Source organism: Canis aureus, chromosome 18 (genome assembly GCF_053574225.1).
Source record: "Canis aureus isolate CA01 chromosome 18, VMU_Caureus_v.1.0, whole genome shotgun sequence".
NCBI lineage: Eukaryota > Metazoa > Chordata > Mammalia > Carnivora > Canidae > Canis > Canis aureus.
Genome location: NC_135628.1, coordinates 21,129,572 through 21,262,728, shown reverse-complemented (window position 1 = coordinate 21,262,728; position 133,157 = coordinate 21,129,572). Strand labels below are relative to the sequence as shown.

The 133,157-nt window shown below is 43.7% G+C and overlaps 4 long non-coding RNA genes across 10 annotated transcripts; 3 read left to right on the top strand and 1 right to left on the bottom strand.

Moving 5' to 3' along the window:
- The first annotated feature begins 9,192 nt into the window (after positions 1-9,192).
- Positions 9,193-32,650, top strand: LOC144288287 (uncharacterized). Its single transcript, XR_013356247.1, has 4 exons — positions 9,193-10,908; positions 13,523-13,691; positions 26,444-26,585; positions 31,673-32,650. It is a non-coding gene; the product is annotated as an uncharacterized LOC144288287 (long non-coding RNA).
- Positions 32,651-71,517: 38,867 nt separating this feature from the next.
- Positions 71,518-73,440, top strand: LOC144288710 (uncharacterized). 2 transcript variants are annotated; one of them, XR_013356689.1, is made up of 2 exons: positions 71,518-71,768; positions 72,893-73,440. It is a non-coding gene; the product is annotated as an uncharacterized LOC144288710 (long non-coding RNA). The 2 variants fall into 2 exon arrangements; XR_013356687.1 differs by having other exon boundaries at positions 72,730-73,440.
- A 1,564-nt stretch (positions 73,441-75,004) lies between these two features.
- Positions 75,005-127,738, bottom strand: LOC144288709 (uncharacterized). 5 transcript variants are annotated; one of them, XR_013356685.1, is made up of 9 exons: positions 127,444-127,738; positions 105,856-105,906; positions 96,247-96,496; positions 93,971-94,231; positions 88,029-92,430; positions 77,299-77,417; positions 76,985-77,221; positions 75,862-76,015; positions 75,005-75,154 (listed from the first exon to the last, which is right to left on the bottom strand). It is a non-coding gene; the product is annotated as an uncharacterized LOC144288709 (long non-coding RNA). The 5 variants fall into 5 exon arrangements; XR_013356686.1 differs by having other exon boundaries at positions 93,971-94,052; XR_013356682.1 differs by having other exon boundaries at positions 75,008-75,154; positions 93,971-94,152.
- Positions 127,739-127,750: 12 nt separating this feature from the next.
- LOC144288708 (uncharacterized) lies at positions 127,751-131,588 on the top strand. 2 transcript variants are annotated; one of them, XR_013356681.1, is made up of 4 exons: positions 127,751-127,826; positions 128,233-128,364; positions 128,952-129,890; positions 131,182-131,588. It is a non-coding gene; the product is annotated as an uncharacterized LOC144288708 (long non-coding RNA). The 2 variants fall into 2 exon arrangements; XR_013356680.1 differs by having other exon boundaries at positions 128,952-131,588.
- Positions 131,589-133,157: the final 1,569 nt, after the last annotated feature.

Genomic DNA, 133,157 nt, shown 5'->3' with positions numbered 1-133,157 from the left:
ACTGAGACAGGGCACCAAAACAAAGTTGATGGTAGAAGGTGAACAAAATAGTGTGATGAATAATATTATAAAAGAAATACATTTGTTGATATATATGAGTATTTATGTATGTGGGAAACCTATGCAGGCAAGATAAGCAAAGTAAACAGGTATGTGTGTGAGTACGCGTGTGTGTCAATGATTTTTATGCCCACATTTTTTGGGGTGGTTAGAGATGTGGCACCTACCAGGGTAATGTGAATTTATATGTATTTTCCTATAATGTATATTATTTTTGCTTAGGTTGATGGTAGGACACCAGCTTGAATAACATACTGTGAGAGGACTAAGCTCTGCCCCTAAGATACCAAGATACCAAATCCAGCATTGTCTGACCCTGGCATCTCTGGGATCATGGTCATTAATCAAAAAAAAAAAAAAAAAAAAAAAAAAACTCACTCGCCAAACTAGCTACTGAATGACTTCCAAGCAGTAATGGAAACCATTCATTCTTACATGAATGCATGCATAAATACATTCGACATGTATCTATCAGACATTTTGCCAGGCAAAGTATAGCAATGATGTCTAAGGCCAGTCTCAAGGAATAAGTAGAAGTTTATCAGTTGGATACGGGAGGTGTATCAATCTGGGTCCAACTAGAAGATTAAAAATACACTGTAATTTGAACAGGGGAAGCTTAAAATGAAGAATTATTGATGATAACAGGGATTGGAATAACAAGGTACTGACTAGTATGAAGTAAAGAGATTACTAAGGAACACAAAAACAGCAGATATAAACAGCTACTCACTCCAGGGCTGAAATCCAGATCTTGTGGGAGGCACGTGGCCTCAGCTTGCTGACTGGCAGTGAGGGTGCTGTGCTATCAATGGATCTTGATGGGCATTTGCCATCTGGAACTTGCCAGCAACACTACTCCCACTCTGAGTGTCCCGGGAAAGTTGTTCACAATAAAGCATCTGTTGGGAGGTGCTCTGCTACAGAACTGTTGGAAATGGAGGCATGCCAGCAGAAGCTACTAGCCGCTAGATCCTGGCACTGGGGAAGCCTGTGAACAAGCATGTGGGAACCAGAATGGGAACCCCTCTTCCTCCTGCCGTGTCTCTCCAGCACCCTCTACTGATAAAGCTTAACACTGTGCCACCTGGCAAAAAAATAAATAAATAAATAAAGGGCTCAGATGCATTTTCATAGGGAAGACAAAAAGGATGAATTTGGAGTCAAGAGGCAATACATTGATAACCGGCACAAGAGAGGAGAGAATCCCAAGTGGAGGGAATGCCACATTCAAGGCCAAGGAGGCCTGAGAGAGTTTGCCATGTTCTGGGAGCAGCAGTGTTTAATTTTAGTGATCAGAACAGTGTCCCCCACATCTATCTACACATCTATGTCTGACCTCACAGTGTGTTTTTCTGGCTGTCAGTGATGGTGGTTTTACAACCTTGCATATAAAACCTCAACACAATCAGGCTTAATAACTATCCATGGATTGATTGGTTAATTTTTACGACACCGAGAATTTTTCCATTTGACAAGTTCCATAGGAGCCATAGCCATCAGGGCGCAGTACCTGTGTTTTTAGAAATATGGGGTCCAGAACATGGGAGGTGATTCTTTTCTATTGACAAGTTCCATAGGAGCCATAGCCATCAGGGCGCAGTACCTGCGTTTTTAGAAATATGGGGTCCAGAACATGGGAGGTGATTCTTTTCTGTTACATCTAGAGTATTGTGTCCATTCAAAAATCCCTTACCTAATAAAGGTTACTGGAAGCCAAACAAAACAGCAGCAACAAAATTTGAAGTGTCCAGGATGGTCAAGTGTTTGAAAATCTTATTGTGCTAGAAACAATTGCATTCTGTTTGCCTCAGGCCTTCTGGCCACTCCCCTCCCTATTTTCCCTCTTCTATGCCCATCCCCCACATGCTGCTTCCCATTCTCTCTCTCTCTTTTTAAAGATTGTATTTATTTATTCATGGGAGACAGAGAGAGAGGCAGAGACATAGGCAGAGGGAGAAGCAGGCTCCCTGCAGGGTGCCTGATGTGAGAGTCCATCCCAGGACCCTGAGATCATGACCTGAGCTGAAGGCAGATGCTTAACCACTGAGCCACCCAGGTATCCCATCTCTCTCTCTCTTTTTCTGAGTGAGAGAGCACACACGGGGGGAGAGGAAGAAGAGAGAGAAAATCTTAAGCAGGCTCTATGCCCAGCACAGAGCCTGGCCTGGGGCTTGATCTCGTAACTCTGAGATTGTGACCTGAGCAGATATCAAGAGTCAGACATTTCACCAACTGAGCATCCAGGAACCCCTGCTTCCCATTCTCTTGTCATGCTATATGCATCCGCTGCCCGGCTTCATCCACACCCAAGTCCTCAAGGACCACTCATTGGCCTATGACTCACAAATCCGTATCTCTAGCTCAGATCTCTTTTGTAACCTCTGATACCACTTGCCCAACTACTTCACTTAGCCTGACACCGACACCACAGACTCAACATGTACAAAGCTGCACTCATCAGCAACTTGCTCCACACCTGGTTTTTCTTGTCTGTTGTCAGTCTGTCACAGTTTCACTATCCAATCAGGCCAAGAAAATGGGCATGAGTTTCCCTCTCCCATATTTTCATATATGAATCTTACTGTCTCAGTACCTTTGGCATCTCTCCAGTGAACCCACTTCTTGCCATTCCCACTGCTACTACTTGAGGTAAGGCCATGGGCGTCTCTCCCCTGGGGCTCATGTTAGCCTCCTCAGAGATGCCCTGTCTCTAGTTCTCTGTCTCAAACCACTTTTGCACAGAGCAGTCAAAGATATATATATATATATATATTAAACATTTATTTATTTCTGTTAGAGAGAGCAGGAATAGGAGGGGCAGAGGGAGAGGGAGATAGAATCTCAAGCAGCCTCCATGCTGAGTACAGAGCCCCATGCAGAGCTCAATCTCATGACTCTGAGATCATGCTCTGAGCTGAAACCAAGAGTAGGACACTCAACTGACTGGGTCACCCAGGCACCCCAAAGACATCTTTATAAAACTGAAATAAAATTGTATAATTCCCCTGGGAAAAACTCTTTAGCATGTCCACAATGTCCTTGTGATCTGGTGTTGGCTTGCCTCTCCAGTTAGCTCTCATTGCACTCCCACTCCGTGCCCCCCCTTCAAGAAACTTTCCAGCATTGCCATTGGACTTCTGCATCTATCTTCCAATGCTTAGAAACCCTCTCCCCCCTCTCTGCTCATCCAGTGCTGCCATCTCCTTTGGGGGTCCACTTCAGACTCTCCAACTCTTCCCTTCTATAAACTCTTCGAAGGTAGAAACCATAAATTACTCATTTTTGCACCCCAAGCGCTCAGGATGCTGCTTAAAACTGAGTAGACTGAATGAAATTTACTTGAAATTTTTTTTCTCTTAGTCTGGCAAACAAATAATATGACAAACAAGAGGGAGAGGAACATATGAATGCTGACTTTGAACAATTCAAATGCTACTGCAGAGTAAAAGGAATTCTGTGTTCTTCACAAAACCGTAGAAACAAAGATAATAGGTGGGTTTTCAAGGAGATAAATTTGAAGTCTGTATAAAGGAGATTATAGTAATTGAACCTACCTAATAATGGCATGGATTATCTTGAAAAGCCACTGAGTGCCTCTACTGGAAATGGTCAAGAGTAGGACCTCCGTGTCCACTTCTCAACAATTCTTGCTAAGGCAGTGCTTGGAGTACATGGGCTCTGAAACTGACTCTAGAGTTCCATGATTCTAGGTGCAACATAAAGAGAATGATTTTACAATGACTCAGAATTTGTCCTCTAAGACCTTATGATTGCCTCACCAAGATATTTTCTGGTGAACAATGACTTGAAATGCCTCTGAAAACCAGTGTATAGTTGATGGTGAGTGGACATCCCTGGGGATGAATCTGGGATTCATAAATTTAGGAGGGCCTCAGAAGATGGTGACAAGGGTGCTTGGGATGGGCAGGTGGCCTTCCAGGGCTGGGACAGACCCAACTCAGAGCATAGGTGGGCAAGGGCCTGACTTCCAGGAGTCCCTGGGGTGAGAGGGCAGAGACAAGCATGGGAACCTGGCTGCAGGCAAATGCAGACAAGGCAAATGCAGGCACTTTCAGACAAGTGAGACAGAAGGCAGGCACAGCACCATGGCAGGGCTCTGACTCTATGTCTGGGAGTAAGAGGCGGGCTTGCTTACAAGCATCCTTAATTACCAGCCTCATGTAAGGATCAGAGTGGGAGCATAGTAGAGTAGGAAGTCAGTTTGGATGCCAAAGCACCATCCTGCTGGCCTGGAATTCTTCCTTCCCCCCACCTCTCAATGGGAACAGGGTTAGTGTTTTAACTGGGGTTGGTTGGATTCCTTCTACCCAAGGCTGTGTGGCTGTACCTATGGAGAGAAGACAAATGTGGCGACATAGGAGAGTTACATTTTCACAGTTTAGAGATTAATCTCAGTAGGTCATTGAGTTGATGGAGTCTCAGTTTGAGAAAAGAGTTCCCTCTACTGGCTGATTTGAGCCAGGGTCTGTTGACTCAGGGTTATCTGTTCATTGTTGAAGATGCGTATAAGATTAGAAAGTTAAATTACTGAATACAAGAAAATCATTGCTAGGTTTTAGTTTATTTTTCTTATTCAGTTAGAGTTTCTTGGAGCCTTCCTTGTTCCCTCAATCAATTTGGTTGAGGTATACTTTACATTAAGTAAAACATACATATACACACAAACACCTGTGTAACCGCCACCATCACCACAATCAAGATACTGAACTTTTCTATCCCTCCCAAAAGTTCCATTGTGACTTTTATTAGCTAATCCTCATGCCTGATCCCCCCGTCTCTAGGCAACCATGGATCTGCTTTCTGTTAGTATAATTGCATTGCCCATCTTAGAACTTCAAGTAAATAGAATCACCTAGTATGTACTGTTGAGTTTAAATTCTATTGTTCAACATAATGACTTTGAAATTCATTTATATTATATGTGTCAGTGGTTTGAATCTTCTTATTGCTAAGTAGTATTCCATTGCATAGTTATGTCAAAATTTCTCCATTTTCTAGTTGATGGACAATTGAGTCGTTTCCACTTTGGGGCTATTATGAACAAAGTGCCGTCAATATTTGTATATCAGTCTTTTTTGTGGATGTATATTTTCTCTTGAGAAAATGCCTGGGAATGGGATTGCTAGATCCTATGATTTGTGTATGTTCAACTATAAGAAATTGTCAGCCTGCTTTGCAAAGTGATTCTATATTCTGCTGGCAGTATCCAGGAGTTCTAGTTCCTTCTCATCCTTGTCAACACTTGATATTGTCAGTCTTTTTAGTTTCAGCCATTTTAGTGTATGCATTGAATACATGAAAGCCCTTGTTAGATTTTATTTTGGTTTTGCTCTTCTGATGGTAAGGTCTTGGAGAATTTTGTATTGAACTTTTTATTTTGAGGTAATTGTAGGTTCACAACATGATTGTAGATTCACAGCAGTATGAGGGATCCTATGGATCTTTTACCCATTTTTCCTAATAGTAACATCTTGAAAAACTGTAGCACAATATCATGATGTATTGGATCCTTTTAAAAATACACACCTCTCAAAGTTTAACAAGTAAACAGAAACTGGGAACCATCTGATCATACCCTATGCTCAACTGTCGATGAGACAGGCAGACTATGGAGCATTGGAAGCTGCCCTAACCATAATGCTAATGAATACTTTGAGCATCGCATTTCAGGGACTAGAAGAAGCACCAATCTGTTAATACTGGCAGTGCTAAGTCTCAGTGCTTCCAATCGGAAAATACAATATGTGGAATTTCAAATTAGACAGCCACAATGAGAAAGCAAGACTCTGAGTGAACGTCAAGGAGACAGACAAAACTATGGCACGAGAGGTATTACTTAGAGCTCTGCCAGTAGGCCCTTCACTAAGTGTGTCTTTTTTTCTCTCGTTGACATTTTTCATCTTTCTGACTTTGGGACTAATTGTGGGTGGTTCCATTCATGGATAATGAAATAACTATGAATTTCAGTTAGCCCCCAACCTCATTTGAGCTAATAGCTTATAATATTTGGCTAGATCCCAAAATAAGTAATAAAGTGAACTGATTTGAGCTTTAGCTTTTTGTGCTTCCCCTGCCCACATCTGGCAGAAGGACTGACTGTGAAATGGTGAAGATGCAGGGAGTCTGTGGGACGAGGAGGAGAAAGATCCAGGTAATCTCCAGCCTGGATAATTAGCCCCCACTGACTCTAGAGCTGATGGTAATATGAGGAGGCAAATCCTTGAGATAAAGGTCATAAGATACTCCTAAGGGGAAGCAAGACAGGGAAAGTTGAAATTAAATTTACTATAATTGTGTATGTAATTAAATAAAATAATGAGAAAGAAAAAGATGAACATTTGCTTGATGGAAAACAAATGTAGTGAATCTTTCCTCATTTCCTCTAGCATCTTCCTTCAGAAGATGGCCATCTTAGCACAGTCCCCACACTGTTGTGATAGGATCAATCACCTTTGGAGAGCATGTGTGACATCATGGCAAAGTCAAGGCCAGCACTTATACGTCCTTTTAGCATCCCCCTTTTCCATGTCGAATGGCTGCACCATCCCTCCCCCTCTTTCCTTGCCTCGGTCTCTGGGGGGGGTCTCTCCGTCTTCCCCAGGTGAATATGTCCCCTGGTGCCATTGGTGGCTCCTGACTGCCCTCGAATCTTGCTCCATCAGGAACGTGATCTGCCTGTATCTTCCAGCCCTCCTTCCCCGGGACCTGCAAGCATGCTTGAGTCTCCCCCATCCTTCAAACATATTCCTCAGGCCTGCTACCTTCCCCTTACTGACCTCCACCTCTTCGTTCATTAACACACATTTCTAAATAGTGGTCCACACTCTTCTGTTACTTTCCTCACCACTTCCGTGTCTCCTTGATCTCGAGCAAACCACTGGCACCCCTCACACACACTGTTTTCTCGGGGGTGGGGTGTCAGCATATATGTTTCTAAGAATACCTTTTCTTACTCTACCTGGCAGTCTACATACTGTCAAATTGTAGGGTCATATCGGGCTGAGATTGGGCTTTTAAAAAAAAGTTTAAGTAATCTCTACACCCCACATGGGGCTTGAACCCACAACTCTGAAAGCAAGAGTCACGTGCTCTTCCATCTGAGCCAGCCAGGTGCCCCGAGATTGGGTTTTCAATTCACCTCTGTAAATTGAACAAATGGAAAACAAATGTAGTGAATCTTTCCCCATTTTCTCTAGCATCTTCCTTCAGAGGATGGCCATCTTAGCACAGTCTCCACACTATTGTGATAGGATCAATCACCTTTGGAGATCATGTGTGACATCATGGCAAAGTCAAGTCATTCCCTCACGTAACGTCCTGGACATAGTAGAGAAAGGCTCAGGTGATGTTTGCTGAATTGCGTTATCCTGCCTCTTGGATGCTGGGAGCCCTCACTGGATGGCCTACTGACTCTGTGGTAAGACAAGATGGCCTAAACCCATGGCCCTCCCCTTCCAAGACACCGTCCCTAGTACCAACCACCCCTGGCCCACGACATTTGGTGGTCTTGCCTGTACTGGTTCTCATAGATGACAGGGGAGCCTTCAGGCAAGAAGTCCTGGGAGTAATTGAGTCGTGATTGGCACCCCTACACTCTTCCGAGCTGACAACGAGCGGGCATGGCAGCCCATGCCTCTTCCAAGTGGCATCTAATTTCTCGGAGGTGACTTTATATTGCTTTACAGAGGCTGGCACGCTGACTCGAGGGAGCCTACTGGGAGTCGCACCTGAGCCTGGTTGCCTGACTGCAGTAGACAGCTGGTTAGTTAAGGCGAATTTTACAGTTAAATTGCGTTGTGCCTGGGAATTGGAAACTACTGCAGAAGGACAAATGCAAATGAGATTCTAGGGCAGGGCAGGAGCTTGTTAAGAAGCAGCCCCGCCGCAGCAAAACCTGACGCCTCTTGGGTTTGTCTTCAACTATTGTTTTGGGAAAACATATGGGCGGTTTTCCAAAAGGCTTTTAGAGAGGACGGAGATGCAGAACGTGGGCTTTGGGGCATGACCGAGGCATTGCTATTACAGGCAGGCATGGGCCACCCTGGTCAAATGCTGGTTCCATCCCTTTTGGGCTGGCTAACCTTGGGCAAGTTGCTTTCCATCTCTGGGCCTCTGTTTCCTCATCTGTGTGTTGTAAATAATAACACGTGCCTTGCTGGGATTAAAAAGTATACAGATACAAAAACCTCAGCCCAGCACTTGGGCATAGAGTAAGCCTTTAATCAATGCTAGCAATTTCAGCAGCATCATTGTTATTACTTAATAACTATAAGAACTTAGGCAAGTCTTTTAACCTCATGGTGCCCTTTCTCCCATCTCTTGAGGTAGTTGTGAGAATTAAGTGAAAAAGAAAAAAAAGATATATGGAGTGTTTGGCCCAGGATGGTCACTCTGGGCTGAGTGCTATATTATTAATATTGTTATTCTAATTAGCCAAGTGTCAGCGAGTCTGCTGTGCTCACCTTAGGACAGCGGGTACCTGCTGGCTAGGACTCCCTGGGGAGCAGAGTGCCCTAAAAAAAAAGGCAGAGAAAACAAAGTAGGCATAGGGTTTCATAGAAAAGTTTTTCAAGGCAGTTGGATCTGGCTCACAGCTAATGACCTGACCTCCTTTAAACTTGGTTTCCGTCTCTGCAAAAACGGGGATAGTCACAAGGCGATAGCATTTACAGAGTCCCGTGTAGACTTGGTGCCTGCAGAGTGGCAAGGAGAGACTGTGAGTCGCTGCCAGTCTTTGTAAAACAGAGCTGTGGTCACTGAGTGGGTGGGATTTCCTGCAGGATTACCTGAGAAGGGCAGGAGAGAGCAAGAGGGGAACAGGGAGCATCAGGGAGAGAGGGGGGGAGGAGAGGAGGGGGAGAAGAATCAGGGAGGATGGAGAGAGAAGTCTGGTTAACAACACCTAAAGGAGATCCTAACTTGCAAGAGACAAACCCTGAGTGTGCATTGAGATGGCTTTTTACTCTCTTTATGGGCCTCGCGTGTACCTCCCGTGGAGCCAAGCCCTGTGCTTAGAAAGTCATCAACAGATACTCATGCAATTAGGAGTTACCCCAGTGAGAGTTTATGGGTTTGCTCATTGCTTGAAGATTCTGGAACTCCAGACCGTGGAGGTGCAGTGCCCTTCTAAAAGTCTGTGTCTGGGGGGCACTGGCCTGCCAGTCGCCCTTCACCATCTGTTCACTGTGGATGGAGAGGATCTCATAAAACCCCCAAGGGTAGTGGTTTGATCTTCCCCAGAGAGGGTGGCGTGAACCCTGGAGTGGATCTTTTGCGAGATCAACAGCCAGCCTCATCCACAGCTCGTCAAGCAAGGTGTCCCGGCGGCCAGAGAGCAGGACCTGCACCAGAAAGAAAGGAGTGGGCGATCCTCGGTTCAGCTGGGGGCGGGGGAGCTGGCGCATTGGGGACCCAGCCAGTCCTGCACCCTCATCTGCTCACCCGCCAAACGGCAGGGAGAGGGAAAGGCTGTTTGTTTTCCTCCCAGAGCAGGAATTCTCAGAAAATCGATTCTCCCTCATTGACAATGCATACTAAGTGATTGAAAGGCCATTAAACCCATTAATGGGGTGCTCTTTAAATAAAATAAGTCCCTAAAAGGCATCTTAGACTTGGCAAAGTCAGTAGAGCTCACAGTATGCTGGGCCTGCCCAGGGACCATAAATATAACGGAACAAATGGGGGGGGGGGCAAACAGAGGGTGAGGGAATCAGAAACAATGAGTAACTTGGTGCATAAAGGACAAATGTTGCCAGACAAGCTTAATGGCTTTTATTATATTTTTGACAGGATTTACAAAACGGGTAGATGAAGGGAAGTTTGCATCTTGATTTCAGTTAAACATTTGGCACTGCATCCCACCAAATTTCATGCGCAAAATTAATTCAAATTGTCTTGGACGGAAGTGTGGTCACATGGGTTGAAAATTGGCTGGCGCTCCTGGAACAGCAGGGAGAGGAAGGTGGCCCCCTGTGGCTGGCCCGGTGGCAAGGCCTCCTTTTAATTTCTGTCGGAAACTGGGGCTCCTCAACAGCAACGACTCACACTAACTGATCACATAGAAGGTTCCAGATTCCAGACACTTTCTCTTACCAAGACCCTTTGTTCTTTTTGCCTGTTAGGTTTCTCTCTCCGCTCTCCATCTTCCTTTCCAAGCAGCTAGTCGGCTGTGTTGATCACCTCAGGAGACAAATGTGATCAGAATGTAGAGGATGCATGGCAAAGAGAAAATATTTGGGAGAAGCTTCCGCCCTCTGATTAGAAACCAGTCCCAGGGGGATCCCTGGGTGGCTCAGCGGTTTCGTGCCTGCCTTCGGCCCAGGGCGTGATCCTGGAGTCCCGGGATCGAGTCCCACGTCGGGCTCCCTGCATGGAGCCTGCTTCTCCCTCTGACTGTGTCTCTGCCTCTCTCTCTCTCTCTGTGTATCTCTCATGAATAAATAAATAAAACTTTAAAAAAGAAGAAAGAAAGAAAGAAAGAAAGAAAGAAAGAAAGAAAGAAAGAAAGAAAGAAAGAAACCAGTCTCACCGAGAGACATGGGTGAGCAGAGGGGAAGGTGGGTCTGAGCCTGTGGGGCCCTGCTTCCCACCTCTTAGGCAGACCTGCGGCCTGAGTCTCCCAACTGCTCCCTGAGGGGGGGCCTTGGGGACAGTCATAGAGGCCACCACCACCCATGAGGCTCAGAAGCAGGGAGCGGCTGGGTCCAGATGAACCATTTGGCCGAGAACATGGACCTCTCAGCATATGACCTTCCTGGACTGAGGACAGTGAGTCAGCTGTCCGCTGTGTCTCCTGTCCTGGAGAAGTGAGGACACAACCAGAAAGTGAGTTGAGTTAGATTTTTTTTCTGGCCTACTTAAGATTGTGAGGCACTGGCTTAGTTATTCCTCACAGAAGTGCTGTAAAGTACGGCTCAGGAAACAGGCACAGAGAGGATAAGTAGAGCCAGATAGGAGCCAGGCAGGAGCCCCCTCTACTGAGATTTTGTCCTCACTGAAGGATGATAAGAACCTCCTGGTTCTAGTCCAGGTTGCTGTTTTGTGTAAGGCAAGGACTGATTTCAAGTCTTTGGTGAGTGGGAGCAAATTTTGGGGAATAAATAGTCCAGCAGCAATATCCACAAAACTCTGTTTTGTTTTATGGTGCCACCATAAAAAGCAAGCTGGCTTCCTCCTCTCCCTTCCTTCCTTCCTTCCTTCCTTCCTTCCTTCCTTCCTTCCTTCCTTCCTTCCCCCCTTTCTCCCTCCTTCCCTTCTTTCTTTCTTTCATTCAACGAATGTGTATTTTGGGAGCCTGCTGTGTGCCAGCCACAAGCTTGAGTCCGGCCCAGTGTCTGCTCTCCGAGGGCTGCTGCCTGCTGAGGGCACATACACAAATGGGCAATTCAGGGCTGTTTTTATTTTTAAATGCCCTGAGTGTCCTCTCTTTCTTGATCCTCCTTCAACAGCACTGAACTTAATTTTTTCAATTTCCTGGATTCAAAGTTTAATATTTGAATTTTTAAAGCCAATGAGCTAGATCAATATATATTTGCTCAATTGAGTTTTGACAAAGGTATTGAAGCAGTTCTGTTGGAGAAAAATAGTTTTTTCAATAAATGATCCTGAAACAACTGGATATTTATATGGAAAAAAGGGAATCATGACCTTTATCCCACATTATACACAAAAGATAATTAAAATGGCTAATAGACCTAAATAAACAGCTAGGATTATAGAACATAGAAGAAAAGAAAGGATAAAATCTTCATGATTTTGATTTTGTCTTATTTAAGTTTTCTTAGGACACAAAAAGCAATAATCATTAAGAGAAAGATGAATTTGGGAACTGGTGACAGATGGTAGCTACACTTACTGTGGTAGAACTGCATAATGTATACAACTGTCAAATCACTATGTTGTACGTATGAAATTAAAGTAGCATTGTAAAAAAAGATGAAATTGACTTGATTAAAATTAAAAATTTTTATTCTTTGAAAGACACCATAAAAGATTAAATAAGTAAGCCAGCTAAATGTTCACAAAACATATATCTCACCACAAAAACAAAAACCTGTATCCAGAATCTAGAAAGACATCTTATGATTCAGTAATTTAAAAAACCCAACTCGGTTTTTAAAAATGGGCAAAAAAATATCAACATAAATTTCAAAAAGAAAATGTGTAAAAGGCCATAAAGCACATGAAAAGCTGTTCAACATTTCATCTCATCAGGGAAATAAAGATGAAAACCCAACAAAATATCACTACATGCCCATAAGAAAAGCTAACTTTTAAAAAGACTGACAATACCAAGTGTTGACGAGCATGCGGAGCAACTGGAACTCTCGCACACTATTATGGGCATATGGGTCCAATGGCTCTGGGAAAACAGTTTGGCAATTTCTTATAAAGTTACTTATATCATTTTCATTTACTCAATGATTTCAATCTTAGGTAACTGAGAGAAATTGAAACATATACTCCAGCAAAAACTTGTGCATGAATGTCTCTAGTAGCTTTATTTCTTATTTTTCTTGAGATGTATTTGTTTTAGAGAGAGAGAGAGAGAGTGAGCGAGCATGAGCAGAAATGGAAGAAGGGGAAGCAGGCTCCTCACTGAGCAGGGAGCTGGATATGAGGCTCTATCCCAGGACCCTGGGACCATGACCCAAGCCGAAGGCAGGTGCTTAACCTACTGAGCCATCAAAGCACAATAAATAGTAGCTTTATTTTTAATAGTTAAAAAAACAGGAACAAAATGTTGGAGAGTATGTGGAGAAAGGGGAACCCTCTTGCACTGTTGGTGGGAATGTGAACTGGTGCAGCCACTCTGGAAAACTGTGTGGAGGTTCCTCAAAGAGTTAAAAATAGAGCTACCTTACGACCCAGCAATTGCACTACTGGGGATTTACCCCAAAGATACAGTTGCAGTGAAAAGCCGAGACACCTGCACCCCAATGTTCATAGCAGCAATGTACACAATAGCCAAACTGTGGAAAGAGCCTCAGTGTCCATCGTTAGATGAATGGATAAAGAAGCTGTGGTCTATATACACAATGGAATATTACCAGCCATTAGAAACGACAAATACCCACCATTTGTTTCGATGTGGATAGAACTGGAGGGTATGATGCTGAGTGAAGCAAGTCAATTGGAGAAGGACAAACATTATATGGTCTCATTCATACAAGGAATATAAAAAATAGTGAAGGGGATTAAACGGGAAAAGAGAGAAAATAAGTGGGAAATATCAGAGTGGGAGACAGAACATGAAAGACTCCTAACTCTGGGAATCGAACAAGGGGTAGTGGAAAGGGAGGTGGGCGGGGATTTGGGGTACTAGGTGATGGGCACTGGGGGGGGCACTTGAGGGGATGAGCATTGAGTGTTATACTATATGTTGGCAAATCGAACTCCAATAAAAAAATATAACAAAAAACCCCCACCCCAAAACCAGGAACAACCCAGCTGTTGAGTGGAAAAGCAAATTGCAGTATGGCCTTGCAATGGAATGGAATACTACTCAGAAATAAGGAAGAAAGAACTATTGAAGCATGAAACAACATGGATGATTCTCACATACACTGTGCTGAGAAAAAGGAGCCAGATACCAAAGACTATGTAATGTATGATTTTATTTCTACTTAATCATCGAGAAAATAAAACTGATCTGTAGTGACAAGCAATAGGAGCAGTGGTTTCTTAAGGGTAGGGTGGGGAGACTGAGTGCAATAGGGTAAGGAAACAAGAAAAGGTTTTGGGGTGTTGGAGATGGTCTGTTTCTTACTTGAGGGTGATTGTTCCGTTAGGTGTGTACACACTTGTTAAAACTCATTAAACTGTATAAAGAGGGGATATTCTATTGTATGTAATCGTATCTCAATCAAATGGATTTAAAATGAAAAATCAAACAAGTAAAATTAATGACAAGCCTTTAAATAAATAATAGCATTTATTTTTATTAAGGGTTCAAAATATACAAACCAATTTTCTTTTAAGATTTTACTTATTTATTCATGAGAGACACACAGAGAGAGAGGCAGAGACACAGGCAGAGGAGAAGCAGGCTCCATGCAGGAAGCCCAATGTAGGACTCGATCCTGGGACTCTAGGACCATGCCCTGGGCCAAAGGCTCGCGCCAAACTGCTGAGCCACCTAAGGATCCCTGCAAACCAATTAAAAAAAATTTTTTTAAATTTATTTATTCATGACAGACACACACAGAGAGAAAGAGATATAGGCAGAGGGAGAAGCAGCCTTCCTGCTGGGAACCTAATGCAGGACTTGATCCCAGGCCCCAGGATCATGTCTTGAGCCAAAGGCAGACGCTCAACCACTGAGCCACCCAGGTGCCCCTACAAACCAATTTCTTAACCAAATCTTCTCATACAGTGAAATAGAGAAATATCAGGTATGAGAAAAACTCCACATCCTTGCCATGTTCTCGCTGCAATCTCAGGCTCTGGAAAACGATGATGGATTCATCACATAAGTAAGAACAGGAGAGGAAGACCTCCCTTATAATCATTCCAGGGATCATTCGATTCCTACTTAATCCAGTTTTTTCCTGCCCAGATTCCCAGGAGAAGTAGGAAACTGGTATTTATCTACACGGCACAACAAATTCCTAAATACTAAATTTGCTTCCTCCCCTCTCCTTCTAGAACTTCCACAGTTGTGTGGAACGTAGAACAGGTTGGCCTCCATTAGAGCCAGGAGGAGGGAAAGGGATTTGCCACACTGGCATCAGAAGAATATTTGATAAAAATACAACTGTCTTTTTTTTTTTTTTTTTACAACTTTCCTTTATTGTCTGGCAAAGTGGCAAAGAGTGCAAAAGTAAACATACTATATATTTTGCTCTGAGCATTATATTTCATTGACAAATAGTATAAGTTTTATAACACAGGCTGCTGACATCTGTTATAAACAAGGTTTTGGAATAGCTTTTGGGCATGTTCCCCTCACCAAAAGCTAGAGTAAAATGCCTTCGTGTTGTGGGCTGGGTGCCCAGAGTGTGCTGTGGAACATACGTAGACAATAAAACTCTGTTTACCAAGTGCTTCCTGGAGGAGGAGTCCTGAAGGTTCAGAAAGAGAAGGAATTCACTGTGAAATTAAGCTACATCACCCCTGTGGAATTTGGCATGTTGGCAGGAGTGAATTTTTTGTTTCTGTTTCCAAAGTGAATGGCCTCATGCGTGACTCACATTTCAGAGAACAGGAGCAGACACCAAACTGGGTGTCTTCTTGGTGTCTTAGGTTGTGAAACAATTTTTCCCTTGTAAGTTCCTTAAACAAAGGATACCCCCTTCTCCCAGGCTCCTGTCTGGACCCAAAGGAGCAGCCTTAGTTGGTGATTTGCATGTGGTTCTGGACAAGGGGGGCCCATGATCAGCATTTGCCTTCACCCCTGTCTGTTTAGGGGGTAGCAGATAGCCCCAGCTGGTGCATGGCCAATAGGATACAGACCCTGCCCTACGTAACTGCTTGTTAATATGTCGTGTGGAGGAGCGTGGTGGGAGCAAGCATCTTTGCAGATCTGCTCCTCACTAGATGTCCCTGTAAAGACGGGAGAACTATTTTTCTCTGATGAAGCAATGAGTAAGAGAAGCCAAAAAGATGTCCCAGGTCACCTTCTATGCACCGTCTGGGCAGGCAGGGCTTGTCCCTGGGATTACATCTGCTTTTGCTTTTCTTTGTACTATCTTCAAAATATAGACAGTTTCCAAAGATCTATCCTAAGTCCTTGTCTCTGCTCTTGACACTTGGCAATCCCACTCATCCCATGGCTTCCTCTTCCATCTGCGTCCATCCAGTGCTCTGGCCTGACACTGAGTCTTTGAAGGTGAATCTAACTCAAGTGGGGCTCTCTGGATGCTCACAATCATAGGAGCCCAAACATGGCCCCCTGATTAAGAAACTAGTTTATGATAGAGGCGTGTTCAGGGTACAGACTGCAAGGACGGCATGACAGAAATTGTGATCCAGCAGGTCAGGGGAGTATTTGTACAGAAGTGATGATCTTGAAAGACAAATAGGGAGTTGGCCAGGGAGAAAGGGGTCAGGGAGAGGAAGGGCAGTCCAGGTAGAGGGAATAATTATGAACAAAGGCATCAAATTGCCTTGGGGAGTTCCAAGCATATTGATTCAAATTAAAATATTAATAGCAAGTTCCCATAGAGCTCTCTTCCTATGTGCCAAACCCTGTCCAAGCTTTTTTTCTTACTCCTACCCATACTTCAAAGCCCAGCCCAAATTATACTTCCCCTACCAACAACCCTTTCCTGATCTCTTTCTCTTCATGGAAACAATCTCACTTTGCTTTGGACTTACATTAGCATTTGACTTACAACATTTCTTTATCTTGTAGTTTAGTTAATAAAGTGTATCTGATACACTGTATTTGGCTATAAGCCCCAAGAACCCGAAAACAGGCAGATAGTTGCATGTTTCATCTCTTCCTCAGAGGGTTCAGCACAATACCTTGCACATGTTTGCTACTAGAAAATTCGCTCGTCACTGAATGAATGAGTGGATGAGTGAATGGTCTCTTCAGATACTATTGTGGTAACTCGCTGTCATGGTGGTAACTCGCTATCACTTTTTCCTTCTTGAAACCACATGTTGTGATTTAAGATTCAAGTCCCCTTTCTGTAGTACAGGACGACTTCTTCTTCTTCTTCTTCTTCTTCTTCTTCTTCTTCTTCTTCTTCTTCCCTTTTTTTTTTTTTTAACAAGAAAAAGTGTTCTTACCCATGTCTGGGGTCATTGCACACATTTTAACTTGGTCCTGGTTTGCCCTGAGAATTAAGTTATTTTGGTGGTCCTTCACTTTCCTAAATTCACCTTCTTTCTATGACTCCATTCCTAGAAAAGCTCTTTTCTATCTTTCTATCTGCTGGCTTCCAGGTTCCGCCTTGATTTCAGGTGACAGCATCTTTCTTGAAATCACCTCACCATAGCTGATGAACCCCCTGTTTAACCCAGAGACCTTCTAGACAGTCACTCTCCTGGTACACAGTGTTTCTCTTCTCCCACTTCATGTCTCTAACCCTGAGTCCTTTAAGTGTTTCCAGGCCTTCCCACATCTGCCCACACCTTCCACCTCTCCTAGAACTTACCTTCCCCACCACTGTGGAGGAGTCTCCACCATCTTGGTGACTCGAACATCATGTCCATTTCCAGGTCTCCTTGTTTTCTCCCAGGAAAGCTTTAGCATACCTAAAACCAACTGTTTTCTCTTCACATTCTGAGTAATTCTAGTTTTTTTTCCCCATTCCATATATCATGGAAAGCACTTGGCTTAATGTCTCACATAGTAAGTTGTGGTTATTTTTACTTATATTCTCTCCCATCCCCCCGGAGAAACTATTCCCTTCAGCATCCTCCGATAAATCAAAGCCCAGACTTTAATTTCATGGACATCAATATTAATTGAGCACACATTATGTGCCAAGCAATGCAAATAGTTGGGTAGGGAAGACAGATGTGCCGAGAAGTGTGTTTAGTGCCCAGAGGACAGGGGGCAGGGGAGGGAGGTGTGTGCTGGAGGAAGTGCTGAGTTCAGTTGTGAAGAAGATGGAGCCAGGTGCATGGCACCAGAGGGCAGAAGGCAGAAAGGTAGTGGCGGAAGAGGAGGGAACATTCCAGACAGAGTGGAGAGTGGTCTTGTTTATGAAGCCCTGTCTCTCTCACAGTACTCCTGCTCAATTGCCTTGGGTGTTTCACTTAATGGACATCTGGTCTCTCCAGCTCTATTTTAAGTGTCTTAAGAACAAAGATGCTTCCACTTCCTTGGGACTGTGTGAAATTGCTAGAAGTAGCAGGCACTTTTAAGAAGAACAGATGCTGGGTAGGTGTTGGAAGGAAAAGTGAAAGGTCTGCAGAGGCGGGCTTCTTTAAATGAAATGGAAGGTTTTGCCCCCGTGTGTAAAGATAGCTCCACTCGTGCCTTGAAATGAAGAGTGAACAGACGATCAATAGCTTCTAGCTTCTGGCCTGGGTGTGGTAACATCCAGGCCATTAATATGCTGTTGGGCCCCTTCCATGGACATTTGTTTCCCGAAGCTGTGCTACAGCATTTCTGAAGTCCTTGGCTTCCTCTCCTACTGTTTGCACACCCTCAGGGAGGAAGGGCTCTCTCTCTCTCTCTCTCTCTTACTCTCTGTTTATGAACAAGGTAATGTGTGTCAAATTGTCTTGGCTTAACCAGGCAATTGTGCACCTTTAAAAGGTATGGGGAAATGTTTCTCTGCGGTCAGATTGGCCCATAATGCACATCTGTTCTCTTGACCAAACTCCAGCAATCTGCCCTCGCTTAGCTATGAAGTCCACAACCTGCTGCTGGCTGGCGGCCCAGACCCAGCAGGACCGTCTCTGAGTGGCTGACTGGCTGGGTTTCTGGCCATCCAGAGGCACTGGAGGGTGACATTCAGAGGACTTCAAATTCCTGGGTCCTCATAGCTTCAGGGCATCCCCAGGAAATCCACAAAGGGCTCAGGAGGGCCCCCTGGGCAAGAGGAGAGCCAAGAAGAGGATTCACCTATGGAAGAACCATGAACACTGTGGCAGGGAAGTTCCAGGGGAAATGGAAACCAGTATCTGTTTGTTTCCTCCTTTTAGAAGATGACCTACAAGGGAGTTGAATTCACTTAAGAGCCAGATGCATTTTTGTCCTTCCCTGAACTCTGGCTTTCCCCAAATTCCATGTGTGGGTTCTGCACTTAAGTAAACCCCTGGGAAGGATGAGCTGCCAGCACCTGGAACAATATGAAATTAGGCACAGAGGCCTTCGTGGAGGATTTCATTTCCAAAGACCTCAAACCAGCCCCTCACAACTTCTCACTGCCCCACAACCTCCACCCCTTTCCCAGCTGCCGCCACTGCCTTGGATCACGGGACCCCATTGCCTTGCTTCTGCTCTTGCCCCATTGTGGACTATTCTCAACACAGGTGCCAGGATTTGCCTCTTAAAATAGGGCAGACCACGTCATGTCTTGGTTTGAAATGTTCCAGTGGCTTCCTCCCCCTGGCCCTGCCCCTACCCCGACACAGAATAAAAGTCAAGATCCTCATATTGGCCATCAGGACCCTCCTCTCACTCTCTCCTGATTTCAGTTCCTCCTACCCCTCGCTCACTCTGATCCAGCCACGCTGACTGTCCTCTGCCCCTTTTGTTGGGCACTCCTCCCCCAAATGTCTTTGGTTCTTTGCCCAACTGGCCACTTAGGTCTCTTCCTCACTGTCTTCTGGTCTTTGTTCAAATGTTGCCTCTTGTCCAGGGCCTTCTTGTCATTCTAGTTGGATATGGCTCTCGTGGCCACAGAGCATTTTTTCCACTTTCCCTGTTCTGGTCTCCCCACAGTAATTATCATCCCCTAACATAATATAGATGCTACTTTTTGATTTTCTATCTATCTCCAACTTGAGTTTTGTCTGCCGCTGTTCACTGGTGCATCCTAGTGCCTGGAGTAGTGCTAAGCACATAACTGGTACTCATTAAAAATTGCTGGAATGAATGGATGGCTGATGGAAAATTGAATCGGCATGAGCAGAAGATGTAGGAAAGAAAACGTCAGAATCTGAAAAGATAGAAACAAAGAAGTCTTCTGAGAACAAAAGAGTACTCTGGACTTAGGCTGTGAACAATAACTAGTGCAGGCCATACATAGGAGAGGATTGGTCAGAGATGATAACAGCAGTAAATTCAACATTCTGGTTGAGGGTTTTATACGCTCCTTCTTGCTCAATTAAGAAAGAGAAACCCCTAGGAGATGCAGGCTAGTTAAGAAAAGTTGAAAGGAAGAGTTAAGCATGAATATTCATCTGCTTTTTCTTTTACTGTTTTTTTAAAAGATTTATTTATTATTTGAGAGGGAGAGAGAGAGAGAGAGAGAGCACACACACATGCATGTCAGGGTGGGGAGGGGCAGAAGGAGAGAGAGAGAAAGAATCTCAAGCAGACTCCCCACTGAGCATGAAGCCCGATGCGGGGCTCGATCCCATGTCCCTGAGATCATGATCTGAGCTGAAGTCAAGAAGGGAACCTTAACCAGCTGAGCTACTCAGGCGCCCTGCTTTTTCATTTCATAAATACTTAATAATTATCTGCTTTGTGCATGCCACTCTGAGGGGGCTATGGAAGACCCCAAATAAATCAGGCACCTCCTTCTGGCCACACACACACACACACACTCACTTTCAGGGGGATAAGACAAACACACATTTGCCAAAACCCAAGGCCAGATGTGACAGATGCAGAAGTTACTGTCCTTGGGGTCTTGAAGAATCCTTGGGGAAGGTGGCACTAGGCCTGAGCCCTGGGGCGGGGGTCGGGGGGGTCTGTGTGAGCTAGACCAGGGTGTGGGAGGGGGCAGTCTGAGCTGAGGGAATGGAACAATAAAGGGATCATGTCCAAGGAGAGGGACTCAGTCATATGTTACCCCAGTCACACAGTGACCTGGTTCCATCTGTCAGAGAAGTCATTTTCAAAGCTACCATTGAGGAGGAGGCTACATAGAATAAATCCAGCATCCTTCTCTCTCATGCTCTCATCTCATGGCTTCAAAATATGACCTCTGGACAAGCAGCATCAGCGTTAAGTAAGTAAGATGTGACGTAAGAGGTTAGAAATGCAAATTCTCAGGCCCTGCCCCAGACCCACCAATTCAGAAACTCTGGAGATGGAGTCCAGCAGTTTGTGTTTTAACAGGCACTTCAGGTGATTTTGAGAACTGGTACCGTAGTACATTTCCCACCTATGTTCCCCAATCAGCAGGCATGCCTCAGGAGTCATGAGGACCCCAACAAAGACGTCTGATCCTCAGCAGGAAACGCCAAGACCATGCTGCAGGGGCCCTATGCCTATGCCAAAACATGGCAGGCTGACGGATGGTACAATGGCTCAGATCATTCCTTTATTCAAAGAGGACTTTGATGGGATGCCTGGGTGGCTCAGCGGTTGAGCGTCTGCCTTCCGCTCAGGGCATGATCCTGGAGTCCCGGGATCGAGTCCCACATCGGACTCCTTGCAGGGAACCTGTTTCTCCCTTTGTCTCTGTCTCTGCCTCTCTCTCTGTGTTTCTCATGAATAAATAAATAAAATCTTTGAAAAACAAAAAAACAAAGCGGACTTTGAACTTCCTGGACTTTGGGCACAAATCCTGTGTCTCCACTGTCCCAGTCTGTTGGCAATTTCTTTCTGTAGCAGGGAAGTAGAGTCCCAGTCTCAGCGCCTTGAGTTAAGCATCACCTTCTTCAGGGACCTTGTGTACAGTTTCAGTGTCTCTGGGAGCAAAGCAGTCATTTGGGTCTGGGGGTTTTGTCCTCTACGTCATCACCATTATTGAGAGCATCCCCTCATCGACACACAAAATGCTGATGGAGGATCTCTGCCACGTTGGGTACTGTGCTCTGAGAGCGTTACTGACCCTTCCTCCAGTAAAGAAGATGGACCTAGTGGGAGGAGGAGCCCGTGCATATTTGGAGGGACCGCAGAAGGACAGGGGCGTGAGAGGGAGGCAGGATCTCATGATGATGGGCTCTGAGGCAGGCAGCATTTGTTTGCATCCTAACTTGGCCAGTTATCAGCTTGTTGATCATGGGCAAATGATCTATTTCTTGGCCCTCATTTTCCTCCTTTGTGAAACAGGTGGAATCCCAACTCCCACATGTGTTGGTCACAAAGAAAGGGGGCAAAGATTGGAAAGTCTTGGGTACAGTGGCTAGCATATACGAAGTGCTCAGTGATTGGCAGCTCCCACAATGATCAGTGTGGAAGGAGACCAATGTTTCCTTGTTTCTGAGTTTGCTGATGAGTCACCCCCCTTCCAAGCGTCTACCCTTGCACCTGCTGACTGACAGGAGGATCAAGACCATGCTCCCTTCTCCCTTTTATTGGGACAATGATTTCTGAGAGCATTCAATGAGCACTTGAGGGCCACTGCATATCTTTAAAGGAGCTGGGAGAGAATTATGAAAAATGAGTAAGACCCAGTCTCACGGTGTTCACAGCCTGAGAGTCCAAGTTCCTTTTGGGTGGTGGGTTCTTCAGAGAAGTCCTTTCATTTCATCTTTCACAAATCCTTAATGCCCTTCCATGATAAAGACAAAAGAAAATGCACCTGGGACGTACAGTGTACATCGTCCTGATTATCAAAAATTAAGCAATCTGAAAACATAGTGTTGGGGAGGCTGAGGACTAAGGGGCCTCTCATACACAGCCAATTGGAATATAAATTGACACTATAACTTTGGAAAACAATTTGGAACTGTCTAGTAAATTTGAATATCCATATATACCTGACAACCCAGAGATTCCACTCCTGTTTATACACCTGGAGAATCTCTTCACTTATGAACTTGAAGACACATGCAAGAGTGAAAATTTAAAAAGACAAAACAAAATTCGAAACAACCCAAATTTCCATCAACAGAAGGCTGGATAGATAATTGATGGTCTTTGCATACAGTACATACAATAGACTATGGGAATGAGAGTCACTAAACTGGTGATCCCAGCAGCCTGGCTAAATCTTGGGTAACATAATATTGAGTGAGCAAAACAAGTACCAGAAGGCTACTTACAGTGTGATAATAATGTTGAAAAGCTTCAAAAGCAAAACCAAACAATATATTGTTCAGGAATATATATTATATATATGATATACATATGTATGTGATAAAATTATTTAAAAAATAAAATGATAAGCACAATTTGGTACAGGAAGGGAATGTAGAACCGAGATATGTGCAACAATATTGATAATATACTACTCCTTGAGCTGGGCTGTATATTCATCAGCATTTGTTTGTTTTATTGTTTCGCTTCCTATCTGATATTGCATGCATTACATTGCATGTGTTCTTATGAATATATCAAACATTGCATGCAGTTTTTTTAGTCGAGCTTTAGAGGCAGGAGCGCGAATCTTATTTCCCACGTAATCTTGGGTTGTTACTTCCCTTCTCAAATCTGTAATAGTTAGATCTATCATTTTTTGAGAGCTTACTGGATGCTTGCCACTGTGCTAAGTACTTTCCATCTGATATCTCACTTAGTTCTTGCAAAATCTCTTTGATGTGGATACTGTTCCCCTTTTATAAATGAGGAGCTGAGCCTAAGGGAGGCCAGTAAACTCACCAAGGACCAGCTAGTGAGTGGCAAGGCGAGGATTCCAAGACAGGCCTGACTTGAAATCCCTCCCTCTCACCAGATACTGTAACCCGTCCACATTTGTGAAATCAGGAGCATTCTCACAATGTCACCGGGTTGTTCTGAGTCTTTTTTATTTATTTATTTATTTTAGGTTGTTCTGAGTCTTGAGTGCACCTGGGAAGCATGTTATAGACGTAAAGGCCTGTGGTGTGCTAGATCCTGGTAGGAGCCCCCAGCCTGTCCCTCTAACCTGGGTGCTCTGTGGGGTTGGTGCTCCTCTACTGCCCTTGCTGACTTCACTCCCTTTCAGGCTCAGAGGTGCTGACGTAGAAGCAGGTGCTGAGGGTGCCTGTGGCTTTTACCCTCAATCAACTTTCCTGTGGGCATTGTGGTGTCTGCAACCTTAAGAGGCCGGGCCTTGGGTATGGGGGGTTTAGTAAAACAAGGAATCTTTACTGCAGATTGGATCTTAAATGCACCTGAATACAGGGCGGTGGTTCTGGAGAGTGTGCAGGTCTTTGCTTCTCCACACTTGGGACAAAGCTGTATGTTCCTGCTGTTCTTGTCCCTGTGGTGTGAGCACCTGTGTGGAATCAATGCCGAGTGGGACAGGCACCCACATAGCCCAATAGGGGAACAGGCAAGTGGCCTGAGGACTGGATACTGCAGGCAGTTGAATCAACTTAAATTGTAGCAGCTTAACTGGCTTCTTTCTCGTTAGAAATATGGGGACGGCATTTAATGCCCCCACGGGCCTCTTGTTGGGTTGACAAAATCTTCCCATAGCAACGGATCCCTCCAACTTAAAAGCCCAATCAGAGGCTTTGCCTTAACTAGGAGAGAACCAGGGTGTGGGTAGATTAAATGGGAATTTCTGCTGGCTTCAGCAGAGTGGTTTCTGGAACTCATTGGTTTTGGCTTTTTTTTTTTTTTTTTTTTTTAACAAACTGACTCCGAGGTTAGTTCCCTTGCTAATTGATTAATTCTGATGCTTGGTAATTACATGTGTTTAGAGAGTGGGTAGGATTTGGTTCTCCTGGAATAGAACTAATTTGCCATTTGAGGTAAAGAGCAAAATTCAAGTCTGGTGTACAAAGCAAATGTGTTTTGCCTTTCTTAGATGTACACCCTGGGCTTATGATTCTTGCACTAATCGTAGCTAAATTAGAGCAACTGGCTTGTTTACTTTAGATAACTTATAGCCATTCCGTGTTTTTTCCTGTTGCCTTAGAGATGAAAGAGAAAGCCACCATTTGTAGGATGCTCATTATGTTCTGGGCTTTTTATGTGTATTATTTAATTTCATTCTCATGACATCTCTGGAGGAAAGCATTATAATCTCTATTTCACAGTTGGGAAACCCAGCTAAGAATGTGCCATGTTCAGGATTATAGTTAGTAGAGGAGCTGGGGTTTGAACTCAGGTCAGCTGGCCCCACAGCCTTCCACTAAGCACACTGCTTCCCAGGTCTTCCAGTTTGGGCCAACCTGGGCAAAAACAAAACAAACAAAACAGAGGGCTGAAGCAATGTGGGTGGTGACAGCATGGCCCTGTTGTCTGGGAAGTTGATTGCAAGTGTTTCTATTACTACTCCATGTGAATAGTTTTATTTCCCATGCAGTGACTTGGTCTCGCTTGAATTTTGTATTATAATTTGATGTTCCTTTGAGTTCGCCACCCAGCTCGACCACTCACCTTCTCCACGTTTTAAGTTTCTCATTGATAAAACTGGGATAAAACTAGGATTTACTTGGTTGCTATGAATTAAGTAAGAAACTCCCATAAGGTGTGTGGGTGCCATGTAAGGCTCCCTAAAAGGGAATCTGTTATCATGACCAGCTTTGAAGTGCACACCTTTTGGTGGCAGATCAGAAACAGCTCACCGTGGTCTGTAAACCTTGAAATTTATGAGTCTGTGTCACAGTATATTATTAAGAAAACAAGACCTCAAGGTACTCTTCCTATTTGGAAAGTGATTTCTGGCATTGGATTTTGTGGCTTCAGTGTGTTTGTTTGCTCTTAAAGTATATAACTTGGGAAAAGTAGACTTTAAGCTCCTTATTCTTTGCAACAAATGCCTCTTTCTTTCTCTTGCCTGTTGCCCAATATTGATGTAGTATTGGATGTGTTCATTCACTTATTCAGCTACTATGAACCCTTGCTTCATCTTCCTAGGGGCTTGGACTTGCATCCCCTAGGTCCCTGTGCAAAGGAGGCCAAGTTCTAGTGCAGGGAGACATAAACTTCCACAAATAGTCATATCACTCACATCACTTCATATCACATATAGGAAATATGTTGGAGCCAGGAGAGGAAGCAGCTATCTGTGTCTGGAGGAAAGGAGGAAAGCAAGGGAGAGTTTGCAATGGAGGAAACCCAGGAAGAGGAATGGGAGGCATGTGACATTCTTTGTCTCGAGCCTAAAGAATGTGATAGGGTCAGGCGTGGGTTAAATGTGAGGGAGGCAGAAGGGAAGCCAAGTAAGACCAACAGTCCAGATTAAGAAGGAATTTCCAGGCCACGCCAAGGATCGAGGCTCTATGTGTACACACCCAGAAAGCTACAGTGGTTTAATGGAGTAGGAGCATCAGATTTCCATTGCAGAAGAAAAGAAGCTGAGACTGGAGGCAGGGAGACCAGTTAGTACTAATAGCACCTTGTGTTTTAACTCAGTCCTCAAAACTACCCTACGAAGTAGGTAGTGCTGTTACCACCTTACCAATGAAGAAGCTGAAATATAGAGAAGAAACTATCCCACAGTTCACATAGCTACTAAGAAGGGGCCACTTGGATTCGAACCCTATCAGCATGACTCCAGAGTCTTTAGATATAAACGCTAGACAATGGTATCTTACTAGAACTCTACCATCTAAGAAACTGTAATAATAGTCATCATGAGAAATGGTGACTACAGAGTCACCTATACGGCACTGAGGCTGTAGGATTGGGGACAATTGTCCTCTGTAGCACAGGTTGCTACATGTCCACTCCTGTCCATTCTGTCTCTTAGAACTCACCATTTTTATCTGAGCACCTGAGTGCCTGCTATATAGATTATAATCCCCAGCTATCCCTGCAGCTAGGTGTGGCCATGAGGCAAAGTTTTGGCAAATGAAATATTTAGGAGTGTTGTATGACAGCTTCTAGAGAATTTCCTAATGATTGGCACATGCTGTTTGCCTCCTTCTTCCTTATCCCGTTCTCCATCCTGCCTTGTAGAATGTAGATGTGGTGGCTACTATCTTGGATCATGGCCACCGGAGCCACTCCCTGGGAGGAGCAGGGACACCTGTAGTCTTGGTGAAGCAGAACCCCTATACCAGCCTGAACTGCCTTCCCTGGGATTTTCCCTGAGAGACAGGTACATTTTTATTTTGCTTCAGACAGTGTTATTTTGGGTCTTTGTTACTTTCAGCCAAATCTAATTCTTACTAACATCCCCCAACTTCCTAGAGGAAAATGATAAATGTTGAAAATATGATAGAACAGAAGGATCAACGTAGATAAAGTCAACTCTACATGTTGTAAAACAAAAGTCATGGTTCGATTTGTTTGGCAACTGTTTAAAAATCTCAAAATTTTTGTCAAAGTAGACAATGAAAACAAGGAAAGCTACGACCATGGGAGAGTCACACTGATTTCCTAGTGTGTCAAGGTCAGGAGACACAAATGTGCCAGCCTTCCATTGTGTTGGGGTCATATTCCCCATTACTACCCCCAGAGGAAAGTGATCACCTGTAGCAGATTTTATTATTAGTTCCTCACCCCCTCCCTGTAATAACAGGATTATACATTCATGCCCTTTGCAACGTGACATTGGCAATGCCTCCTTGTAAAGTAGGTGGAATATATATTCTCTTGCTATTAATTTTAGGGCTTGCCCATGCAACTTGCTTGATCAATGGTGTGTTAATGGTTACGATATAGGTAGAGGCTTTAAATATGCTTGGATGGTTCTATTTGCTTCTTACACTCCTACCATGTACTGTGAGAAGGACATGTCCTTGAATTAAATGCTCATGTATGAAAATACATGAATGCTCTTTTTAAGTCAGTACAAAGATATGAAGATACCAACTGGAAGCATCATGATCCAAAATCATTGCAGTGATCATTATTTTGGTAGCAGCTTTATTTAGATATAATCCAATTCCATACAACTCACCCATTTAAAGTATACAATTCAATGGTTCTTTGTATTTTTACAGATCTCTGTAGCCATCATCACAGTTTAGAATACTTTCATCAGCCCCCCAAAAACCTCATACCCTTTAGTAGTTACCTCTTACTCCCTACATTCCAGTACCCTTCTCCATCCTGAGACCACCACAAATACACCTTTAATCTCCATGGATTTGTCTGTTCTGGACACTTCATACAAAGGAATCATACATTATGTATTCTTTTGTGACTGGCTTCTTTCACTGAGCATCATGTTTTATTTTTAAAAAATTATTTATTTATTTATAGTTAGTTGAGCATCATGTTTTAAAGGGTCATCCATGTGATAGCATTCATTCCTTTTATTGACAAATAATATTCCATTTTGTGGCTATGTTACATTTTATTTATCCATTAATCAGTTGATGAATTCAGTGGTACTTTTGTGTAACCACAGAAATGTGCAGAGGGAAGAGGAGCAGTGCAATGTGTTAATGCCTTATTGGGACTGGTCACATCCACATAGTGTTACACCTACATAATAGTCCATCTCTCATTGTAAATAAACATGTTGCCATATGATTTAATATATCAGTCTCTCTGAGATCTCTCTGAGACTAACACAAAACGGTGTCTCCAGGTATAATCAACTTACAATTCCACATAGCTCATGGATACTAAACGTTTCTTACCAGGTAATTAAGTCCTTTCTTCTATCTGGTCCAGTGGGCGATGCTATCAAAATTCTGAGTGTTACTTCCTCCTTCATGGCCTGTACACTTGGATATCTTTATTTTACTGAACCAGGAAGCATACTGATACTCAGTTTCAAATATATTCGTCTATATTGCTCACGGTCCACCAAGAACTCTGTCATCTCAATTACAACGGGAACACTACAGTGACTAAGGAGTCCTGGAGTCCCACCAGAGGGACTCTGATATGCCAGAGATGCAACATATCAGATTCGAGCGATTTTCTTTGGAGCAGGTGCTGTCAACCCTAGAGATGGAGTAGCACTATTTCAGAAGTGTGTCCCATTGCTTTGACTTAATTTAGGCTAAATGGAAATTATTTTTAAAGAAGGGCAAGAGAAAAAAGTGCTCACCAAAAGTGCTTATCAAAAGTGCTCAGAGAAAAAAAAAGTGCTCAGAGACTTGCAATTGGTAGATAGGTAAGTCAGTCCTGGAGATTGAACCCACAGACGAGTGATTGTAGTTAGCAATACTGCATTATAGACTTTAAAGTTACTAAGAGACTAGATTGTAATTGTTCTAGAAATAATACTTATGTGACCTGGTAGGGGTATTAGCTAATGCTAGGGTGGTAATCATATTGCAATATATAAATGTATCAAATCAACATGTTGTATACCTTAATCTTATACAGTGTTATATAACCATTATATCTCAATAAGAAAAGAAAATAATCTGTCATGACCAAAAAAAGAAAAAAAAAGTGTTCAGAGGAACATGGGTTTAGGAAGTTTAAAAAATACTATATGAAAAAAAATACTCCATGGCCAGTAAACCCCAATGCTTACAAGACCAGATGGGAAGAGCCAGTCATGTGGAAGGATTGGAAGGAACTGTATGAAGCTGGAGAATACAGATCAGCTACATTTTTAATTATATGCCGATAATATTAAACATGGATAATCAAAAGATGGGTAAAACTATATTTAGACATTATGAAATCTATTCTTGAATAACCTTGTGAAAGATTATAAAGCCCAGCTGAGATCCAGGGAGGACAAACTGGGGATTGATTTGCCATTCCTGAGTTAGCTCAGAATATAAAGTCATAATGGATCTTCTGGGATATTTTCCACACATATAGCAAAGAATTACTCTATGATATCTTACAGATTTCTGATCAATTTATTTGAGAACATTTATACATATAAGCCCGTGGGATATTTTTCAGTTTAAGGATCATTGCAGGAAGAGCATCTTTCCTGTGTTTGGTGTCTTTACCGATTGGTGGCTGATGAGACATCTCCCCATTCCACTGATCCAACAGCAACCTCCAGGCTTTCTTTCCCTAAATCACCAAATGCAAAAGCAACCAGACAACATCACTTCCATTCCCAGGGGCAGCTCATTAAAGGGGGTGCGCTTGCCAACCCTGCCCAGGCTTCTGCGAGTCTCTGGCAGCTCCCCCGGCAGGTAGAAAAAGGAAAAAGGGGCCAGAAGTCAGCAAGAAGGAAGAAAGGAACTGCCACTGCCATGAGTAAATCTTCATTATTATAAAAAAGGGAACTGTGGTTTTACTCTCCCCGTTTTTATGACGAAGTAAAATAAAATGGAAAAGAAGACGAGGGAAGTGATTGCTTAGTAAACGGCCTCAAACCTAGCACGTGTTTATTTAAGCGTCTCTGTGCAAACATAACCCTGGGTGTCCGTTAAATCAGCAGGCATGTCAGTTGGCACTTCTGGTTACAGACCATTTTACGGTCATACATCATTCATAGCCGTAAAAGCCATTTGCCCTCTGTCACCCAACCAATCAGGATCCAGCCAAGAGGAAGCAGAGCAGTAGCCTGGCAGTTTTCTCCGGGCCCCTCTGAATTTCCTCAACCTGCTTCAGCAGAATGTCACAGAGAATTAACTCTCCTGGGTTATTAAGAACCCCTTCCCTTTCCCCTCCCTGTTAAAAAGCAAGATGTGATTTCAGGCTAATATTTACCCCATCACGAGCAATGCCTCGTGATGTCTGGGGTTAAGAGAGCAGCAGGCACTGCACACCGTCCAGCGTCGTACCTGCTGCTCTGAACCACTGGGCTGGAGGTGCGCGCCGGGGGCGGCTCGTCATGCCTCTGCAGTTCACTCCTAATGCCCACTTGGAGTAGATCGGAAATTGATGTCAGTATCTGAGCCACCCAGTGGGTAACCTTGATCTGTCCTTGCTTCTCTCTGGCGAGTTCACATTTTTTTTTTCCACTCCCCGCCTCCTCACTATTATTTTGTGATCGAAGTGGAGATGCCTGCCAAGGCCTGATGACCGCCTCGGGCCTTGCAAACCGTGCACCTTGCGGTTCTTCCCAAATGCCTTTGCCTCTGGGATGGTATTTCACTTCAAATGCCTCCCCAGATCAATCCCCTTTATATTTATTATTTATTCACTCTTTCTGGGTGCACACCTTCATTTATGAATAAGCCTTGAGAGTCGTGGTCACCGCTCCGGTGGGCACCCGGACGGCCAGGTCCGGTCGCCCTGCTCCGTCTCTGCTCGGGTACATCCCTGGCCTCTCCAGTCGTAACACGCTAGGATCAATTTTCCAGTGGCAGCTTGGCAATAATAGTGCAAAATGTATATTAATACAGAAATAGATTGTGAAACTGTCCTTAAACAAACAAATGAGCCACTTTAAAATATTACTGCTATAAATGACCATGACAGTCGCACAGCACATATAATAAAAAATAGCTGCTCAAGAGAAGCTGCTGAATTACTATAGTAATAAACCAGATGTGATTATTATCATTTAACACGGTCATTGAATACCATGAATCCCTGAAGCCATTAAAATATTTATGATTAAACATTTGCTATTCCTTATAACAGAACATATAGTTGGGTACTAAAAAACTGTTAAAGTATTATTTCAGCCAATATATGCCAGTTCTATAATAGAGGTCAACCAACATTGCCCAAATTCTTTAGAAGAGGGATGAACAGCTGCCTCTCCATATCTTGACATATTTCAGGATGTTTATGCCAGTATTATATACTGTCATGGTCCTGAGGAGGGTGTATCGACTACACACTACTAAGGTAAAAATATGTTCCTGTTCTTTATATTCATGAACAGATGTGGGCTTGGGGGCTGTTCTGGTCATTCTTCTAGAAAAAAAGCAGATGTAGCAGCTGGTTTCAAAGCCCTGCTCAGAGTCCGTGGCATCCGTTTTGAACATTCTACAGAAAGCATCTCCACCAGGGGGCCTCCAATCGGCCAGCCGGGGCTGAAGAAGCGCCAGGGAATTATAGCCCGTGGGAGCAACCTTTGACCCTGGCTCATGTTGCTGGGGAATATATATCTTGGCCAAATATGTGGACACACCTCTCTTTCCAGCTCTGTTCCTTGCCTGTGCTCTTGACCTTGGTTGCTTTCCCCATGATTGTTTTCAGTTAAAATGTTCGTTCAGTTAAATACAAATTGTGTTTGTTATACTAAGCTGAAATATGACAATCAGTGTCTGCTCAAGTTTAACTAGAGACACTTCTGTGCACAAAGTCAATGTTTCAGGGTATTTGCTTCTCATCTCTCTTCCTGTTTCTCTGCAGTTCCAGCTTCATCACTGAGTGAGGGTTGTTTCCAGGAAAGGACCTTATCCATCTGTGCAACGTCCTGGTGATGACCCAGGAGTGGAGAGCTCTGTGCTAGAAAGAAGAGCTGAATGAGAATTCTCCATCACTCTTGCTTGAGGTGTACCTGAAGATTTTAATTATTCATGCTACCAGAATTGGTTCCTTCTTGTTAGATGGATACTGCCAATAATTACCTTTCCTTATATCTTTAGAGTTCTATTTTCCAAGAAATAAGATACTTGAGTTGTTTGAACCCTGCCAAGGGATAATGTGGTAAGAAAAAAAATGTAGGAATTTTGGAAGGAGATCTGTACCTCCTTCCTGTACACACACACACACACACACACACACATATAAAGCATATTATATAACTCTTTCATGCTTCCAGCTTTCTAGAGCTTAATTTTTTCACTTGTGAAAGGGCCATAGCAACTATACAAATTGATAAAATGTGTATAGAGCATTTATATATACTACCATATGAGTAATAGGCATTTAATAAACATTAAATGATGAATGAATGGTGAATGTACCCACTATGAAGCTGTTCCACACTATCCTGGTGAAAACTAAATTCTTGGCATCAGATATTACCTATTGGGAATCCATTTCATTCCCAGCATGTCTCTCTCTAGCTTCCCATCATATGATTTGGGCAGTGTTATATATCTCTGTCATGTGGGTTCCATATTTGTCCTTATACTCCCAAGTTCTATTCGCATAGGTCCATCCTGCTCTTGCTGTGGTTTCACATTTGTAGGTTTAATAACCTGGGAGGCCATCTGATGTACGTACAGGAAAACTCACAAAACCTCAGAGTGGAATAAAAAACATTTTCGAAGACCCCTGCTGGCTCCGTCAACCTTAATGAGCTATTAGATCATTAGAGACTCTTTGCCATCAATTAGTCATTAGATCGGCAACCATTCATTGATGACAGGGCTCTCCTACTTAAAGGGATAGTGCTATTGGAATGCAAAGGGGACATTGCTGGCACCTTTGAAACTCTGAAAAAGTAGCTTCATGTGGTCTTTTTCCTTTTTTTTTTTTTTAAGATTTTATTTATTTATTCATGAGAGACACAGAGAGAGAGAGAGAGGCAGAGACACAGGCAGAGGGAGAAGCAGGCTCCATGCAGGGAGCCTGAAATGGGACTTGATCCCAGGTCTCCAGGATAACGTCCTGGGCTGAAAGCAGCGCTAAACCACTGAGCCACTTAGGCTGCCCTCATGTGGTCTTTTCAACTGTCATTTGCCCCAAAACTTAAAATGAGGCTTATCTACTATATTGCTGCTTAAATTCTCATGTCACCTTGACTTAGTAAGAATTTCCAGTGAAAGAAGAATTAAAGGCTTGTTATAGTTTATATGTAGACATAGAGCCCAGGTGGAGCAGAATAGGTTCAAATCCTCTTGTCCATGTGCCTTGTCCATGATTTCTGTGACTTTCTAGGGCCTCATGTTCTTGGGGGTCTTTTTCCTCCAATACCTAGTTCCTGCTGACTTCTGGACCTGTTTTGGACCTCAAGGGTGCTCTCTCTTCTCTGGCCTGTGGCCACCAAGACACACCCAGTTTCCTGGAGGCCTCCAATTACCACTCACAGAATGCACTGTATATGGACCAATGCTGACAGTTCCATGTGCATGTGTGTGTGTGCGCACACGCATGCATGCATGCTTGCACATAGCAAATATTACCTAGCACACGGGCTTGGCAGATAACTGCTAACTAAGAACTGATATTGGACATCGTTTTTGGTAATAGTTCCTTTTGATATCCACATCAAGGAAGATGCCTTTGCCAGCTTTCCTCCTAAACATCTCCCGGCAGCTGTTCTGCCCTTCTCCCTTAAATTTTTTTAAAAATTTTTTTTTCATTTATTTATGATAGTCACACAGAGAGAGAGAGAGAGGCAGAGACATAGGCAGAGGGAGAAGCAGGCTCCATGCACCGGGAGCCTGACGTGGGATTCGATCCCAGGTCTCCAGGATCCCTAAACCGCTGCGCCACCCAGGGATCCTTGCCCTTCTCCCTTAAAATACTCTTTCCCTCTCTCTGATTCTCAGGCTGCTCCCAGAACCTCAAAATCCCTCCAGTGTTACTAGACAGAGAAATTCACCACCGTCTTGGACCCATTCGGAAGGTGATCAAATGGTCCGTTTAAGTATTTGCTAAAATGATGACGGGTTTTTCCCCAAGATGAATTCTGCTGTAGCTTAACTAACAGATGATTTTTCCCAAATGTGTGTAATATTTGTGTAAGTAATCAAAGATGATGTGCATTAATGCTTGATATATGTTGGAGAACTCCATTAACCCACACCACATCCACCAAGACATAGCACTTTTGGGAATGAACCATGATCTCTTAGGGTAGGTGGAGCCAAAGGTTATCTCTGTTCAAGTGCATTGCTGAAGTTATAATGAGCATATATGATTCCCAGTGTATAAATATTTGTCTAAAAATGCTTCCTGGCTATCTCTAAATGAAAGTAAATGTTATCACCTTTTAAACCAGTAAGAACACTTTGCAGGAGCATTCTTCTGCTGGGAATGTCCAAGACTCAATGCGAAGGATGACTGCCCTTTTGAAGTGAGTGGAACCCAGTTGTTAGATCCTCTCTGCCCTAGAGAAGCTAGTGTTTGATAAAGACTCAATTGCTAGTGATGTTTACTTGAGAGAATCTATTAATTTTAGTTCATTTATCTTCAAATTTACTTTAATGTTCTACAGACAACATTAGCGTTTAGTTTTTTCTGTTAAAGAAGAACTGGAATTACAGTGTGAAGCATGAGCCTTTTTAAAGGTGAAATCTGGTGGTTTAGTCAGTTAAGCATCTCACTCTCAGCTCAGGTCTGGGTCTCAGTGTCTTGAGTTCAAGCCCCACACTGGGCTCCACACTGGGAGTGGAGTCTCCTAAAAAAAAAGTGAAATAAGGTTCTCTAATATTAATTTTTTGGAGAATCCTGAGGTGATATTTAGCAATAATGACAATAGACACTTTCTGATTTTTTTTTTTTTGAACCAAGTTTGTACTCATGTGGAGAGCAATGCAAAGCCCTATTATTGGACATTCTCTCACTTTTTCTCCTAGCGCCCCCATGAGGCAGATATGTATTATCTCCTATTTTACACTGGAGGAAACTGATCTCATTTCACATACTTTTTCTAGAAGGCTTCCCCAGCTTCCCCTATTATCATGCTTGTCACACTTTAATGTAAATGTTTGTCTATCTGCCAGCCCCACTAGATCAGTGTGGGCGTTGTCACTCACTGGGCCTAACTCAGTGCCTGGCCAATGGTAGGTACCTAACAAGTATTTGCCCACTGACTGGCTGGAGCAATGAATTAGTGTAGAGAGGAGAAGTAACTCACTCAAGGCCATTGGGTAGGAAGTGGAAGCAAGACTCAAACCCATGGCAGCTGGACTGTGGAGCTCAAGCTCTTAAATGTCATATAGCAATTTCCTCCACCCCATGCCCAGCCGCCCAACAAAAACAACATGTTGATTTGAACAGTAATATTTTTCTTGCCTCCAAGGCACATCCCTTTAGTCTTTGTGGAAATGTGAGCTCCATAGCAAGGCATCTGTCATCATCAGAGAAGGTTTGCAGAATTCCTCCCTAAATTTACCCGCTGAGTGGTGTGAAAGAGCCTCTGTCCCTTGGTGCTCTCATAAGCACCCAAGTCGAACCTTCTCCAGATCACGGTCAAAGCTCCAAAGAAATCTGTCTAAGACTCCAAAGTCTGGCCTTGAGAAAGTCTTAATGGTTCAAGTACAAAGGGGCGGAGTGGGGTGAGATGATGCAGAATTGAGGGTGGTGGGGGCAGTGCAGAGTTTCTTTGCTTAAATGAAAAGCCCAAATAAAATAAATAAATGAAAACATAAATCACAGTGTCTTCTCCGGGCTCCTGGCTGGAGGAAAACAAATTAGAAAGGGCTTGAATGAAAGGAGTATTGAAGAAGCTTGACTTGAATTAAGTGGTTATATATTTTAAAAGCACTTTTGTTGGGTCCTGTAAAAATAGCAAATAAAAAGGTAGTAATATCCCCTGGCTCTGCGAGGCAAATACCAGTAATAAAGCAAGCTTGGGTATGTGCATGTGTGCGGGGGGTGGGGATGAGGGACGGAATTTAAGAGCATAAACTTCAATAGAAGGGTAAAGGAAAGCATTTAGTTTAGAAACACTTTCGTTTTCCCTTAATAATTAATGATGAGGTGCTAGGTTTTCAAATAGATACCATGTGTCTTTCTAACACCATTCACTTTGCTCTTAAAATGCCCCCCAATGAAATTTAAAGACAGAACTCAAATTTTTTTCTTTGACAGGCAGCCTGAAGGAGTTATTTCAGGGCTATCGAATAGTTACAATTTAGGATCCACTTTACGATCCCTTCATAGGTAGTCTGAGGGGAATTTCACAGCGAAAGCTGCGCCAAGCATCTACCGCAGGCATCACCTGCCAACCTGCAGCTCCTTTTTGACCTGCCGTGTTGTTATTAATTTAAAACAAAACATCAACTGGCGAGCTTCGGCATTTTTCCAAATATCTAGAGCAAACGGATTTTACAAAAATGGTTATGGAAGAAAAGAACACAGGACAAGTTACCAGCAAAGAGCTAAATGAACTTTCTCCTTGTTAAGAAATGTTTAAGTCCTTTTGTTTGTCAATGGCAGGTGGGTGGTACGATTCCAGTGTAATTTCGGAAAGCCATCTTCAGAATGTAATAACCGTGCCTGCATAATAGGATTCAGAAAATAGCAAAATACATTCCAGACACCCTTTGATTGTGCATACAGAACAGAGAATTTAGCAATAATTGGCTATAACACAGTTATGGACGGCAAATGATACACCGTGGAGTTGGGTGATGCAGCAGCTCTGATTAGCGATGGTGCCCATCCGCTGAACACCACACATAAGATCGCAGGCGGATGGTGACACAGCACCTTTCCTCCCTTCTCTTCCCTCCCTCCCTCCCTCCCTCCTTCCCTCTCTCACTTCCTACCTTTCCTTTTAATCGAAGTATCATAACTTAGCCTAGAAAACTTATTTTGCGATCACTCAACTCATCAAATGTCAGCCAAGCCTTCATTCTCTTCGGAGAGTCACAGATGTATGGAAAGGGGAAGTCGGAGCCCATGGGGAATTGACTTTTGGAGAACTAGGTGTAATTTGAATCAAGAATTATAATAGGAAATAAACCATTACAATCAACAAGGAAGCATGTACACAATTACTTTCACGGTGTAATTTTATTCACTCTAGTTGAGAAAATAAAGAGATAATACTGACCGTAGCACCTGGGTATTTAATGCAAACTGTAAAATCTATTATATTAAACAAAGTCAAAAGCAATGTGAAAGATCTTGAATCTATTCAAGGCATGCACCTCATTACAGACTTAGCAAATTAAAACACAAATAGGATTAGAAAAGAATAATGTAACAATCTCCCACTACGGTCCCTAGAGCATTAAGTCATAAATTGGGTTTGCATTAAATTGTGCCTGCAGTATTGAATTCAGGGAAAGAGCTGTGGGCTGGAGATAAACCATGCTGGGCTACTCACCAACTTTGGCAAAGCTATGTGTTTTCTGAGACATGTAGTAAATTTGTTAGACTATAGCAGGTTCATGAAAAAATGAGCACTTCATATCTTAATTAAAAAAACGGCGGTGTCACGCCATATGTGGCTTGCAGAGATATAAACCCAGACAAAAATCCACATGTGAAATGGAGCTCGGTTACCTAACATGAGTTCAAAGCCATTTCACTAAATGCACTGCTTAATACCAGACACAACAGTTTGTTTTAACTCTCAACACCAAGTTTTTGATCAGTTTTGTTTTTGTTTTTTGTTTTTTTGTTTTTGTTTGTTTGCTTTTGCAAAGGAAAGAAGAAAGGGAGAAAGCGAACCATCCTCTTTAGAGAACGCACGCGGGCCTCTTGAATCATCAAAGGAATGTTTTTTTTTTTTCAATCCACGTGAAAATGAGACCTTCCTGCTGATCTCTAAAAAAATACCTGTGACTTATTTTTAAAAGCAAGTGAATGTAATAAAATCATTTTTTAAGTGATGCAGGCTTTTGAAATACATTGTCGGCTATAATGCTTCTTCCTCCTAATAGGGGTTTACTCTCTTTGGTTTGTCTCCTTAATGTCCTGGGTGAGGGACACTAATCAGGAAGAGGACATTGTTCTGATTATTGCATGGCACCCTCAGGTTGCTTTTTCTCTGCTGCTTCTTTGCAAGTGGGCAGGCCACATGCGGCCAGCCCACGGCTGGTCCCATCTCCTCAGGGTTGCTTTCAGGTCCATGCCTCAATGTATTTTATTTTCTCGGACTTCCTAAGGTCGTTATGAGAATTACAGAAATGCCAAGGTACTCTGAACACCAACAAAAAATTAAAAAATTTAAAAAATTAAAAAAAAATAGAAATGCCAAGGTACTCAAATATGTTTGTCTCACAGCTCCTGCTTTCTCACTGAGTGGAAGTCATGAAAGTAACATTTGAAGGCGACCCAGCTTCACGGGTTCCGCCGTGGAAGAGTGACCTTCCGAGCTCCGAGGCATGCAGGAACGTTAAGGTTCTGGAGAGAAATCTTTCTAGAGCTCCCTGTCGGGGGAGGTCGGTGCATCCTCTCCCTGGACAGCTCCGTTCCCCTTCCTCTGCCTCTGGGCTCCCGTCCTCTCCCTTCCAGCTCTTGCAGCTGCTCTGACCACCAGGCAAAGGGTTTCTACATCATACTTAGTAGCAGACAGTCTGTTTCAACCGGCACTGCATAGTTTTAAAAGCTGATTTGAAAGACCAAACGGCTCCCATTTTGGCTTTAGTAGGACAAATATGGGCAAAAACACGTGCCCCTTAAGTATGATGGATACTGGGGACCCGCTGAAGTTTCCCATAGCCAAAGTGTGGCTCATCATTGGGGCAATTTTTCTGCTGCGTTATTTATGTGGTGGTTTTACTTCTAATTATGGCTCATGATGGCTGTTAGTGCTGAGCAGTAAGAGAGCAAACTGCATTGTACTGCCATTTAACTCCAGCCCATAAAACGGGTGATAAAGCTGAAGGCTTAAAACCAAAACAAACCCCCCCCAAAAAAACGTGACTTTCTGTGACAAGCTCACATCCACTTCTGCCATTCGGAGGCTGGAAGCCTTCACCTAGGAAGCACAGGGAGGTGGGTGACTTCTGAGGCCCGGGGACCTCAAATTTCGCTCAGACTTCACCCTTAAGTAATCCTTTATTATAGACAACACAACCCCAGACCTCGGATATAATTAACACATGCCAGGTTTAATCAGAACCAGTGTACTTGTTGTTTGGAAACTAATGAAAGCAAATAGATGTTAGTTAACACCGTAAATAATGAAAGGTCTTTTGTTGTTCTCAATTTTGATTACTATTTTTTGATGCTAAGACAAATGCCACTTGGTGCATGCGTAAACAAAGAAGACAAATGGCTGGGATGAGACTGAGTTGTCCATAATCTGATTACAGCAATAGAGCTGGCTCCTAGGAGAACCGCACAGGGCTTAATGATTGGGTTGTTGTTCTTAATATGTCTAATGTTCACTCTTAAAGAAATCAAGAAAAATGTTAAGAGGTTACTGATATTTCACAGTGGCATTGGTTTGTCTGTCAGAGATTCTGACAGGAAAAGAACATTCTTCTGTGCCTGGAACACAGCGTCCAGCCATGTAAGCTAATTTGCCCTAAATGATATTAGGAGGCATTTAAAACCTAAATCTACCCCCAATTCACTCCCACTGCTGGCACAGCCATAGGGGACAAGGCAAGGACAGGCTTGGCTTTGTGGAGGTTGAGATGCGATAAAACAGCTGTGAAATGCCACTAATCTTCATCGTACTTCCTTTTTCTTCCTGACTGAATGCTTCTGGATTTCAGTAAAATGTCTGCTAGTGTTTGGAAAAGAAGTATATTATTTACAAGCTTGTGGCTACTCCAGCCTAGGGAGCAAACTTAAAGTTATGGTTGAGTTTGTGGGAGCTCATGTTGGTTGAATGCAATGATCTGCACCCTTTCTTTTGGCATGAATTCCATGGTCCTGTGTGTGAGTGCACACGGGTGTGAGTGCACATTCACACATACCATAACTCATAACTGAGTGGTCCTAACAATTTAAGCTGGTCTAACAGAAGGGTCTCACTATGTGCATTGCTCATTGCTTCCCAGATACAAGCATTGTGGAGCCTACAGGTCTCCAAATACATTTTAGGATTACTCCAATGCCATTCTGTCATAAAGATCTTTGTTGCTTTTGAAACTCCACACCAGACAATTGGATTTCAGATAAACAGGAATTGGGGTGTTCTGCTCATTTTAAACCAGCAACCGAAATGAGTTGAAATACTCTAATTTCAATTCATCAAATATATATTAGGAGCACAGTATGTGCTAGTGTCCCATTTTATAGATGAGAAAGCCAAGGTTCAGAGTGGTTAAACAACTCCCGAAAGACGCCTCGCTGAGTGGTTAGTTAGTGGCTTAGTCGCAACTTTGAACAAAACTTAGTTCTCAAGTCCACATCCTTTCTACCACCCCGTGTATCCTGATCAACAGTTAAACCTCCATGTTTCAACAAATACTGTCTCTGTCTGGTCTCTTTTATTGATAATGTTTGTGAATCTGATAGAAATAAGCTAGTGACCCTGTCCCGTGAAAGGAAAAGCAGCAGCTGACCATGGCCCAGTCGACTTGCTCTCTGCCCTGTGAGGAGTGGACTGTGTTTTAAGGCCCTTCTTGGTTTCCTGGTGGGTCAGCCTCCTCTTTCCCCCACAGACCAGCTTTTGGATTCACTCATTCCCCAAACCCAGCAGACTGAGGTTGGACCTCCAGAGACACAGGAAGGACATTGGGTGGAAAGGAAGAGGGGGAGCGAGAGCGTGTTGCTCCTCTTCCTGGCCCTTCCAGCCCTTTCCTTCTCCTGGTGGTCCATTGCAGAGCACACATTGGCATTTCAGTCACACATTGGCATCCCCACCAGAGGCCAGGGAGAGGAAATGAAAGGAGATGAAACAAAAGCACAGCTGTGCTGTTTATTAGACCTCTGGTTTGAAGAAAAAATGATGGAGAAAGAGGTTGGAACTAAGCTGCTCTCTCTTAGAAAATGATGGCAGTGAGTGATTTTAGTGGCAAGTTTTTGGCATCTGAATGTGTTAGCTGAAGTATTTGAATATAATGAGCTATGCCGGACGCTGGGGTACGCTGGGGTGGAGAGAGCCTGAGGCAAAGTGGCCTGGTCGTGGTGGCCTTGGGCAGATCTTTTCACATCTCTGGGCCTCAGTTCCCTCTTCTACAGCAGGTGAATCCTTGAGAGGTCTGAGGAAAGCCGTGAGGATTAGAGCAAATTATCTGCTGACTCACAGGAGTCTTAGCTGTCACTCCATTCATGCAGGAGCTGTATGACCAGACATCAGTTGCTCAACTGCTCTGAGGCTTAGTTTCCACCTCTGTGAATTGGGGATAGGATGTCTCTCCCTCAAAGGGTTGTTAAGAGGTTTAGACTGGCTAGTGCAAGGACAGCTGCTGGACAAGGTATTTTCCCCGGACTAGAAGGAAGGTCTGGTGAGTGGGGTGTTTTGAAGGTGAGTGTGGGAGGAGGCTGGTCTATGAAGAAGTGCAGGCCGGGAGAGGCCTGACCTTGAGGTGGGTGGTGGGGCTCTGAGCCACCCTTCCCAGAGGAGGAGAAAATGAAGTCACTCTTGGTCGCAGGACAGGAAACGTGACACGTGGGTGCCGAGCTTCGTTGGGAACGTTGCCTTCGAGGGGGGGAAACAGCAATCTTGGAACACTCCCGCCTCCTTGCCTACTGCTTTTCATTTCTTAACTCTTTATTTTTTAATGAAGATGGGAAGGTTTACGACTCTGACAGTTCCATTTATTTCTACCATTTTCATCTAAAACAATACAATGAACAGCAATTATTTCCACCCAGGATTTCAACTGCAGCTGGATAAATGTCAGTATTAATTAAACATGTTCTGTGTACTCTGTGTTGTCTCTTCTGTTTCGGCCTGTGTTTCTCTCTCTACCACCAGCTACCAAACCATCCCTCTAACCTTCCTTCTTCTTGTCTCCATTTTTCATGGTGGGCCCAGGGAAACACCAAATAAGACCCAGTCGAACTGAAGGGGCTGACCCCATGACTAGGAACCCTGTGCATGAAGAAGCCCAGGAGAGTAAAACCTCCCTGGAAGAGCACACAGAGGCTCCTAGTGAAGGATAGAGGACACCTTCCATCTTTGGGCTCACTGTCCAAGGCCTCCAGGCTACAGAGGGCGTGACCCAACTATTCCTCCAGACACAGAAGCTGGCCCATCCCATCAGGGCCAAGCAGAGGACAGAGGATCTTACATCTAAGCAAGTAGATTTAATAACTCCCACACTTAAATTCTCCCTAGGGTTCCTCCTCAGGTGTCACTCACCCAGTGTCACTGGGGCTCTTTGGACACACCATGTCCCTAAGAAGGCAATAGGAGCTCTCTCTGTGCATAATCATGGTCAAATACTTACTTTTGTTAGGCTTTGTTTCTATAGGATTTTTTTTTGTAATTAAAATCTATTTCCAGGGATCCCTGGGTGGCGCAGCGGTTTGGCGCCTGCCTTTGGCCCAGGGCGTGATCCTGGAGACCCGGGATCGAATCCCACATCAGGCTCCCGGTGCATGGAGCCTGCTTCTCCCTCTGCCTATGTCTCTGCCTCTCTCTCTCTTTCTCTCTCTGTGACTATCATAAATAAATAAAAAAAAAATTAAAATTAAAAAAATAAAATAAAATCTATTTCCAAAATAAATATGGATCTCTTATATAAGTAAACACAATTAAAGAAAAAAAAAACTCAGAATGCTAGAGGAGGAAAGGAGAACTGATCACTAAAAATGTGTTAGATGTTACCAGACATCGAAGATGAGATCATTAGAACAGCCTGGCTCTGGGCTAAGGCAAAAAGGAAAATCTGGAGTGATATAGTTTATAGCATCTGACAAAATCTCTCTCTCTCTGTCTTTTTTTTTTTTTTTTTTTTTTTTGCTGAGCCACTGCTTCCTAGAACAAACTCAGGGAAGAATTTATTACCCGGGTCCTTGTATAAGTGCATGTTGGATGGCCAGTTGAACAAAGCCTTCAAATACAGTCTTACATAAAAACCCTTTCATCTTTGTGGCCTGGATATGCCCCTTTCTGAAAGGATGGGGGGATTCAGGTTACAGAGACAGACCCAATATGTGGACACTACCTTTTATGTTTATGATGGATTTAACACCATCTTTTAAAAAACAATCACTTTTTAAATAAATCTTTCTTATATGGAAAGGAATACATGCTCAATGTAGGAAATTTATAAAATACAAATTTCACAAAAGAGAGATCTCCAACCTCACCACTCATTTAACCACTATTAACATTTCAGTGTTGTCTTCCATCTTTTGTCTGTGCAAAACTTTGGCATGCACACCTATTCTATAGAGATAAGAAATTACTACATACAATGTTTTGTTAAGTGTTTTTTAAATTAAAAAAAGTATTTTTTAAATTTAATAATGCAAATATTTCCCATTCAATAAATATCTCTACAATATCACTTTGAATACTTGCAATACTCTGTTGATATCAGTACTATAGAATACATCAAGAAAATGTTATTCAAATATATTTAGCCAATTGCCCGCATGCTAGATGTTTGGGTTTCTAATATGTCTATAAATAGCTCTGTATGGAACATCTTGTGCTGGTCTCAAGGTATCCTCTCTGACTAGTTGTGTTTCGGGAGGGGGTGGTGGTGTGGTATAGTCCATTTAAGTCCTGAGTGTCCCAGAGGCTAATAAATTACTTGCCCAATGACTTGCAGGCATGATCTGCACTTTCTATCCTTCTCCAGGTGGGAAGAAGGAAATAGTACTGAAATGCATAATCCTAATCTAAAGAGTATTTTCTGGGCTGCTTATTGAAGGCAGTAAAATTCTTCACTTCTGTCCTTATATCCGGCAGCCTGGAAGTAGGAGAGAAGTGGAAAAGGTGGTTGTGGTGATCACCGAAGAGGCAGACAGGATGGGGTTTATGTTGGCCACTGAGTAGAGCCCTGATATTCCCTGAGGGGAGGGGGCTCTAGTTTCTCTAGATCCTCTACTTGGGATTCTGCCTCTAGTTGATGGTCCTGCATAGAGATGGAATCCATCTGGATGCTCTTGCTTGTATGTAGTGAGTTTGATCCTGGTCCCCAAAAGGTGTGTGGCATTTGGAAGTAGCTCTCCCTTTCTGTGGTTCTTTGGAAGACTCACAGACAGTTTGCGACCTAGACACCAAAGATTGAAATCTCCTCCAAAAAGCCATCCAAATACATACTCTCCCCACTCCGTAAGTTCTCCCCATGCATGGTAATTCCTAGTTAAGATCAGATAGATGAGAATTTATAATATGTTTGAACACCAATAGGAAGGATTTTTCTGGATGATGTGGTTTAGAAGCAAACACGACGACAAAATGTCCCCAAGCACATCTTTATGCATCTGCACGCAACCAACTTCACTCTGAGTGCACATAGGTAGACGTAAATATTTAATCATTACAAATCTGAATTTATTGTAATCATATTCCCAGTGCTATTCTCTTTCCCTAAGTGTTTTTTTATTTTCTAGATTGTACTTCAACCCCAACGGATGTACTTTTGAGAAAATACTCCATTAAAGACATTGTTGGAGCAACTTTGATTATTCATTAGTGTGTTTTAAAGTGGACCTGAATAGAAATGCTTTTCACTAAAGTAAAAATACATCTGTTTCTATGATCTAATTGTGCAATTGGTTAGAATTTCTATCTATCAGTTCAAAGGGAAACTTGGTTTCAATGAATTTGTTTTTAATAAAAATGTGTTATCTATGATAAATATATTTCACTTTGTTCAAATGGATTTGATTGGGAAAACATATTGAGCAGAAGTACTGGTAGAGCTTAATTTCATTGCTTTGAGAAAACGTATTGAATGCTGGTTTGAATTAAATTCTATTTGTTTTAATAAAAGTGTATTGGCCTGAGTGTACATATATTTGTTTTAGTGGCAGTGCATTGGATCCAATAAAACTATATTGGCTTCACTGCTTATGTCTCCTTTTCAGTGAAAATGGATTGAATGGGAAAACGAAATAGGCATGAAGCAGCCAGCCCCAAGGTCTCTGCTTGGCGTGAGTATCCACATAACTGAGAAGGAGTGGGTTTCCATGGACTTTATACCAAAATATGTTTTTAAATTTAAATACCTTTTACTATCAAGGACTCAGATGTGAGACTGAATTGCCACCATAAAGAGTGCAATTTCTGAAGCAGCCCTTTCCATGGACAAGTTATGGGGCTGACCAGGATACCAGAGGAAGAAATTCTTTGAAAGCCAAGAGCAGGTTTGTCAATGTCCCTTAAGCTTATGTGGCCTCATTGGTTCCAATAAGATGCTGTCTACCAGGCATTCCTAAATCCCTTAAATAAGCAGAAAAGAGATCATGAGTACTCCCTAAGGTTGATGCTGGTCCATCAGCACTGAAATGGGTCTGACTTTGAACTGATTAAAAGGGGGAAGAGTTGAAACAAGTGTTACCCTGGACACACACCAGAATTATCAGACTTCTTGTGGATTATAGATCTTCTGAGAGGAGTCAGCTCTCCAGAGGGAGTTGACACTGGGACTGCTATCCAGAAAATGGCAGCCTATGCAAAGCGTCATGATCACATGGTATAGCTGGGTGTGATTCCCAGGTGCCCTGACTTATGGATACTCCTTTGTGTAGGTGCCCTGTCCCAAGGGCTGGAGTTAGGATAATGAGGATTAATAATAATATCAGTTGTTACTCTTATGTGACCGTCTCTCTATTAAGAGAATAGGTGCTCTGAATTCTTTTTCCCCCAGAAGATGAACTTGACCTGACTCTCCTACCCAGTTTAATTTAGCTTTGATGAGAAATAAATGCAAATACCACTTTCATTAACACCTTTGTTCCAACTAAATGTGCTAACAAGCTCTAGACTTCAACCTTCCCACTAATAAGTGGTAATTTCCAGCTAGTACCATTACCAAGGAACCCTAAGCCCTTGGTGTATAGTTGCTCATTTTTTGAATGCGTGGATTCTTATGAGACGCCACAAGATTAAGAGAAGAGAACTGATTTCTCGATTTTTTTTTCCTCTGTGGTGGTATCCCCAATTATGTACGGAATATCATGAATAAGACGGAATTTGTAATAAGGACATTTGCTGCGGTGTCCTTAGAGTGTGGGATTGTTATCCTCGAGGACAGTAAGTGGTTCACTTTGTCACATCGCAGTATTGATCCATCACATTGTAGAAATATGATACGGAGCTGAATCTGCCAGCTTTGGAAAGGAAATAGCAATGTGCAAACTTAATTCACAGTCCTAAAAATAGAGTTTTCAATGATAATCCTAGGATATTCCTAGGATTGAACAACCGGGATGCAGAATACCTTGGGAGGGATCACTGCAGGAGTCTGGGGATTGCTGTGAAGAGAGACCAAACTATATTTGGGGGCTGGAAAATCTCATGTGTAGTCTCTCCCTGACCACAGGCTTAAGGAAACTACATCTACTGGAGGAACCAATTGGAAACAGGCATTCCCTTTATAGAGACCTATAAGAAAAAGGCAGCCCTTAATGCTTCCCAAGATGAATGAGGAAAAGTCACCCTCTGAAATTATCTGGGAGATGATTTCAGGGAACTCTGGAGGTGAGGGGGCAGGGAGATAAAGGAACAACCAGTGAAGGGTACACTATCATGCAAGTTACCATCGTGTTTGGCTGGAGACTGACCTGCTGTAGAAAGCTGGGAGTCAATATACACCCTGTGTCGTAGAGTTACACCACTCAGGAGGTAAGGGAATTGAGGAATCTATATACCAATACCAACTTAAATACCACCTTCCAGCCTCGATGGCTGAGAGGTGATCCTGGGGACCATTAATCCTCAGGTGCATCCAGTCTGCCAGGTGAGCAAGCACAGAGGCTCTGGCCACCGGAAAAATCTTTGTTGCAAAGAATTCCGTTGGAAGGGGTATGGTTGCAGGTAAAGGCAAGGCACTGACAAAATCCACTATCACCATTAAGCCCATTTTGCAGGTGAGTAAACTGAGATGTACGTGAAGGTTAAGTAATTTTCCCTGTACAGCTAATAAGCAGCAGAGGCGGAATGCAAACGTAGCTTCTGTTCCTCTTGAAAGTCAATGACTTAACCACTTAGCCACACTGCCTTGGCCCTGCTGTCCAGCTGAAGAAGCTGGAGTGTCTCTCAGGGTTTAAAAGCTACCTTGATGCTACCTCAGGGCTGGGGTGGGGCGGGGGGCTGAGTATTACAGGCAGGAGAGGGGAATAGGGAGCATTGTACTGCCTGAGCTTCTGTCTCTAGGAGGGGCCAGATAGTGACCTCTCTTTTGGCTGAACTGAATCTTAGTGTCTAGGAATCGGCTTACTAACAGGACACTAAACTGGACCTGTCCTTTGGTATATTTCTGCGTAATAGTTAATTGCACATAGCCACATGATCGCGTGCTCCTGCGTGATTTTCACTGAGCCAAGGGGCTCCCCTCTACCTCCCAATTCCACCAGCCCCCCCACCACCACCCCCAGAGGTGTCCTCTTTCACGTTCATTCTTTCTGCAACCGGCTTTCCCATTTCAGCTGCACTTGCTGGCTGCTAGCTGCTTTGTAAAGTAAGTTATGATGGCTTTGTGCTATAAAATAAAACAGCAATCCTCACAGCTGTTTTGATTCCATTTAATGAAATGGTGGTGACATCTGAGTGTCACAATTGCAGAGAGGCGGACGGGTTGTTGTGGTTGCCGAGAGTAGAAAGATCAGTATTACTCCCCAGGCTAATATCTCACACAACGGTTCTGCGGTTACTGTTGTTCTCGGTCGGTCCACGTTGCGGCTATGCCCCTCTTCCCAGGGCAGGACTTGGCAGAGAGCAACAGGCCTCCGGCTGTTTTCCGCTACCTGTGAACAGGCTCGGACAGCCAGGAGGGAGAGGATGCGCGAGGTGGAGGGAAGATGAGTCAAATACGTCAGTGGGAGGAACCCTCAACCGACAGTTCCTGCCATCCAAGACTCACAAAGTATACTGTCCACGAAAGCCAACAGTGCCTGCGTCGGCGCCATCCCATCAGAAAGTGCCAGAAGACTCTTGGGTCTCTCCTTCGTCATGCACAAAGTGGAGAGAGCGGTGCTGGGAAGACAGCAGACAGCAAACACGGAGACAAGTCAAGAAGCCAGTCTCGTCCCCAATCAATTATGCGAGAGTATTATCAAATCGATAAATTCACAGCGTGAACGCTTGCGGCAGATGGACGAACACTTGTCGGCTATCTGGAGCCGCGAGAGAGTCAGATTTATTTTCAAAGCTTGTTTGTCTCATTTCTCCTGCCTGGTGCTGGAAGGCAGAGCATGCATCTGTGATTTTTCAAATGCAAGAGATCTCCAACTATTTTATAGCGTGTGAGATTGGGCTCGGCGAGCTGAACTCCCTAGGACTGCTGGCTTTTTCTCCTCCGAATGAGGACAAAGGGGGGTCGGGCGTCGCAAGGGGTCTGTGTCTCCACGCCTGTGGCCGTCACCACGGCAGACCCAGGTGGGCTGGCTCCTGGTTCCAGAGCTGGCCTCCCCCTTGGCTGGCGCGGTGGAGGGCTGGCTGCGCTGTGACCTCCCCGACGGGCTTCCGGGAAGGGCAGAGGATGCTCGGCTGCAGGTGCAGCCCGAGTTGGGGCCGCGGGGCTGCTAGTACGTGGGAGGGGGGTCGCTAGCGGCCACTCACCACGCTGCCTTCCTTCCAGCCATCCAGGGCTCTGCAGACTCAACTGGCAGAGAATTCAACAGGAGCTCTTGACTGAGCTAATCGAGGACGGAAGGGACATATCTTGGCACTTGGGTGGCTCAGTGGCTGAGCATCTGCCTTCAGGTCAGGGCGTGATCCTAGGGTCCTGAGATGGAGTCCCACATCGGGATTCCTACAGGGAGCCTGCTTCTCCCTCTGCCTGGGTCTCTGCCTCTCTCTGTGTGTCTCTCATGAATAAATAGATAAATAAATAAATAATCTCGAAAGAAAGAAGAAAGAAAGAAAGAAAGAAAGAAAGAAAGAAAGAAAGAAAGAAAGAAAGAAAGAAGAAAGAAAAATCTTTTGAGTCAGAATTTGTCATTTCACAGCATTCTCCATCCAGGTCCACAAAGCATTTTTCGGTTTCCTTCTTGTGAAAGGAATCTTCTTTCCCATTTTGTATATTGGGACAAGTGTGTTCTTGAAATCAAACAAGGAGTCCGTGAACCTTCCAGGTCTGAATTTGCAGCCTTCTGACCAGGTGCATAACCAAAAAGCCTCATTAGACAAATTCTAAGTACCTCAGGGCAGAGTGAGGCGTCAGTCTCCAGGGCTGGTGGAGGTGGGACGGAGTCTCAGGCTCCGTGCCTCAGGCTGTTCATTCAGTCCTTCAGCCCTTCGGTTGGTCAGTCAGCAAACCTCAAGGAGTCCAGAGATTCTCACCCCTAGCCCCCTACCCACCACCACTACCACTTAAATCAAACTTTCTAGGTGATTCTATCATGCAGTCAGGGCTGAATCACGCTGCCGAGTGCTGAGGACACAAGATTTAGAGAACACAATCCCTGTCCTCACCATCTAGGATGATGAAATTCAACAAGGCTCATGATAGAAATAAGCCTGGGCTTCTAGTTGGGGCAGGGAGAAGCAGCCCCAAATGGAGGGAGGGCAAGGAGATGAAGAAGCAGGAGGTGACAGTGAGTTGCCTTCAAAGAAGAAGCGGGAGTTGCACATCAGCCAAAGAATGGGGAAGGCAGATGGTGCAAAGTCCAGGAGTATCTCTGAGGAGACTATTGTGGTCCATGTGTATAAGGGAGAAGGTGGCAGATGGAGGCGAGGTGAGTGGGGCCCAGTGATGAGTGCACCAGCCTGGGGAGTTCAGCTCATATTTTATAGGGAAACCCTGTGAGAGGACTGATCCGATCAGATTTCAGTTTCAGAAAGGATAGTCTGACAGCTGAATGGAAAAATAAACTGTAAGGGGTCATGAACAGGTACAGAATGAGCAAATCCAAATCACTAGAATTCGCCACTTTTGCCAACTAAGGTTCACAGATGAATCTTGAAGAAAAAGATAGATGGCGAAAATTTCTTGAAAGAAAATCTACCCATAAAACTCCCATTGGCTTTTTAGGGAAACGCTTTTTAAAAGAAGCAGATTTGAAATTGAAAGACTAAAGTTTGTTCCAAATATGTGTCTTTGGGGACATATTTTTGTTTGTTTGTTTGATTCTCCAAACAAATCAGTTCTGGCTTGAGGTGTTTTGAGTGATGATGTTTGATGAGCCTTGCTGTCCCCTACCTTCCAGCTAGAAGGATAGGACTTTGTAGGGTTAACTAAGAACCCAGCTTCTGGGGTCAGAGAAATCTGAAATTTAAACCCGAGCTCTGATTCCAATGTGATCTTGAGAAATTTACTTAACCTCTCTCTACCTTAGTACTCATCTGTAAATGGATGACAATGGCACCTCCCTTCCAGGATTCCATGATAAAATTCGTGTAAACACATATGCATCCAAGTAAAAAGCTTAGCACAGAGCCTGGCACATTGAAAGCACTTAAAAATGACAGAAGGAACCATGACCAAAAGAAAAAAAAAAACAGACTTAGAAAATATGATGATACACTAAGTAACTCCTTCTTCTGTTTTATTCCAGTCTGTCATGATCTAGCAACTTTTTCTTTTAACAAAAAGGAAAAGAAACTTGTCATTGCGTGGGTCAGTCTCTGCAGCCAGTCATTATAACCTCTGTACAGAAGAACTGCATTAACCTGATGATTTCTGCTCCAAGCTCCTGAACCAAAACCCCATCTGCGAGAAACGATCCTCATCTGCTCCTGCAACTCTTGCTTGTCCGGTGAAGGCGGAGGAGAATTTGGCTCCTTCGCTTGTGATATCTACAGTAACCCATCAGCTGCTGAGTTGAAGAATGTGTTCGGTGCTCCCCTTTCCCCTTTAATGTGCCATTAAATCAAATACTCTATTAGCGGAATTAGTTCATTCAGGGTCTGCACTGAAACATCCTGCGAATTGCGTGATGTCTCTCGCAAATGGCCCTGCACTCTGGGGTCTACTTCAACAGTTTATATCCTGCTGAGGAGGGCTGAGCTGCCGAAGGATCCGACTGCCTTCCTATAAGTGAAATATTATGGCTTCCACAAAGGATAATTATTTCGATCATTTTGCCATGTGCAAACCTGGTGACTTCCAAAGACTGCCGATCGGGCTCTGGCCCAAAGCCTGCTGTCCTCACACCTGCAGCCCCGGACCTACCTTGGCCATGGACTTCCCACCCTCCCAGCTTCTCGGCTCTGCACAGGTCCACTTTGGATGTTGGTGCCAACATATACGATAGTGCTGAGAGTTCAAATGGGGAGGGATTCCCTTCCCCAAAGAACTGGGCAGGAACCAAATATGTCTCCACTTTCATATTCCCTAGGAGGAGCTGTGGGTTGAAACTCAGTATCCGTATTGCCGTTCCCTCTTATTTACACTTGCCACCCAGGACATGTGAAAGTGGGCAGTGATCACTGCTGTGCCTCTGTCATAATAACCTCACGCTCTAGAGATTAGTGAGGACCTCAAGCACACAACGTCACATTCAACTTGGGCATGTGGAGCTTCAGAGTGCTCTTTCATTTGAGGACACTCTGGGTTGCTGCTGGGGGCACTCTGGCTGCTTTTTCTTTATGCTGAGTTGCATTTAGCCAAGGTACATTTAATCTGGCATGCTCTCTTTCCCTAAAGTAGGAAGTCAGTGTGTAAGGGAAGTATTTGTTCTTGTAACAGATAAATCTTATAATGGTGTGCTGGTAAATGTTTAACCTTTTCCAGTTGGGCGGAAAGGCTGGTTTGTAGTGTTTGCCAATCCCCATGGTGTCAATAGTACCACCCTGGCCGATTTCAAGCTACCCACATACATTACTGAATGCAGAGTTGGGAAGAGATATTTGTAACAGCCCCATTACATAACATTTCCATAAAAAAAAAAACAACTTTGAGAGCAGTATGTAATAGTTTAATAGGGTAAAATTATTGTGCTGGGATGAGTTTTGAGTATTTGCTACCTTTTAAAAATATAATGTATTTAATTATGAGTCTATAAAACTTAACTTTTAATGATGAGTGTATTGAACAACTGACTTGCAAAAATTTCTCAATATTTAATAATTGACTTTCACAAGCTTGAATAAGCCAGCTCCAGCACATTACTGGCTTTAAGAGTATAATATATTTCTCATTTGTAACCTAGTCCAATGTAAGTATATGGCAATGGCTCTTCACGTGGTGATTCAGGGACTGAGGATCTCTCCATTGAATCCCCATCACCTGCCGAGGACCCCAGACCCCTTCACTTCCAAACAGGAGCTGGGGAAAGAACATGTGGGTAGTTTTCATGGGCCAGACTTGGAAATGGTTTATATCATTTTTGACCATGTTCCATTGGCTAGAAGTCTGTCACGTGGCTACAACTAACTTCAAGGGAGGGTGGGAAACAGAATCTAGCTGTGTGCTCAAGAAGGAAAGGAAATAGGGTTGGTGGGCAGCTAGCTGGTTTCTGACACAGCACTAAGAGTGACTCCTCCCTCGCTTCTGTCAGGAAACAGGTAGACCAAGTAGATGGAAAAGAGCATCTGGCCTTCCTTCCTTTATTAAGCATTAAAGAGTTTAATGGGCATGGACAGTGAAATAAATTGTTATGAAATTGGCAATTAATAAATAGAGTTATGCCCATGTAAGAACCAAGTTATATGTTATTTACCATTAGTGTGACATGAGAGTGATGCCAGCTGGGCAGGATTCTGTGGTGATTATAGGAGCTGGCTCTTCTAAACCCGATGGTCCATCTCCCCATCCCTCCATCCATCCACTCACCTAATAAGCCTTTGGGGTGGGGGCTGTGCCAGCTTATGGGGATACAGAGATACTCAAGAGGTGCTTGCAGTCCAGTGAGGAAGAAAGAATTGGACATGCCCAGATATGTGCTCTAATTGAGGAGAAAATAGATGAAAACCTGGGAAGTTAAAAGCCTTTCTGAGGAGGAGACATCTGATGTAGATTTAGATAGATGCATCAATAGAATTTTCTAGACATAGAAGGGGGAAAGGAATTCTAGACAAGGGAAACAGCTTATACAAAGATCCAGAGGAAGGGAAGAACATGGTTTGTTCCAGAAATGGAAAAAACAACAACAACAACAAAAACAGTGTGGCAAGAGATAGGACTGAAAAGATGGGTTTACATGAAATTGCGATGACCTTTACATGGAACACAGGGGAGTTTGGAATTTACCTGGAGGCTCATGCTTCTCAAAATAAGGGACATATCTCTCCAGGGGTACCAAGTGGCAGGCCAGGAGGTATGTGAATGGGAATGTGGATGAAAACTTTCTTTATTGCCTCCCTTGATGGTAAACAATTCAAATGATTTTTGAGAAGTCCTGGCAAGGGTTTCTTTCCATCTTGGCGGGCCATTGTCTAGTCTTAAACCAATTCCATGGTCAGTGGGATGTGATACTTTACTTGGCTTGGGCTGAGTCATATGCTGTACTCCTGAGCCTTGGTGGGTGGGGAGGGTGCCTGCCCAAAGCTCAAGGGCTGAGAGAAGAGAAGTTGTGTCTCCTCAAAGGAAAATTCAGACATGGGACAGAAGATGGGGGAATGGCTGCCAGGTAGGCTACCAGGAGCTGACCTATACAGCTGGAAAAAAGCAACTGAATGACTATTGTCCCTGGAACCACCATTTGCAATAGAGAGCAATCAGCTATGAGAGACAGAAAAAAAAATTTTTCTTTCAGTTTTCAGTTCTTGAAACAGTGGAAGGACCAAAAGAATCAAGAGAGGGCTGCTTTTACTAGATAGAAGCAGGTGGGAAATTGGGAGGCCAGCTCTTTCATCTCTAGCCTTTGAAATATAAACCAAGGCCCCATCCTGCTTCCCCTCAGGATCCTGGTCTGGGTGGCTCCTAGGCAAAGCCATCGACTTCATTGTGGTCGCTGTACTTATGTCAAGTCATGAACCCACAGGCCTGAGTCAGGAAGGCCCTGCCCCAAGGCAGATAAGCCAGGCTGGTAAATGAGCGCCCCACAGCTCACATCCTGCCTAACAAATGGCTTTAGGGGAACCGCAAAGCCCAGAGCAGACCCTGCCGAGGCTGCTTGTGGGAAAGCACCCACAGCCAAGCCAAGATCCCTGTCTACAGACCCTGAGTCCCAGGAGAGAGGTATTATTTATGAGGCTTCTGTGTGGTGGATGTGGTAGGAAGAGTCAGACCTTGAAATCAGACAGGCCAGGTTGAGATTCCAGTTGTGCCCTCATCCCCTCTGAGTCCCAAGGCAAGTGACTTTACTCCTGAATCAGTTTCCTTACAGGTACGTGGGGATGACAGTGTCTACCCTTCAGGGTTGTGAAGATTCCGTACAATAGCACAAGTAAAGCACCTGGCATGAGAGATGGCACAGAGCAGGGACTCAGGAAATGCCAGTCTGCTCAATAGTAATGGGGACACTTATGAGGAGTTACTATGTCCCAGAACCTTCCCTCCCATGATCTCATTTAATTCCCAGCACTGGAGGAGGTGAGTCATATTATTATTCTCCTCTTATAGGTGAGGCATGAGATCGAGCTGTTGCCCAGGTTACACTGCTAGTAAGCAGAGTCGGATTTGAACTCGGGCAGCTGGGCGTCTAAGGAGACCAAGAGAGAATAGCTTTTCCACACGGATGGAAGCAGCTGGTGATGACACCCGGGAAAGGCACGAAGTCTGCTGCCCTGGCCAGCAGTTGGTGCCAACAGCAGCCACTCCTCAGCGAGCTGAACTAGCTACAAATCAAGCTGGAGTCTCTGGCAGCTTTGAGCTGTCCCAGCTGAGCGGAGCACAGGAGGTAAAGAGAGAGTGTAAATGGTGCAAGGCACCATTAAAAATTTACAGCCACCATCTAATTTTAGAGCTTCCATTTTTCAGTATAAAAACGCTACTGTACGTGCTGCCAAACGACAAAATCAACAGGATAGTGGCATCAGAGAGGGCCCTCTGCAAGTATGATGCTGTGAAAATGTCCAGCAGGGGAAACCTTAGTATCAAATTACCCCACGACCTTCCCTTCACTTTAGGTCAGAAACTCTCTTGAATTTATACAGGGAAATCCTGAAGGCTGGGCTAGGAGAATTCTGGAAAATTGCAGTGAAGGCATTGACTTCAGGATGTCTTGTATATTTTTAGCTGGAGCAGGAATACCAGATCTGACCTAACCCTGGTGTTCGGCAGCTCTCCGATTCCCCACCGCCCCCAACACACACACACACACACACATACACACACACACACACACAGGTGAAACGGAAGAGGCAGCAAAGGTTGGAGAACCCACTGTCAGGAACCAGATTGGCAACTCCTCACCATTGGAGTGATAAATTGCTACACTGGCTGAACTAACAATTGTAATAATAATAACAGTTAACATTTATGCAGCATACACTATGCTCCAGTAACATATTCTTTTAAGGTCACAATGTATCTTTATCATGACACTGTCATAGTCTATCTGTAATCATAGCAATACTAGCTAACATTTAGGGAATAATTACTGTGCTTACTTTACCTCCATTACCACATTAATCTTCAAAACTTCAAAACGATGCCTTGATGCTTTTATTCTTTCCATTGTACAGATAATAAAACAGTTTTAAGCAGTTAATAAGTGGCCGAGCTGGACTGCAAACTCCTATGTGTCTGAACCGAGAGCTGGAGGTCTTACCCACTGTGGATATTGCCTCTCAGTGATGCCCCGGACCGATGGAAAGGACAGGGAGGGCGGACTGAGACTCGGGTTGGGGTAAGAGGATGAAGTCGTTCCTGTGATTGCACAGAGACAGCAAGACCAGCAAGGGACCATGGCTGCTGTGCACATGACAAATGGCGTGGCTCTCTTCCTCGGGCCTGGCAAGACACAGGTTTTGCTGAGTATACCATGTCCATATAACTTCTCATCCAAACTCAGATGAGAAGGGGAACACTATTAATAATAGGTAGAACAGAGAGGTAAACTGAGACTTGTACTGGGCAAACCAGGACATGCGTCACTCTGCTTTGCCTGCTACCTTGCAAACTGATGTGAGAAGATCAATACATTACAGGGTGATTCATGGAGAAACTTGGCACCCTTGGCACCTCTGGAGCACCCCATTACTGCAAGTGTGGAGTTGTGGGGTACAGCTGGGAGAACCCAGCAACAGATAGCAGACATTTAACTGTTGGGTACCTGCCTTTTTCTTTCTTTTTTTCTTCCTTCCTTCCAACCTTCCTTCCTTCCCTCCTTTTTAAAAATCTTTTAAAGTTAGATGCCTTATCTTGATACTGGATCATTTCTTCTCCATCTATCAAGTTTTGCAGATTTGTCTTCTGGAAACTATGAAGCTTTTTTGAGCTTCCTCCTTTAATAAAATGAAGGGTAATTAAATAGTCTGTTATACACAGCTGCAGCCTACCACGTCGCCTACTACCTTGGTGAGATTCCAATGTATATCTGTGAACACACGTATATAGATACAATATCTACTTACCTTAGAATTATTTACTTGCTTTCAGGATACTAATTGTAAAAATGTGTTTACATCATTGGATAACTAGGACTTTTTTTTATTTCTGCCTAAGAACCTGTAATTTCTGTTTTTATATATTTTTTAAATTCATCTTTAATTTTGAAAAATAATGCACAAATATGATATCATTAGAAAAGATTTGAACAATATAGAAGAGACATTGGGGGAAATCTGAAAAAAAAATCTCCCTTTATGGAGCGCATCCTCTGAAAGGCTCTCCTTGCCACCCACCCCACTCTACCCCCCTGCAATATAATAGTTTGGAGTTTGTCATTGCCATCCTTTTTCTAATTAGGTATATAGTCGATAGCTTAGTGTGTAAAAAAAAAATCTAAAAAATCTTTTTTGAAAGTGCCTCCTGTCATACAAGTTTTACAGTGTATGAAGAGAAAAATGTCTATTATACTGCAAAGTTGTTTCTCTGAAACTCCCAAATGACTTTTGCCCCAGTCTCCCTCTGGCTTATGGGTTGAATATGCCTTTTGACTTGATAAAGTTGTCTCTGGGTCACCTTTGGGATGAAGGAAAGAGCCAGGGGTTTTGGCACCTGATCTGGGTTTGAATCCCAATAAGATCGCCATTTAACTATGCTTTGGGCAGACCATGTGATATTCCCCGCTTCTCAGGCACCAAGGGCCACGACTCTGGAGCCATGCTGCCTGGGTTCAAATCTCCACTTCGCCACTTACTCAGTGGTTAGCTCTCAGAAAGCCACTTGACCTTTCAGGGCTTTCATTACCCCATTTGTGAAACACATATAATGATAATATTTACCTCTTAGGGTTGTTGTAAGGACAAAATAAGTTAATTCACCACTTGATAAACAGTGCATGTTCAATAAATATGAACTATTTTTTATCACACTCCTATGCATATAGAATTCAGTTATGAGACTACAAGCAAGGAATAAATATCCTGCCTGAAGAACACAGATGAGGGCAATCAAATTATTACAAGCTCAAGAAGACAGCAACAAGAGTCTGCTCTTGGTGTCAGGGACTGCCTCTCCCCAGCTTCCATGGGAAGCTATGCCACACGTTTCCAGGTCTATCCTCCACCTCCACTCTCACCCCTATGTTTTCATCCTAAGACGTCAGCAGGTGAAAATAAAATGTGAGTGGGTCCTCCCCAAGGTTGAAAACCATAATCACCAGAGCACAAGCACCTGGGTCCCACGAGAGCCTATAATCAGCAGTTCTGCAGATACATATTTTAGAAGATGCTGCCCAATAATCTGATAGGCCTGGTTAGAACTCTGCTTAGGGACCACCCAGTTAAGTCAGTGGCTCCCTACCTAGCCACCATTACCTGGTTTTGTTGACGGTACTTCATCCTTCTGTTTTTCTAGAATCTTGAATAGAACCACAGCTGTGTGCTCACAGGAAATTTAAGTATTTTAACAGCACAGAACTGTGGTGCATTTGGAGGTTTTTGGGTCCAGCCATAACCAGACTTCCCAGTCCTAAATAAATGGGTCCCCTGCTTCCGGCTCCATCACTTAACTTCTGCACAGTGGTCGACTTCCGGAACTTAACTCCCTGACAATCAAGAGGAAGGGAGTAAAAGGAAACCTTTTAATTTATAGTAAGCAGAGATCAGTGTTAAGTTTTTGGTTTCTCTTTTCCTGGCTCATTTAAAATGCCAGGCCCACTTGAAACAATAAAAACTTGTATAGTTTTCCCTTATCAGAAATTTCCTAAGTATTTACCCAAATCCTAGAAAAATACATATTTGTTAATATACTGCAGTTCTCACGAGAGGGAAATATTTACAAAATTTGCTTTGGGCAGTGATGCTACAAGAATATTAAAAAGGATTGACTTTATCACCAAGCGAATCCTTTCTCAATTTTTTTTATTAACATCACAATAGAATTGAAAAGCTAGAGCAGTAGGAAAACAGCCTTGTTTTAAACAAAAGCTACTTTTCTCAGCAAGAATAGAGTTACTAGGGTGGAAAATCAGGTCCATTTCAGTTTCAGTAATAATATCTGAAATGAAATAATGTCACAAATCTCCCCTCCAACCTTGTAGCTAGACACCTGGAATATTTCTTTATTTCCCCTCGGGAGAAAATAAGGGTGGATGTTACCTTTAGACTACATACACATTTAATTAATGAATGTGAGGAAAATGACTCTGGCTGCATTCAAATTAAGGCCCAAGCATGTAGAATTTAAGAGATCTGACCTTAAAAATGAAGAAAATATTATTGTAATTACTCCATTTGCTAAAAACAAATGATGTGGCATTTGAATTTAAGACTTCTATCAAAAGCAGCTGAGGGTCTAATCAGTTCACACCTTTCCATTTTAATGGAGTTGGGGTTGAGCCATTGCATTTACAATTATCCAGGCTGACTTCATCCCTTTGAAATGACTTAAAAAGATTAGCATTCATGGATTATTTATTAGCTCCTCGTGAATGTATTTCCAAGAATGGAAACAACATATTGCATCAAAGTCTACTTTCCAAGTTTAACTCTTTTAATTAACAGCACGACTGCGCACTGTTGCAAAAGGCGTCTGGAGTCACAGGACATTTTGTCAGGTTTTTTGCTCCGAGTCTCTAGGAGTCTTCTTTGTTCCTTGCAAGCTGGGAGAGAATGCTAATCCCCTGGGCTGGCATGAGACCCCGTAAGCACTGCAGTGCAGGTAGCAGGCTATCACTGATAGGCAATGCCTGTCTCGGGCTCAGCGGGGACCTCGGTGACACCGTGGCACTGGCTGTTTAACCCAAACACACTTTCTGCCTAGATAAGGGAAACGTCGCGCACAGAGTCCCTGACAGCCACCCCAGAGGAACCCCAGGCCCCGGGCGCCTATCTGCCATCTGAAGCCCTTCCTGGCCCGGCTGAGACGCTCACCTCCAAGGGAGCAGACACCCGTCCCTGTCCCCTGGTCTCAGGCAGGCAGGGACTGCACACTCTGCGGGGAGGGACCTCTGCGGGAGCCACCTCCAGCTAAAGCTGCCTAATGTCTTCGAGGCTGGCTTTCCAAGGGAGCTAAGGATCATCAAAAAGAGAACAGAATTGGGTGTTATACTATATGTCGGCAAATTGCATTTAAATCAAAAAAATGCAAAAATAAATAAATAAATAAATAAATAAATAAATAAACCTAAAGAATAAAAAAAATAAAATAAAACAGAATGAGAGAGAAACTAACAGGGGCCCCTGGGTGGCTCAGTCCGGTAAGCGTCTGCCTTCCGCTCAGGTCATGATCCCAGGGTTAAAGGACTGAGCCCCACATGGGGCTCCTCGCTCCACGGGGAATCTGTTTCTCCTTCTTCCTCTGCAGCTCCTCATGCTGGCTCTCTCTGTCTCTCTCTGTCTCAAATAAATAAATAAAATCTTAAAAAGGTAGAAATCAACAACTGTTCTGGAGGCCTCTATCCTGTATGAATCTCTTCTGGGAAAGCAAAGAAGGAGTGACAGTCATAACAAGGCTCTCATTTTTCTGATGAAATCCTGATTCTTTGTTGTTTTTTGTTTGTTTTTTGAAATCCTGATTCTTTGTAGTGGTTTGATTTTCATATGCCTTACCTGTAGAGGCTGTGAATGTATTTTGCTACTTTTTTTTTTAACCTTATGATAACTTTTTTTTTAAACCTTTTTTTTTAACTTTTTTTTTTTTTTAACCGTGCTGCACATCTGGAAAATCCGATATTACAGAATTTACAAACTGTGCCAGTGATGGCTGGTTACTTACTACACAGATCTTGTTTTAAAGAACCTTCTGGAAAGTTCCATTGGAACGGTGACACCGCTATGACAGCCAAACCAGAATTTGACTTATGAAAAGTTTCTTTACACAAAGAGGCATCTCTAACATACAAAATAGCTGTAACTTTTCCCCCAGAGACCAGGTAGGAGACGCCCAATAGAACAGGACCATTTTATAATACATGTAGCCTGTCTTGGTGTAAAACATCTGAGATCAATGTTAAAGCAAATTTGGGTAATGAAAATTTGCCTTTATTGAGGTAAAAATAGATTCCCATAATTTAAAATGCAGAACTAAAATATCACGGTTACAAAAATTAGAATTCTTATTATATTTATAATTTTTACTAAGTGCAAAGGGTAAAAATTGATCACAAAGTATTCTTGAGGCTAAGAATTGCTGTTTTGGGGGTGCTTGAGTGGCTCAGTCAGTTAGGTCTGCCATTGGCTCAGGTCATGATCCCAGGGTCTCGGGATTGAGCCCCACCTTGGGCTCCCTGCTCAGCAGGGTAGTTTGCTTCTCCTTCTCCCTCTGCCCCTGCTCACGTGCTCTCTCTTTCTCAAATAAATAAATAAAATCTTAAAAAAAAAAAAAAAAAGAATTGCTGTTTTGGAGAAAATAAGAACCAACCTAGAACTCATGAGAAAAATGTCCGGGCTGACTTGATTTGTTGATTTGCTCACTGAAAGTTCAGTGATCATGCCATTCACTCATTCACTCACTCACTCATTCATTGTCACTTATTCAGGAGCTATCCCTTCTGGGGGTCACTGTGACGAGACACACTGCATCTGGAGATACACAACTGTGGCAAACGTGGGTCCTGACCTCAAAGCATCTCTAATCTAATGAGAAAGAAAAAACAGTTCCACATAGAACTATTATACAAGGAAGGATAGAATAAATGCAAAAGGCAAAGTGAAAGGATGTGTCCAGAGAAGTTGTTTCCCACTGGGAGGTGTTACTTGAGCTGACTTTGGGCAGTGTGTGAGGGAGTGGTGGTGAGGAACATCCCAAGAACTTTGGTAGAGGATGTCCAGTGAATTTTATAAAATAATCTGTGTCCATGGGTGTGGAGAAATAGAGAAGGGCTTGTGCGTTTTCCTACCTCGCTGGGTGAGTGAATGACTCAACTGTCCTCCTGGTTTTGCTGCTGACTCCTCTGTCCTTAGGCAAGACATCCATAGGCTTTGGGCTATTTTTATACAATGTAGTTACTCTGACAAACTAACTTCTGGACAGAAGTCCAATATATATCATCATAGAGAAGAATTATACATGTAAGAATATATGAGAAGAAAAAAACAGAAAATATAACCTGTAATTCTAATACTGAATATTGTGCAGGGTATTCCTCTAGATTTCTGTTTATATATCTATCTCACAATTTCTTAATCTTGGTAAAAACCATATCACATTACATTTATCATCTTAACCATTCTTAAGTGTACAGTTCAGTAGTAACTATATTCCCACGTGTGCAACAGATCTGTATAGCTTCATCTTACAGTTTTCATCTTACAAAACTGAAGCTCTATGCCCTCTGAGCTCTAATTTCCACCTTCCCTGCCCGCCCACCCCCCAGCCCTTTGTACTTTCTGTTTCTATGATTTTGATGACTCTAGATACTTCATCTGAATGGAATCATACAGCATTTGTCCTTTGGTGTTTGGCTTATTTTGCTTAGCCTGTTCTTTGAGGTTCATCCATGTAGCATGTGACCAGATTTCCTTCCCTTTTGAAAGCTGCATAGTATTTCACTACATGTATGTATGACATTTTCTTTATTCATCTGTCAATGGACATCTGGGTTGCTTCCAGCTCTGGGCTCTTATGCATAATGCCTGGAACATGGATCTCTTTGAGATTCTGCTTTCAATTCTTTTGGACATACACCTAGAAGTGGAATTGGCTGGATCATATGGCAGTTTTCTTTTCAAGTTTTTGAGGAACCTCCATACTGTTTTCCATAGCAGGTGCACCACTTTGCATTCCCACCAACAGTGCTCCAGTGTTCTAATTTCTCCACCTCCTTGCCAATGCTTATTTTCTGTTCTTTTGATAGTGGTCATCCTGGTGGGTATGAGGTGATATCTCACTATGTTTTTTTTTTAAGATTTTATTTATTTATTCATGAGAGACACAGAGAGAGAGACAGAGAGAGAGAGGCAGAGACACAGGCAGAGGGAGAAGCGGGCTCCATGCAGGGAGCCCAATGCGGGGCTCGATCCCGGGACTCCAGGATTGCGCCCCGGGCTGAAGGCAGGCGCCAAACCACTGAGCCACCCAGGGATCCCCTCTCACTGTGGTTTTGATTTGCATTTCTTCATCATAGGATAATTCCTATAGTAGAAGAGAAAGTACCTTGCCAGGGAGAGCCAGGCTTGGGAGCCAAAACTTGGGATTGGAGTCCATGTCATAGCATTGGTGTTGGCTCACACTCAACACAGCACCATCTCTTCTCTCAGCCATACAATCAAAGACTAACACCTGCCCTACCTCTGTTTCCCATGTTACCACTAAGGAGCTTTGAGCTAATCTTCAAGGATAACAAAGCTATTAACTTTGTTCCAAAGAGCCAGTCATGTATAAACACAAGGTACTATGGGCAACTTGTCAAGCTCTCCTTAAGGTCCTCAGAACAAGACAGAACCCTGAAGTCTCATCATAGCAAACATTATTAGCAACTCACTCTAAATCCTATGGTGACATCTATCTTAAAATATAAACCACACTGAACCAAGCGCTTATCACTTTATCTGCACTGGGAGTCCGACCATATGTCTCTGCTATTCCCCCTTCAATGACTAGAACCAAATTCAGAGTTTTGAGTTTCAACTGTTTCATTTCTTGTAGCTGCTAAGACAATAACGGATTAAATAAGATGAACCAAGCGGCCATACTTCTTGTAAAGTTATCCCCAGAGATAAATGTACAATGTTGTTTCAGAGGCTGTGGTGGTGTCTGCAGTAACTAAGGTTGACAGACTGCCTGCATGTGGGTGGCTGTCTCCTTTCCAGCTGTGACCAACTGAATTATATCACCTGTCCCGTTTGATGTATTAGGATATGCCGAAACTCAAGATGCATGTTGCTGCAATAGGGAAATTAATGTCCACCACTGGAGGCAATTAATAATGATTAGGAGCAAAACAGCGGGGTTAAATCTGTGCATTTAACAGAGTGTTCATACACTTTTATACTATATTTCAGTCTAGTTGCTCAAAGGAAAAAAAAACACCTTTTGGGGGACTAGAACAATCTTATCTTAATTAACATGAAGCTTAGATGAAATGTCAAAGTCGCTTCAATGAGACATGTTTATTCATTATTTACTTAATCCTCCCTTCCTGAGGTTAGAGAAAAGCATTGCACAAAAAGTAGTATACTAAGGAGAGAAATGCTCAGATTTGGTTGGGTAGCTAGTGGAACTCCAGTACTTTTTGAACTACTGTATTTGAGGCATTGATTGGGGTGAGAAATTCTCACCTCTCTTATTTTTACAATTCTATAGTTAATACACTTAAAAAAAGCCAGCCCATTGGCACACTGAAGATTTGCAGTGGTTGGTTTAGTGCAACTCTATAATATCTGCATGTAATATACCTAGTGGTGGGTGACTAATTTCCATTTGGTGACTAACATCTAGGTATAAATTTTGGTATTAAAAACTTAAACTGAACAAAGAATTTTGCCTGAAAAATGCAGAAAACATGTGGCATAATTAGTCATAAATCTCTAAGACGCAAGAGCCTAAACAGTATTGATGTACATGAACACGCATATACCTCTGACTAGGCATTTCTGTCACCATGTATTAGTGTAAAGCATACACAACACAAATGTTCATTGATCAGATATTTTATTAGGAAATTTCATTAAATAGATTAAAATGTAATTGGCCACAAGCTGGACTTTATAGCCTCAAGAAGATTATATATTTAAGTGATAATGCAATTCTCATTAATTAAAAACTGTGAGATAAAGGTCTTGGAAAACTTCAAAGCCCTATTTCATTATGATGGAATCTAAAAATAGAGACTCTGCAATGATTCCTTCATTGTGAACTTGCAAAGGCTATGGTGACATTGAAGTTCTGTTCGCAGCCTGAGCTTATGAGGCAGCCCAAGGCTCATGGAGAAGGCTCCTCCTTGAATTCCCCCTTCATTGTGTCCTTAAGAGTGTCTCAGGCTGCACAATCTCAAAAGAGACTCAATTAAAATGAAAAATTCCATCAATCATCAGTCCTTTGTCTAACTTAACCTAGATATCCGGTTATTGGATGTAACTAAATATTTGATTGAATTTTATTTTTCTGAAGATTTATTTATTTATGATAGACATAGAGAGAGAGAGAGAGAGAGAGAGGCAGAGACACAGGAGGAGGGAGAGGCAGGCTCCATGCCGGGAGCCCGATGTGGGACTGGATCCCGGGACCCCAGGATCGTGCCCTGGGCCAAAGGCAGGCGCTAAACCGCCGAGCCACCCAGGGATCCCCTTGATTAAATTTTAATAGCAAATATAAATATTTTCCACCATTTTTTTGGGGGGTGGCCATTTAGCATCTTGTGATTCAATGTCCACACAGTAGTTCAGTCTCAATGATTTGTTTTTTTTTTAATTAAGCAGGCTTTATGACTGTTATTTATGTATTTATCCCAAAAATCTCACCATGGCTAAGCATGGGTAAGTTTCAGAGACAGAATGAACCTGCTGTTTATCAATGAATCGCATCACTTTGACTACATTATTTTTAGGAATCTGTTCATTCAATAAGCCTTTTTTGAATAGTAACTATGTTAAAGTACTCTGCTGGATGATTGATCACAAACATAAAAAATGAAACCACAAGGAGACTGCTCCCAAATTTAACCAGTGCTGACTAAGTGTGGACTTTGTATTAGGTATTCTCCATTCATTCACATAAAACTATGAGGTAAGCATTATTCCTATTTACATTTGGAAATTGAGTCTTGGGAAGATGACTTTGACCTAAGGTCACACAGTGGTGATGGCAGAGTTGGGATTCCAACCTTGGCCTTCTGTTCTCTGGGTCCTGAAGTCTTGCCTCCACAGAGCAGCAGTCACTTAAGGAGCTGGCTGACCCAATAGCAGAGCAAGTGATTATGTTCTGATCAAGGTGGTGTATTCTTGCAGCCTCTCTCTGCCAAAGATCAGTTTCTCAGTCAATAATTCCTGGAAAATCACAGATTAATTGAGTCTGCTCCAGTTGTCAGGTAATGCTGGTACTTCAGGCGCAGCTGCCCCACCATGCCACCAAAAGTTGAAGATAACACTTAACCTTCACAATGGCCCTAGTCTCTCCCCTTGACCCGTTGCTCTTGCTTCTCAGCTTCCCATAGGATTCTCAGCTTCCTAGCCATGTCCTCTTTGGTGTTGGCAACAGGTCAGGCAATTCTTTTACAACTTGATGAACTCAAGCTGTCCACTCAGCTTGCTGTTTTGCCCTCTCTTCTAGTTTTGGTGACCCTGTAGTCATGACAGTCATCACCCACCAGCCTAGCCCCAGAGGACCCACCTGGTGCAGCAGCTTCATGCCCCTCTGCCCTTCCCTGCCTTGCCAAGGAGGAAGGAGCAGATAATACAAGAAGATAAGTGTACTGGTTCTTGGGTCATATCACAATCCTCTGGGGACTTAATAGAAGTATAGATAGCTGAACCCTCCTCTAAGCCTCCTAAATCTGGATGAGTATATTTTAACCCATTTCTGCAATGGTGATGAAGATGCACACCAAGATCACAGGTTAATAATGTGTTTAGCACAGAGCCTGACACCTTCGAGGTGCCATTCAACGGTAGTGTATTATATCTATTGCTGCATAACGGATAATCTCAAAACTTGGCAGCTGGAACAACAAACATTTATTACCTTACACTTTCTGTGGGTCAGGAAGCCAGGAGTGGCTTAGCTGTGTGCCCCTCCCTCGAGGTTTCTCATGAGGGCTTCAGTCACACACACGGCTCACCTGTGTTAAAGGATTTGTTTCCAATGTCACTCCTGATTGTCAGCCGGCCTCAGCTCCTTGCAGGTTGTTGCCCTGAAGGCCTCAGTCCCTTACAACATCACCTGGGTCTCTTTACAGGGCCAGCCACAATATAGCAGCTTACCTTCACTAGGGTGAGTTTTGAAAAAGAGAGAGAATGCAAGGCAGAAGTCATGGTCTTCCTAATATTCAGAGAAACATCTTATTGATTCTGTTGTATTCTATTTTTTTTGAAGAGAGTCCATGCTCAACGTATGACATGAGGTCATAGATGGTTCATAGGCAAGGATTATGGGGGGCCATCTTAAATTCCACCCACTGAAGATGGCCAGTTTCTCCTCAGTTGAGGGAGTTAGAGCCAGTCAGTGGAACTCACCAGTAGAAATATTATTCAAGATTATTGGAGAGAGCCAGACTTCAACCAGTAATCTGGAATACTGGTATCAGTTACACTCTCTAGACATCAGGTATAGTGGCCTTACCATCTTCAGTTCATCCATCGATCCATCCATCCATCCATCCATCCATCCATCCATCAAATAATCATTTGCTATTCACTTTCTTCTATGCCAGCTACTGCTCTGGACACTGGAGGTACAATTGTGAAAAGCCTGGATATAGAGCCCAATGTCAGTAAGTTCAACAGTTGATTGGAGGGTATAAACTACGAAATAGGCAACAACATGAGGAGACAGCAGCTCTGACAAGCCCTGCCAGAGTGTGATGGCAGCCCATTGTAGAGACTGACCAGGGAAGGCTTCCAGGAGAGGTGGCATTTAGGCAAGACATAAGGACAAGAAAAGTTTTGTTAAGTGGAGAGCAGTCTATGCAGGAGTGGGAGAGATGAGAGAAGCATGAATTTTTTCCAGATTTCAGGTGGGAGTTGGAATAAGTATTCTTCAAGTGAGGTAAGTGAAGGTCAGGATGGGCCCCTGGGGATATTTATAACATTTCCAAAAGTGTAATGGAACTTGAATAAGGCCTACAGGCCAAAAAGAAGCTTATTTTTCATGGCCTAGTATCTTAACTAGAAAGTTTGGTAAATTTCCATTGAGTGTTATTATTAACATATTTGAATTCATTATACTATCTTTATTTTATTTTGTGATTCTCATAGGATTTCATGAGCATAATTCAGGTCGTCATGTGCTAATCAAAAGTTCTCTCTGGTAATTTCATGTCTTTGATCAATAAAAATAGGAATGAGAATACAGTTTGCGTTTCTCAATATTTTATTTTATCTTACTGTAAGGCTTGTATCTCTATAAGTGATCTTAAAAACCTCAATGGACTGAGGCAGGATATAACTAAACACATACATAAATTTCTTACTAAATATATTAATAATCATGCTCAGTGTAAATGAACTAAGCTTTTTACTTAAGAGTCTAAGGTCATCACATCAGATTTGAACTAAAAGAGAACATACAACAACAGCAAAAAACCTCCAGCCAAGTTGTGTTTATAATCAATTTCCATAAAATACAAGGAAATGAAAAAAATAAAAAATAAAAATAAAAAAATACAAGGAAATGGAAACTTTGAAGCAAAAGAAAAAAAAAGTACAACAGGTATATTCATTGTGAACTGAATTTGACTACAAGTAACAGAAAACTCCAAATGACAGTGGCTTAAACAAGATAAACATATTTACATTTCCTCTCCTAAAGGTTGGTGTCCAAGGCATTCCCTCTTATCAGAAACAGACTTTTTGATCTCATGATTCCATATTAGGTTGATTTGAGCACTAGGTCCAAGATTGCAGCATCTGCATTCCAGGATGCAGAATGAAGCAAGAATGAAGAAAAAGAAATGGCATATCCTGTATTATGTCTTCAGGTAGATTCTTGGAAGCTGTCGAATAACACATCTAATTTCATCTCTTTGGCCAGAACTTAGTCACATGACCATATCTAGCTGCAAGAAAGGCTGGAGAATGTAGTCTTTACTCCGGAGTCCAAGTCTCCAGCTAAAAGTGAGAGAGAGGAAGAATTAAATCATAAAAGATGGGGAGAGCAAATTGGAAGAACAACTCCATCACAAAAGGCACATAATAACCAAAAGAGAACTAGCATAATAATATCAGATTAAATGAGACCTTAGGTCAAGAGCACTACTAGCAAATTGAACTCCAATTAAAAAAAAAAGAAAAAAAGAAAAGCACTACTATAGATAATGAGTGTCAGATCATATATTTTTTTTAGAATTTATTTTTTTATATTTTTTAAATTTATTTATGATAGTCACACACACACAGAGAGAGAGAGAGAGAGAGGCAGAGACATAGGCAGAGGGAGAAGCAGGCTCCATGCACCGGGAGCCCGACGTGGGATTCGATCCCGGGTCTCCAGAATCGCGCCCTGGGCCAAAGGCAGGCGCTAAACCGCTGTGCCACCCAGGGATCCCGAGTGTCAGATCATATTTTAAAAAATATTTAATTCACATCACAAGACCAACCTAATGGACATACATAAGTATTATTTCTAATAACCAGAGAATAGAGATTACTTTCAAGCACACAGAAAACGATGATGGAAGTGGACCATACTATAAGCCAAAAGCAAGTGTTGAAAAATTTCAAATAATTGGTTTGTGTCCAGTCACATTTACTGACAACGATGAAATTAAATCATAAGTAAATTACAAAAAGATAATTTCTAAAAATCCATTTGTTTTGGACATTTAAAGAATATGGTTTAAAGTGCCCATGTTTACACATGGTTCTTGGTGAAAATGAGAAGATGTTTAAAATGAGAAATAAGTAAGTAAATAAATAAACAAATAAAATATTATTAATCAAACTTGTGGAATGAAGAACTAGTAGTATCTAATATATACAAAGAACTCTCAAAGCTCAACAGCGAAAATCAAACTAATCAATTAGAACATGGGCAAATAACATGAAGAGATAGTTTACTATCTTCATTGCTGGTAGGAATGCAGAATGTACAATAGCCACTCCGAAAAATAGTTTGGCAATTTCTTAAAAAAAGAACTAAACATGCAGCTACCATATGACCCAACAGTTGCAATCCTGGGCATTTATCCCAGAGAAATGAAAACTTATGTTCACATAAAACCTGTATACCAAGGGACGCCTGGGTGGCTCAGTGGATGAGCATCTGCCTTTGGCTTAGGGCATGATCCCGGAGTCCCAGGATCCAGTCCAGCATTGGTATCTCCACAGGGAGTCTGCTTTTCCTTCTGCCTGTGTCCCTGCCTCTCTCTGTGTGTCTCTCATGAATAAACAAATAAATCTTTAAAAAAAACAAAAACAAAAACCTATATACCAATGTTCACAGAAACTTTATTGGTAATGGCCAAAAAAGAAACAACCCAATTATCTTTCAATGAGTCAATGGTGGAAAAGCTAATACATCCATATAATGGAATACTATTCAGCAATAAAAAGGAATAAGTTTTGATTATTGATATATCCCTTTGCCTAGATACATCTTTTGAGAGTTATGGTAAGTGAAAAAAGCCAATCCCCAAAAGGTACATACTGTGTAATCCCATTTATATAGCATTCTTGAGAGGAAGAAACTAAACAAATGGACAACACATTAGTTGTTGCTAAGAGTTAAGGAGATGGCCACTAGAGTGACCATGAGAAGGGCGACACCAAGGAGCGCTGCAGTAATGGAAATGTTCTGTGCCTTGTCTGTGTTGAGGTTGATGTCCTGGTCATGCTATGCTGCAGTTTTCTAAGGATGTTACCTTAGAAATTGGACAAAGGGTAGGATTGCTCTCTCTGAGGTATTTCTTATAACTACATGTGAATCTGTAATCATCTCAAAAGAAAAGATTTAATTTTTTAAAAAGATTTTATTTATTTATTCATGATAGACATACAGAGAGAGAGAGAGGCAGAGACACAGGCAGAGGGAGAAGCAGGCTCCATGCAGGGAGCCTGATGCAGGACTCGATCCCGGGACTCCAGGATTGCGCCCTGGGCCAAAGGCAGGCGCTAAACTGCTGAGCCACCCAGGGATCCCCCAGATTTAATTATTTTTAAAGATTTATTTATTCATCTGGGAGAGAGGGAAGGATTGCAAGCAGGAGGGGGAGGAGGGAGAGAATCTCAAGCAGACTCTCAAGCAGACTCCCTGCTTAGCATGGAGCCCACAATCCATGAGATCACAACCTGAGCTGAAACCAAGAGTCAGGCACTCAACTGACTGAGTCACCCAGGAGTCCCTGTAAAGGATTTAATTTTCAGAAATCTTGTGGGATGCAGTGAAAATGTCACTTTCATTCAGAGATAAACACATATTAGAGAGAAGAAAGGCTTCAAATCAATGATAAAAGAAATTAGAAAAATAACAGCACAATAAACTCAAAGTAGAAGAAAGGGAATATCAAGGAGCAGAAATTAATGAAATCAGAACAATAAAAATACTCCAGAGAGGGTTGTCCAGGCCAAAAAGCAGTACTTCACGAAGACTAACAATGTAGGGCAAACCTCTGGCAAGACTCCGCTTGAAAAGAGAGAGATGCAAATTAACGATGCTAGGAATGAGAAAAGGAATAAAGGGCACCTGGTGGTTCAGTGGTTAAGCATCTGCCCTTGGCTCAGGTCATGATCTTGGGGTCCTGGGATCGAGTCCTGCATTGGGCTCCCTGCCAGGAGCCTGTTTCTTCCTCTGCCTATGTCTCTCTCTCTCTGTCTCTCATGAATAAATAAAATCTTTAAAAAGAGACAGAGAGAGAGAAAGGAATAAGCTGTAGGTGTAGCAGACACTAAAAGAATACTTTCGACAATTCTGTGCTGATATATTTGAAGATATAGGTAAAGTGGACAAATTTCTGGAAAAATATAACTGATCAAACTACTTTTGATAAAGGAGGAAATCTAGTTAAATAATCATTAAAATGTTTTCACCAGGAAAATGCTAGGTCCACCAAACTTTCAAGAGATAAATGATTGTTATGTTATAAGCTTTCCTCAAAGCATTAAAGAAAGAAAAGAAAGAAAAAGGAAGGAAGGAAGGAAGGAAGGAAGGAAGGAAGGAAGGAAGGAAGGAAGGAAGGAAGGAAGGAAGGAAAGGAAAGAAGGAAGGAAGGAAGGAAGGAAGGAAGGAAGGAAGGAAGGAAGGAAGGAGGAAAAGACTTTTTAAGTAATTTATTGAGGCTGGTATAATCTTGATATTAAATCTAGATAAAGACAGATATGATCTATAAATACTAAATAAAAGTAAAACAAATTCTTGAACAATTAAGAGATCAAGTGGAGTTTACTCCCGAAATTCACCAATGGCTCAATATTAGGAAAAAATTATTTTAATTCACCACATCAAGAGACTAAAGGAGAGAAAACATCATCTCAATAGGTATGGAATTCAGTAAAGTTCTAGAATTTTTCATCGTAAGGACCCCAGAAACATTTTTGCATGCCAGCTCCCGGAGATGTGTAAGAATGCTCATAGGAGCGAAGACTGGAAAGAACGCAGATGTCCACAAACAATAGATCGGATGAACGCATTGCGGTCTGTGTGTGGCAGGGAGCACAGCAGCGAAAGTGAACAAATGATGGCCATGGACCACGGCATGGATGAGTCTCACAGAAAGAGCCAACAGAGGCAATTCTAAAAATGCCTTTTCAGGGATCCGCAGAAAACTCCAGGTAAAGCAGGAGAGTGATCAACACAAAACACACAACAGCATTACCGCAGGGCAGTGGGGAAAGAGGTCCCTTTGAAGGTGGCTTCTTTTGAAAATCAGACTGCAAGGGAAGTAAAAAGAAGAGCAAATAATGCTCTTTGAGCTTTTCCTGCTTGTTTTGGGGTCTCAGATTGGTGGGCCAGCATTCTTTCTGTGGCTCTTTCAAAAGGCTTATCTACCTTGAGAAGCCTCAGCCTAAAGCAAATCTAGCTCAGCTAGAACTAATTACCCATTATACTTTCTCTTCGAGTCTACATAACTCATCTCGAAGCAGCTACCCCTCACTCCATCATTTCAGCGGGTGGTTAGGCTGTGCCAGGCACTAGACAAAATGTGTCATAGGCATTAGCTCGGCTTCCTTCCCCTCATGAGGCACCTACCACAATTACTCTCATTTCTCAGATGAGGGAAGTGGTCACATGGTTAGGATAGAGGGGAACACTGTCCAAATAATGCTCCAAAGCTGTGTGACCACACTCCATATTGCCTGTGAGCACAGAAAATCGGACTGCCACTTTTAAGGACTTGATTTGGGTAAAGCGAATGGCATTGGGAATCTTATCCAATGCTGAGGAGTGTGGTTATAGCCCTTGTCTAGGGGACAGGACACTGAGTGCCGTAGAAAAACCACATTATGCCAAGCTTTTATTGAAGGTAGTATCGCCTTTGATTGGCTTAGAGGCGCATTGGCAATGTGGAAGGTCACAGTGGGCTGTAACTCAGTGCACCGCTTCATTTCTTTGTAATCACCCAAAAGAAGCCATTAGGCATGTTTTGTTTACAATCTCACACTAGCCTGAATCAACTATAACTAAAACTGTCCTCAGAGTTCCAGAGTGACCTCTTATTAAAATGATCTATAATTTTGATTAGTTTCTATTGCTCTCAGCAGTTGTGAATTCCCATGTTTCCTTCCTGAACAGGAGTTGGACTGCTCATTTGTCTGAGAGAGGAACAGGCTGGACCTCTAGACTCAAGTTAATTTGCTTTTGCTCTTATTATTATAACAATTAGCAGATAAATAAATGGCTCACCTGTGCAGGTACACAACCTAATTCAGTTTACCCCTCATTTTCTCGAGCTCAGTCCAGAGCAGGCTGAGATGAGGGCTCTGTGGCCTCACAATGACAGCTGGCATTTCTACCGCACTTACCATGTATGGGGTATGGAGATGCTCCGTATTCAGCATTTCATGTAATAATGGGTTATGATTCATCTGCACTGAAGACGAAGAATTTGGAGCTCTGAGAAGTGAACCACGTTGACTGAGGTCATAAGCTTAGAAAAGGAGCAGAGCTGGGATTCGAACCCAGATCAAGCAAAGCTTCTCCTCTCATTGTACAAGCTGCCTACGTGAGGATTGTCTCTCTGATTGGTTGAGACTAACAAGTCAACTAAAAGAACACCACACTGCAGCCTGGAGTTTTGGATCATTCTTCCGTGTGCACTGTCCCCACAATCTGGAAAACAAAGGGTTGATCTCCTTCAAACATAAACCCACTTCTGACCCTGAAGGCAAGATATCGTTTCTGTCTTTCATTATTGCTGGTAAAGAAAAAAAAAAAAAAAAGAATGCTGCTAAGTTGGTGGAAGTTTGTGATCTAAAGTCAGTATATGCTAAACATGAAATGGTTGCTTTAAAACAATTCAATGTTTTCATTTGAAAGATGATGGAGACAGGGAATCATTTCCATATCTTCATAGTATCATCAGCTCTATAGCTGGACAAATAAATAGATAGACCTATAATATCACCATTCCAATGATTAAAAAGGAATAAAACGATGCCAGATGTTTATTTGGAATAACCCACAGAACAACATTGAAAACAATTCCTATTTCTGCAACTGGAAATTGGAATTGATCATTACTGGGCATTAAATGTGCGTATGTTTTTCTGAAGTTCCTAAATCTATTTAATTTCTATGTTGACAGAGATATTAGACAGCTGTTTGAAAATCTGTCTCTCTTTCCTGAGCTATGCACAAGAAATCTTTATGTTAAACCACGAAATGTCAATGGGAGCTCTTCAGTGTACTAATCAGCCTGCGAGTGGAATGTGTGCGGCTGGAAGCAATAACCTTAACTTACATTCTCAATAGTCTTGATTGCCCCACATGCACCCCCTTAAGACATGGCTGTTGAAGGCAATGACTCCAAAGTACTGCCTGTGATGCTGGCTCCAGCCATTAGGGTTGGGGCTGATGAGATAGCCCACGAAAAGTGTTCTCTGCAAATGGCTTCAGCAGCAACTCACTATGCACCCCAGGGGACCAGTCCTGAACCCTCTGTTTCCATAGCCCTATGACCACCTCACCCCCATTCACCGAGTGGGCTACCGTGGGCACTAGGGACAAGAAGACAGCCGGCTTCGTTCCTCAGAGTCCTTTTAAGGGTGGGCTGCTGGGTGAATCTGATAATCGACATCATCTTAGCATCACTTAGCTTGTTTGAAAACATTTCCATGGTACAAACAAAACCAAAACCAAAACCAAAATCTTATACAGAATCGTGTTCTTTGTAGTATCATTTATGAAAATTTTTTAAAAAAGGATTCAGTTTGGGGTACCTGGGTGGCTCAGTGGTTGAGCGTCTGCCTTGGGCTCAGGTCGTGATCCCGGGGTCTTGGGATTAAGGACCCAGGCTTACCGTGGGGAGCCTGCTTCTCCCTCTGCCTATGTCTCTGCCTCTCTCTCTGTCTCAAATGAATAAATAAATAAAATCTTTTTTTAAAAAGGATTAAGTTTAGGTGTCTTAGAATAGGGAAATGGTAGGTAAATTATGCTAAGTTCACACAAGGGATTTTAGCAGACCCACTGAAAATAAAGTTTACTAAAATCAGCAGGTTAAAAAAAGAAAAAGCCCCCTATATTCATTAGTTGGTGAATCTTTCAAGTTAAAGTTTGGCCCTTCTTCTCTTAAGATTAGAAATCTGACTTTGTCAGCACACCGAGAGGTGATCTGTTTCCCAGGAAAAGACACGTTAGCTGCATTTTTGACATGGATGCATTGAAGCAGAATGCCAATGTATCATTTTATATTCAGAAATGTGTTCCAGGCCCTGGGATACTTAGATAGGCACCATCAGCATAATCTCTTCCTGGAAATATGCTATATGGGAAGTAAGCTCCTATTCGCCATTTAACCACTAGTGTTTCCTGAGCGCTTATAATGTGCCAGGTACTATACCGAGACTTATCAATACCTCATTTACTGAGATCAGGTTTGCAAAGCACTTAGCACATGCCTGCTCCACAGTAGGTGTTCCGTATTTGTTAGTTGGTGTTATGTCTCCTACCACTTATCCTTCTCAACCCGTCATGATATCTCGTTGACATTATCCCTCCTCTGCAAATTAGAAAATCAAGACAGAGAAGTTTGGTCACTGCCCAAGTTAGTTGGTAAGTGGCAGGGTCACCATGAGAAATACAACTATCAGGGGAGCTGGGATACTCGGCCACCATAGCCTTTGGCAGGGCCCTGGGGAAGCTTGGTCAGAAGATTGTATGTGAGTACAGAATCCCAACAAAGGGAGTTACAGGAATTAAATATTTTATAGCATCAGGCCAAAACAACCTGATATGTTCACATGCTGGTAGGATGATATTGCATTTGAGACCTGTTGGTTAAAACTTCCTTTCCCTTGAATAAGAAAGAGAAGCCAACATTGAGATTTGAGTGAGAGCCTTCATCTAATCTTCAAAAAAACATCACAAAGCAGGTAGTTAGAGAACGTTTCCCAAGATGCCACTGTTAAAAAGGTGTAGAGCCTGGATTTCAACTCTGGATCGTTCACCTCCAAAGCCCTGTCTTTAACCCTGAAGCTCCACCACCTCCCGACACAGAGACACAGGCGCTGCTATTCCCACTTTACAGATGAGGATACGGACAGACAAGTTAAATAACACACCTCAAGGCATGTAGTCTGGGACTAAACGACAGAGAAGAAACCTTAGTTTGTTTGAGTGCAAACTGCATTGTGTTAGTTTGCTTGGGCCGCTGTAACAAAACACCACAGACTGCACAGCTTCAACAACAGACATTTATTTTCTCACAGTCCTGGCGGCTGGAAGTCCCAGATCACGGTGTCAGCAGATGTGGTTTCTCCTGAGATCTCTTTCTTTGGCTTGCAGATGGCCACCTCCTTGCTGCGTCCTCACATGGTTATTCCTCGGCTTGTGTCTCTCTCTGTGTTGTCCGGATTTCCTCCTTCAATAAGGACACATCCATATTGGCGTAGGCCCAACCCTAACCACCACATTTTAACTTAATCATATCTTTAAAGACCTTTTATCTGAATATAGTCACATACCACGGGCACTAGGGATTAAGACTTCAACATATGAATTTTGGGAGGACACAATTCAGCCCCTAACATGCATCTTCTTAACCAGCAAATAACACTGTTGCCCATAAAGAAATTGTTTTGTATTTTTATAAATTTCATGCTTGCTGAAAAAATATTTTATCTTTTTATTATAAACTGGAGGATAACCTGCTTACTGTAAGCTCCTTTGTTCATTCATTAATTTAGATATGGGATGCCAATTTGCAAAAGGGATTAACTAGAACTCACAGAATTTCAAAATGACTCACCTAATCCTTTTGCTTTGGGCACTCAATAAAATACATTCCACTATCCAACCAGAGCTTAAATCAAATAGCAAAATTATTGAATTCAAGGCAGTATGAGGAATATCTGGAAGTATAAACCCCTTCAAGGAACTTAAAATTTAGTTGAGGAGACAAAAGCATAAATATATGAGACGTTAATAACAATTCATGACAGTAATACAAGAAATGCCATGAGGCAAAATGGGATGAATTGCAGAATGTAGAAGCCAGAAAGTAGATACTGTGGATTCAGAGAAAGGCCAGTGACTGGGAAAGGTGATCCAGGAAGGCTTCCTGGAAGAAGAAGTTATCGTGTTAAGTATGTGGGAAGTGGATCCCTTTGAAGCATCTCTTGAGGATAGAAGCACTCATCTCTTCCCATCTCAATGGGTGCTGTGAGATTCAATGAATCCATGTTTGATTCAATGAATGGCATTCAATGAAACCATGTATCTGGGAGCAGCTGGTAAAATAGAGGGGAGCCTGGGGAGGGAGGAAATGAATAGATAAGTGTTGGGCAAAACCTGTAGAGGATGGAAAAAAGAAAGGAAATTCCTAGAATACCATAGTATTGAATATGCATGAATTTGGAGATTCAGAGTGATGACCATCTTTCCCCTGGTCTGGGTCAGAGACACCATGGTGGCACTTGGGGCAAGTCAGCCAGAAAGGAGAGCGAGGCACAGCTGCAGTTTCAGATCATGATGGTGACGAGATGCATGGGAATCCAAAGACAGAGGAAAGGCTGGAGCTGGCTGCTTGCTTGCTTTCATCTCCCAGGAGACCTATGAGAGAAGAGAACTGAAAAGACTCCCTGAAGCTTTTGTGCAAGGTAGAGGAAAATAAGAGGGACCGTGTATGATGTGAATGCTCCTTACCTGGGAAGGACAGGTGCCCAGCCGGTCATCCCTCCAGCTGTTAGCTGCAATGGAACCTGGAACCACGTTTACAAGTCATTCAGTCCCTGAGCTTCATTGGCAGATAGATTGGCTTTGTTCTGGAGGCCAAGAAAGGGGGAAAAGTGTCAGGAAACTTGGAAGAGCTTTATTACTATTTCACTTAGCAGGACAAGGTCAAGTACTCCATTCTTTTTGCCAAGTAAGTAGTGTAACAAAGGGAAGCAGATGGGGACGAATGGCTGGGGTGTAGCAGTTGAGGTACTTTGGTGGCAGGCTGCTCGAATCCAAATCCCTGTCCTCCACTGACTAGCTGTCTGACTTTGAGCAAGTTAAAGTCTGTGCCTCAGTTTCCTCATCTGTAAAATGGGATTAACAATTAAGCCTACCTCATGGGGTTATTTTAAGGATTAATTAAGAGAAAATATGTCTGATATTTAGATAACACTCAAGAAGTGTTAGCATTAATACTAATATCTGTGATAGTGGCAGGCCATTCTGGGAGTGTGGATGAGGCATGGTGGGGTGGGGAGCCAGTGAATTAGAGCAGATGCAACAAGAGAGAAAAGATTAAGGCTCCTACGGTCATGACCAGACAAATCAAATTGTTAACCACAAGCAAAACCAAAAACATCCCACCCAAACCCCAAACAAAATAAAAGGATCTTTATACAACGCCTAACAGAAAAATGTTCCAGGTGTGGAGGATGTGGATTTAGCAGAAGCTGTATTTAACTTTTGTGTGAAGGCACACCAATGCAAGCAAGCCCTCTGGGAGACTGTCACCAAGACAAGGAAGTTGCCCGAGCCTGACAGCTTCCAGAGTCTAGCAGAGGCATGACCAAGTGTTCTCTGTTCCATGGAAGGTGGTTAGAGGAGTGAGTGAAGTCAAAAGTTGAAGGCAGGGGCACCTGGGTGGTTCAGTAGTTGAGCATCTGCCTTTGGCTCGGGTCATGATCCCATGGTCCTGGGATCGAGTTCCGTGTCAGGCTCCCCACAGGGAGCCTGCTTCTCCCTCTGCCTATGTCTCTGCCTCTCTCTGTGTGTCTTTCATGAATAAATAAATAAAACTTTAAAAAAAAATGTTGAAGGCAAAGTTTTGAGGCAAGCACGGCGAAAGTAGAAGACAAAATGCTGTGGAGGTGCTAAGCCCAGGGTGAATGGCAAGAGCACTCTGGGAGAGGGCATCAGCAGGGCAGATGAGAAGGTGTTGAGATGAGGCAGGCATTCCTGGGAAGGGAAGGTAGGCTCACCTCAGAAGAAAGAGCAGCTTTGCTTGCAGTCCCTGGACAAGTCGCCTGACCTCATCAATAAAGTGAGGATGACAGGGCTACCCCAAGACCTCACAGGATTTTTGTCGTGTAGAATAAATAAATGTACATAGCAATTTTTTGTCAATGCACAAGGGTCTCTCCATTACTAAGATTTCCTCTCAACAAACGTCCATTTGCCCATGCAAAATGTCAGAGATGTTTAGGCAAACCTCCAAGGTTATGCAATTGTCGGATAATACACTGATGACAGAAACTAATTTTGCAGGTACTGTGAACCCCCCCCCCCAATAAATGGCAGCACCTGGCAATGGCAAGAACAGGGGTGAGTCCGTGGAAAACTGTGGTAACCATGCAGGCAGAGTCATAGCAGTTGAGCCACGAAGCTTCCTCCACATGTCTGTCACTAGCTTGCGTCACCAGGGGGGCCATAAACAGAAGCTTCTACACATCACATGGGCCATGAGATAACAACGTAAATAAAGGGCAGTTTTATTCCTCCAGTGTGAGAGGGAGGAGAGCAAATCGGTTTGTGAATGTGCTCATACCATCTCCATACAGTATGGTTTTTACTAAGAATGAGTCTGCCCAGAGTCTGGCTCGCTGTGGCTATGTCTTGTTGGATGTGACCCAAAAATTGTGATCAGGGAGTCTTCCCACTGCCTCCTCCAAGATGGCAGAGGAGATGGCTTGGGGGAGCCACTGAGGTTGTAAAGGAATGTGGAGAACATGTTCTATTCTCTGACCCTGGGCTGAGGTCCATCATAACTAGTCTCTGGGAAGAATTTCAGTTTCTAAGAGGGTTTTGGTTTAGCCTCTTTCACATTTAAAATAAAGATCTAGGATGAAAGCAAAAAATTCACACAGCCAGGAATTATACAGAGACCAGAAATGTGTGGGTCACAAGGGTCCTCCCTGCCTCATTTTGTGGATCGGGCCATTCTCCTTCTCAGGGGCTTGTTGGAGGCTGCCTTGTAGTGCTCAGTTATAGGCAGGTCACCTCCATGCCCGTGGTGCTGGCAATATTCCTCGGTGTTAAAATCAGATGGGTGCATGGCAAAACGTTGCATGTATATACAAAGAAAACTATTTAGCCTTAAAAAGGAAAGAAATTCTGACACATTCTACATCGATGAACCCTGAATACATCGTACTAAGTGAAATAAGCCTGACACCAAAGAACAAATAGTGCCTAACTCCACTTATCTGAGGTACCTAGAGTAGTCACATTCGTAGTGATAGAAAGTAGAATGGACATTACAAGAGGCCATGGGGAAAGGTGATGAAGAGTTGATTAATGTATATAGTTTCTGTTTGGGAAGATGAAAAATTTCTGGAGATGCAAGGTGGTGATGGTTGCCCAGCAATGTGAATGTGCTTCAAGCTGCTGAATTGTACATGCAGAAATGGCCAAAATGATAAAATTTATGTTATGTATATTTTACCACGATTTTTAAAATGTGGTTCCAAAATTAAAAGAAAAAAAAAAAGAAGAAAAATTAAAGGTGCCTCCACATGTCATCAGGAACTGGCTCTGAGAAACCAGCACACAGACATCTCATTGATATGTTGTCCCGTGACACTTCAATTTACATCTCTCCAAAATGTGAGATTTTTCACAATTCCTGAATATATAAGAAGGGTGGGACAAGTCAAGAATAAATATTTTTAGATGGGCTGTGCTTTTGTGTTGAGATATATAAAAGCATCTTTTGTAGAGGTTGGTTGACTCTCCCAATATTTTAAGCAATTTGCAGGTGGTGTTAAGTACTTGGTTAAAATCCTTCTAATGTGTGTGGTAATCATTTCAGCTGTTAAAGCATAATGTGAGTTCAGACATACAGTTATACTCGAATCTTTCCCACTCGCCTACCTCTCACGCAGATTACAGAGGGAATGTGTTATAGACAATAAAATCTAAGGGGAAAAAAATTGCCATCCTGTTTCAGCTCTGCCATTAAGCCCAACGATGGTGGCCATTGCCATGTAAAAGGAAAAACAACAAGTTTACAGTTCCTCATTTCCCATGGTAAACAGATTGCTTATTTTAATTTTGAAAATAAAGCGATGGAGGCTATGTAGGTCTGTAAATAAGAGTGTGCATCTCAATTTTCTGCAAATGCTTAAGTGGTTTACATCTGTTTCCTCCCAGTTGTATTTCTCAAACATGAATTTCCATTTTAAAAAGAGTCGTAAAATCACTACTGTTTCTCTGTGGATCTATTAGCAATAAAATAGCCTACAGAGGTTTGCACAGCCATGGAAAATGTACAGTGATAATAGGCTGTCCTGCTGTTACATGGCTTATGCAAACTTTACATTTATCACGGCAGAACCATCTATCCGCAGGGTTGTAGCACAGCAAACAACGGAATAAAAAAGACCAGGAGAAGGAAGAGGAGACAGAAATCTCTATGTACACATCATTAATCAGACAAGATGAATTCTCCAAGTTGGAAGCGTGTTTCCTCAAAGCCAACGGAGAGAAGGAACAGGAGGGAGAGAACGTGGCGGGAATGTGTCACAATCTGCAATGGACAACTTTCCGGAAAAATTACCTCCCACAACAGAAAGTATTTGCTTCTCTCATTGGCATGTTGTATAGTTCATGCCTCTTGTACTTGGGTTTTTTTTTTGTTTTGTTTTTGTTTTTTTAAGAACAGAACCAGGTCATCTGTTGAAAACTTTTAGTGCAACAGACAATGCAATTATTCTTTCATTGCTTTAAGTAAAAGGGCTCAAAAGAACCCATTCCTTTCTCACACACCAGTTCTGTCTAACCTGCTCCACCTGCCCCGTCTGGGAAGCAGATGTGTGACACTGAGCACTTTATCCAGCCCCTAAAATCCCATACCATAATTGGGTCCGACTTGTTCATACCCCCCTAACCCCACTTTGCATCCTGGTGAAATTCTCCCCCATACCGAGAAGGCATTTATGGTTGGTTTGCTTTTCTACATCTAAATTAATTCACTGAAGGTCTGGCATGATGGCAGGAAGCAGGTTTCAGAATGGGCTCCTTCCAAAACAGGGTACATGCATTCGTCGGGTGCACCCAGGCCTTTGTCTGGGAGTCCTGTGTGTTTCTCAGTCCTCCGGGTTGCCCTGCTTCCCTGAAGTAGAAAAGAATCAATAAAATGTGCCCGATGGAGTTTAAACTGCTTGGCACCTCACAGCCTGTTCTATTTGGCAGAGCAGTCTTTGCTTTTTTAAAAGTGTTTTGTTTTATTAAATTAATAGAGGAGTTTGAGACATAATTCTTGAGCCTTTTAGAGGGAAGCTGGAAAAGACATCTTTCAGCGGACCTGCTAGTGGGTAACCATTTACCCTCCTTGTCCCCAGAAGTCCCGCCCGCAGGAATAGACCAGGGTGGGGATGAGCAGAAGGAAAGGCGTGCCCAGCAGCCCAACAATTCCTGCCACTGTGGTACCATGCTTCTTTTATTCAGGGTGCTGTTCTTTTGAATTGATTCAAGTTGATCAATTCTTGGAAGGAGGGGTGGGGGCTTTTAGTTACAAGTCCCCAAATCAGCAGATTACTTCAAATAATTGGGTGGGAAAAGACCCAAATACCAGCACCAACCCATTTGTAAATCAGGTGACTAGTTATTAAGACATGATCATTTTTGACTTTGGTTTGACAGCAGCTGGACATCACCTAAGTGTAACATTGTGTGTATGGGTGGCAGAGGTAATCTATTTGCATTCTAGATCCAATGTCCTCCTATGGAGTTGCCCCATGATCTTCCAGGAAGCAATGGGGCATTCTCTGCCCACTGGAGCTGACAGGACCCTCTGAATCCAAACTTGAGTGGGCTGCCTCTCCAGTGGCTCCTCCCCTTGTACTATTAGTCGTCTTTCCCTGGAGGCATTGTCTTACCTCTTCTGTCATTAGTTCTCTGTGGGCAGAAGTCTGATACCTCCTCAGATAGACTCCCCCAGGCCTGGCGAAGCTCGTCCGGGGGCTTTGGAACTGCAGAGGCAGTCCCAACCCCATGTGGTTGGTGTATGTGAAGCAGACATGCAGTGTGAAGTCTCACTAAACACCCACCTGCCCCACATCTGCTCCTGATACCTTGGAAATGATTTGGATGCACAGTGTTCAGCATCAGTTTCCAGAATAGTCTCCAGATTCATCATGGTGGCCAGTTGGATATGGGCTACTGATCTTACTCTTCCTTGATCAATCGCTTGCTGTATTGGCTGCTCGTCATCAACAGAAACCCACGGTTCATTAGTAAGACTGGCACCTCTCAGAAACCATTTTTAGGTTGAATTGAGACCCATCCAATGGGGGTCCTTGGGAATTCTGGGAGGCAGCCATGTGACCCTTTTCGGTGGTTCCACGCTGGCCATGGGTTTTCATTTCTCTTGGGTCTCTTTGGTGATCCCTCCAGGGAAATCCTGACTCTGTTTGAAAACAGTGCTCCCGGGTCCTTCAGCAAATCACTGACAACAGGACCGAAGCCTGATAATAGCAGTAGTGCTAGTAGTAATAGTAATTGCTACAACTTTTTGGAACTTTCTACTTGCCAAGTGCCACAAACCAAGGGCTGGACAGGCTCATTCGCTTGTTCAAGGCACAGTTGTACGTGTTGGGACTGGGTTACAGATCCATGCCTTATGGGCCCTGGGCTAGGCATGTCCTCCAGGCCCAGCCTCTTTACCGTGTCTGTTTGCGGAGTGGAAAGAGATCATTTCTTGCTTCCAGCTGTAAGAGTGTGCCCAGTGGAGAACCCATGCATGGGGCACTCCAGTCTGGGTCCTCCTGAATACTTTTTTACTCTGGTTCTTTCCGCATCTCAATGCCTCTCCTCCTTCTGCACTTCCCCATCCCACTATACATCTTTTACACAGCAGGGCAGGGTAATTCGCTGCATGCTAGGCAGTAACTACATAGTAATAACAATAATTCTTGGTACTTAGAGCTCCTCATCCGAGGATGTCACCCAAGCTTAAAGAAATTTAAATATATCTGCTCACGGCAGCATGGTGGGGGTGGCCTGGGTCTTATTTTCAGGCCTGGAGAGATACAGACACACATAAAAAAAGGAAACACCCGGTCCTTCCTAATGAGGCCCTCCTTACCAGACGAGGAACTAAGAAAGGGAACCAAATAAAGGAAGGGCCAGATAAAACATCACGGCCTCTCGTTTCTCTGAAGTTCCTTTGCATCTGGAGCTTGACAAGTCTGCTGAGCTCTCAGGCTTCGAGACAGCCACCAGAAAGGGGTGTTCACCTGCCGAGTGTTTGTTATGAAATTAGCCACCAATGTCTCAGTATTCTCTCCAGAAATTGTCCCCAAGGCAAGCATCACTGGGCTCTGGCGTGGGTCTGATGACTGCTCCTTGTCCCTATGACCTCTGATCCCCTTTCCATCTGTTCCCAGGGTGGTTCCTTTTCTCTGCTCTGAGGGTAAATTCATCCACAGGCTTCCCTGGGAATATCCACACCCAAGGCCTGAGGCGGCCTTCCCCAGGTACAGCCTGTGGTGGGGCAGGGGCTCTCTAGCTAAGAGTCAAAGGTCCCAGAACCTCATTTTCTACTCCTCCCCCATTGTTACCCTTTCCTTGCCAGGGTTGAGCCATTGGGCTTGCTTCTTTCCAACCTGGACCCGTAGTACCACTCTGTGCTTATTAAATCAAGTGTGCCCCAGGGGCACCTGGGTGGATCAGTCAGTTAAGTGTCTGCCTTCAGCTTAGGTCATGATCTCAGGGTCCCGAGGTCGAGCCCTGCATCAGACTCCCTGCTCAGTGTGGGAGCCTCCCTCCCCACTCATATTCACTCTCTCTTGCACTCTCTCTCTCAAAATGATAAAATCTTTAAAAAGAAATAAAGCCTGTCCCTCTTGACCAAACTCCTCTGTCAGCACCTGCACCCCCATAGGACACACTGGAGAAATGGATCTTTGGAAGTTAAGTTCATCAGCTAGGGAAATACTCTCATATCTTGGATTAAGAGTAAGTGTGATGTTTGGACATGCTGAAGTGGAAGGTCGTCTTGGAGCACATAGCATATGTCTGCTTCCCTGAAGACCACGCCAACCCTCTAGCAGAATAATAACCAACACAGTCTAGTGATGTACCCCTTACATGAAATTGCTGTTCTGGAAGCAGAAAGATTTGTGGAGAAGTAACAGGACGTGTCCTTACTCTCATGGAGCATGTGGTCTGAGAGAGGAGACAAGATACAAATACTGTGACATCTTGATTTTCAAGTGTGCTCCAAATCTGTATTCCAAGCATGTACCAAGCTCTGACACCAAAAGGTGGTTCTCACCTCAGACTCAGTCACAGTGAGAAATCCAGAAGAAAGAAGAGCAATTTAGTCCAGGTAGGCAAGAAGCATTTCCACAGTAAAATCACTAGAGCTTTTCCCTCTGACTAAAAGCAAATACATTTGTCAAATACACCATAAATATACATTTGCACTATTTATTACCTCTGCCTATAAAAGAAAATTGTATTAGGTGATTGTGCTGAAAATGTGTCAAAAATATAATTTGCATCTCTTTTATGTGGGTGTTTTTGTGTGTATTTGCTATATTTCAATTTGCTAATATACATATATATCTCTGTAGAGACATATATAAATGCTGTTTAGTTCTTCTGATCTTTGTTTTTATTTTCTTGGTATAAAAATTTCAATATAATTTGTGATTCTAAAAATATTGCTTTTGAAAAATACGGTATGGATTCTTCATTCCCTTAATCCCCATAATCCAATCCAATAAAACATTTACTAAAAGTATATTAAAGAGAATGTCCTGGAGGATTTGCTTCTGTTTGACAAACCGTCACTGGAGGATTGTGCGGAATGCTTTCTGTGTTGTCCTGAATTTCACAGAACCCATTTCTCTTCAGTTGGGCAGATTTCTCCAAGCTTTCCTTTCACCCCCTGGATGGGGAAGACTCATTTTCCCTCTTAGCAACCCCACCAGCCATGGGAGACTGAGGTTCAGTTATTAGAGCTCAAGCTTTACCCTGCAGATGTCGTGCACTTTGAAAAGAGGTATATTCTTCTGCATTACTTTTATTTACAGCATCCAAAAGCATCTTTGTGTGTTCAGAAAAGACTTCTGTAATTATATCTTCTGCTAGTTCCCCTCAACCACCTTAGGAAGCAGATCAACACCCCGCCCCCTGATGTTAGGGAACAAGGGATAAAGCCCAAGGGGAGATTATGTCACTTTAGGGTCACACAGAAAATCATTAAAAGATTAAGACTCAGGTCTCCCAAGTCTCAAATGTTCTGCTTTGCTGTTAAAAATGTCACCTTAGCTTCTTTTCCTCATCTACAAGCCACATACATATCATTTTTCTCTGAACTAGAACACATCCAGGGCCAAGAAAGGCCACTGTCCCTTCCACCCCGTTTTGAACTCTGGAAAGAGATCCCGTCAGAGTTCCCCCAGGGAACTTGGCCTCACAGTGCAGAGAGGCAGACAATGCTACAGACTGGATCATGTCATCATCAGCACCCCCCCTCCTCCCCTCCCTGCCCCACATGTTGAAGTCCTAACCCCCAGTGGGCCTATATCTGGAGATAGGGCTTTTAGGAAATAGCTGAGTTAATTGAGGTAATAAAGATGGGGTATTGTATGAGAGGATTGGTGGCCTTAAAAGAAGAGAGAGAGGTATCTTTCTCTGCACACACACACACAGGGGAGGCCATCTGAGGACACAGTGCGAAGGCAAGCCAGGAAGAGAGCTCTCACCAGTAACCGACCCTGCCACACCTTGAGCTCGGACTTTCAGTCTCTGGAACTCTGAGAAAGAGGTATCTGTTGTCTGAAGCCACCCAGTGGATGATATTTTGTTATGTCAGCCCAAGCAGATTGAGACAGAGACCTTAAAGTTTGACTTCAAAGTCATCTCTGGAGGTCTGCATGGCACTGGCAGGACCTAAAGGCTGCTCAGAGTCTGGGATCCCTGAGGATAGGGTGACTCTATAGAGAAGGCTGCAGAATGGACCCCCGAGTCAGGACCGGGGGCTGTTGCAGAGCCCTGACCAAGCAGTAGCACATGACTAGGGGTTCCACCAACCAGAGACTTTAGCTGCCATTGCCAGCCGAGCAAGCAGGTCCCAGGTGAGCACAGGTGATCCAGCTGGAGACCAAGGGGCTGAGGACCTCATGCCCTAGGATCTCCAATCTGCCCTGCTCAGTGTGATCTTGGTGGTCTCCCCCTACCACCACCACATACCTGAATGCTCTCAGAGGGGAAGGAAATGGTGGAGGAGAAAATGGTGGTCTCTGAGAGACAAATATTTTTAGCAAAGAGAGTCTGATGCCACACAAAGGGACTGTTATGTCAGCTGGACCACATGTACACAGGATTGGACACTCAACTCATTCTCCCCTCCTACTGGTGGGGGCTCAGGGGGAAAGCCAGTTCGGTCACAGGCAAATGAAGGTGTAACAGAAGTTGTAATTTAAGTTGAATTTGTGTTCCACTACAGAGGAAACTGTGTGTGTTGCGGGGGGGAGGGTACCTCTTCCCTGGGAGAGGTGGGGTTGGGGACCAGGCCAATACTGCCACTGCCATGTTCTATGAAAGTGAGCATCTCAGGAGCTTGCATAAATGATGCCTGCCCTTCCATCCTTTATTCTGACTCCCAAGTGCTTATGATACATACGATCCAAGTGCTTACGATCCCAAGTGCTGTGTTATTGACACAGTAGGTGAGATTTGCATTAATTCTCATATATCTGTATCTTCCCAACTACAGTATAAATTCTCCTGAGCAGAAACACAAAAGGGTACCAAGTACAAGTTCTGATAAATGTCTGCGAGCTAAACAGTGCGGCTGCGACCCCGCCTAGGTGGGACTTGAGCACATCCATAGGCTTTGCAGCACGTTTCACAATCCAAGCTGAGGACTCCTGGGTTGGGCGCCAGCCCGGACATTAGCTAGGGGACCATGGGCTTCCATTTTAGGACCCCAGTTCCCATACCTGTAAAACAAGAGTCAAGCTTGGGGCCCATTAAGGGCCTCTCTGAGGTCGCAATTATATGAGAGCTTGAGATCTCGTACTTCATCTTTTATTGTCTTTCCAAAGGGCCAAATGGAGAAATGGAGCTTTATGTAACTTAACCTAGTTAGTCCTCACCGTGACCCTATGAAGAAGGCATCGCAATTGCCGTCATCATTTTACTGACAAGGAAACTGAGCCACAGGGTACAACTTGCCCAAGGCAACAGAGTTAGCAAGGATTAGAACTGGCTCAGATGCAGACTGAGGCTCCTGCCTGAGCCACAGCACTGTGCTGCCCCCAGCCCCCAGAATTATTAGCCAGCAGGTTGACTTTGGACAAGACGGGAACCCCAACTTCCTGAGTTTGGAAACCTCCAAAGAGTACGGCCAAGGTCCACTTTCACTCCTGTACACTCTTTCCCCCCTGCCCAAAGGTTATTATCTAACCTTATCCTTTCACACTTACCGAATGCCTGCCACGTGCCAGCCTTGAGCTTCAACAGGAATCCGAAGTCAAGGCCATTAAAAGGGGAAAGGTCAGGGGACACTCTCTGCAGATGGTCAGTTTCTAAGATGTTTTTAGGGAGCCGTATTCAAATGTATCATGCTCATTCCAGATAATCCAATTCTATCATCCCACTGAATGCTGTAGAAATTCTCCATGGGGCTATCAGTTGATCCCCAACAGAACCCTAAGTGGGCCCATCCTACTCTGTGATTTATAATCTTCACAATCTTCAATTGGTTTATTTGGCTTTTGCAAAGAGATGGTAGGAGACAAGTGGGAATACCTTGTCCTGTCGATGGATTTGCTTGTAATTCACTTTAATTCCCTGCATGAGAAAACTGTGCATTTATTCTTTTGAGCACCATGACTTTTTTACACAAAATAATCATTTCTCAAATAGATGATAGGAGCTGAACTGGAGACGATGTTCTCTATTGAGTAAACAATAATGTAGTTCCTTTCTGAATAATGCCGTGAAGGGGCTTGCTTTCCATCTCAAAGAACGTATCTCAGCAACATGACCCTCTCCAGTGGACATCTGCCGCCCTGCCAAGTGAGGGAGCAGCACAGGCTATCCTGCTTCTAGACTGAATCCACACTGCGAGGGGTCCTTCAGGAGACCAAGCTGCTGCCCAAGTAACTGCACAAAGCTTGTGGGCGGCATGGGGGTTTGAGACTCTGCTGAGGTTATTCTGGTCAGAGTGGAGAAAACAAACTTTTCTTATCCAAGTGGACCGCATCCACCCTCGGGAACCTGCATTCCCACCAGCCATGTAAATGCCAAGGGCAGTGGATGTGTTGGGGTGAGGAATGCAATCTCAACTGCTTCCTATGCTCAGTGCAGAGGGAAGAGTTCAGAGGGATGGTGCAAGGAGCTAGGCTGGGAGGCCCTGGCAAGGCTAGGAACAAGGCTGGGAGGGTGGAGAAGCCAGCCCCTGCTGGTGAATGTAGACCCCATGAAGGGTGTGGGTGTGCACTGAGTCCACCCCTGAAGACTGGCCCAAACCCAGCAGGGTGTGGCCTCTTCTCATTCACAGCCTACGTACTGAGTTGGTGGAAAGAGACCAAGGCCATAGTGAGGCCCCGTGGGGAACTAAAGTTACTTAGATCAGTATGGTTGAGCTAGACTGTCTCAGGCCCCCCAGGTGGGAGACAACAGGTGAGATGGGGGTCTCCAGCAAGAAGGGGGTTGTGCCCACCAGGCCTCCAGCAATAGCCAGTGGTCAGCGCTGGCTCAGAAAGGGAGGTGGTCTACTCTCCTCCAAGATTCCTTGGCAGGGCTCCAATGGGAATGTCAGTGTGAAAGACATCCCTGGACTGTGTGACTTCCTTAAAGCTGGCTGAGGCGATGGCCAGGAGCCAGCAGCCCACCCACTCCCTCTCTGGAAGGAGGCCATTTTGTCTGCCTGGTGCTGCATCAGCCAGCCCACCATCTCCTTGGCTGGTGTGGAAGGAGAAAGCTCCAGAGACCCCGCCTTCAGGTAACGGTTTGACTCTCCAGCCAATGCGCGCTGTATTCATCGCTAGGAAAAGCAGAAATGCTTCAGTCATCCGCAAAACCATGTCTTTCCCTTCTAGAATATGGCTGCATATAAAGAGAGAGGGAGGAGAAAAAAAAAAAAGACAAGACACCAAATGCAAAATAATGTCAAAGGAAGCTAGGCTCTCCCTCCATTTTTCATATTGTTTCCTATTTTCAATAGCTACTGGGTGCCAGAGAGGAAAGGAACAACTTTAAAAAACAATTAGTGGGACATGTGGTGTGCATTCTTGGCTGGAACTATGCAGCCTCATCTGCTGGCAAATACTCTGCAGTCTTTCATGAAAAATGTTTTAGAACTAATGAGCTATATTTGCATTCCCCGTAGAATGGATTCGGAATTTTTCATCTACGCCACACCATGAAAAATGGATGTGTTTGGCACAGAAGTCATTTGAACATAAAGCCCAGCCTCAGTGGAAAGACAACCTTCAGAAAAACTTTTCAAGTAACTTAGCTCATTCGCACTTGCTTCCACCGGGGAAGGTCAGGCTCCTGTGAAAGATGGAAATTTCCTGCACAAACCTAGATGCTGATGAGATTTGTTTTTGTAGATAATCTGCAGCAGTGAAATTTTTCATAATGTCACTGCAAAATAAATTAAAATGTTCATCTTCATATGGCTGGTTCCATTGCATTAAAATAAATGTTGCAAGCTCATTTAATTAGTATAGTTAGGAATGTCTCTTCCCTGCTTCACTGACTCTCCAAATCACAAGTTAATTTGTCAAAATCAGACCATTGTTTTTCCTTCATTCTTCATTACTAGAGACAGCCCCATTTAAATAAATGTTTATGCTACAGAGAGCAGAGCAGTGAACAACCCCAAATATTTTCATAAGCCAGCGCTGGAAAAGTTTAAAACACAGAAAGTGAAGGTGTGCAGGGGGGTTCCCCCTCCCTTTGTGGTTATTGGATATTTGACTGGCTGAAAAGGTACAAAATTGAGCAGTCTGCTGTAACTGATGATGCTCCGTCCACCATTGCTCATGTTGGCGGGCTATGTCCTCTTGAAAGCGGTTTTCTTCTATGTTTTCAAAGACAAATGATGACAAAAGATACCATCTCTATAAATTACCCTCATCAAATCATTCTCTTCACGAACCTTTGGTTAATCAATTAGTCAGTGATGGGGGAGGGTCTGGGGTGGAGGTTTCTGGTTTTCACAGCCTTTTTCTCACCATTACTGGCTGTGGGCAACCAGGGGTTCCTGCTGAAAATTCAAGAGATAACCAAACTCTGAGGGCTCCCTATTCTCCTCTTTCACTTTCCAACCCTCCCAAAGCCTCCCCCCAAATCAGAAGCGTCCATGACCACTGACGAAGTATGAATTCCTGGCAGTAAAAGTGTGTTAGGGTAAATGATGAAGACCAGGGGAGGGGGGTTCACATAACTGGCTGAGGTGTTCTGTCTGTGGAGATCTTCTGGAAGGCATCCATTGGTAATGGATGAAAGAGCTTATCAGATCATCCTCAGTGCCCCATACTAGTGAGGTGTTGCATGGTAGAGACTCCTCCACAGGAACAGGCCACAGTACTCAGATCTGGATTCAGCCCCCAGCACGGAAAGGTCAACTATCTTCCCTGAAGCTTTTTGTCTTTCACCATGATGGAGCAACCCAACCTCCCTCTTCCATAAAGAAGCTATAAGATAGGTCAGATGTTTTCTTCTTACTGTACAGGTTTCTCTTGTCCCATCATCCATTTTCCTCTGCCACTCTTGCTTTGCACAGCTTTTCTTCCCTGGATCAAATGAGTAGGAGGAAATGGTTGTGGTTCCTCAGATTTCTAGAGAGGCAATGTGCTTAAAAGACTTTCAAAGTTGTCCTCAGTGTGACTCTGATGAGGTCTGATCTGTATAATCAAACCGTTGTTTTTTTTTTTTTCTCTCCTTCATTCTTTGCACACATTGGGACAAACTTTGCTTCATTAATAGAACAAGAGGATTTAATTACTCTCTATTGTGCAGTGTGCCTACTTGACTTTCAAAAATCAGACCTCTCCAGAGCTGCCACAGACTCAGGCAGGCAGGAAGCAGCAACTTTCCTGGTCTACCTCCCTGACAGCTGGGTGTTACCCCCAAGTGGTAGCCGAGCACCACACCGAGCATGCGTCCATTCATTCACTCATTCATTCACTCTTTCGTTTGATCAACGTTTGCTGGAGGCACCGAACTCAGCACTGAGTGCGAAGAACCAATCTTCTTCCCTTATGTAGAAGAAGTATAGCCTCCTGACTCGACCCAGGCCAACACGGAAGCATGCCACCTTCTCTACAATGATGAGTTACTGGAAACAACTCCTATGTCTCTGGTTGGCTATAGAGCAGCCTTTGTAAAACTGAAGAGCGAGCCGTGTACGTAAGAGATGAGCGAACCAGAGGCAGGTCAAGCAAGTGCAAGATTGTCCCTTGGAGTCCTTTCTCCTTGGGTCAGCTCATTCGATGCTGTGTTTCTCTGCCAATATGAGGACTCACATGCCCTTTGGGCACTGAGAAGGCCTGAAGCAGAGGAACCAGCCATGGAAGGGCAAACCAGTGAACAGGAGACAAGTTATTTTAATAAAAAAAAAAAATGCTGCTACATAATGCCAGCCTGTTTCTCTGCCCTTCGATCAAAAGCCAGGAGGGAGCCATGGCACACAGAGCAGGCGATCCTCAGACAAACACAGCTAAGCTCTGTGAGGCTTTCTGGCAGAGGGAGGAGAGAAAGACCCCCGTCCAAATCCCGGGCTCCACTCCCCAGCCACGACCTGGGGCAAACGACTCCTTCTCTCACACACAAAAGGATCATCATCACCATAGTGTATCTTTTGCACTGTTCCTGTGAAAATTAAATGAGACACTATATGTAAAAGTGAGTAAATTGGCACATATCAAGGGGTTTGACAAATGTTAGTTCTCTTCTGGGGGCTTTTAGAAGGAATAAGGTAGCAGAAGAGAGGGTAAGTTGCTGGATGGCAATGAATGAGGGGTGAAGAGAATGTCCTTTGAGAAAAGTTAATTTCTTAATGGCATTGATTTTTAATTAAGTCTGGCTGCTAAACTATTCTTGCATGGGACACTACTCGAAGACCGAAGCACATACATCTCTGGTTTATACAGGGTATAGCATTCACAGCCTTAATTTATTTTTTTTCCTGGAATGAACTTAGTGATCATCTGGTCACGACCCATTCACAGCTTGCAAAAATGTCAGATGCCTTCCAAGGTCATACCCAAGTTCGCAGCTCCTCTCCATGCTACCCCCCACCACCCTTTGGATGTGAGGAAACCGCAGACTGCCTTGTCCTAAGGATGCTCAGACCCCCCCCATCGTTCCTCACATCCACCGGGTTTCCCATCATTTACTGCCCTCTCACCCTTCCTTAACCCTCACTAGTTTTACCATCTTCCTTTTTAAATGTGATGCTCAAATTCAAACAAAATACACCAAACCCTCCCGACTGTGGCAGGGAAAAAAAGAGGACCCATGGCATCTTTTGTTCTGGACTGCTCTGTGATGAAAGGAGTCTGTCGGCAGCCACACCACGTTGCCCTTACAATCACCTGAAATCCTTGAGATTTTTTTTTACACCTGAATGGATGTCAGTCTGCGTCTCTCATCCTGTAGGTGTGTCATTAGTTATTTATCCTGATAATGGAACCTTATGTTTATCACCATTACATTCAGTGAGTTTGGGGCTATCACTTCAGACTGTCAGGATCTTTTTGCATCGTAATCCTGTCACCTGGTAAATTAGTTCTCCTTCCTAGTTCAGTGTCAGGCTGTTATTCGCCCATTACATGCTTTTCTCTCTGGTCCTCAAGGATAACATGATAGACTTTGTCAAAAGATTTGCCAAACTCAAAATGCTCCCCTCTCTGAGCTCCTGACACCCAGGCTCACAGCCACACCATCGAGAATTCCAGTGTCCCCTGAGGATTTAAGACCTTTCAGATACCCAGAGATCCACTAGGAAGAGGTGGTCAGGCATTGTTACTGAATACTTTGGTGTTTCATCAGTTCACCCTTTATGATGAACGATGAGGAATGGAGCTGGGAAGGAGTTGACATAGACTGAATGTTTGTGTTTTTCTCCAATTCATTCACTGAAATCAACTGCTAGTGTGATGGTATTGAAAGGTGGAGCTTTGGGGTGCCTGGGTGGCTCAGTGGTTGAGCATCTGCCTTTGGCTGAGGTTGTGATCCTGGGACCTGGGATTGAGTCCTGCACTGGGCTCCCTGCAGGGAGCCTGCTTCTCCCTCTGCCTCTCTTTCTCTGTCTCTCATGAATAAATAAATAAAATCATTTAAAAAAAGAATTAAAGAAACCTCCTTTGCCCTTTCCACCCTATGAAGACACAGTGAGAAGACCACCTACCTTCTGTCTATGAACTAGGAACAGACCCTCACTAGACGCTGAATCTGCCAGTCCCCTGTCTTGGACTTTCCAGCTTCCAGAACTGTGAGAAACAAGTGGGTTTTTGTTGTTGTTGTTGTTGTTTCTAAGCCACCCGGTCTCTGGTATTTTGGTTTCAGTGGCCCAAACAGACTAAGGAAGTCCTTGAGAGGAAATGAAGAAACGAAGGTAGAAAAATCCAGGATGTTGGAAATGGATAAACTTGGCCTAATTCACACTTTTCTGTGCTCAGAAATTAAGCATGAAAATAGGAAAGCATGACAGATAAAAAAAAAATTTAGTGAAGTCAGAAGTGAAAATGGGCATTACATTTTTGTCTCTTACATTGGTTCACTCTTTACTGCTTAGAATCTAAAGATTGTATATCATGCATATCCTTATAATAACTCTCAAATTTTTCCGTTTATCCTTATTTTGAAAATGTTATGAATGTATCAAATGTGGGATTTAAGAAACAAAGCAGATAAACAAAGGGGAAGGGAAGGAAAAATGAAATAAGATAAAAACAGAGAGGGAGACAAACCATAAGGGACTTTTAATGATAGAGAACAAACGGGGCTGCTGGAGGGAGGTGAGTAGGGGGATAGGCTAAATTAGGTGATGCAGATTAAGGAGGGCACTTGTGATGAGCACTGGGTGTTCCATGTAAGTGATGAATCACTAAATTCTACTCCTGAAACCAGTACTACACTATATGTTAACTAACTTGAATTTAAAGAAAATCTTGGGAGGAAAAAAAAAGAAAGAAAATATCATGAGTGTAAAAGGAATGCTCATTTATGTAAAGTTCAAAATTGCCCATGGTGTTAGAAGTGAGGAGGAAGGTTGCTATTGGAGAGAAGGGTGGGATATTGACCAGGAGAGCTCCAGGGTTTCTGGGCGGACTGGTTTTTCACGTGAGTGGTGGTTACACAGGTATCTTTGCTTTGTGGACATTTATCAAGCTACATAAGTGTGAACTGTGCACTTCTCTATATGTAAATGGTAAAAGGAAGCCATTTGGCAATGATCAGAATGCTTTTTGTAGGTGACTTCTTACTGAGCAGAAAGAGCAAAAGAGCATACAATGTAATTCATTCATCAACTTTTTGTTTTCTGAGTGACTTGTAGGTACCAAGCATTTTGCTGGGGCTCCGAAATTAGGATGAAGTGAACATGACCCCTGCCTACAAAGAATTTACAGTCCAGTGAAGGATAAGCATGTACTGAATATCGCTGTACTCCAAGGCAAAGTGTCCTGAGGTCCTAAGAGGGATCAAGTGGCTGGTCTTCATGAAAAGCCACTTAAAACAGCACTCCATATTTTCAGGAATCACATGTAATCTTTAAATGTGAATTTATATTTAGTAAATGATTTCTTGTTTTTACTACCTTACTCATATAATGAAGAGCTTCTTAGATTCCACTTTTCTCCCATTTTGTGGCAAGATCAAATTCATACATAATCAATAAGAGATGTGTGATTATTATTACTGAAGATACTAAGATAACATGTACTTTATAGCATTCTTTTTCAAAGATCTAAGTTTTTAAGATATTCCAAACAGGAGCAACACCTGAGGAATTAATTATAAAGCCAATTTTGAACATATGAATGTGTAATTCTTTACATGAAAAACCATCCACTGATGAATGGATAAACAAAATGTGGTATGTCCATATAATGGGATATCATTCAACCGCAAAAAGGAATGAAGTGCTGATACGTGTCACAACATGGATGACCCCAGAAAACATGCTACATAAAAGAAGCTGTATTCAGAGGGTTACGTATTGTATGATTCCATTTATATGAGGTATCCAGAATTGGCAAATCCAAGGAGGTAGACGGTAGATCAGTGGTTGCCAGAGGCCAGGGGAAGGGAGGAATGCTGAGTGACTGCTAATAAGTACAGGGTGAGAGGGTTCTTCAGGTGATGTGAATGTTCTGGAATTAGATGGTGGTATATACTTGTGAATATACTAAAAACCACTGAGCTGTACACTTTAAAATAGCAAATTTTATGATATGTGAATTATATCTCGATAAAAAAAATATACAAGGTAATTTTCAAACATAAAGCTAAAAAATTTTAAATCATAAATGTTTTTACCTGAGAAATTCTCCATGCAATTTTATGGTACATCTAATGAGTGAGCACCAAAAAACATACACCTCAAGATGGAAAGTTATAAAGATCAAAATAGGCAAACGAGCTTCCACTTCTATGAAAATTAAATCAGGATCGAACACAAACCTTTTACGCGAGGCTACAGAGGGATCAGACCTTGACTGCTTGTGTCTGTGTCTCTACTTCTAATTCCAAAACCGAATTCGTTCGTGGCTGGATTACCCGCATCAGTGAATATTTGATGAACTCCCGCTTTTCTTAAGCTGATTGGCAACAAAACTACCTTCCTGATAAGCAGCCCTTTCTCTGATGCTTGTTGGTGGGAATTAGAGATTGGGGTGTGTGCAAATTGGCATTTCCAGGTAAGATGAGCTTCCTGTGGAGGGAGAAAGAAAGGAATGAAAGCAACCGAGCAAAGGGCTTTGTGTTGGAAACCCAGGTAGGCCCCCAGTAATAAATACATTTATTGCTTGGACAGTAAAAAGTACTGGAGAGTTTAAAATAAATTCAGAGTTATTTAAACTTAATTTATGACCAGGAAAATAAACCCTCTCTTCCACCATTAATGTTTTTTATCTGGGCCATCAAATGTCACACGCTACTGATTTTGGATGTAAGGTCACTGGAAACAACATATCAGAGGTGTCAGCACCACAAATCAAGTGAAATTCCCTTAAAAATAAAAACGTCAGGAGTAAAATAATAGGCAATAGTTATTTCATGCTATGAGAGACTTGTAATATATCAAAGGGTTCACCTTTTTCTACCTTTATGATGTATCGCTTTGAACACGAAATATACTTCTGCTTAACAGATAAAGAAAACAGGCATCAGGATGCCGAAGATAAGAATGATGACATATAATAAAACTATTTGAGGGCACGAAAACATTAGGATGCAGACCACTGAATATATCAAAAGACGAACAATGACCCTGCATCTATGCAGATCTACTGTCTGGCATGTCAGTTATTTTAAGGGGTCATCCTAAAGGTCACCCAAATGGTATCTTTGAAATCAGAATACAAATCACATTGGGTTTGGGGAAGGAAATAAAGAATGTCTTAGGGCTTGCCGAGCTGGTGTAGTTCTACACAGAAGTCCAAATCCTGAAGCAATCCCCTGGTCTTTTATACTCGGCCTGAAAAAAGAGAAGCAAGTGCCAATCTGCTGGGAGGAGACGAAAGATAAAGCTGACTTGGAGCAGACAGCTTCTTTATGATCCTGATGTTAAACACCTGACAGGCAGTGGCATTTGCCATAATGCGTTGTTGCTAAATGCATTAACTCCTGGCAGAGTAAATTCACCCAGGATTATACTTTATGCAAAAGCATCTGACTAAAAGGGTTATCAAAGCCTCAGGTAAAAATGACTTTGTTTCATCCTTGTGACATATCTTACAGCGATTTTCTAGGACGTTAAAGGTAAAATCTCACTTCCTGATTCAAGGACTCATAATCTGGTGGATGAAATGACTCCAGGGAAGGATAAAGGAGTATAGAGCCATTCACATATAAGCACAAATTCCGCCCAAGATGGTAGTGAGCAGTTAGAGAAAAGCCATAATACTTTAGTTTAAGCCTCCCCAAGTCCTTTTATCATTGGGAACGGGGGACAGGGGGAGAGGAGGTCATGTCTGCCAATCAGCAGATAACAGGGGTGGGAGACAAACCGGTACTATCACTCTGTAAGCCAGGGTCACAGCACCGGAGCCCTGCATTCCTGACGTATGGTCGCCTACATAATGAAGCATCCTTCCCCACTGTGGTGACTATAGAGCTTTAGTGATGAAATGGAATGCAAAAGGTTTGAAAATCTCTCTCCCTTCAGGTGTTAGAGGAGGGAAACAGGCTCAATCCCAGGAGGAAAGTGCTTGGGGACAAGGTGGGATCCTCCACTGTGGTGTCTGGCTCTGGCCAGGCCACTCATGCAAATGTCACATGCAAGCCCCACATGTGTGAAGTGGCTGTTGCTATCGGGAGGAGGCTCCCCCAAATGATCTCCAATTCTCCTTTGACTTACTGCGCATGTGATCCTAGCCAACCACTGAAATCTCTGCATTTGTTTCCCAATGAAGCTACTTGATGTCTGTGCCCATCCACTTTTCAGGACATATATAATCTCAGGCCTCTTAGCAGAACACTACGTATCCCTGTAGAACCCAGCACTCAGAGATCCAGACTGTCTAAATTGAAGTCCAGCTCTGCTGTGGGCTAGCAGTCCAACACTGCATAAGATGCTCAACCTTCCTAAATCCTTATGCACAAAACAGGGATAGGAATACTAATACTTACCTGTGTGGTATTGTGGAAATGAAATGAAAAGGTCTCAGGGCCACAAAGTATGCATTTAAACAACAGAGAGTGAATCTCTTGAAGCAGAAAGCAGTTGGTCTCAGGGGTCCTGGCTCACCATTGTCCTGCCACCCAGCACTTCGGCTTTTACCTGCAGACTCAGGACCTGACTTTACTGCAAGTGTGGGATGGAATGGCATGATTCCAAGAATGCAAAGCCCCTAAAAGCCCAGGGCTTCCCCGCTCCGGCCTGTTATCCTTTGAGCAATCTGCTCAAATGATGGATGGTTCCTCTGGTCAAGATGGGGTTTGATTCAGAATCACATTGTGAGAGACAAGAGCCCCAATGCCAGCCAGCACCCTATTTATTTGTGGATTTGGCTTATTAGAGACAAATGATGCTGAGGCAGTTCTGTGGGCATCAAATGAATTATTTATACATCCACTTAAGTTGTTTTATTGGAAGACTCAAATTCGTTTAACTCTTGAGTTTTCAGCATGGTGTGTGAGAATCCTATTGAGCGCTTCCTAATCACTTTCTAAATTTTACTTTGGGGTACCACCTTGAAAATCCATGGGCATTAGGATGACACAGCAAGGAGATATCAATACTCAAGGCTTTATAAGGAAAAAAAAATAAAAACCAAGCTTAGGTTTGAGAAAACTATCCATTTCTATAAAATGTTTATTGGGAATCTGTTTTTGAACTGATTAGACCTTTGGAAACCTAGAGTGAAAGATATTTAAAATAAAATGTAATGATACAGCACTTTTTTTCATTTTCCCTAACTTTAAGGGAAGCTTTTTCTTCCTTCAGGCACGCAATTTCACTCAAAAGTAATTGCCAACCCTGCCTCATTCTATTACTTGTAAATTCAACATAATTAGAGACACATTCAGTTCATTACTAGCTTGAATCTTTGCCCAGCTTTTTTTCAGCCTGTTGCCTTTTCAAAACACTTTATTAAAAACTTGTTTTAGTATCACATTCTTTAAAGGAAAATAATAACTCCCAAGTACATTTTATAGAAATTGCTCAAAATACAGGACCCAATGCCAGAAACTAATAAAATCACATCACAGAACTTACATCAGAAGGCTGCCATAAACTGCTGCAGAGCAGCTTGGGCATGTTTGACCTGGAAATTGAAATTCGTGTGCTCTAACACATAGTTTCAGTGGAGAAACTGTCACCAGATCTTGCAATTTAAAAACTATGTTCTTATTCTATCGACTGTAATGCAATTTAGCCCCTAAATATCCTTTTTCCTCTGAAGAACTCCAAACACTTTCCTGTCATATTACCCAAAGCATCAGCCTTGTGGGCATTTTTTAGTTCTGTTTTATAGAGTGAGATGCTTGGATAGGCAAAGGTTTTCAGGCCAGACTGTTGAGATAAAGAGTTTTGACCTTGAAGCTTCAAAATGGTGCTTTAGTCCTGGAAAGAGGGAATTTAAGGAGAGAATACCCTGGGCAGAGGTTGAGTCCATATTGACACCTGCAACCCAGAGGTGGGTTAACAGCCCAGGTGCTAAATGGCTTGCAAGTTTGAAAGCTTGAGCAAATGAGCCTATGGGTATACATGAAGCACAACCACCCTGGCTATTTGCAACACCAGCCCCTTGGAGAGCACGGAAGCAAAAGAGGCAGGCCCTCCTAGAACCAAGAGCCAGAGAAGAAGCTGGCCTTGAGGAAAGGCAGTACCAATGGAAAAGAGAGAGGTCTTTTCCAGGTCACCTTGTTATCTGATAAACTGAATACCTATCAGGTAGAAAAGTACAGTTGACATCCCAGTCTAGACAGGACCATTCCTGGGGACTCATTTGTTAAATTTGCTGTTATTTCAAATGCTACATTCTGTAGGGGCCGGGGATGCTTCAAATAGCTTACTTTAAAAACCTACCCATAGCAAATCAAAGCATGAAGACTTGCATCCTAGAACCTGGAAGGTGTTTCTCTGGGTGAATCACACTATGTCTAGTCCATAACACATTGGCTTCCTGGGTTCCTAGCATTTGAGCTTTGAGGTATGAAAATGGTGACTCTGTGGTCACTAAGTAGAGAAACTGAGGATGAGATATGTTGCTGGTCACTCTCTTAATTTTCAATTAAGATAGCTGATCATTATCTTAATGTCAAATGAAATACAGTAATTTGGCCACACAGACTAGTTTTCTATTCTAGGATCCAAGGTTTTTACTTGACTAGGAAGGGTCTGTCATGAAGAAATAAGCATTTCCTCATTCTTCTGGGTTTTTATCTGTGGAAAGTATGGGATCTAGTACTCAATAAAAATATCCTGACCTGATCAATATATGACCCTGACATCAGGACCTGAGCTGAGATCAAGAATCGGATGCTAACCAACTGAGCCACACAAGCCCTCAACACATTTTATTTTTGATACATCCAATTCCAATCAAAATCTCAATAAGTCACTTTGTGGATATTGACAAACAGATTCTGAGGTTTATATATAGGAGAGCCAAAAGACCCAGAATAGCCAACACAACATCAAAGACAAAGCTGGAGGATTGGTACTGCCCGATTTCATTACTTCTATACAGCTACAATAATCAAGACAGTGTGATGTTGGCAAAAGAAGAAACAAATACAGTAGATCAATGGTACTAAGTAGAAAGTACAGAACTATAGTCAACAATATAGTATACAAATATAGCCAACTCATCTTTGACAGAGCAAAAGTAATTCAATAGAGGAAAAATACACTTTCCAACCAGTGGTTTGAACAACTGGACAACTACATACACACACACACACACACACACACACACACACACACACACACAAGAATCTAAGTACAGACTTTCCATTCTTCACAAAAATTAACTCCAAATAGATTAGAGACCTTAATGTCAAATGCAAAACTATAAAACTTTCAGAAGATAACATAGGGAAAAAGTCTAAGTGACCTTGGGTTTGGCAACGAGGTTTTAGATACAATACCACAAACATGAAAAAGAAAAATTTGCTCAGTTAAATTTCATTAAAGTTAAAACTTCTGCTCTGTTAAAAGCACTGTAAAGAAAATGGAGAAAAAAGGCACAAACTGGGAGAAAATCTTTGCAAAACACATATTTGATAAAGACTTGCATCTGGAATATAGAAAGAACACTTAGTACTCAGCAATAAGAAAACAACCCAATTAAAAAGAAAAAGTATGAACAGACACCTCACCAAAGAAGATATAAAAATGGCAAATAAGTAAATGAAAATATGCTCAACATAACATGTCTTGGGAGAATTCTAAGAGAATACAAGGTACAATTGCACACCTATTAAAATTGCTAAAGTCCAGAATATTGACATCAAATGTTGGCAAGGATATGGCACAATGAAAACACTCATTCACTGCAAATGGTGCAGCCACTTTGGAAGATACTCTGCTGGTTCCTTAAAAAATTAAGCATACTCGAGGCACCTGGGAAACTCAGTCTGTTAAGCATCCAACTCTTGGTTTCAGCTAAGATCACAATCTCATGGATCATGGGATTGAGCCCCATGTTGGGCTCTGTGCTCAGTGGGGGAGTCTGCTTGAAACATTCTCTCCCTCTGCCCCTTCCCCTGCTCGTGCTCTCTCTCAAAATCAATCAATCAATCGATCAATCTTTAAAAAGAGAGAGAGGAAGAAATGAGCTATCAAGCTATGAAAAGACATGAGGCAACTTTAAATGCTTATTACTAAGTAAAAGAAGCCAGTGTAAATGGCCTAAATATTCTATATGACATTCTGTATAGAGCAAAACTATAGGGACAATTTAAAAAATCAGGGGTTGCCAAGGCTTTGTGGGGCAGAGGAAGAAATGAATAGGGGGAGTACAGGAGATATTTAGGGCAGTGAAACCCACAACGATGGATGCATGACACTTGACACACAACAGTGGATACATGACAGTATGCATTTGTCAAAACCCATAGAACCACACAACATAGAGAGAACTCTAACACAAACTATGGACTCTAGTTAATAATAATGTGTCAATATTGGTTTATCAATTGCAACAAATGTACCACTCTAATGTAGGATGTGAGTAATAGGAGAAACTGTCTAGGGGAAAATGGGGCATGAAGAAATTCTTTGTACTTCCTGCTCAATTTTTCAGTAAATCTAAAACTGCTCTAAATAATAAAATATTAATATTATAAAACTGATTTGGTAAAGATTTGTTTAATCAGGTGATCCAAGTTGCTCAAAAACAGTTCTTTTTGCCTTGTTCTGCAGATATTGGTCAGGGTATATGAGAAGACACTCTGATCTTTCACCAATGCACATATACTATTTTTAAATAGCAGACAATGAATCCTATCATCCCTGGTTTACAGATGAGAAAAGTGAACTTATTAAGGAGTCTTAAGACAGTGGCCAGAATTCAGGCCTCCTGATCACTGAACTATAACATTTACTGAATTAGGCTGTTCTCCTATACATGAGGAGTAGCCACCCTAAAAGGATGAGCAAGTTGTGGCTGTATGTGAAAACAAGACGGTAAGCTGCTGGTCCTGGCATTCAGACACACTGTGCTGTCCCTGGAGACCCAGGTTGGCAGATGCACTCACTGCATCGGTCAAAGCTTTAGTCACACACTGGTCCCTCCAACAAAAAGAACCTTATCTCTAGGGATGCCTGGGATGAAAGCCTCTAGTCTTTGTAGTCTATCATTCTCTTGATGAATCAAAACAAACAAACAAACAAAAAACAAAAAAAACAAAAAAACTAGAGGCACCTGGGTAGGTCAATCAGTTAAGAATCCAACTCTTGATTTCAGCTCAGTTCTTGATCTCAGGGTTGTGAGATAGAGTCCCAAGCACTGGGCATGGAGTCTGCTTAAGATTCTCTCTCTCCCTCTTCCTCTCCCCACTTCTAAAAAAAAAAAAAAAAACTATTGAATTTATTTGAATCATAACAGCATCTGCCAAATGAGAATATAATTTCTAGAAGAAATCAAGAGAGAGTGGGTTGTGGGGATGGCACAGGGGTGGGAGGGAAGTGGAGATAGATTCACATTTTCCAAATCAGAGTGTGGTGACTTAAAATCTCATGTGCCAGTCAGGGCGGGTGAGGTTATACTCTAATAACAAACAAAAATTTCAGTAGTGTAAAATAGTAAAGCTGTATTTCTCACTTACTCTGCATGGTATTCTCAGATGGTGGGATACTTCTACTCTGGTCTTTCTCACTCAGAGTTTCAGCATGATGGAGCATCCACCATCTAGAATGTTGCCAGTCACCAGAGCAAGGAAATAGAGACATAAGAATCCTGTACCTGCAGAACCTGAAGTCTTAAATACTTCCACTGGGAAGTGACACACATCATGTCTGCTCATGTTTCATTGGCCAAAGCAGGTCACATGGTTTGAATGCTAACCTCAAAGAGATGAGGATGGGAAATCCTACCAGCACCCGGAAGGAGGGGAAAGAGAGATACCAGTGCATGATAGTAATGACTGCCATCTTCATATGCCTTTATCATAGTTCTCTCTTGATGTTATGCAAAATGGATTGTTTTTAGAGAAAGAGGTAGAGGAGAAAGGACAAAATACAGTGAAATTTATTTGATACTCTATTCCTTGGGCACTGCTTGAATAGAAGCTAGACCAAAGCTTGCCTTAGTGTAGAAAACCGTGTCTTTCATCAATAATGCAAATTAAGCTTAAAAATATGACTTATGGAAGGGTTTCAAATCAGACCTGCAAGTTCTTCGGTAAAAGGTCAGCACCCATTCGTAAAACTGAACCCTATACTAACAGAGCAGAGTTGATTGAACCTCTAATGAATTAGTTTACTTCATACAATTACACTCTTCATTCTAGGTGGCCTCCTGATAGAGTAATGGACTAATCAAAAAAGAGAGCCATTTAAGAGATGTAGGTTTCCAAAAAAAAGTCATCACCAGCAAAACCAAATTCAGCACATATGACTCATATAAGGATGTAAGGAGTGACAGGAGCTTTGGCTTCACAGGCACTAGGTCAGGATTTGCCACCATTATCATCATTATCACTGACAAGCAAACACGTACCCCAATATGTCAAAATTAGGCTTACCTAGTCATTAAAACTCCCTACCAAATATCCTACCAAAGTGATCTTCCCACAGTGAAATACGTGAGCAAAGAAACTCATTACTCAGTAAGCACCTACTACGTGCCTGGCACTGTTATCAGAAACAAACACAAATGACTGCCCTGAAAGAATGAAGGAAAATTTTAATCTTATATTAACTTGAAAGTGATGATTACAATTATTTATTTTTAAATACTTTTAACAAGGACTTTGCAGTTTGAACATAAAATAAAATAAATGTTTTAGTCCTTGGAAAATCTGGGTCACGGCTCTGCAGTCAAGCCTCATGGCTAGCTGGTGTGCACGGGGTAGTCACCGCCCCAGCAGGGCTGTTAGGACAAAACGCTGAGCCAGGAGGCAGAGAACCAGTCTCCTGGCATCCTCAGCTGACTTCCTATATCACGTCAAGAAAGGCACTTGACTGTTCTGTGCTTAATTTCTCCATCAGTCAAAGGAAAGCAATATTTCTTACTCCCGTTCCCACTCCTCCCAGAGTGTTCCATGGATTAATTACCTACCATATAGGAAGTACTCTAAGTGCCTCATAGAAAGGAGTTTTTTCAAACACAATGTTCCACTTTTAAATGGCCCTGGAGAAGCGAGGGCATGATTTTGGTGTCAGGCTTCTCCAGGAGGGATCTATCTATCTGGCGATGCTGCTCAATCTCACTCAGTGTTCAGTTATTGAAAGATGGCCCTCAGGTAAGTTTGGAGACGCGAGCAGAATGACCATGGTCCCCCTCAGTTACACACCTCCCCAAATTCAGAGCAAATACTTGTCTTGAACTTCCCTCCCCTCTGAAGCCCTTGGTGAGCCATCTCTCCTCCTGTGACAAGCTCAGCCTCCCCTTGGGGCATCTACAGCTGTCCCTCTAGGTCCTGGTCTTCTCTCTTGTCCCTCTCTCTTCATCTCAAGGTGCTGTCCCGAACTTCTCCTAGCAACACTCATTTTCTCCTTGCCTTAGGAAAAACCCCAAACCCAAAAACTCTTCTCCCAAATGGATTTTGCCATTAAAACCCTTCAATAAGTAGCTTATCAAAGAAGAACAGCAGGAACATTCTGAAATCCAGCCCTGCCCTGGGGTGTACAGGACAGGGGACAGGGCATGCAGCTAGGAGGTGGGGAAACCCAGGGTTTGACGTCTGCTCTGCCAGGACGAGTTGAGTGGCTTCAGTCACTCAGTCAAGGACTCCCTTATCTGGGTCTCAATTTTCTTGGTTGGAAAACACTTAATCAGGATGAGCTGCATTCCAAGGTTGCATTATCAGCCATCTGCTTGGTTTCATTTGAGGAGAGGGTAGAGGGTAGAAATAAGTGCATAGGTCGTGGGCTTGAATTTAGACACTACCACTTACCAGCTGTGTGATCTTGGGCTAGTTACATAACCTCTCTGCCTCACTTCTCAGCTGTAAAATAGAGATAATAACCATCATCTCACAGGGTTGGTGGAGGTATAAATGGAGAATGCAAAGTACTTAAGTAATATTTGGCACCTCAGGAGAGTGCCCTAAATGCTCATCATTTTTATTATTCCAGCAGGTGTCAGATTTGCATTGGACATCCCTGCCACCATTCTTGGCCTGGTGTCCTTCTCTGACAAAGAAATTTAAGGTTCTCGTAAGGATGCATTTTCATCCTCTACCTGTTGCGCTGTGTGGAGAGAGCTGATAGCATGACAGCCAACGTAAATCATCCTCTGGCCCATGGGTGCCAGGTGGCAACAGTGCAGTGGCTACATGATGGGAGAAATGGGGGCCAGGGCAGGAATGAGGTGGAAAAGAGAGACAAGTCCCAGTGCCTGCAGAAAGAGGAGAGAGGAGGAGGGATGATCAGATGATTCTGTTCAAATCAACTAGCACATGCTGAGTGACTCTGCTGGATGCACAAGACTGGTGCTCAGCACCGCACTTATGTTTGTGGGGTATGTGTGTTGTGTGTGTGTGCATGTGTGTGCAACACATGCAGGGATACATGCACACCCACATGCATAAGCCCATGCAGAGAGAGATATCGAAGTGTTTAAAAAGACAGTGTCTCTGTCTCAAGGAGCTTACAATCTAATTGAGAGGCTAAAACAAGAGCCCAGCAAATTTGGTTTAGTTCGGACTACATTATGTGAAAAGGTAAGAACAAATGAAGGGCCAAGAAGGACATCCAGTCCTTTGGGGAGTCCAGGGATGGTTTCCTCATGGGGTGGCACCTGAATGGAACCTTAGATGATTAGAAGCATTGCAACATTCATTCACTCACTCAATAAAAATTTGTTGCATGCCTACTATGTGTCAGGCACTGTTCTAGGTCCTGGGGAAGCAATGACAAACAAAAGCAGACACAGTTCTTGGTGGTAGGATGGAAAAGAACATTTAGGACACAAGAAAAAAGAAAAGCAAAGGGACAAAGGCAAGAAAATGTAAGCTGGAGCATAGTTGGGATGACAAGGAAGAAGCAGTAGCAGGGAAGGCAGTTGGAAGCAGATGGGAGGGGTCAGATGCCTGGCAGTGAGCTTGAACTTCACTCAGGGAAGAAGTGTGTGTCTACGGTAATGTGAGGATGTCTAGGAGGGAGTGCCATGGGCACAGCTGGGATTGAGCAAGCCTGATCCGCAGGAGCAAGTGGTAAAAGGGTTGGGAAGGGCACCGACGCATCAGAGCCTCACAGTCCCAGGGCTACCATGTGCATGTGATGGCAGACACAGGTGGTACCTGGAGGGGTCACAGCAAGGAAGAGATGGGTGAGGGAGAAGCAGAAGATCTGGTGGGGAAGAGGTGCGCTGCTATCAGACTCACCTGCCTTGTCTATTATAGGTTGTGTCAGCCAGGCTGTTGCTTAACCTCTGGGCCTGTGTTTCCTCATCAACGAAACAAACCAACAAACAACCATGCCCAGAGAGTTGTTTTGAGAAATAAAAATAAACTGCATAGTTCTAGACACTAGGTAAATAGTAATTATTGGGCATTGCATGGATGAAATAAGTAGGACATTCACTCATTTAACTTTCTTTCCTATAGCCTTATTTGCCTAAGATAGGTCCTACAGACATACAGGTGATCATGACCCCCACCCTTGGTGATGGAGCAGAGTGGCTGCTTTACAGACTGGGGAATAGGTGTTGTTGTTTAATGGGTATACAGTTTCATTTTTGCAAGATGAAAAGGATTCTGGAGATGGATGGTGGTGTTGTTTGCCCGATACTGTGAATGCACTTAACACTACTGAACTATGCAATTAATAACGGTTACAATGGTAATATCATATATGTTTTAACCACAAATAAAAATAAAATAAAAAAGAATGAGGGCAGATTTAAGAAGAGATAACATGAAAAAAAAATCTTTACAGTTTCAAGTATTTGTGACCAGGAGTATGGTGGGAATCAACAGAGAAATAGGACAATCTAGATGATTCCATTTGGTGGGTAGATGGAGAGCTGGGTCGATTTGGACACACTGAGCTTGACGTACCAGCCAGACACTGTGTTGAAGCCATCCTGCCAGCAGAGAGAAATGTGAAGCAGGAGGCTGGCACAGAAGATGCACATATGGGGACCGTCGGGGCTGAGTGGGGTTGACACGGAGGAAACAGATGTCTCAGAGCTCCATGGAGGACAGCGGAGAGAAGGTGAGAAGACAGTGGCTTTTCTCATGTCAAGTAAAGGGGCTATTCAGGGAAAGCAAACCAAATAACTGGTCTCAGTTAAAGCCAGGCCTCATGGGGAAGGAGGATAACAAGGAGGGAAAGAAGGTTCTAGGCTTCGGAGGCATCACGAGAGCTGCACAGCTGATGTGTATGCAGCCTGTCTCCTGCTCCACTGCCCACGTGCCTGGGTTCTACGGATCCGCCCCATTTTCTCATCCCATCACTGACATTCTTTCTTTCCTTTGCCTCTTCAGACCCCTTCTGTCCCCATACCTCCTGCTTCCTCAGGACTTCAACTCTGCCTCCTTCCTCAAAATGACCATTCACACCTGTTGGCTTGGCTCTGAGCATCCCTTCAACTCTAGCCCGGCGCCTCATTGTCTGGAAATATCTTTACCTGCCTAGGAAAAAGTGCAGAGATCGATATCATGACATACTATCCTATCATGAGATAAGTGACCACAATGAAAAAGAATGGTAGTAGCCAGTGCTAAAGGAGAATGGGGACATAGGGATTCTCATGTATGTGAGTGGGAGAGTAAACCTGGTGTAACTGCTCTGAAGATTAATTTGATGATATTTACTTAAAACTTCAAGTTCATACCCTTTGACTCAGCAATCCCACTTTTCGGCATGGAAGCATGGAATTCTATTTATCTAGGATGCTTATGGTAACATCGTGAAGGTTCCATCAGTGGGGAATTACGGAATATATCATGGGACATCCGTTTCAAGAATACTGATCAGTCCTTGATAAAAATCTGCATTTCTTGGCCTACAGAGATTCTATGGTACAACTCAACATACATAGGGTGGTCCATAAAATAAATATACATACACACACATATATACACATACATAGATAGAGATCCCTATTTAACAATAGAAAAAAATCAGGAAAAACATACACATAACTGCTAATACTGATTATTTCAAAGGGATAAGATTTCTTAGGCAGACATGGGAAGAGAGAGGGGTAGAAATTTAGTCTCTGTATATAATGTTTTTTAAAAGTGGCAAAATTTGAGGGGGGTTGTTTTTCTTTTATGTTTTTATCAATATTTGTCATATAAAGTAAATTTAAGGGGTGCCTGGGTGGCTCTGTCAGTTAAGCCTTTGCCTTGGGCCCAGGTCATGGTCTCAGGGGTCCTGGGATAAAGCCCCACATCCCGCCACTCCCACCCCCCACCCCCATGCTCTCTTTCTCTCAAATAAATAAATAAAATATTTTTTAAATGAAGTAAATTTAAAATGAAAAAATATTCTTGATAGAGGGACTCTCATTGGCAGATTATTCTTTCATACCCGGTAGTGACAGAGGTTTCTGACAAGCCAATGGGTTGACTGCATCTGGATGACCTGATAACCCCGACCAATCAGAAGTGGGACAGGAGGAGGAGGTACCACTGGCTTCAAGGTTGCGTGGTGGTGAGGGCAGTTTCACTTGGAAGGGTTTGTGAAAATGCAAGTAGATATCAACATGGAAATGCCTCGTACTTCCCACCTTAGCCAAGGACATAAACTTGGGAAATGTCTACATCTCAGGGACACGTAGAGAGGAGAAAATATGAGGGAGGCCAAAAGAAAACCAAAATAATGTAATGCAGAGAGGGAAAGGAGCCAGTGGAGGGAAGAAATTAAATAAGAAGAGACATGAGCAAGCTATTCATTGAATGAACATTTACCAAATGACTACTATGCGTGGATGTTATTCCAGTGCTGGGCATATGGCACTGAACAAAGCAAGTAAGATCCTTTTATAGAGAGTTCATATGCTCTCAGATGGGAGGTATGAAGGTGGGGGTAGAAACTGGCATTTGAAATTAGGAGTCAGTTTAGCTGCAAATGATAGAAGATCCAACATAACAATAGTTTAAGCAAGTTATGACCTAATTTCTCTGTCACATAAAAGTCCAGAGCAGCATGACCCAGGGTTGCTAGGGTCTCATCATGATGTCACCAAAGACCCAGGATCCTGTTATCTTGGTGCCCTGGGATGACACTTTCACTTCAGAGTCGAACACGGCTGCTTAAGTTCTAGCAGTCACATTCACATCCCAGCTGACAAGAAAGAAAGAGGATAAAAAGAGCACTCCTTCTCCTTCTAAAGACACTTCTATTTATCTTTGACCAGAACTGAGACATACCTATATGTCTCAGACATATAACGTGGCTATACCTCACTGCCAGGGAGGCTGCGATATGTGATCTTGTGTACCTGGTTGAAATTTGGGGTTCTGCTGCTAGGGAAGAAGGAGGGAATGAATAGCAGGAGCAACCTGCTTGTCTCTGCCATGGGAAGAAGTCAGAAAATAAGGAAACAAAAATATCACAGAGGAATCAATGGCTTGATGAGTAAAGACCTGTGGAAAGAAACAGAAGATAAGGCTACTCCATAGAGGTGGAGTGGTCAGGGAAGGTCTCTCCACAGAGGTGAGAGCTAGGTTGAGACATGAATGACAAGAAAAGCCAGCGGGCCATCGAAAAATCTGGGGGAAGAATATTCCAGGAAGAGGGAAGAGATAGGAGAGAGGCCCTGAGGCAGGAGCAAGCTGGAAATGAATGAGAAGGTTGTCATGACTGTGCACAGAGGGACCTGGGGTCATGCCTGAGGGGGTCCAAGAGGGACAAGAACACCAGTGGGGCTTATTAGTGCTCTTTCTTAGACACATTGTGTGCACATGCGTGTTCGTGCATGTGTGAGAGACAGACAGCAGACAGAAGCACTCTCTCTCACTCAGCTGTGTGTTCATCTGCTCCAGACTTTCCAGATTCAAAGTGTCGAGTGGATGAACAATTTGGAGAGTCAGAGATGATAATCTAATTCAAACCTATCACGATAATAATGCTAATAAAATTTCCTCCTACTCAGAACTAGGAACCCTCTTCCCTGTCAACACCCACTGGAACCCCATGACATCTCTGCTGAGTGAGGAACTTGGGCTCTTGGTTTCAATGACCCTGCAGCAATTCTATGCAATCGTCTGCAATATGTTCTGATTACAGCCTCTCTTTGGTCCCGTGGCCATCTCTTTGTGCTGCCAAAGGCTAGAAATCCGGACCTAAACTACTGTTCTGGTCCCCAGGCAGCTTGGCCAGAAGATGGAAGCCATTAAGAATTGCCCATTCATTCCACTCAGATGCAGGCGATGCCCAATTCCAATGAAGCCAAATTATTTTGCAGCTACTATGTAATTTAATTCTCACAGCATCCTAGGAATTGGGCGAATAGGTGTTATTCCCACTGTACAGGTGGAAAAAAGAATTGAAACATGGGAAAGTAATTGATTGACCTAAGGTGAAGAAGTAGGTTGACAGCATCACAAGGCTCCCTGCCTTCCATTGTTAAGTGCTTTGTCTGCTTGACCACACAGCTGCCTGAATGGGGTGGCTCCTATTTGAGCCACAGGTCACTAACATAAAACAGCCAAGGGATCCTTGCTCTGTTGCCTGCTAGGGTGACATGTTCTGCTCTTTGGAACCTGACGAACAATCATGATATGGAAAAGGTTACACCCTTAGACCTGGGTATTTCTGATTTATACAGAACAGCAACATTCAAAAGAGAATTTCCACCAAGTACCCTATTTTGAGGCAATGCTGCAGTATAGTTCTTATCCTAATTATGGCCAGGTCAAAGGCAGCAGGAATGGAGAAAGCTGAAGGATCCTATTAAAATCTTGGCTGGTGGGGAGCAAAATAATGCCTGTTACCTCCCTGGGTATGTGGAATTTTATTCACAGGATTAGAGAGTATGGATATAAAGTAGAGACTCATGAGTTTCTTTCAATTATCTTTCACAAAGTTATACCAGGCCGCATGCTCCTCTTTTATTGCTAACAAAAGGGGATTGTGCTTGAATTCCTTCCAGTGTCTGGGTTGTTGTTGTTTTTTTTTTTTTCCACCCCCGAAGTGAGCATTCTGCTCTCAGCTACACAGGTGCAGAGCACAGCACCGTGATATCTCATAAAACCAGCTCCAGCCAAGGTGCTCAGAGACACAATGGCTAAATTTATGAGGCACACATCAGCATGTCCCTGTAGGGGGCTGGGCTGGCTGGGGGGGGGGGGCAGATGAAGGGGCTCCTTACTTCTATGTTACCAGGTCGAATTAAGTACTGGCCAGGTGTCCCTACAACATACTCCCCACTAGTAAATGTGGGTCTTGTGTGAAAAAATGATCCCAAGACCTTGAATCAACTTTCATCATAGTCAGCAATCTCATCAAGGATGTGAGTCTGCCAAAATATCAAGACAGTCTCGGCAAGGACTCAATCTAGCTTTAAGGGTGGGCACCTTTCGAAGTTAGGTGGCAAAGACAGTGGGCTGGGTGTTTTCTTCGCCCGAGACTGTTTAGAATTTTATCACAAAGCCCAAAGCTCCAAAGGGCATAACTGCTTGTGTGTCTAGCGTGAGGATGACTTGGCTTTGGGGACAGGGTGACCCAACTCAGCTTTGTGGCCCTGGGCAGGCCTCCCTCTTCTTGGTCCCACAGCCTCATATTTGCTACCCTTCGCACTGGCAAGGGTCGGTGTATGTACAGTCCTTCACTTGCAGTAAATGCTCACTAGTTACAGATATTAATAGTATCAGGTGTGAAAGGAGAGCATTATATAGCAATGGGGCTTTTTCCTAGCAGTTCTCAGAGAAATCTCAAGAAGCCCAGATCAGAGTAAGTTGAAATCAAAAGAGCATTTCCAGAACCTCACTAGCTCTCTGATAAGGACATCCCTGTGTGATTCCATCTCCTCTGGCAGCTGCCTCCCTCAATAAACTCGTCCCCTCCCCATTCAGGCCCTGGTGTGCCTGCTAAGCCTTTCAGCTGTGCGTCAGCTGAGCCTGTGACTTCTAGAGCTGGCTCCATCCACAGAGCCTGACGAGATGAAGCTCTGTTTTCTGGCTCTTTCTCCACCCAGTGCCATCGCTGGATACAAAGTACCATCACTGAATCACCGGTGGCCTGGCACAGGGCGCTATCTGTACACACAACACAGATAGCCACTCCCCATCCCTGCCATTCTCCTGGGGACAGCAGGCAGCCAAGTTCTAGGAACTTTCCCGAGGAAAGCCCTGGACAGGTTAATAACCTGGAAGGAGAAAAACCTATGAAGAGGGTGCAGATGATAAACGGTTTATTACATCAAGGAACCATTAGAAAAATTAATCAGAAGGTAAAAGAGAATGAAAAGAAAGAATTGTGACAGCTCTCTCTGGCCTAATCCCTTTCTCTCAGATCCAAGAGGCTGTGCGGTGTGATTTAACATGACACATGAAGGCATCACTCGGGTTCCTCCGGCGCTGCACGACTCAGCGGCTGTGCGCCACATGGTGCAAGGTTACCCACGGCGAACCCACATCCTTGTATCCGAATCAGGCTGACCCTGCAGGGCGTGTGAAGGATTGGGGGTATCGCTTGCTTCCTCCCGGAGACACAGCCTGATGCCGCTGGGTGCCCCAACCAACCAAGGGGAGAGAAGCCCCTGTGTTAGCTGACCCTGCTCCTTTGCTCACCTCCGACAAAGGATTGTGTTGCAAATAAGATGCCTCGGAAGCACTGTTCTGCACAGTGGCTTTCCTTCCTTGTCTGCGTGGGCAAAGTGAGCTGCAGAGTCAGTGCTGCCTGGCTAACCTGTTATGGGAGGAGAGGGCCTTTGTCGTTTACTCAGTCTGACTGGTTGCCTACATTGCCTACACTTTCTGGAAACTTCTCAACTGTGGACTTTGCAGGACAGGGATGGATGCCTTCGGGGAGCACATTTTGTGCCCTCAAAATCATGGAATGAAATATAACAAACACAGGATGCGTGCTGTTTGCAAAGTATGGTGCTGAAATCACTGGGGTGCAAAAGGGAACACGCTTTTCCAGGAACTCACCATGTGGAGGGGAGACAGACACACCTAGAGCCTCCGAAAGGTTCAAACACAAAGTTTCAGAGCACAGGGAGGAAGACACTGACCTTCCATTTTGCCAGACTGTCTATACTTCTAGAACCATTTTGCTGACCACAGATATCTAGCATCTTTCACTGCCCTGCACTGCCTGGCCATCAACAATACTCAAACAACACTGGCCACATAAATACTGCCTGGAGAAAAGAGGAGCTGGCAATGGAAGGTAGAACATTCCAGAAAGGAGAAACTGCATCAGCCAAAACTCAGGATTTGTCAGGGAACAGTGAACACCAAATACACTGCCAGCTGGGCCAGGGTGGGGTTAAGGTAATTAACAGAGATAAATTTAGAAAGCTGGTCAAGGTTCTGGAGGCTGGGGGACATATTTAAACCCACTTTCCAAATATATTTCAGAAGAGCTGGTGAAGGTGACACCTTCCAGAATGTAGAAGGAAGTTAGCTGAACCTTCCCAATGGTCTCTTTTTCCTGTCTCTCAGGCATGGAGCACAACATTTCATGTGACACAAGTAGGTCTGAAGCATGGAGAAGCAGAAACAGCCATGGTCAAGCCACCAATTTCTGGAACCACCTACATAACAGTTGTTGGGGCCGATCTGTGGCAGAAAGCATTTGCATGCGTACGTTTCACAGTGGATTCAAAGAGTTCAGGTGTTGGAGCCAAATGGACCTGATTTCAAATCCAAACTCTGCAACTTTCTATCCCATGACCTTGGGCAAAATACATTTCTTTGCTGGGCCTCAATTTCCTCATTTATAACTCAGAGAAAGTAACTCCAGTGTCATCTGGCTGCCGTTCGGATGAAATCAAAGGATATGACCGCCTAGCCTGTAACGGAAGGTGTTCAGGACACGTGAGCGCTTCTCCCCCGCCTTTCTGTTTTAAATTTGTTTCCATGCTGCACACAATTAAAAGTTTACGATGTTCTAAAACTGATTTTCCAATTTAGGGGCAGTAAATTGTAAGTCGCTGCTATTTTCCTGAAATGACAGTCTTTAGATTAGAGTCTGCTGGATTTCTTTTCAATTGCATTAAATTCTATTTACTGCATTTCTAATAAGACACCAACGAGTCTAGGAAGAACATCCAATGGCTGATTCTGACTATGAAAGCAACCTACGGGAATAATAACACCCCAGACCTCTGTCCAGTCACTTGTCCCCATGGACTCCGATGAGGACATTGTTAGCAAATGTGTCAGACACCTATGAGTTTAACACCACTGTGCTCAGTGATTCTATCAGCCTGGCCCTGTAGAACCTTCCAGAGATATTGAAATGAGCACATTTAGTTTAAATTGCCATAGGGTGCACTGATGTGCTTTTCATGGTTCCCAAGTGGGAGATGCTGTCTATGGCCATCAGCTGCTGGCCCCACCGAGGCCACTAGCACCATCCCACCTACCTCAAGTCTTGGCCACAGACGGGGAGGAAGAAAGCAGGTTTACAAAGTTTGGTCAACAAAAAGACCTGTTGGGGCACTTGGGTGGCTCGGTCGGTTAAGCATCTGCCTTCGGCTCAGGTCATGATTCCAGGGTCCTGGGATCCGGTCCCACATCAGGCTCCCTGGGCCTCAAAGAGTCTGCTTCTCCCCTTCTTCTGCTGCTCCCTCCCCCTGCTTGTGCTCTTTCTCTCTCAAATGAATAAATAAAATCTTTTAAAATAATAAAATTTAAAAATTAAAAGACCTGTTTTCTTTAGACTGGTCAGGAGGAGGCAGTCAAGGGCTCAAACCCGTGAGGTGAGGAGAGGCCTTGTCCAGGCCGGGCCCTTTCTATCTATATCCTGCCGATGATCCCAGACAGGCCAAATGTCCCTCACCTCTGAAGACTAGCTGTCTGGGCAAAGATTTTTCCAGACTACATCTTTGTTGTATGGTAAAGCTTTCCATGCAGTGTAAAAGCCAATTACTGTAGGGAAGGCAAATAAGCCCTGAGCACTTGTTTAATTTAGACTCTTTTTTACAAATACTCTAATTAAGCCTGAAGAAGCCTGCTTTTAACAATTGACTTCCTTTGCACAGCTGTCAGACCCTTCCACCTGAAATCTGCATGCCCCCTGAAGCCCCCTGGCACCCTTCTGTAGAGGGCTGTAGAGGACCATTTACTCTTACGGGCACAAAAGAGAAGTGAGTACGAGCAGGCTTGACGCAACCCAACTGCTCAGTATGCCAAGCCACAGCAGAGAGGAAAAGAGGAAGAGAAGCCCAGTTGAGCAAGGTAGAAATACACCCTTAGGCTACACAGATGCATGCAGCTTCCAAGCCACACTTTGGGGTGCTGGGTACATCTGAGTGAGTGGGTTGGGGGGAGATCCGTGGTCCGTTGTCTCATGGGCCTGCTGGTACCCTCTGGCAAGCTTGTCTTTGAGGGTGAGGAGTTTCCTTGCATCTCTTCTATTTCCTAAGCTGGGTGTCTGCAGGTGCCAGGAGAGCATGGCCTCTGAGGTCATCATCTGCCCCAGGGACGTGTGCTGGGAGCTACCCTCACTCGCCTCATCCACCCCCAGCCCTCCCGGGACTGGCCTGGCCCAGCCAAGGGGAGGGGTCAGGTCAGAAATAGGAAATAGGCGCAGAGCTTAGAAGGACTCAGAGGGAAGGAACCCCTGAGGGCTGGTACAAAATTCCTCATGTGGGAAAAAAGCAAAAATGAAAGAGCACATTTAGGCCGTGCTTGCCCAGGAACAAAGTTGATTCTCTGATGTCCTGCAGAGTTCAGGGGCTCTGAATGTGCTGACAGGGGGAGATGAAGTGGAAGGCTGCACCCCGTGAAGGGCAAATGCATTCTTGCCGAGTCCTAAGGGCTTTCACTGAATGTAGGTGCCCTTTCCCAAGAGGGTGACAGGCTTCAATGGGGAAATGGTCAGAAATATTTCCTTCTCAGAGCAGAACCCACTGCAGGTGGTTGTGGCTTGGCTAGCCGCGGGATGTTTCTGGATGTCTGCCCACCATGTCCCACATAGCATTCTGAATGTGTGTGACCAGTTATGCAAAATACTCCCTTTTTCTTGCCAAGAGCAAAGAAATGTTTAGGACTAATTTCCTAATGGGAGAAAGGGCTGGATACCTGACCATTCTGTTCAGAAACCAGTAGAATTTACGAATGACCAAATTTAACTAACTGCAGAGCAGGCTGGCTTAGGTCGTGTGGTTCAGTGGAAGGAATTGGGGTGTAGAGTTGGGTCAGATTAGGTTCCAGGATAGTCCCCCAGGGCCACCTGGGTGGCTCAGTGGTTGAGCATCTGCCTTTGGCTCAGGTCATCATCCCGGAGTCCTAGGATCAAGTTCCGCACCAGGCTCCCAGCAGAGAACCTGCTTCTCCTCTGCCTGTGTCTCTGCCTCTCTCTCTCTCTCTCTCTCTCTCTCTCTCTCTGTCTCTCATGAATAAAAGAAACAAAATCTTAAAAAAAAAAAAAAAAAGGATAGTCCCCCAGGATAGGGTGTGAGTTGGGCACACCATTCAATTTCCCTGGACCTCCATTTCCTCACCTGCACCACGTAAGAATGCCTCTTCTCATAAGAGTGGCTGGGACAGTGGCTCCCAAATTTTGCTGCACATTGGAGTCACAACACCTGGGAGTCTTTACTAAATACTGATGTCCAGACATTCTGATTTCACTGGTCTGGGGTGTGGCCTGGGCAGCAAGATTTTTAAGTGCTCCAAGTGATTCAAACATGCAGCAAAGTTTGGGAACCATTTAGCCTAGAAAGTACTAAGTGTTCAACAAATGTCTAGTCTCTCCAGGGCCAGCTTTGCAATTTGTGGGGCCCACCGTTTGAAAATTTTCCACAATTTCAAGATGGTGACAGCAAAACATTGAATCAGGCTTGGGGCACTCGTGAGCAGGAGCCGACTACTGTTTTCTACCTTCCTCTCATTCCTAGCGGGGTGACTCCCCACACTAAATTATCAAAAAAAAAAGAAATCACACAATGGGCAAAGGGAACAAGAAATGAGGTGATCCAAGGCAGTTATGGTGGGATCTCCTGCAGGATTTTTTTTGCAAAACCTAATACCTGTCTAGAAGCAAATGCCTTGCTTGTGTGGTTCCACCGGTAATGTGAAGGCTTTCTAAAAACCTAAGCACAGAGCTGATTCCCACTGCCTCACCAGTCCACACCAGCTCGTTTGTGTCCATACCTGGTAACACGAGACAACAAGGCACCAGAGCAGGGATCCTCTGCAGGGAAAGTGTTAACATGTGGGACAGATTCTGTGCTATCAGGACACAGGCCTTACAGGGAAGGCAGTGCAGTGATGAAAAGAAATTTTGCAAGAGGGATGGGACACACTGCATCTCTAGAGAGCAGCCAGGCAAAAATGATGACCTGGAAAATTCAGCCCATTGGACCAGCCATCCAGCATGCCCTCTGGGGTGGCGTCCCTCATTTTGGGGTGGTGATGACTTGCCTTCCTCAACCTTTTTAGGGGTGCCCAGGACTCCTATGGGGCCCCTTAATCCAGTGCTTTACTAGAAGAGGAGGCAGGGAGAGCAGGGGAGCTAGGGCGAAAGGAAGGCTGGTGTGTGCCTAGGAGCTCCTCCTTAGAAAAACGCCCTGGGATCCTGGGGCCGGTGCCTCCCCCAGCTCTGGGCCGCAGTGATTTAGTGAAAGGCACTCGTGGCAACAAGTCACAGGCTCAGTAAATGCATCAGAAATGGGGTAATCTTGCAGAGAATTTACAGCTGTCTGGTCCCCACCCCACTGTCTGGTCTTGGTCCTTAGGCGGGTTCACACAAAGGGTTCAATGATTTCCACTCCGTCAACAGAAACCCAGAGCATCTGGGCCTGGGCCCAGCTGGTGGCTTGAGCCTGATGCTACGCTGTCAATTGCAGAGTTAGAGGAAACAATTTGGGGAACACTGATTAAAAAACAATCAGGGACCATGAAAAATCTGGGGAGTCCTCCTAGTTTCAAAATGGGAAGAGGAAAATGTTCGGCTCTGAGGACACTCTGTGGACATTTCATCTGCCTTGAGGACACTCAGCTTTGACACTGAGGGAACCTGCCCTCCGGGACTCTGGCTTCCATCTCACCAATTTGGGATTTGGGAGAGAACAAAGCGAATCTTTTTCCAGTCTCTGCCCCTGGTCCCAGGCTTTAGGCTCAGCCGTTCACTAGTTCTCTGACTTCAGGCCAGGTGCTCACCCCTCTGAGGGTCGGCCCTGACGTTGCAAAATGGGGATAATCGGAGGGTCGGCGCATGAGTTAAGTAAGATGGTGCAGCATCTCGGCACCTCCTAGGGCACGGGGAGAGGGCTGCTGAGGACTCCCTCCATGTATCTTCTCACAGAGAGCCTAGAAGGGCAGGACTACTACTCTTCCCATCCGAGAATGAGAAAGGTATGACTTATAAGAGGTTAAGTAACTTAGTGGAGTTAGTGGAGGTTGCAAGCTCAGATTCTAGGTCCATCTGAGCCTTGGCGACTCCAAGTCCTGCCAGCAGCACAGGGGCCCGCCAGCTAGGATTCCCACCCAGGCTCCCCCGACCCAAGTCCAGGCTTGTGTGTGTGAACTCGAAGGCGATCCAAGGAATCTAATGGGCCAGATGGAAGAAGGAAGATAGACTATAAAGAAAGGAGGCAGAAAATACCTCGCACGGATCATCTCATTGTTGGAAAATTAAAGAGAGAGGAAAGGGACGATTTTGCTCCCTGTTGGGGCGCTGGGGGCCGCGCTGATGAGCCAGCGGTGGGGGCCAGGTCACAGGTCACGGAGCCGTCCGCAGCCGGGTTTCCAGGGGGGTGGCGGGACTCCACCGCCGGAGCCACCAGGCTTCGCAGTTCCAGCAAAGGCCGGCCCCCCGAATTCTGCCCCGGGCTGGGGGCAGAAGCAGCACAGCCTGGGCAGAGAGGCGGCGCAGGCCCCGGCGGGCACGGAGCGCTGCAAAGACGGCTGACGGGCGCGCAGCAGCGCCGAGCTCTGCGCCTGCAGCCAGGCCGGCGGCCACGGGCGGAGGGGCCGGGCCGCGGCCCAGTGGCTCCGGGAATGATGGAGTGGCCTTTAATTGTGGATACTCGGAAACCTGGGAAGCGTTGGCAACAAAGCAAGAATGGAGAGGCTGCTGGCAGCCGGATGACAGGCTGGAGGGCGAGCCTCCACCCACCTAAATGGTTAAATGGCCGGTTTGCCAAGGCCACTGAGCAAAGTGTTACCTCACCACGGGGCAGATTAAAATATGCATTTTCTCCTAATTGAGCATAGTGAAATCAGCCGGCGGTCCTGTCACAAGCGCAGGAATGAATTGTCACAGCACGAAACACGCTACTCGACAGAGCATCTATTATAGGGGAGAAAAGAGCCACATAAACTTCCTTCACGTTGGAATTTCAACCGATTTGTGGTCTGGTGGGCTGGGAGAAGCCTATGTGAAATGGTCACCCAGCTATCCCGATCTCCTAGAACAGCAGCTCACGATCTGATTGTAGGGTTATGGGCCTGTGGCACACCCCTATTGGGCAAGAGAGCTAAACACCCTTTATACCGATTGTCCTTTAAAAAAAAATATTTTATACACTTACACATTTAAAAACATATCAGGGCAAATGTATGCAAGGCAAATCCCATTTTTTCTACTGTTTTCCAGTAAAAAAATTTAAAGTGTGTCCTTATAAGAAAACAGAAAATCCCATGAGAGAATAAGTCCATCCTGGCCCCAAATCTGGTACAGGACTGGACAGAGACGCTTAGAACCTGGGGCGATGTGAAAGCCTCTCTCCCTCACACAGATCCCTGGGAGATGCTAGCACCACCTTGGCATGAAAGCTTCCACGACAGGCTTATTTCTGCTCAGGCCTCCTGCCACCACTGGATGGTGTTAGTTATGAGACCTGTCAAGCCAAGTTGATGACACTGGAACAGTCAGAACCTGTGTTCTCCATTTTTAACTTCAGGGTCTTTGATATTTTTAACACGTTGAATAGTGCTTTTTGGTCCTTTCTTTTTCTGCTTAAATATCCCTCATTTCAGACTGTCTGTAGACTTCACCATCCTAATTCCCTTCAATTTCTCTCTTCAGTGGAGGCATCCATGTGAACTCAACGACAGGGCCCTTGTGGCCCAAAAGTACATCTCAGATGGGTGGAAAACACCCATGCGGTTGGCACCCTCTGGGCTCACAGCCACCTGAAACCCACTGTCGTTTTCATAGGAAGCATCATGACTGCATCCCAGTAATGGAGTCTGTGCATCTAAATGCAGGACTGCATTTATTTTTATTAGCTTCCTTGTTATGGTTTCAGCCATGTTATTACCCATCCAGGACTTTTTTTTAAAAAAGATTTTATTTATTTATTCATAAGAGACCCTGAGACAGAGAGGCAGAGACACAGGGAGAGGGAAAAGCAGGCTCCATGCAGGGAGCCCGATGCGGGACTCGATCCCAGAACCCGGGATCATGACCAGAGCCCAAGGCAGACACTCAACCACTGAGCCACCCAGGCGTCCCCATTGAGGACATTTTGAATCCTGATTGTGTCATCAATAAAGCAGCTGTTTCTCCTACTGATATGCTATATCTATGAACTGGATAAGCAGATTTCTTTGCGTTCAAAACCAAGTCAATGAGAAAAATATGCACCGAGTTCAAGCACAGAGCCTGTGGCATCCTCTAGAAGCCTCTCCACGTTTGTCAGAATTCTTCTGACTTACCAAATGGCTGACTTACTCAGCCATTGGCTGGAAAGTCTTTCTCAATTGGAGCTTCTTGGCAGCAGGGACTATGGTCACTCAGTAAATACTTGTGAGTAAAAGCAATGGAAAAAATTTGAGTTCTATTTATTCTTTTAAAAAGGACAATCGGCTGGCTCAACTGGTAGGGCATAAGACTCTTGATCTCAGGGTCATGAGTTCAGGCCCCACTTTGGGCATAGAATTTACTTTAAAAAAGAAGAAGGACAATCATACTTTAGTGTAAGACTTCGGTATGATTACAGGTAACCATAAAGAAAATACTGTCTCTGAGATCCTGATAAAATACATGACGTAGAAAATGTAATCCATATATAGAAATGCAAATACAGTATCTTTCCCTGGAGACACAATGGACTATAATGACTTCTTTAGTTCTAAGAAATGATTGGAGATAAAAATAGACTAATTAGCTTTAATTAACACATTTTCTTATTATTCTTCCCCGCTAGTGACATTAGCTTATGTTCAGTCTTTGGTAGTTACACACATATCTCTTTCTTGGAGCTTAAAGTCAGGAGATGTGGGTAAAGACCCTGATATCCACTGATCCACGCAGGGTCCCTGGAAGGTCACTTATGTCCCCCAATCATAAAGAGGTGGTGCCTGGGTTGCCTCAGGTCAGGAGACAGGGGAGGCCAGCAGTGAGGGCGGGCTATATGGGTGGCTCATCTGGCCTGAACGTAGGGTCTCTGGTCCCTGGTCACTGAGACTCTAATCCTAATGTTACTTGATTTCCAGATACTTCCTTACCCATCCCCATAGTTAAATACCACTGTAGCATTGGAGACTGGGAGACTGCTCCCAGTAACAGAAACAGCAAAATTAGGAACAGCTAACATTCACTGGCTGTTTACAGAGTGTGTATGCATTTTCAGGCCTGGTGCTCACAAGAACCTGGAGGTTCTACCTCTAATGGTGGTTATATTTTTATCCCTTTCATGGACAGAAGCTTAGGCTGTGGGGTCACTTGCCCAAATCATGAAGCAGAGTCAATAGCCTGACTCCAGAGGGTTTGCTCCTGACCACTAGGCAACACTGCCTTCCTTATCAGTCTACACTGGATGTGGTTTGGTTACATTTAATTCCACAAGTAATACCTGAGTTCCCATCACATGTAGACACTGTGTTAGATGGAAGAGACTTTTCTTGTCAAAAGGCAAAATTCCTAGCTGTGTGCATCTTACAGTCCATGGAATTAGGTTTTACAGCCTCAAAGCCTGATTGAGTTAAAATATCCAGAGCTTATTTCTCACTCAAGCTGCATGTCCACTGCAGATAAACTGGGGTCTCTGCTCACTATGGATCACTCAAGGACACAAGCTACATTGAGATCTCCCAGAAGAGGGCAAGAGGTAGGCACAGAGGACTCCCACTCTTCCCAGAAGAGACACACATCCCTTCCACTCCCTTCACATTGTCCACAATAAATCCATGGCTCCCAGGCTCAAAGAGGGGCCTGATAATGCAATCTCCTGACAACAACCCCCACATGGAGGCTAAGACTTCCTGCCTCACAAGGCAGAATGTGGTACGTCCTAAGCTGCATGCGCCATACATCAAAAGGGCCTGGAAAATAATTTCCTTTTGTGGGACCAGGAAAGATGGGCTTTGTGAGATAAGCGAGACTGTAGTTGGCAACACTTGGGGTGCAGTGGGGTGAGGACCTGAGTTGAGAGAAGAGTAAGAGTAGAGGCTGAAAGTGGGGAAGGGGGAGGCCACTGGGAGTAACAATCTGGTCTAGAGCACAGAGTGCGAGGTGGTGTGTAATAAGGACAAGGCAGAAGGCTGCACCGAGCCTGCATGGAGAAATCTGTTGTTCATTCGGTGGCCTGTGGAAGGCACTGGAAGCAATGGCTGTGATATGATCAGAGAGCTGAGCTCTAGGAAGTTTCTCCAGACAGCAGCAGCAGAGAGGGGAGTTTGAAGTAGTGGCTTCAGGGGCAGGAAGGAGGCTGTTTCAATCCCTCAGGGGAGGGGGCGAGTAGGCGCGGGAGGGCCAGGGCTAGGGAGCCAGTGAGGATAGAAAGTAAAGGATGGGTAGAAATAAAACCCCCAGAACCACAGAGTCACACATGCTATCAGGCTAGATAATCAAATATAATCAGAGAGAGTGGGAAAAGGAGGGAGGAGAGGAAAAAAAAAAGAAAAAGCCCTTATTTCAAGCCTACATGAGGTTCTTGGATGACCGATGGTACCTCTTGAGAAGCCACAAGTATTATCTACAACAAGGTCACACCAAATCTTACGTCTGTGGAAAACAGGAATCCATCCTGGTCACATGAATGTCTTACTAGGCAAGAGCCTGTTGCCAACCCTGTAAAATATGTTCTTCTCCCAGGAACATGTGACTTAAGTCACTATTTAGCTAATAAGTGTGCAATAGGATTTGTGTGCTAACCCTTACACATCAGCACTAACCATGGAAAAGTCTTTTACAACCTGTACTTAGTACAGGGGCCTGAAGCTGGTATGAAAATATGCTTATCTTCCTCGGACTTAGAAACATACATATTTTATGCAAAGATTTTTGGAAACATTAAGGAGAGACCATGTGTCGGTGAGTTTATTCTATATGCATGACCAAGAATTCAATTCAGGAAACCTGAGACAGATTATAGGGGATTTTGCAGAGTCAGCGCTGTGTTACACACCGATCACTATCATGAAGTCCAAGGTCTAATTAACCCTACTTCGATGGAACTACAATCAAAATCCACTGAGGCTAAGGTTATTTTAACTTCAATCCGGTCTTGCACACGTCAGAGAAGCTCAGCAAATACCCCCATCTAATCTGCCTTGCACAGCAGGTGTATCTGTGAAGGCTTAGGATCTGCTTTCCAGTGAATATAAAGCTTTTGTTTTATAATGAATCATATGCATCAGTAAACATACTTTAATGGTTTCATGTTGTTGTCTTATAATTAGATCAGGAATTCCAGACAGTCTAGTAAACAGGAGAATCCAAAGCCTGGAAATAGGAGTTAGCTTTTTCTGGGGATTTTTGGCATGATATGGCAAGCATATAGCTTCCATACTGAAGGAGCAGGTTCTAGAAAATGAGTCCCAGAAAACCACACAAGGTCTTGCTACTTGAGTGTGGTCTGTGGCTCAGCAGCATCAGGACGACGTGGGAGCTTGTGAGAAATGCAGAGTCTCAGGCTCTGGCTCAGATCTACTGAATCAGAATCAGCATTTTACCGAGATTGCCAGGGGATGTGTGTACACGCTGAAATCTGAGAAGCACTGACACGAGGCACCCACCACAGCAAGTGGACTAAAGAAATTTAAGTGAGGGGATCCCTGGGTGGCTCAGTGGTTTAGCGCCTGGCTTCAGCCCAGGGAGTGATCCTGGAGTCCCAGGATCGAGTCCCACATCGGGCTCCCTGCATGGAGCCTGCTTCTCCCTCTGCCTGTGTCTCTGCCTCTCTCTCTGTGTGTCTCTCATGAATAAATAAATTTTTAAAAATCTTTATGTATGGAGAAACAGAGAAAGAGAGAGATGAAGGCCTAAGAGCATTACCACCCCGGTAGCAATGAACACACCTACAATATGGCTATCTGGATATCTACACACCACTCTCCAATAAAAATAATCAGAGCTTTCAGAGAAGTGGCTGATTCTGACCTAGGGCATAGAAAACACAAGATGAGCCTGGAACATCTTGTAGTGCTAGAAAATAAGAAAATGCTCGAAAAAAGATGAGAGCCTGTCAAAAGAACACAGCGGTCAACCTGGAAGAGCCAAAAGCTAAAACAATCTAGCAAGAAAACATACCAGTAGATTCTAACATAAAGTAAAATAAATATCCCTAAATAGATCAATCGCTCAATCGATCTATAAATAAGTGCTAAAAACACATAAATAACTGTGGTAAAATACATATAACATGAAGTTCGCCATCTTGACCATTTTTAAGGGCACAGGGGTTTGTGGCAAGTACATTTACATTGTTGTACAATGGGCATCACCGCCCAGCCCCAGGACTCTTTCTATCTTGCAAAAGTGAAACTGCATCCATTAAACAATAATTTCCCATTCTCCTCTGGCAACCACCATTCTACTTTCTGTCTCCATGAATTCGACTACCCTGGCACCTCACATGAGTGAGTGGAATCGTACAGTATTTGTCCTTCTGTGACTGGCTTAGTTCACTCAACATAATGTCCTCAGGATTCATCTATGTCATAGCCTGTGTCAGAATCTCCTTCCTTTTAAGGCCACTGTATGTGCACCCCACATTTTGTTTATCCCTTCGTCCGTCAGTGGACACTTGTGTGGCTTCCATCCCTTGGCTATTGTGAATAGTGCTGCCAAGAATACATGATATCCTGCTTTTAGATCCACAAACTCTTCACTGAATTATCAGATTCTTACAATATCCCTGGGAAATAAGTATTATTATTACCTTGTTTTTCGGATGAAAACACAGGGGCTCAAAGTATCATGGCTACCAAATGATGCAGCAGGGTCTTGAATGCGGGTTACAAATCAACAGGCCTTGAGGTTCGGCTCCACTGATTAAACAGAGCAGACCACATACATCTTTCATTTGCTTTTGGAAAAGGAACACTGGCTAGAAGAATATCCTCCCTGGGACTTGACTGGACAGCAGAGAGAGATTAAACTGTCCTGGGTTTTCGAAATAATGGGAGTACTACCATTCTAGGTTTCAAAAACCATCTGAAACATTTTTAGGGGTCCAGAGTTAATTTAGCTCTTTTCCCCATCAAATGTTGTTTTCTCTTCTGGAAGCTCCTGAGGCCTTGAATGAGAAGGTGAGCAGGGTACACATCTACCACAATGATGGGTTCTGTGTCTGTCCCATTATACACCCTCCCTCCGTTGAGACTAGAGGATCTGACCCCCACAGGGACCTGGCTGGATTGGGGTTTGGGGGGAGGGAGTGAAGGGGAGTCTTGAGCTTGGGTGGGGTCAGTGTGGACAGCATTGGTTCCTGGGGTAACTAGTAGGCAGAACCACCCTCCTGCACCTGGCCCTCAGGAAAAGCTGTCCCTGGCCCTGCTGAAAGGCGCCAAAACATTAACTGCCTGTAATTTTGACATGGCAGATATTTAATAAGGAACAAATTAGCACTTGGGTCTTTTTTTCCTGAGACAATCCAATTTCTATGCCAGGCACCAACTTCTATATTTCAAAATGCATTTTTGAAGGTTAATTAGAGAAGCAGCAGAGATAGTGTTTTCCAAGAGGGATTTTTCTGGTTCCTTCCAGGTCTATGGATTGCAGAAAAAATAACTTTCACACACTGTAAATTGAGTATGTGAAGCTGTGAGAATAAACCCATCTCATTAGTCATCATGTCAATTATAGTATCTAAGGAACAATTCTGTAGCAATAGCATATTTATTTGATGTTGCAAAAGCTACCTGGACCCACCGTTAGGATGGTATTTGCTCTTAATGCTCCGAGTACCTCTTTAACAAAATGGCACTCCATAAAAATTTAGTGTGTTCCTACTGTAATTAAATGGCCCTAGTCATTTTTGCATTTATGATATAAACTATAATGGCTGTAAAACCCCGCAATTAACTTTCCTTGCGCCAACATTTCATACTTGAGAAATTCTCATTACAAATTTCATTACTGATTCACTTATCTGTAATTTGTCCTATGTAACCTAAAGAATATTAACAAATTTAGAGTCACTTTTGCTCTATTAAAAACTAAATATAAAAGTCTTTCACCTAGCAAGTCAATCTTGAGATTTCAACGGGCCCCGGAATGGTTCGAGCTCGGTGGTGAGGCCGGGAAGGGGAAGCGATGGTCTGACCGCAGGGAGAGGAGCCAACGTGGAGGCAAATAAGTGGGTGGCACCGAGCCCTTCCGCCTCCTCAGCCAGCGGCACAGTCGCGCTTGAGCCAGGCCCGGGGAACAGGGGACGCCGCACCTGGAAAAGTGACAGGGAGGGACATGAAGGCCCGGGGCTTCCTATCCCAGGGCCTGGGGCTTCTCTCACTTCCGCTTCCGGTGTGCTTTGGGTGAAAGGTCAGGGCTGACGGGAGCCGCGCCTGCGCAGTTGTCTCCGGCTCTTCCGCTCTGGTAGCGAGTCTGTCAGAGGAGCCTGGTTGTGAGTACAAACCACAAAATTTTTCTTTTCTTTTTTTCTTTTTTATGCCGAGGGTATGTGCAGGGAAATTCTTCTCGGTCAACAGGGATGCAGGACATTGGGGGTGTGGGGATGGGTGGGGGCGAAGGGACAGTGAGGAGTGGCAGGTACCGAAGGGCAGAGGGAGGGGAGAAGGTGACTGGAGAGTGTGATGCTGTAGGATGTGGGCGGAGTTACCGCGACTGGCGATGACGGGATCTAGGGTCGGACCAGGGGGAGGGGGTGCCTTGGGGAGAGTTGGTGCAGGTCGAGGAACTGAGAGGCCAGGTGTTGGGAAGGGCAGCGTGGACAAGGGGTTCAGCGGGAGAGGGAAGGGGAGGGCCCCTGCCTGAGTTATGCTTACGCTGCCCTTTGCCTTCTCCCCTAGGCGCCGCCGCCCACTGGCTTGTGGTGAAAGCTGGAGAAACTTTCTGCCTCCTCTCAACCCCTGGCCCCACTTTTTAAGGCAGAAACCAATCTACACCCACATTCAAGCCAAGTGAAGGTTGTCTGACTCGGGGTAGGTGTCGGAACCCCTCTGGGGTTCCCCAGGCTGCCAGACTGGGAAAGGAAGGGCTCCCCTAGATCTACCGCTGAGGCTCCCTGTGTTCCTCTCAGGACAGCCCATTTCCTAGTAGCTAAAAGCAAGGGCCTCTCCCCATCCAACGAATGGGTGCCAAAGCCACGTTAGCTCGGGGTGCCAACAGCCACGTTAGCCCCTGCATTTCCATAACACAGATCTCCACGAGGAAGCGCCTGAGTAAATATTTCCCCCCAATAACCTCCTATCTCAGCATTTTGCTGCCTTCCATAACTGCATTCATTTTATTCTAATTTGTAATTAACTTTTACAAAATTAAATTGGAGATAGAAAATTACTGTCCCGACATAAATAATCCTGCTGCGGGATGTGGCAGTGTTAACACAATCAACAATACGATTCATAAATGAAAGAAATGTTGTCATACTTATTACTTCTGTGTGCTCCATCTTTTATAGAATATTACAGTGTAAATTGAAATTTTATATGATTTAATAAACCTCAAAAAGATATTATGGCCAAGTAACCACATAACTGTAACAAATTGTCCTCCTCCCTCATTACAGAGCTTTTCTCCTCACACGGGGCTCAGCCTCATTATCAGAGCGGTGTCTTTGACAACCCGGAGCCCATTAAAAACACCTTGAAGAAAGGGTACCCCACACTGTGGAGCTTCAAAATCTATACCAAGCTGGAGTCCTTAAGGATGGTGTTACAACATGAGCAAGCGGCTCCTTCATTTTTCATCCTAGGGTATCAAGGAACAGACATGTTATCTGGCCCCTATGTGACTGACCCCGGCCACGTTGCACGTCGCCACCAAGACACTGAAGTCAAATAATCGAAATAGCAGCAGAGGACCTCTCTGCTGGGGTTTACAGCCCCTCCAAATCTTGAGCTGCTTTTATAGGGTTACTAGTTGAGATTTAAAGTTTCTTTGTTTTCAGAGCACCAGAGCTCCCATTTGCCACCAATTGCCATTTTTCAAAGGTTTCTGGCTCACCCAGGAATTCATTAGGGGGTAGCAGAAGAAAGGGTGGATAGACTAGACCCACAGTGCAATCCCGACCCCGCTCCCCACTCCCCACTCCTCACTTGGGGGCCCGAGCCTCACCCACACTCCCGTGTTTTCCAGTTTGGAAGGAGGAAGCCAGGGATGTGAGCACTCTCTAATCATATGCAGTGGTTTTCTCGGAGCCTGGTGTGATTTCTGGAGCTTCCAGCAATGTGTGGGACACACTCTGCACTGAAGAATTTAATGACTTGTTTTACTGCTGCCTGCCATCAATATTTATCTATATTAACTGAAGAAAGGCATTACTTGAAATGGCGTTTCACACCTCTGAGCATTATACAGTAATTCCAAAGTCGTAAGTTGTACCAAATTCTACGGGCAACCACAGAGATGCAGCATGAATGGAAATAACCCAGCTTGAAGTTGTGAAACTTGAACCGTCTGCAGCAATCTGGAAAGCCAAAGTCAAGATTATTAAGAGTTGCTAAAGGTGAGACTCTCTAGCAGTGGATAGAAAGCAGTGGCAACAATCTTTCCTTTGCTCTCTGTTCCTTGAATTAATAAGAGCACTTTGCAAGTATACATAATAGACGAGAAACGCTCTCGAGAAAGGCAATGAGACGAGGCAGATGAGTACCTGGCTTCCTTCTGCCTTAATCATTCAGGCAAGCCGGCTGAATCATCCCTTCCATGTTTCCACTTACCCTTCCGGCCGGCAGTGTTCTCACTCTTGGTTTCCCCCTGCCAGGAAGCCATCTCTGACCCTGTTACCTCATGCCAACATTTTCTGGTTTGCATCTCTTCAACACACTTATGAAAAAAGTATCCTACTTATTCGAGGGCCTGTACCCTTGCTGATTGCCTGCCTCCCCGCTGGCACGGAAGTGCCTTGAGATCAGAGACACACCAGGCAGACAGCCGTTCTGTCTTTAGCACTGAGCCCAGGGCCTGGTATGTGGCAGGGGCCACTTTGATTTGCAGGGTGAATTACCCACCCTAGAAGATCCTGAGCTTGAAGCACTGTGGATACTTCTAGTATCCACACAGACCACATCATTTTGAGCCAACAGCTTTAAAAGGACCATGTAAGCATCCCATGCTTGAGCTTTACTCAAAGACCAGCAGTTTCAAGGATGAAAGGATGTAGGAGATCAGTTGGGCCAACCCTTCACCTCACAGAGGAGAGAACCTAGTCCCAGAGGGATTAAGAGACTCACTCTTCCAAGGTCGTTCAGTGCTTTGCAGAGGCAGAAGTAACTCCAGGACCTGGGCTTCTGGCAGCTGCTGGCTCTGGCTCTTTCTCAGATGCTGTGCTCTATCTCCAAAAATAAGCTCTCCAGCCAATGACTTCTAGAATACTTGACTTTCACATTGTGATCTAAAATGCACTTCCTATAATTTTCTCGTCTTTGGAAATTATGTTTATGGGACATCTGGGCGAGAGAATTAGTCCTCAATTCATAATAGATAAGGTTTACATTTTTAATAACGGGATTAGAACTTCAGGGAAACTTTATAACTGCACTATTAGCACACCACACTTAGGTTTTATATTAATACAAGATTACTGGCCCAATGACTTTACACACTTTGGAAGAAGCACACGACTTGGAAGAAGAATGGTGAACAGAAGGACACATGTTCAGTGGGAGTCTGCTTCCCAGTCTTTCTGGAGTTGTAAAAGCCTGCTGTTACTTGGTGGCTTCTGTGAAACAGGACTGACACATTGCTTATTTCCTTTAAAAAACTATGACGTGGAATTCATTTATTTTCATTTTAAGGTTGGAAGCACTTCTTGAATAAACCAGAGATGCCCTGAAGAGTAAACTATAAGGATAAGAATCACTGAATAAGAAGCTGTAAACCAGTAGGTAAGACTGTGTACGTATCAGTCCACATTCAGACATGACTGTTAGCATGACTTATAAAGTCATTTATGTCCCTTAAATAAATAGATAGTGATTAAGAAAAGGGGGGGATTCCTGGGTGGCTTAGCGGTTGAGCATCTGCCTTTGGCTCAGGGTGTGATCCTGATCCAGGGATCGAGTCCCATGTCAGGCTCCCTGCATGGAGCCTGCTTCTCTCTCTGCCTGTGTCTCGGCCTCTCTCTCTGTGTCTCTCATGAATAAATAAATAAAATCTTTAAAAAAAAAAAAAAAGAAAAGGCGGGGGCTTGAGGGGGAACAAAGTCATTCGGGAAACAGCCATCCTGCTGTTTTCAGAAAAAAAGGGACAACATGGGCCCAATCCATGCCATCCTAGGCATTAATTCTCAGAGTAAATAAAATTGTTGGCTAAATAAGATCGCTTTTCTCTGAATGTCATCTGTTTATCCACTGTTCTAAAAAAAAAAACTATTAGCAAAGGTGAAGAAAAGCATGGCTCATAATATGGGTAGAATCTTTGAAAAAGGGGAAATATGTAAAGCTTTCTTTCAACATCAAATCAATATCTCATTTTCTGAGTGATTAGAGCATCCAGCTCTTAATGTGTTAACTGATAGATGATTCCAATCCTTTCTTTACTCTCTATATTTCTGAAGCAGGATCATTTTCATGTCTGTTGGCCATCGTGCCCGTACTCCCTGTATTAGGTCAGTGGAACATGCGCAGATGCAAAGACAGCTTTAGGTATCTCAAAATCAGAATCCGGAAATATTTTCTTCGTTCTTTTAAGCTAACAAGCAATGACAGGTATTCAAAGCATCGAGCTGTCAACGCTGTGACTTCGGCCGTCGCCTGCATCATAATCTGTTTCTTAGTAACACTTGGTCTGAGCAGCAGTAATAGAATTAATTATACTTCATTTTGCTGCCTTTAACAGTATTGACCAAATTTAAGAACAAATGAGAAGTGCTTATCAAGCTTGAAGAAAATAATCCATCAGTGGCACAATTTAAATTCTCTGCAGTTCTCTTATTAATCAAAGTAACACTTACTATCCTATCTCCACTTCCCATTAACAGTCATTAAGCCCTGCTGCTGATTGAAGCAATTTCTTTAGGGATCTCAACCTCATTTTTAAGAGAACCTTCTTTAGTGGAAAACAATATCATAGAAACGCAGCAACTTAAAAGAGAGGAAGAAGGTTCTTCAATCATGTTCTGACCTTGATATTTCTCAACGGTGTGAGTTCAGAAAAGTGCACAACTGTGAGCCTGGAAACTTCAAGAGTGGAAGGGCTGTCCTTGCCTCAGCTCCAGAAAGAGGCACGGATGGAACAGGCGAGGCATGGACGGGGCTCCAGCTGCTTGCCAGCCTCTCTGAAACACTATGGCCCTTGTCTTAGTCTTTCACTCACAGTGTCCGAGGCATCTCAGAAGCACAGAATACCCGAGAAGGGCCTACCAGGACTACCTGTGTTTTGACTTGTGGTTCTGAGGAAGGAAGGGCGGGTGGTGTGAGGTGGGAGGACTTGGCTCGGAGGCAGAACTCACCATGTCTAATCCAGAGCATCACGAGCAACCCAGCTGGTCTCTCGGTCTCTGTTTTCCTCTGAAATGGAAGTCACAGCCTCGTCTGCTAGGTTTAGCTCTCCAAATTGCGCAAAGCGTGCAAGGAAATGTATGTGCAAATCTTTTGAAGTTGTTCGATGTTGTGCAGATGTTAGCTCATCACGCCCTCGAGGCCATGGATGGTGTTTCATTCCACTCTGTCTCCGAGCCCCGGCTCCCTGCTGAGGCATCATAGGTGCCTCCTAAGTGCTGAACTGCTGCTAACGAAGCCCTGTTTCTCAACAGGTGCATGAGGTAAGGAAG